Here is a 130,501-nt window from a genome sequence, read left to right on the forward strand (position 1 = left end):
GTGTCTTAAAGTCACCAAAAAAAAAAATCAGACCAGGTTCTGATATGTGAGTTGGCCAGAACCCTGCACAGATCATTGAGACCTGTGCATGGTCCTGTGGTAAAAAAGTGTTATTTTATTTTTTTTATTGCGTGGGGTCCCCCCTCCTGAGCATAACAAGCCCCGGGCTCATTGAGCCGGACCTGGTTTCAAAAATACGGGGGACAAAAGCGTAGGGGTCCCCCCGTATTTCTGAAACCAGCCCCGGACTTTTAGACCGGTCCTGGTTCCAAAATTACGGGGGACAAAAAATCTGGGGGTCCCCCGTATTTTATAACCAGCACCGGGCTCCAACAGCCCGCAGTGTCATGCCACAGCCAGGGGACACTTTTTACATAAGGTCCCCCGGCCGTACCATGAGCACCGTGGCTGGTCATCCTTGGACGGGGTACCTGGAGGAGTGGGGACCCCCCCAATAAAGGGGTCCCCCCCCCAGGCTTCACCCGTCCAGGGCTGAAGTACGGGGCTGACACCGGCGTCCCTGGCCAGTGGACGCCGGCCTGATGGGGTTAAATCTTTCAATTCTAACATGGCTTTATACAGGAGGACTACAAGTACCAGCAGACCTCCCCCGCAGGCTGGGACTTGGAGAACCACAAGTCCCAGCATGCGGGGCATTAATGGGCCCGCTGGGACTTGTAATACACCTGTAAAAAGAATGCTAAAAGAAAACACACACACAGAAAAGTAAAACTTTATTACATACACCAGGGCTGGGCAATTGCGGCCCTCCAGATGTTAAGGAACTACACATCCCAGCATGCCTTGCATCAGTTTCAGCATGGTCACATAGCAAAACTAATGCAAAGCATCCTGGGATGTGTAGTTCCTCAACATCTGGAGGGCCGCAATTGCCCAGCCCTGACATACACACATCTCTTTTACACCCACATACTCACCGATCCAGGATACAGCCCTGGTCTCCCTTCTGCAGAGCCGGCTACCCCCACACTGACAGTGGGGACAACCGGCTTTCTCCGATGCAGCTAACAGCTTTTGTCGCACTGTCCCAGCGACATGGAGACGGAGACGCATAAGCCGAAGACGCTCTCAGCCTCTGTTGCGCTGGAACAACGCGACAGAAGCAGTTAGCTGCATCGGAGAAAGCCGGTTGTCCCCGCTGTCAGTGCGGGGGTAGCCGGCTCTGCAGAAGGGAGACCAGCGCTGGATCCTGGATCGGTGAGTATATGGGTGTAAAAGTGAGATGTGTGTGTCTGTGTATGTAATAAAGTTTTACTTTTCTGTGTGTGTGTTTTAACATTCTTTTTACAGGTGGACTGCAAGTCCCAGCGGGCCCATTAATGCCCTGCATGCTGGGACTTGTGGTTCTCCAAGTCCCAGCCTGCGGGGGAGGTCTGCTGGTACTTGTAGTCCTCCTGTATAAAGCAATGTTAGGATTGAAAGATTTAACCCCATCAGGCCAGCGTCCACTGGCCAGGGACGCCGGTTTCAGCCCTGGACGGGTGAAGCCTGGGGGGGGGGACCCCTTTATTGGGGGGGTCCCCACTCCTCCAGGTACCCCGTCCAAGGCTGACCAGCCACGGTGCTCATGGTACGGCCGGGGGACCTTATGTAAAAAGTGTCCCCTGGCTGGGGCATGACACTGTGGGCTGTTGGAGCCTGGTGCTGGTTTCAAAATATGGGGGACCCCCAGATTTTTTGTTCCCCGTATTTTTGGAACCAGGACCGGTCTAATAGTCCGGGGCTGGTTTCAGAAATACGGGGGACCCCTACGCTTTATGTCCCCCGTATTTTTTGGAACCAGGTCCGGCTCAATGAGCCCGGGGCTGGTTATGCTCAGGAGGGGGGACCCCACACAATTTTTTTATTTATTTTATACAAACCCAAAATCGCACATAAGCTAAAAATCGCACATTTTCATGCCGAAAATTCACCCATTATCGCACTCAATCGCACTTTTCTTGCCGGAACACACACCTCATTAAATATGCGAATCCAAGGCAAAAATGTGATTTAAAAAAAGTGCGATAATGGGCGAAAAACTGACGTGCGAAAAACTCTCATCCCATAGAATGTCACCCTTGTTCTCTTCCATGCTGCTGAGCTGAAACAAGGGCTTTTTCTTCAGTGTACAGAGTGTGCAGTTTCAAGTTATTTCAACCCAATCTAACGACGACATGGACACCCTAAATTAAAAACATTACTTCTGTAAACTAGCACCTTCAAGAATAAAAAAAATCTTAGCATACTGTAACCCTTTATTATGCAAAATGTTATTAAATTAAAAGAGCACTTGGACTATTTGATGTTGCAGTTCATAATATGGAATAATTGATATAGTAACAGGAAACTAGATTAGTAATGGGCGTGTGACTTACCACACCCTCCCCATCCCAACGTGTGCCAAATTGGTCATTTATTTTTATACTACAGATAATTCAATGGAACGGTCAATATATCGCTGGATCTATCTATCGGCCAGTGTGTACTAGCGAAGTCTGTAAATGGCATTGTTCAAACATATCACGTGAGCTGTGCAATACAGCCAATGGCTGATATACCTATGAATCCTAATGTGTACCCAGCTTAAGAAGGGGTGTGGTTTGTACATATCATGTCACCCCTCTCTGGTTTCAAAAATGACTATTTGGTGCCAGGGGTACAGCAGATAACCGTATTTGGTATGTAATTACACAGGTCGATATACAGATGAGTATCCCTTATCCAAAATGCTCAGGAGAATTTTGGATAACGGATAATTCCAATTCGGATAACAGATATTCGGATACGGGATACTCAACCTGTAAAACATTTTGACATAGGTTCCTGCCATATTTATTGGAGGTAATTGCAACAAGAATTGGGGCTGATTCAGAGATGTACAGATGTCTGATGGTTTACATACTATTCCCATTCCCGAGGGTTCCGTGCCTGCACAGACTCCACACTTGTAGATCTCACTCTGCAAGATCATACACAGTGGTTGGAGCAGGGCAGGAACACAGCTTACCTGGCTTCTGCCATGTGACCAACACTGTAACACCTACATTTTTGGCCTGTATTCAATGCAGCTGGCAAGGGGGTTAAACTGCGGGGATCGACGAAAACAAGTGACCCTCGCCGTTTCCACGTCACTGCAAAAAGGGGTGTGCAGGGGGTCAGTTGAATATTGACCGTGCAAGCTGTGACAGCGAGCTTGCAAAAATCAATGACTATACCCCATAGTTTTATGCAGGGCCGCCGACAGGGGGGTGCCATGGGTACAGCTGTCCCGGGCCACGGCTTCTGGAGGGGCCCTGGCAGCTGCCCACAGTGGCACGGCGCTCCCCCAGCACAATGCATCCCCGACCCGGCGCCCCTCAGCCAGGCACGCACAATACACAGTGCAGCCTGCAGAGCGCCGAGCCTAGTATACAGAGGTGCTCTACAGGCTGCACTGTGCGCTCCCAACCATCCAGGAAGGAGGGAGATGCAATGCTGCTGCTGGCAAGTAATAGTAATTGGGGGTGCTGCTGGATGCCCGGACTGAAGGTCAGTCCCGGGCCCCAACATTACTAGTGGCGGCCCTGGTTTTATGCCGGATATCTTTGTAAGATAAAAAAAAAAATGTTGCAGGGAGAAAGATCAATCCAATCCATCAATCTCTATGGTGCCAATGACATAGCTGCCATTTTATTACATGTTCAAGTTTACCTTACTCACTGAATGGAATATTTCAGCATCATCTCAAAATTGCATTAATGTTTGATAAATATGAACATCTGCCGCATTTACCAAAAGAGAAACCTCAGTTACATTATTGCTCCAACAAAATACATGGCAAATAGGATTTATTAATCATGGCACATTTAAAAAAACAAAACAGTAACGTAATCCCTGTATGTAACATCTAATAAGGCAGAAGGGAATGCCTTTAATGGATGGTTTGGCCTTCAAGTGGTAATACCAGGGGCTTGCAAAGCATTATGGGAAATGGAGGCAAACCAAAAGGCCTAAACTTGCAGTATCTCAGGCATGATCTTATTGACTAGCATAATTAAAGCTCATAAAAAGGTAACATATAATGTATTTGCTATTAGAATGTAATTTCAGCCAAGTGGATACCTAATGCTTTGCCATGCTGCAAGTATTCCCGGTACTGGATTTGTGCTTTAACACAAACGGGCGAACTTTAGTAATGCCTCAATTCCAAGGCTGTCCTGTGTGGAAGGCAGGTTTAGAATAGTCCCAGCTCCTTTTTAATGTTCAGTTGTTTCCATGAAGGCAAGGCTAAATATTCTCCTCTGGTCATCCCAAAGACAGAAACAAAGTCCTGGTCTGAGAGATAAATCTACAAAATTAAAGAAGATAAAAGGTTACATAGCGATGGTTCCCTTCAAGTAATGCCAGTTGTAATGTTCTGTTACAGGGGGCGTCACTTCACAAAGCCACACACCCCAACCCTTAGGGATCCCAAGCCATCTAGCTGTTCATAGTTTGTAATTAAAGGCCTGGCTATTGATATGTGACAGGTAACACCTAATTAAACTCCGGCATGCTTTTTTTCTAGAGATTCATCTTCCAGTTGGTTTGGACTTCCTATTTCAGTGTGGGGACAGGATACTGCAGCCCCTCCAAATTATGTAACCAGGGCAATCCTGACTTTTACCCATAATGCAGCTAGCAACATAATGGACATTTCTCACATATCACGAAACTCCCTACAGTAAGCACAAGATCCACGAAGCAGCAGTAATTTAGGAGGGAGATTTATCAAAGCTTGGCAAGAGATAAAATGGTTAGAGCTAACAGGCCAGCCAATCAGCTCCTAACAGTCATTTTTCAAGCACAGCCTGTAAAATTTAAGATTATGTACTTAATCAATCTACTTCTAATTTACAAGTATATCTCTTGCCAAGCTTTGATAAATATCCCCTTAGTTTTGGGAAGCAACATTAATAGTAGCTGATGCATTCTAATCTGTTACCCGATTGCCTGTCTACCCACAGCCCCAAGAGCAGCCATGCCCGGCTGGGGAACGGGTAATAAAAGTTTTTGTCAGGCCCCAGCCACCTAAAAAGTAGGAGTGATCAAAAATTTACCAGGGCCTACCAGGGAATCATCTGGTTCCCCAGCCGGGCCAGTCCAAGCCCGACAGCCTATAATAATGTTGTTTTCCATACAGTATCCAGTGTAAAAAAAAAAAAAAAAGACCAATGTTTACATTAATGTTAAGTATGATATAAGGTCTGCATTTGGAACTCCCTTCTAAAATCCTGCGTTTGCCACTGATCATGTTGACATTGACCATGTCAACATTCAGCGTGTTGACACTGCCGAAATGTCAACATGATGAGAATGTTGACTCTGTAAACCTAACCTTTACAGATTTCAGCATTTTGAAAATATTGACATTTCATATGTTGATATTCTGTCCATGTCAACATTTTACAGGTGCTAGCAGTTATGATGTGGACATTTAACCATGTCAAAATCATAACATTTTGGCGCCAATAAATGAACGTCAACATTGTCCATATCGAATTCATGACTGATGCAACAATTACTAGAATTAAAAGGAATGGTATGTCCAGCCTAAGCCATGGACTGGCCCTTCCCATAACTTATCTTACCTCTTTCCTCGTGGGATCCACCCACTCTGGTAGCTCATCTTTCTGTTTCCCTTTTAAGGCATCGAGGGGTAAGCTCTGGTAACTATTCCTGTGGGTCGGGCTACTCGGGGAAAGAGTGACTCCATTTACTTCCTATAACAAACAAAACTATGGTAACTACAGTGAAAGGGAAAGATACATAAATTGTCTGTGGTGCAAAAAGCTTTCTTCAGGGCTTCAAGCAAGTATGATAATTGTGTATTCACAGTAGTAATTGCTCCTCTAACACTCACATATAGCCTGTGCTTCAGCCCACACAATATTAATAAAATAAATGATGAAATCAGAGTAAAATCTCAGAGCTAACAGTAACAGCTGATGATTATATGACTGTATTTTGTAGCTTCTCAGCCTACTCAGTCCAAACCCCTCCCCTCAACTGAGCATAGTTCCGAGAGGCTCCATTAGGGCCCAAGAAAATCGTGCCAATATATCCTTCACTATACAACAACACTAGATGGGCCAAGTGGTTCTTATCTGCTGTCAAATTCTATGTTTCTATGTTTACAAATGCCCCGATTCAATATTTTGCAGAAGGAAAAGTCATTTCTGAAGACATTATTAACCCCTTCCCGACATTTGACGTACATTTACGTCATGGCCGGGATGTACTTCCCGACACATGGCATAAATGTACGTCATGCCATTTAACTGTCACCGCGTCTATAGATGCGGTGACAGTTTAAACATGTCCCTGACAGCAGACATGTCCCTGCATGCCCAGGGGGGGTGGCGATGCCTCCCCCCCGTCGGCGATCGCTGTGATTGGCTGTTCAAATGTGAACAGCCAATTACAGCGTTTTCTGTGTACCGGCGAATAACGTTCGCCGGTGACACAGGGATCGGTGGTGATTGGTGCTGTAAAGTACAGCACCAATCACCACGGGGTGTAAGGGTGACACTGGTGTCACCCCACCTCACCCCACCCGCCCCCAAAGGCCGTGATTGGTTCCCTGGACCAATCACAGCCATGGAGGGTGATTTAAACTAATGGTGACTACACTGAAGACGCCATTCCGGTCTGGAATTGCGTGCAGTGCGGTACTGACCTGATCCTTGCAAAATACTTACCTGATCACCTGATCACTGCTTGTAGCGTGCTGGATGCTTCCTGGATCTGACTTCTTGTGACTTCCTGCTGCTGCTGCAGTGTGATAGAGTTATAGATAGAGATAGAGATAGAGATAGAGATAGAGATAGAGAGAGAGCTATATTTTGTGTCTGCTACCCCCCCTTTTTGGGGGTGCAGGGTTTTTTTTATATATATAACTGTCAGTGCTGCTGCTGCAGTGTCATAGAGTGATAGATAGAGAGAGATAGAGATAGAGAGTGCTATATTTTGTGTCTGCTACCCCCCCTTTTTGGGGGTGCAGGTTTTTTTATATATATATATATATATATATATATATATATATATATATCTGTCAGTGCTGCTGCTGCAGTGTCATAGAGTGAGAGATAGAGAGAGATAGAGAGAGAGATAGAGAGAGATAGAGAGAGAGATAGAGAGAGATAGAGAGAGATAGTGACAGAGAGTGCTATATTTTGTGTCTGCTACCCCCCCCTTTTGTGCTGATCAGTATATCTGTGCTGATCAGCAACTTTTTGGGGGTGCAGTTTTTTTTTTTTTTTTTTTATATATACCTGTCAGTTGCACTGTCAGTTGCACCAAAGGTTGTGCACCTGCTGCCCCTCACTGGTAATCAGTGTCGCATCACTGATCACCTTTTTTTTTTTTTTTTGAGGGTGCTGTGGGGTCTTTTTTAAAAAAATTTTTTTTACACACACTGTGATTTTGTGGGTGTCCTGTGGCCACTGTGCGCTGATCAGTGACGTACATCACTGATCAGCTTTTTCGGCACAAGGTTGATCTATTTTTTTTTTTTTTGATCAAATTCCTGTTGTCTTTGAGCGCTGTTCAGTGACGGACGTTACTGACCAACATCTGTGCTCAATTTTTGGCGCAGGACCTTTTTTTTTTTTTTTTTTTTTTTTAACCCCTTCAATTTTGTTTTTTTTTATTGGGATCAAATTCCTGTATAAAGTATTTTTTTTTTCTGCACTACATACACACTACACACTACATACCCCCCGTGTTGAAATAAAGTTTGTACCCCCCCTACACTATACACGTGTTGAAACATTTCACTACCAGAAACACAAAAATAAAAATGGCATCCCAAATGTCATCCCAGTCATCCAGAAGAATGTATTCAGCGGAGGAGGCATATGCCATGCTTGCCTCTGACTCTGACACAGCCAGTGAGGCAATCGGGGAATTTGAAGGATTCATCTTAAGCTCCTCTTCCTCCTCTAGTGATGAGGGACCCACTCAAAGACGCCCCCGTAGAGCAGCTGAGACCCCCCCCCCCCCCCCAATAATTGATCTCGTATGGACCCCACCACCAGACAATTTTGAGCCCCAGGTTCCTGAGTTTTTGGCCATCCCAGGAATCCAATTTGATTCCACAGGTCTCAGAGAAATTGACTTTTTCAAATTATTTTTCTCTGATGATTTTATAAATTTAATGGTGGACCAAACTAATTTATATGCCCAGCAGTTTATTGCTCAAAACCCCACGTCATCATTTGCTAGGTGGACCCCTGTAGATGCAGTAGAGATGATGACGTTTTGGGGTCTGGCGTTTCATATGGGCATAGTAAAAAAGCCAGAAATTAGGCAATATTGGAGTACAGATGTTCTGTACAGCACCCCACTTTACCGTATGGCCATGACCCGGACTCGTTTTGAGTTAATCCTTAAATTTTTGCATTACAACGATAATGCACAGTGCCCACCCAGAGATGATCCCACCTTTGACCGGCTATTCAAAGTCAGGCCGGTCATTGATCATTTCAGTGCCAAATTTGAAGAGATGTACATCCCAGATAAATTCATTTGCATAGACGAGTCCCTTATACATTTTAAAGGAAGGGTTAAATTCCACCAGTACCTTCCCAATAAGAGGGCAAGGTATGGCATAAAAATGTATAAGCTGTGTGAAAGCACCTCAGGGTACACTCACAGGTTTAGGGTATATGAAGGGAAGGATTCAAGAATTGAACCGCCAGAATGCCCCCCCTCCCTCGTAGGTGTTAGTGGAAAAATTGTCTGGGATTTAGTGCACCCCTTCCTGGATAAAGGTGATCACCTCTATGTGGATACCTTTTACACTAGCATCCCCCTGTTTAAGGCCCTTGGTTCAAGAGGTACAGCAGCTTGCGGTACTGTGCGCAAGAACCAAAGAGGCCTCCCAAAAACGCACATTGCCCAAGTAATGAGAAGGGGTGAAAGCAGGGCACAATCCACCGAAAATATGTTGTTGGTCAAATATAAGGACAAGAGGGATGTCCTTATACTGACAACAATTCATGGAGACAGTACCACCTCCATCCCTGTACGAGGTACCAGTACCCACACCTCAAAACCTAATTGTATCCTGGATAACAATAAGTACATGGGCGGAGTGGATCTTTCAGATCAGGTACTGAAGCCGTACAGTGCCCTGCGGAAAACAAAAATCTGGTACAAGAAGCTGGCCGTGTATATCATCCAGATGGCACTGTATAACGCTTACGTGCTATTCCGTTCTACCAGCCAGAGGGGGACATTTATGCACTTTCAAGAGGAAGTCATAAAGAGCCTAATATTTGGGAACCAGCAGGCAGAGGGCCCCAGTACTTCTAGTACTGGCCCCCGTATTGTACCAGGGCAGCATTTTCCTGATGAAATCCCCTCCACTGGAAAAAAGGGCAGGACACAAAAAAGGTGCAAAGTTTGCTATAAAAAGGGAATAAGAAAGCAAACTATTTTCCAGTGTGACACTTGCCCCGACAAACCCGGCCTATGTATAAAGGAGTTTTAAAATATACCACACATCTATGGATTATTAGGTTCATCATTTCACCGTGCTTCGGGGGTCTTGCTAATGCCACATAGCACCCACCATTCATTCCACCAGAATCTGAGCCGCAAAATCCAAAAAAATCACTCCTTCCCTTCTGAGTCCTGCCATGCACCCAACTGGTATTTTTTGGTCACATGTGAGGCATTGCCGTACTCGGGAGAAATTGGGGCACAGATTTTGGGGTGCTTTTTCTCCTTCATACCTTATGAAAATTAAAAATTTTGAGCCAGAACTGCATTTTTGTGTAAAAAAATGTAATTTTTCATTTGCACAGCCCAGTTGTATCAAAATTGGTGAAACCCCTGGGGGTTTGAAATGTACACTATACCCCTAGATGAATTCCCTGAGGGGTGTAGTTTGCAAAATGGGGTCACTTGTGGGGGGGTTCCACTGTATTGGTGCTTTGGGGGTCTTGCTAATGCGACATAGCACCCACCAACATTCCACCAGAATCTGTGCTGCAAAATCCAAATATCACTCCTTCCCTTCTGAGTCCTGCCATTTTTTGGTCACACATGAAGCATTGCCGTACTCGGGAGAAATTGGGGCACAGATTTTGGGGTGCTTTGTCTCCTTCATTCCTTCTGAAAATGAAAAATTGAGCCAGAACTGCATTTTTGTGTAAAAAATTTAATTTTTCATTTTCACTGCCCAGTTGTACCACAATTGGTGAAACCTCTGGGGGTTTGAAATGTATGAATTCCCTAGATGAATTCCCTGAGGGGTGTAGTTTGCAAAATGGGGTCACTTGTGGGGGGGTTCCTAACTTTTAGCATCTTATGGTGCCTAGAAACCTACATGGTGCCTAAAAAATAATCTCATAAAAAGGAGGCTCCAAAATCAAGTAGGTGCTCCTTCTATTATGAAGCCTGTGGTTTGGTCAACGTGCACACTAGGGCCACATATAGGATATTTATGAAAACAAAAGAATTGGGGGAATCAATTTTTAGTCACATTTCTCTAGTAAAATCTACTGTGTTCCTTAGAAAAATGTATTAAAATTGCAAATCTGCAAAAAAAATGAAATTTTGAAATTTCACCTACACTTTGTTTTAATTCCTGTGAAACACCTAAAGGGTTAACAAACTTCCAAAATGCTGTTTTGAATACTGTGAGGGGTGCAGTTTTTGAAATGGCATCATTTATGGGGGTGTCTCACATACAAGTCCCTCAAAGTCACATCAGAACTGAACTGGTCCCTAAAAAAATCAGTGTTTGAAATTTTCTTGAAAATTTGAGAATTTGCTATTCATATTTTAAGCCTCCTAGTGTCCAAAAAAATTAAAAGGAGGTTGAAATAATGATGGCAACATAAAGTAGACATATGGTCTATGTTAGTTAATAACTATTTTGAGTGGTATGATTATTTGTCTCACAAGCAGAAAATTTAACATTTTGAAAATTGCTAAATTTTCCATTTTTTTACGACATTTTGGTATTTTTCACAAAAAAACACAGACTGTATCGACCCAAATTTACCACTAACTTGAAGTACAATGTGTCACGAGAAAACAATCTCAAAATCACTGGGATAAGTAAAAGCAAAAAAAAGTTATCCCCACTTAAGTGATACCTGTCAGATTTGAAAAAAAGGGCTCTGTCAGGAAGGCAAAAACAGGCTGCGGCGGGAAGGGGTTAAAGACTTAAAGGTCTTGTAAACGAGAAAAGTTTTTTCTCAGCAACTCTAGTAAACCACACATTTAAGTGCTTACAGTCTGTGCTATTAAATAGATAGTTTTTTTTATTTATTTTTTTAAACCCCTCAAAAATAAAGACTCTTATTTTACCAATGTTTCAAAAGCTTTTCGCTCTTCTGTACATGCATCTTTGGCATGGAAACGTTGGCAAGATCATCTGCCTTGTCTTTATTTTCCAGTGCCGTTGTCTCTATCACAAATATGCAGATCCCTACAGATAAGTAAGGGAATCCTCTAAGATGGGAGTTCTATTTCACATGGGGTGTTGCTATGGGCAACATATCAAAATCTACTACTTATTTATTTAGTACCCTCTGGAAGATAATAGACAGGATCTGATTGGTTGCCCATAGCAACATCTCATGTGAAATAGAACTCCCATCTTAGTAAATTTCCCCCAGTGTCTCTAAACGTATTTTTCATCCTTACCCGCACCCTAGAACCGCAACCTAACACTCATCTTACACATTTACTCTAATATCCTCTCCCTGGCTGCAATATCCTAACACCGCTACACCCAAACACTTCGCTTAACACAACCCTTAACCCAAACCAGTAAACATACCCTAATAACCTACGCTTAAATTCCATACCGCTAAAACACCAACCCCCATCCCTCAAAAAATAACCCTAATACTCTAAAAACCAAATCACTAAACCAACTCTAATGCCCTATCCCTAATACTCAAAACATAAACATAGCATTCGACTGTAGTCTGCCTTTCAGGGTTACAATATTAGGGATTCATTTAGTGGTTTGGTTTATGGTATTCGGGTTCGTTCAAGGGATAGGGTATTGGGGTTGAATCAGGGTAATAGCATTAGTTGGGGGGGGGGGGGGGTCGGGTTAGGCGTTAGGGGCCTTGATGGCTATAACTTTGACACTCCAGCTGTTAAACTACACATCCAAGCATGCTCTGCTTCAGTTTTGCTATTTGGCCATGCTAAATCTGATTCAGAGCATGCTGGGATGTGTAGTCCAACAACAGCTGAAGTGTCAAGGTTAGCCATCAAGGAGTTAGAGTATTTAACCCTGAAAGGCAGACTGGATGGACCATTTGGTTCAGATCTGCAGTCAAATGCTATGTTTATGTTAAATACCCTAACGTCTAACCCAACCCCCAAAAATAGAGCCCCGAATTGAATTGAACCTATTCTGACAATAATGCAAACCAATCTGTGTGTTCATGTAGCCTGAATAGCAAGATACCTGTGTAATTCTCTGTATGCTTACGGCATCCCCCAGTTCGTTCTTCAGTTCCTCATAGGATTTACCACCCTACAGTGGAATAAGAGGGAAGAGCAGATTTGTATTAACACTACTGTAATGTCTCCAGGTGGAGAAATTAATGTAGACTGGGACGTAAGTAGCAGCAGCAGCTTTGGGTGCACCATTGTTTGCTACAGAGCAGGCTGGGTGTGACAGTAGGGGACAGGACGGCTCCCATCTAGTAAGTGTTGGCAGGGCTCCAGGGCGAGTACCGATTAACACTCCAGAGCTCCATCGAAGTGCAGCAGTCACTCTTGGATCTAGCTGTGAACTACACAGGCATGGCTGTACATGCATGTGCTCCTTCGGAGCTTGGAGGCAGGTGACTCCGTTGACTCTCGAATTTACGCGCCTAAATGTAGAACAGACTTATTTGGTTACAAAAATAAGTTTCAAGAAAATCTATTATTAAGCTAGGTACATACTGGATGTACAATCCTGTTCCATCCTCCATTAGCATAAACAAATTCACTAGGGATATAGCTAGTTTTCTGTGACAGACATCTCTCCGCGTGTGCCCAGCTTTAAACTATTCTTTATTTTCTTTCTAAAAAAATAGTCCCTGAAGGAAATACAGTGACATAATTGTGACTTTTTTGTTCTGAGGTTTAACTGGTGGCATGGCAAAACAAGATCTAGATTCATATGTATTTACTTTTAGACAAAGGATGAAACTAGTGCAGATTTCAATACCTTGGCAGGTTAGCTCTCACAAGCAGGATCCTCATTCCTCTTGTTCTTCCTTAACACTATGTAAAGCCACCTATACTCAAGTCCGGGATGCAGTGTAAATCCCGGCGTTCAAAATCCCGACCGCCGAAATCCAGACACTTTCTCCCTCCGTGGGTGTCTCCCTCTGAGGGAGAATAAATTAGTGTGCCGAGTGTAGCGAGGCACCGGGCCCGCTGCGTGGTGAGCACAGCGAGCCCGCAGGGGGGGGGGGGGGGGGGGCGATCCACGTCCCCCGCCTTGTCGGGATTCTGGTGTTGGGATTTTGAACGCCGGGATTTAATACTGAATCCCTCAAGTCCCATTCAGTGACTCTGGCACAGAATGAGCCAATGTAAGTAACTGCACAGTAGCAAACTGCATTCCAACCCCTGAGTCTTACCATTGCTTGTTCTACAAGACACAGAGTTTCTCTGCTCTACCTGCGCTCTTGTTTTATTGCCAATGTACTGTAGGTGATGCTGAATAGATTGTTATTAATGGAGACAAACTTTTGTAGCAGCAGTACTTCTTACACTCCATTTCTGTGGGTCCCAGGCCAGAAACCATCCTGTAAAATTTGGTGGCTCAAACCCCTGTTTGAGAATGAGTATTGGTGTTTCTGGATCTCGCCCGCTGGGATGAGTCTTGAGGTAATCCAGGGCAGTTACTGAGGCTTCACTCTTCTCAGTATCATTTGCTTCCAATCCAATCCATAGGAATATCTATGAAGAAAACAAATGGTCAGTGAAAGAATAATAAGTGAGTGATATAACTTCCACCATGTGCAGGGCCGGATTAAGAGGGGCTCGGGGGAGGGTTTTTTTTTTTTTTAGCTAAAGGTTTTGTGCATGAGAGTGGGGTAGTGCTGCAGCTTCACCTATCTGCCTAGGTTACAATGATTAATGGTGCTGAGGCACACTGACTGCACAAGAGTGCAGTGCATTACTGGGAGTTGACTTATACCCCGTTCTCACTGCAGGCAAATTCCTGGGTCTAGCACGTCGACCAGGAAATTTGCCTTTTCACACAGGTTTTTTTGCAGTGTGAACGGGTCGCATACCTGGATCTCATACATGGGTAAAACCCTTCTTTTTTACCAGTGTTTGAGATCCGGGTATGCAGACACGGGTTGACCCGTTCTCACTGCATAAAAACCCATGTTAAAAGGCAAATTACCAGGTAGAACTTCTTCACCCGGGAATTTGCCTTGCAGTGAGAACTGTGAGACTGCACAAGAGGTCAGAGGCTGAGAGGCTTGTGCTGAGCTCTGTTTGGTGGAGCTTTGGCACTTCCCCATTAGAGCTTCCAGATTATCAGCCTGTTGTACATTCTAGATTATGCATGACATCTAATAAAAAAAAAAAGGTGCGACAATGGCCAGTAGATAAGAGTTATGGGGTGTACGCATGCTTCGATTTTGTGTGCTCTTGTTTTGTCTAGATTGAATAGAAAAAAAGACTGTGCAGACAAGACTATATCAAATACAATTAGTGATGAGCGGGTCCGGATCTCCGAGATCCGGATCCGCACGGACGTCCTGAATCCGAATCCGGATCCAGGACGTCCGCGGACTCCCGCGCAGGCCCGGAGCCGAAATCGAGGCCCGACGTCACATTGGTGACGTCGGATTCTCGCGAGATCCGGATTACATAAAAGCCGGGACCCGCCGCCGCCATCTTCATTCTGTGGGGCGACGCAGAGCAGGCAGCAGAGCTGCCAGAGAGGGGTTTTTTATTTATTGCTCCGTGAGGGGGGTTTGCTGGAGCGTTGTGTGTGTCACTGTGCTGCTTGCTGCTAAAGAGCTGCAAGTACAGAGGGGGTTTAATCATTTTTATTGTGCTGCTGGAGAGTGATTTTTTTTTCTATATTGCTGTAGCCTGCTCATCTGTAATTTGTGTCACTGCTGCTGCTACAGAATACTACAGACAGAGGGGGGTTTATTGTACTGCCGCAGAGGGGGTTTTCTTTCTATATTGCTATAGCCTGCTCATCTCTAATTGTGTCACTGCTGCTGCTAGCCTGCTACAGAATACTACAGACAGAGGGGGGTTTAATAATTTTTATTGTGCTGCCAGAGAGGGTTTTTGTGCTGCCTGGCTACCTGTTATATGGTTGTAAACACCTACCAGGCAGTCACCTCTGTTGTTGCCAGTGCCACTACCTTGTACCTACCTCTCAGAGTATATAAAAAAAAAAAAAAAAAAAAAAAAAATATATAAAAATATAAAAAAAAAAAATTAAGTTGTTGTTGTTGCTGACACCACTGGCTGCCGTTAGATATCGCAGACTCAGTAATTAAATTTTTAACTGTGGTTTGCTGACGCCACTTGTTGTGTTACCTACCAGTGTATCCACTTTTGTATCTTGCTGCTGTTGTCACTGGCTAGTGACAACAACCAGCTGATATCTGGGTATCCAGTTTGCTGCCACCGCTGCCGTTACATATATCGCAGTAAATAACTCCGGTTTGCTGACGCCACTTGTTGTGTTACCTACCAGTGTATCCACAAAATAAATATTGTATCTTGCTGCTGTTGTCACTGGCTAGTGACAACCAGCTGATATCTGGGTATCCAGTTTGCTGCCACCGCTGCCGTTACATATATCGCAGTAAATAACTCCGGTTTGCTGACGCCACTTGTTGTGTTACCTACCAGTGTAACTATCCACAAAATAAATATTGTATCTTGCTGCTGTTGTCACTGGCTAGTGACAACCAGCTGATATCTGGGTATCCAGTTTGCTGCCACCGCTGCCGTTACATATATCGCAGTAAATAACTCCGGTTTGCTGACGCCACTTGTTGTGTTACCTACCAGTGTAACTATCCACAAAATAAATATTGTATCTTGCTGCTGTTGTCACTGGCTAGTGACAACAACCAGCTGATATCTGGGTATCCAGTTTGCTGCCACCGCTGCCGTTACATATATCGCAGTAAATAACTCCGGTTTGCTGACGCCACCTGTTGTGTTACCTACCAGTGTAACTATCCACAAAATAAATATTGTATCTTGCTGCTGTTGTCACTGGCTAGTGACAACAACCAGCTGATATCTGGGTATCCAGTTTGCTGCCACTGCTGCCGTTACATATATCGCAGTAAATAACTCCGGTTTGCTGACGCCACTTGTTGTGTTACCTACCAGTGTATCCACTTTTGTATCTTGCTGCTGTTGTCACTGGCTAGTGACAACAACCAGCTGATATCTGGGTATCCAGTTTGCTGCCACTGCTGCCGTTACATATATCGCAGTAAATAACTCCGGTTTGCTGACGCCACTTGTTGTGTTACCTACCAGTGTATCCACAAAATAAATATTGTATCTTGCTGCTGTTGTCACTGGCTAGTGACAACAACCAGCTGATATCTGGGTATCCAGTTTGCTGCCACCGCTGCCGTTACATATATCGCAGTAAATAACTCCGGTTTGCTGACGCCACTTGTTGTGTTACCTACCAGTGTAACTATCCACAAAATAAATATTGTATCTTGCTGCTGTTGTCACTAGCTAGTGACAACAACCAGCTGATATCTGGGTATCCAGTTTGCTGCCACTGCTGCCGTTACATATATCGCAGTAAATAACTCCGGTTTGCTGACGCCACTTGTTGTGTTACCTACCAGTGTAACTATCCACAAAATAAATATTGTATCTTGCTGCTGTTGTCACTGGCTAGTGACAACAACCAGCTGATATCTGGGTATCCAGTTTGCTGCCACCGCTGCCGTTACATATATCGCAGTAAATAACTCCGGTTTGCTGACGCCACCTGTTGTGTTACCTACCAGTGTAACTATCCACAAAATAAATATTGTATCTTGCTGCTGTTGTCACTGGCTAGTGACAACAACCAGCTGATATCTGGGTATCCAGTTTGCTGCCACTGCTGCCGTTACATATATCGCAGTAAATAACTCCGGTTTGCTGACGCCACTTGTTGTGTTACCTACCAGTGTATCCACTTTTGTATCTTGCTGCTGTTGTCACTGGCTAGTGACAACAACCAGCTGATATCTGGGTATCCAGTTTGCTGCCACTGCTGCCGTTACATATATCGCAGTAAATAACTCCGGTTTGCTGACGCCACTTGTTGTGTTACCTACCAGTGTATCCACAAAATAAATATTGTATCTTGCTGCTGTTGTCACTGGCTAGTGACAACAACCAGCTGATATCTGGGTATCCAGTTTGCTGCCACCGCTGCCGTTACATATATCGCAGTAAATAACTCCGGTTTGCTGACGCCACTTGTTGTGTTACCTACCAGTGTAACTATCCACAAAATAAATATTGTATCTTGCTGCTGTTGTCACTGGCTAGTGACAACAACCAGCTGATATCTGGGTATCCAGTTTGCTGCCACTGCTGCCGTTACATATATCGCAGTAAATAACTCCGGTTTGCTGACGCCACTTGTTGTGTTACCTACCAGTGTAACTATCCACAAAATAAATATTGTATCTTGCTGCTGTTGTCACTGGCTAGTGACAACAACCAGCTGATATCTGGGTATCCAGTTTGCTGCCACCGCTGCCGTTACATATATCGCAGTAAATAACTCCGGTTTGCTGACGCCACCTGTTGTGTTACCTACCAGTGTAACTATCCACAAAATAAATATTGTATCTTGCTGCTGTTGTCACTGGCTAGTGACAACAACCAGCTGATATCTGGGTATCCAGTTTGCTGCCACTGCTGCCGCCACTGCTGCCGTTACATATATCGCAGTAAATAACTCCGGTTTGCTGACGCCACTTGTTGTGTTACCTACCAGTGTATCCACTTTTGTATCTTGCTGCTGTTGTCACTGGCTAGTGACAACAACCAGCTGATATCTGGGTATCCAGTTTGCTGCCACTGCTGCCGTTACATATATCGCAGTAAATAACTCCGGTTTGCTGACGCCACTTGTTGTGTTACCTACCAGTGTATCCACAAAATAAATATTGTATCTTGCTGCTGTTGTCACTGGCTAGTGACAACAACCAGCTGATATCTGGGTATCCAGTTTGCTGCCACTGCTGCCGTTACATATATCGCAGTAAATAACTCCGGTTTGCTGACGCCACTTGTTGTGTTACCTACCAGTGTATCCACTTTTGTATCTTGCTGCTGTTGTCACTGGCTAGTGACAACAACCAGCTGATATCTGGGTATCCAGTTTGCTGCCACTGCTGCCGTTACATATATCGCAGTAAATAACTCCGGTTTGCTGACGCCACTTGTTGTGTTACCTACCAGTGTAACTATCCACAAAATAAATATTGTATCTTGCTGCTGTTGTCACTGGCTAGTGACAACAACCAGCTGATATCTCGGTATCCAGTTTGCTGCCACCGCTGCCTACCGTTAGATATCGCAGTACATAACTCTGGTTTGCTGACGCCACTTGTTGTGTTACTGATATATATCCACTTTTGTATCTTGCTGCTGTTGTCACTGGATAGTGACAACAACCAGCTGATATCTCGGTATCCAGTTTGCTGACACCGCTGCCTACCGTTAGATATCCAAAATATGGAGGATAAAAAAAAAGGAAAAGATGAGGAGCCACTTCGTCGTGCTTCTGAAGCTGATGCCACTAGTCATCATGACATAGGCGATGAAATGCCATCGACGTCGTCTGCCAAGGCCGATGCCCAGTGTCAAAGTAGAGGGCATGTAAAATCCAAAAAGCCAAAGTTGAGTAAAAGGCCCTTAAAAAGAAAAAGCAAATCATTGGAGGAGAAACTTAAAGTTGCCAGTGTGCCATTTACAACGCGGAGTGGCAAGGAACGGCTACGGCCATGGCCTATGTTCATGACTAGTGGCTCAGCTTCACAAGATGATCAAAGTCCTCCTCCTCCTCCTCCTCCTCCTCCTTCTCCCACTTTAAAATTTAAGAGATTTAAGGTGTCACCAACAAAAATCCAGCAAACAACTCTGCCTTCCAAAGAAGACATGGTATCACAAATCCCAGTGGAGAGTCCAAGGGTGTTGGTGGTTGCGATGCCTGACCTTCCCATCACTGTACGGGAAGAGGATGCTTCTTTCAGCATTCGCAGCACACCCTCTGCATGTGCTGGAAGGATCACAGACAGTGCAGTTGCAGATGTCGATAATGAAGGTGTCAGTGTTGTACACCAGGAGGAGGATATTGATGAAGCTGGTGCTGAGGGAGAAATTGACGAGGAGGACGATGCTGATGCGGTTTGCTTAAATGAGGCACCGGGCAAGACAGTTGTTGTCCGTGAGATCCCAAAGGGCATCACCATGCCTGGACAGAAGACCAATAAATCCACCTCTTCGGTCTGGAATTATTTTTATCCCAAACCGTCCAACAATTGTTTTGCCATATGTAGCTTATGCAAAGCTCAAATAAGCAGGGGTAAGGACGTTTCCCACCTAGGGACATCCTCCCTTCTACGTCACTTGAAGAGCGTTCATAAGTTGCTGTTTAGTTCAGAAACTGTGGCTAAGAATGTACACAGTCCAGGGACAACTAAATCCCTTTGTCCTGTTGTGTCCACGTGCCCAACTACACCGCAAAGTCCCTCCTCGTCAATTTCTTCCTCAATGAGGATTGGGAGTAGTCCTATAGGCCATGTTACTTGCCTGACTGACTCCTCTCCTATCCGGGATTCTTCTGGAGGATCCTGCATTGCTACGCCTCCTACTGCTGCCGCTGCTGCTGTTGCTGCTGGGAGTCATTCATCATCCCGGAGGGGAAGTCGGAACACTTATTTCACTAAGCAATTGACTGTCCAACAGTCCTTTGCCATGAAGATGAAGTATGACAGCAGTCATCCAATGGCAAAGCGGGTAACTGAGGCCTTAGCAGATCTGATTGTATTAGATGTGCTTCCGGTGTCCATAACTGCTGGAGTAGGATTTAGACGATTGATGGACTTAGTGTGTCCCCGTTACAAAATACCGTCAAGATTCCACTTCGCTAGACAGGCGATACCGAAGCTGTACAGTAAAGTGCATAAAAGTGTTCTCAGTGCCCTGAAAAATGCGGTCATACCCACTGTCCACTTAACAACGGACATGTGGACAAGTGGAAAAGGGCAGACTAGGGATTACATGACCGTGACAGCCCACTGGGTAGATGAATCACCTTGTCCAGCAGCAACAACAGCAGCAGCACCAGTAGTAGGACCTGGGAAATGCCAGCTCCTTCCTAGGCAGGCTACGTTGTGTGTAACCGCTTTCCGTAAGAGGCACACCGCCGATAACCTCTTACAGAAACTGAGGGTAATCATTGGGCAATGGCTTACCCCTCTTAGACTCTCCTGGGGATTTGTGGTGTCAGACAATGCCTGCAATATCGTGCGGGCATTAAAGCAGGGCAAATTCCAGCATGTGCCCTGTTTTGCTCACACGATAAATTTGGTGGTCCAGAGTTTTCTAAGAGACAACAGAGCTGTGCAGGGGACTCTTTCGGTGGCCCGAAAAATTTGTGGCCACTTTCGTCATTCGGCGGCTGCATGCCAAAGACTGGAGCGGCAGCAAACACTGTTGAACCTGCCCCTCCATCAGCTGAAGCAAGAGGTCGTAACGCGGTGGAACTCAACCCTCTATATGCTTCAGAGGATGGAGGAGCAGCAAAGGGCCATTCAAGCCTATACATCCACCTATGACATAGGCAAAGGAGGGGGTATGCACCTGACTCAAGCACAGTGGAGAATGATTTCAGTGTTGTGCAAGATTCTCCAACCCTTCGAACTTGCCACACGTGAAGTCAGTTCAGACACTGCCAGCTTGAGTCAGGTCATTCCCCTCATCAGGCTTTTGCAGAAACAGTTGGAGAAAGTGAAGGAGGAGCTGAGACGGAGCGAGTCCTCTAAGCATGTGGGACTTGTGGATGAAGTCCTTCATACGCTTTGCCAGGATTCGAGGGTGGTACAAATTTTGAAATCAGAGGAGTACATTTTGGCCACCGTGCTCGATCCTCGGTTTAAAGCCTACGTGGTGTCACTCTTTCCGGCGGACACAAGCCTGCAGAAGTGCAAAGAACTGCTGGTTAGAAAACTGTCATCTTCTGAAGTGGAAAGTGACTCAGCAGCACCTTCTCCTTCATTTTCTCCAGCAACTGGTTCTGCAAGGAAACAACTGCGATTTCCTAAACCCCCCGCTGGTGGTGATAAAGGACCAAGTTTGGACATTTGGTCTGGGCTGAAGGACCTTCCAACAATTTCTGACATGTCTACTTCCACTGCCTATGATGCTATCACCATTGACAGAATGGTGGAGGATTATATGGGTGACAGCACCCAAGTAGGCATGTCAGAGAGTCCTTACCAGTACTGGCAGAAAAAAAAGGAAATTTGGAAGCCACTGTACAAACTGGCTCTATATTACCTCAGTTGCCCTTCCTCCAGTGTGTACTCCGAAAGAGTTTTTAGTGCAGCTGGGAACCTTGTCAGCAATAAGCGTAGGAGGTTGCTTCCAAAAAATGTGGAGAAGATGATGTTCATAAAAATGAATTATCAATTCTACGAGAAAGACCAGCGTCCACAAAGTACACAGGAACCTGTGGTGGTGGATTCCAGCGGGGACGAATTAATACTCTGTGAGGGTGAGGAAGAACAAGATACTGATGGTGGTGAGGAATCGCTGGATGAGGATGAGGACGACCTTTTGCCTCTGTAGAGCCAGTTTGTGCAGGGACATATTAAATGGCAGCTTGTGATGTGGGGGCCCAAACGAACCAATCATTTCAGCCACAGTCGTGTGGCAGACCCTGTGGCTGAAATGATTGGTTTGTTAAAGTGTGCGTGTCCTGTTTATACAACATAAGGGTGGGTGGGAGGGCCCAAGGACAATTCCATCTTGCACCTCTTTTTTGTCTTTTGAATAATGTGCTCTTTGGGGCCTAGTTTGGGTGGGAGTGCCGTAGGACAATTCCATCTTGCACCTCTTTTTTGTCTTTTGAATAATGTGCTCTTTGGGGCCTAGTTTGGGTGGGAGTGCCCTTGGACACTTCCATCTTGCACCTCTTTTTTGTCTTTTGAATAATGTGCTCTTTGGGGCCTAGTTTGGGTGGGAGTGCCGTAGGACAATTCCATCTTGCACCTCTTTTTTGTCTTTTGAATAATGTGCTCTTTGGGGCCTAGTTTGGGTGGGAGTGCTGTAGGACAATTCCATCTTGCACCTCTTTTTTGTCTTTTGAATAATGTGCTCTTTGGGGCCTAGTTTGGGTGGGAGTGCCCTTGGACACTTCCATCTTGCACCTCTTTTTTATCTTTTGAATAATGTGCTCTTTGGGGCCTAGTTTGGGTGGGAGGGCCCAAGGACAATTCCATCTTGCACCTCTTTTTTGTCTTTTGAATAATGTGCTCTTTGGGGCCTAGTTTGGGTGGGAGTGCCGTAGGACAATTCCATCTTGCACCTCTTTTTTGTCTTTTGAATAATGTGCTCTTTGGGGCCTAGTTTGGGTGGGAGTGCCCTTGGACACTTCCATCTTGCACCTCTTTTTTGTCTTTTGAATAATGTGCTCTTTGGGGCCTAGTTTGGGTGGGAGTGCCCTTGGACACTTCCATCTTGCACCTCTTTTTTATCTTTTGAATAATGTGCTCTTTGGGGCCTAGTTTGGGTGGGAGTGCCGTAGGACAATTCCATCTTGCACCTCTTTTTTGTCTTTTGAATAATGTGCTCTTTGGGGCCTAGTTTGGGTGGGAGTGCCGTAGGACAATTCCATCTTGCACCTCTTTTTTGTCTTTTGAATAATGTGCTCTTTGGGGCCTAGTTTGGGTGGGAGTGCTGTAGGACAATTCCATCTTGCACCTCTTTTTTGTCTTTTGAATAATGTGCTCTTTGGGGCCTAGTTTGGGTGGGAGTGCCCTTGGACACTTCCATCTTGCACCTCTTTTTTATCTTTTGAATAATGTGCTCTTTGGGGCCTAGTTTGGGTGGGAGTGCCGTAGGACAATTCCATCTTGCACCTCTTTTTTGTCTTTTGAATAATGTGCTCTTTGGGGCCTAGTTTGGGTGGGAGTGCCCTTGGACACTTCCATCTTGCACCTCTTTTTTGTCTTTTGAATAATGTGCTCTTTGGGGCCTAGTTTGGGTGGGAGTGCCGTAGGACAATTCCATCTTGCACCTCTTTTTTGTCTTTTGAATGATGTGCTCTTTGGGGCCTAGTTTGGGTGGGAGGGCCCTTGGACAATTCCATCTTGCACCTCTTTTTTTCTTTTGAATAATGTGCTCTTTGGGGCCTAGTTTTTCTATCTGCCACTGCAGTGCCACTCCTAGATGGGCCACGTGTTTGTGCCGCCCATTTGTCTTGCTTATCATAGTCATCCAGCTACCTCGGTGCAACATTTTGGCCTAAAAACAATATTGTGAGGTGTGAGGTCTTCAGAATAGACTGTAAATGAGTGGAGAAGAAAGCTGATGGGGTTAATAATAGCATAGGAGCAAAAAAACACCTAAATTATGCAATGTTAACCATTTTTATGCTTTTTTCAAAAAAATCAGAACCCAAAACCTTTAGGGGGTGTTTTGGCAAAACCCATTAGAACCCAAAACCTGAAGGTAATCAGAACCCAAAACCCAAAACCCAAAACGCGAAAAAGTGTCCGGTGCACATCTCTAAATACAATATAGTTATTTTAACGTGTACACTGTGGCATTCGATTCGATTTGAATCATCCAGCCACTCTGGCCGCCCATTTTCTTCATTCATTGCCCTGGAGCTGCAGAAGCAGGATGTACCAGAGGTGAATCGAATGAACATTGAATCGGGATCGAAATTGAATCAAATACAAAGGTAAAGTTCGAAAGTAAAATTGTAGGGAAAACAAAGGCCAAATCTAAAGGGGGTGGACTTGGGGAAATCGAAAGAGAATCGAATCTAAAAGGAAATCAAAGCGTGTGTACACACCACCAGACTCAAAAGATTCAGCCATTTGCAGTATGAATCTATGGGTCCCATCAGGGGTGTACACACAGTGTGATTGCCCTGCTAGTCCATCAGGATCGATTTGATTTGGACTATACAGTACAGATCAGTAAAATATAGTCTTGCCTGCATAGTCTATTTTTCTATTCGATTTCAATGCCAAATAGAACTGGTGAATGTGCTGCTATCTCAGGCCATGTACCCAGGGCCATCTTAAAGTCATTGTGGGCCTTAGGCAAAGCAATGCACTGTGGCCCCTACTTAAGTTTAAAAAAAAAAAATAATAATTAACTTACGACAGTGTCTCCCTGTCACCTGCTATCAGCCATCCAGCAATTAGCATGCTTATAGCCATTAGCTGATTGGCTGCAGGCTGGTAGAGAATGTTTCCCGGCAGCTCTGATTTTGTGTAACTCACAACCAAAGCAGCCGGACAGCAATCTCTACCAGACTCACAAGTAACTCCAGAGGCACCAGCAAACCCCTGCTCGAAGGCCCCTAGAGTTGTGGTGCCCTAGGGCAGCTGCCCAATAAGCCCAGTATGCCCATACGTTAGGATGGCCCTACAGCCATAGGATTTGTTTTTAAGAATTCATTCACCATAATAAAAAAATGTGTATGTTTGACAGGTGTTTGTTTTCTATGTACTTTGGGGTTATTAAACGTCACTTCTAGAACCCTTACTTCATAATATTGACCACACATTGTTTCCATAGCAGTCTTGTGTGACTTAGGAACTGGATTGTGGAAGCCCATTCATGCGATTTGCTTCTCATATCATATTAATACTATAAATTGTCCCTGATTAGACAACATATTTCAAGTAATGTTATACAGTACTTCAAAGGTCTTAAACTTTACGCAATATTTAAAAAATCATAATTTGCATATTGCCACAAATAAACAACAACAATATATTTCAAGTACATAGAACACAAATAGCTAACCGGTGTCTAATGAACGGTTTAGTTCAGGAATGTTTTAAAATAAACAGCCTCAGTATGGTAACAAGCTCCCTTATATGCCAGATGCTCGTACCGATGATGCGATAAATTACCAGAAGCCTAAGAATGCTTTATATATATATTCCAAAAGAAAACTTGGTCTTCCACTGAATGTGGCTTATTACCGTACAGTGGAGGTGAAAGGCCTTGGGTAATTGTTCAGAAAATATATGAAAGTGAATGATTACCCCCCCCCCGACTATAAAAATGGACGAAGATAATTACAGATACATTACTATAGGAAGTAAGACAGTAGACTTGGCAGGCCAGACATATGTCAACAGTTCTCATCTCTAGAATTTTAATTTTGTTTGTTTTTTCCATATGTTATTTGGTCTTTTTATCTTATTTTTATTATTCTAATCATTTTTAATAGTCAAAACTCTGGAGTAAAAAAAGTATATGGCAGATGAGGCAGTGCCTCACCTGGCTACCTTTTCTGCACACCTCTTATCAAAACTCAGCGAATCTCCAGCAGTGTATACTGCTGCACATGTGTATAATGCCGGCATGTACCCCATGGCTCATATATTGTGCACAAATCTGGCTCTGGTACTTGCCAGGGACTCTTGAGCCGTTTACCTCACCGCACATCCCTGGTATGGCGGCATTTGCTGGTCCCGCGCTCACCTGGTCCCATGTATCCAGGAGCATGACATCAGTAGGGTCGAGGTCATCTTGGTTGAAGTCTGTGACTTCGGTTACAATAAAGCGCCCAGTCTTGTTAGAACAAGCAAACAGCCGCGGGTGGATGTCAGTTACTACCTGCTGGAGCCTGACAGGAAATCCAGATGTAAAAATAAAATAAAAATTACAGTCATACAGTATCTAATGTACGTATATACTGTATGTAAAGGCTTAACATGAGCTACAGTAGCATATGTATGTTTCATACTTAAAAATGTATTTTACGATACTGATTTGAGCGTTTGCCATGGTTTCATACATTGTGGTTATTGTACTAGGGGCAGAATTACCAAGTGTTGGGAAGAGAAAGTACCAACCAATCTCTTCCCACTCCCATGTGAGGAAATGCAGAGTTTGCTTATTTGTTACCCACATAGGAAGCACTTTAGAGGGTGTTACACGAGTAGATGCAAGTCATGTTATCCACTGGACTTTTTCCACGTCCATATATATACCCCAAGTGATCCATCTCTGCCAGCTTCTTTGCAACAATAAATAGCCCCAATACTATTACATGTCACTGATATGCGGGAATATTTTTCAGTAATGTTTGCATGAAATTTCATTAATAGGCCCCATAATAGCATTACAAATCATGTAAGTGTTTATGGACCATACTTGGTCACTGTATAATCACATACTGTAGCTGCCAGCTTAATGGCCACCATTGTTAATTGTACTGTGTACAATAATCCAAATACAATTTGATACCTCTTGTCATTAGCATATGGTGCCTTTCCACCCAGCATCTCCCAAAACTTTACAGTCTCCTGTCCCTCTGCCAATGTTTCCTCACTGCCATCAGACAAAATGGCTGCCAGCTGCTTGGCCATTTCTCGTTCATCTCCACTTGAGCCCTGCAATATGAAACAAAGTGTACATGTGTGTAGATGTATAAGAAACAAATGATAAGGTTTCAAGGTACCATGTGTTAGAAATGCTATGTGCTATTTTGATTTGTGCTTAGATCCACCAATGGAGAAAATTAAGAACAAATTATGTTGAAAAACCTTTTGCCAACAGGTATTATATGATGTCTATATAGTTTCATTAACACTTTAATGTGCAGATATATCTTTTGTTGTGTACCCAGTTTCAATCTGTAGAACTATCCCTAGCCAGATCGGGTAGCGTGCACACTGCCCAATCAGTCATGACTGCAATAAGAGGCGCCCAGTTGTAATGTCAATGACCTCTGGTTTCTGCTGAAAATGTACAGGTGGTCGGTGAATAGCCCATACACAAAGGATGTGTCAGATCACCAATATATCTGTGAAAGACATGGTTCACAAGCTAATCCCTAGAACAAATGATCCTACAGACCAGTGATATATCGACAGATAGATATGTTCCTGAATATTAAATCAGAACATATCTATTTAATGATTCCTAATTAACTAGAATGTATGAATTTCAATCACTGGGTCATGAGTTCTGATAAGAGCCCACATGGCAGTGCCATAATTGGGACGGGGGAAGGGGGCCGTGTCAGGGGTTCTTCCCCCTTCCTCTGGTCACGCCATGAGGGGACATCATGCTGGAGGTGGGAGGAGTTGGGGGAAAACTGGTTGACTATAGTACTGACAGATTTTTATGGTTTAAAGAAACGGTTTTGTTTTTAAATTTGTGTGACCTACACACAACATGTGATGTGAATACTGCAATGACGGCCAGACTGTAATGAACTGGTGTAGCTTCAGCAGAACGTCATGCTAGCTCAAGCTTACCTTTCCATACCACAAGAAATGCTCTGTCTGTGTCTTTAGCAAGAACACATCATTGGAGTTAAGGGAAGAGGCGTATGCTGGAACTTCCACTGCTTTGGTGTTTGAGGGTTCAGTCCCATGAATCTGGAACAGCCTCACAGGTGGCTCAGGCTCCTGGTTTCCTTTTCGGGAAGTACCTCCCTGCAAAGCAAACACAGCCACCAAGGATGCTTTCCTCCAGACACTTCTTCATACATGCAAACTAATATATTATAACCATATAACAAAAGTACACTAAAATGTCAAACAGTGTAATAGAATAAAGAATTGCAATATTATTAAAACATTGGGGGTTATTCACACAAGATCTATTGAAAGATCTGCAACTCTCAGCATTCTGGTTGTTCGCAGCATCTTCAGATCTTACGTGGAGCACATAAAATCGGAGGATCGACCAAGACCCACACATTATACTGAAAAACCACACCATGTGCACTCAAAACCCACACAATGCATTGTTCAACCCATCAAAATTGTGCGTTCAGGACTAAAAATCGTTCTGATTATGGCCAGCTTTAGTTCATTCAAGTCACAGGAGTCCTTCCAGAGATCTTACGCCTTTTAATCTAGGATCACTAGCTTACGACTAGACTATACCGTTTCAGACAATACAGACGGACACCCAACCAGTGATTTTAACACACCCATTCTAACTTTTGAGCACCATGTATAAGTGTATGCTTATTTATATTCTATTGTTTTAGGGCCAGATGTATCAAGCTTCAAAAAAAGTGATGAAGTGGAGAGTGATAAACAACCAGCTACTACCTGTCATTTTTTTTTTAAACCCAGCCAGTTACATGGCAGGTAGGATCTGATTGGCTGGCTGGCTATCACTCTCCATTTTATCATTTTTTGAAGCTTGATACATCTGGCTCTATATTTCACTGCTACTTGTACTTTGACCCCACATCAGAAATTAGGGAACTATTAATAAATAAAAGTTACATTTAATATGCCATATAGTGCGCCCTTACCCATACAGTCCGTTTTTCTCTCTGCGTATACACAAAGTTACTTGCTCCAAACTCAGAATCAACCTGACTGTTCTCTCCTTTTTGCAGTTTATTGATATTGTACAACCAAATTCCCTTACAAACCTTTAAACATATTTTTGGGATAAAATGCTATGGCATTGGCTTTGGAATTTCCACTTGTTAATTAAAAAGCCAGGATATATTTTACACAAGTTTGTTAAAATCGGTAAGATCTATTTAGTTAACATTTTAATATAATCTTTCTTAGAAAAAAAAAGGATTATTGGCCCTACTGTACTTAAGATTTTTTAATTCATAAATTGATGTAGAAACTGAAATGTCTGCAGAATTAGTTTCCCAGCTATGTAATTACCGCCAAAAGCAGATTGTAAATAAATCTCATGCTGAAGGCTAATTAGCACTGCAGACCGAAGTCCCCCTTATTAATAGGCACTGTGGTCTGACCCTTATGTACCAAATGCTGAAAAGCACACCTACTCAAAATGGCATTTGGTAAATTATACTTGAAATGACAAACTGCTATAGGCCTATGAAGGCATTTTCACAGGAGAGGGATTCTGAAGTACCAACTCCAAAAACCATCAAGTATTGTCAACAGTTATATGCCTATGGAGGCATTCTAACAGGAGAGGGAGGTTAAGGTCTCCTACATTGTGCCTGGGATATACCCCACATCCCAAACCTAACCTTACCTTACCTCCCTTCCTGCAGCCTAAGATGCTAGTGCCTAAACCTAAGCCTTCCTCACCCTAACCTACAACTGGGACACCAGCAATCAGGATTCTGGCGTTGGCCTACTGGCCTTTAGTTGGGATGCCAGCGGCGGAATTCTGACTTCTACCATCCCATCCGCCGGAATGGTTAACTGCATTCCCATCTGCAGTAGGAGGTCTCAAATTTACCTCAGAGTACCTTAACTCAGATTTAACCTCTATTCTAATTTACAGGTATATTTGAGACCTCATGGATATACATGAACGGAAGAGATTTCAGTCGGTTTTGTTTGCACAGTATTATATTAGTAATGCTGTTACAGATTGGGATTGCTATGCTCAGTATCAATTTTCAGGTTTCTGTTCATTTCTTGCTAGGATTTAAGTGACAAAAAGAACTATACGTTTTGGACAAAATGAAGAATACCGTTGAAACGTTTACATACACTTGAGCTGGTCTCTATTTTCGCAATGATGCTGTTAGTGTGTAATATGGTGTAGCACAAATTACCAGAAGAGTTAGAATTACTTACAATACTCAGAATATGTTGAGTATTGGTGATACTCATTGCTTTGGGACAAGCAGTAACTGCTCAGAAGTTCAGGTTTTTGAGGGAATCATTGGACAGAACAAGTAAATATATCGTTGAATCATTACTGAAGAGTTGATTCCTGGCTATATGGAAAACACCGTAGCAAGTGTTACCTCAAATATGACAAGCTTTCCTTTGAAGATGGCCATGAAATGTCGGGGCTCCTTCCCCATGCACACTCGCACCTGCACTGGTTCCCCATTAAAGTCCTGGTCAAGCTGAACAGCTAAGTAGGCAGAGGCTGCCAGTTCGTCTTGAGATGAGTGGCGACCCTGCAGGAGAGAGCGCATTATGGAAACATATGCACAATGCTTTATACCACCATGGTATTACCACCATGCTTTTCAGAAGAGTTAAGAGAGGGATTCAAATTTGGAGCATTACAGCCAGTCTGTTTTCTTTTGTAATGAGCTGCAGACCAACATAATGCATTGACTGTCTCGGTGATGCATGGTTATGGTATGGGGGGGGGGGGGGGGTCAACAATGTCTAGGTCGATGACAAAAAATGGTCAACATCATGGATAGAAGGACAACGCAAGCTTAAGGTTGACACAAGTTCACTTTTTTAATGTACAGCGTCTGCTAGCTTCAAGCACAGGGCCACCTTACTGCGCTCAGCACACTTAATTCTCACTCTATGCCCACTTGAATAGAAAAGCATGAACCAAGTCAGTCTAAACCACCCCAAAAAAAATCTTGTGTTGACCATGTTCATGTTTACCTTAAGCTTGCGACAACCTTCTGTTATTGTCGACCTATGGTATCTCGACCATTCTTAGGTGTTGACCTAGTCACCGTTGACCCAGGAAACAGATACTATCGTGCATAGGTCACTCTTACCTGCCATATGTAGAGTATATAATGTGGTTTCTTGTTCACGTGGTAGGTGTAGAGTACAAGATAACAGTCACCACCAAAGAAAAATCCATACCACTGCTTTTCCACTGGTACCAAGTCCAGGTTCTCAATCCTCCACACCTGAGAATACATCTATGTCAGTATTGTATAATACTTCTATAAGGCAATCCCAATTCCCTAACACAAGTCTAGGCTTCAGACTGATTATAGGCCTGATTCAGAGGTGGACGCTGCTGCGCCTGCTTTTGCATCCATACACGACGTACTTGGCGTGAGAACATGGAAATGCTACAGTCACGTTGTGTACCTGAATGTGCAAACACTGCTATGCCCACAGATAGCACTCATACCAGCTGTAATGCCGCTTCTAGACCTGCCACCATTAGTACAGCATCATGCGCACTATTGCTACTTGCACCTACCCTATGCCACACAACGGCTTCCAGCCCCATTACATGGCATGTTGCTGCAGCTTCAAAGCTTTAGGGCTCCCTCTGGCTGCCCAAGACACGGGAAGGTTAGGATCATCTCTCATATCATTAGTGCCATCATCTTGAGTCTGGTCAGCTGACTCATTCATCACAACTAGAAGTCGCTCTAGAATCAGATGTTCCAAGGAGCCTATCTGGGAATAGAGCTTCCTATTCAAGGCTCTTCTGGTTTCTGTCTGCTAGTACTACACTCTGTCCTATGCAATGCACTTCAGACTGCAAGTCCTAGTATACATTCTACGTAATGCACTCCAGTTCAGTGTGGCACATTCCACACCTCAATACTCTACTACTATAATGAGTGCAGCGCATGAGTATGAGTATGAGTGCTCTTTGTAGCACTATGCTCTCTAGTGCTTGCAACCATCAGTTTCTTACCAGATCATTCAATGCAAACTCTAGTACTCAGTCATCTTCGAGCATAAAAGACAAATCAACAAACTTAAAAAAAAAAAAAAAAAAAAAGGGAAAGTACACTCCTACCTCTACACTGCCGCTTCCATCATCCACCATTCGCTCTTGTGCGGCCAATTCTGGCTTTGCATGGAGTAAAGAGGCATCAAATTTCTCCTGGCTGACTTTAGCTGTAATGCACAATGGCACGAGATCTATTTATTCACCTGTAGACTGTGGTCAATCTTTGTAAAACATCTATTTGCAGATAAATGTCTCAATTTAAAATATTGGATTATTCAGGGGAGTGGGTGGTGGAACGGAGTTCCACCACCTGCAATGGTGAGGTGGAACTAGTTCAAACTCTACCTTGGTGATGCACAGTAATTCTAACAGAGAATCGTTAAAGTTTGCAGGGGGTACAAAAAAACTCTACCACTGGCCCTGCCTAATGGGGGAGATGGGAGGGGGGTAATTAGGCAGCAGAGGGAAATTAATCCCCACCTCTCAAGGACCACTTTAAGCCCAGGGGTTATTTAACAGCACAGCTTAAAGATCACAGCAGCACTTCACATTGCTAATGGGGCATTAGCAGAGCCCCATAAGCAGCTAACACCACTGTAGCCTGAAGACTTATCTAATGCGTGCAGCATGGACGGTGTTATGGTTAGTATTACTGCCTCACAGCACTGAGGTCATGGGTTCAATTCCCACCATGGCTCTAACTGTGCAGAGTTTGTATATTCTCCCTGTGCTTGCGTGGGTTTCCTCCGAGTACTCCCATTTCCCCCTACAATCCTAAAATATAATGGTAGGTTCATTGGCTCCCAAAAAAATGTTATCCTAGAACGAATGAGATGGTACACGTTCCCTTCTGTGCTTCACATAAGTCACATACCATCCTCTTGCTGGAGATGCAGAAGAGCTACAGGCTCTATGCTTCACGTTTGGTGGGATTGCCCCATACTCAAACCCCTTTTGGGCTGACATTATGGTTACCTCACAAGAGATACTGGGAGTTCCAGTTCCTTCTGACCCAGACTTTTGGTTCATAAACTACTCGAAAATGTCCATTACGAACCACAAAGCCTCGTTAATAAGACACTTCGCTATTGCTGCCCTGGCAATAATCTCTTCCCTCTGGAAGTCTACCAGCCCTCCTACGAGGAAAATGTGGATCTCAAAAATTGATTATTACCAAAATATGGAAGAAGCGCTTCTTACTTCAAAAGATAAACAAACAGAATTCATGACAGTCTGGCTCCCCTGGTTGGAGTATAAGTCCTCTGCGTCCTATAAAAACTATATGTTCTTGGTTAACGAGCTTGTTGTGGTTTCATTGTAAGGATACTACCACTGTATCCATAGCCTTCCCGTCTTGGTCGCAGGTCTTCCCTATCCTCACCCTTCACTTACTCCTTTTCTACTCTTCTTATTCTCACTGGTTAATGCTTATTTATGTGCTCAGTAATTATTTATGAATTTATCCAGCACTTTGAGACTATTTGCATTTCAACTTATATCAGACTGGTGCTGTATTTTACATTTCTTGTGGGGTTCTTTTTTACTCACAATGTAGGTCATTTACTGATTGGACATTTTGTATTGTTTACTTGATATTTTCAATAAAAACAGAATAAAAAAAATATTTTTATCCTAGAACCAATGTGTGTGTGTGTGTGTGTGTGTGTGTGTGTGTGTGTGTGTGTGTGTGTGTGTGTGTGTGTGTGCACATGTGGTAGGCTACACTGGGGCAGGGACTGATGTGAATGTTCAAATATTCTTTGTAAAGCGCTGTGGAATATGTGCCCTATATAAATTACTGGTAATAATAATAAAGAGTTTCCTCTGAGAAGCATCAGAAGTTACCCTACCTGGGAACTACAACTAGCACATGCGTGGAGCTATGGTCCTTATACATGCTTATTAAAGAAGCCACGTATTAAGCCTGAAGTAAAAGGGATATCAGAAGCAAATCACTTTTCTTTTTAGCTTTCATTTGAATGGAATCTTACTGGATCATTCCAGATCGTCACTATATAGAGTAATAAGGAATGTTTATCTACAGACTTAACCACAAAAAAATAAAAGTTGCTTGTCAGAGAGCATAGAGGCAAGTATGTATTGCACTAAAGCAGGCGTAGGCACCCCGTATCACTGTGTTTTTGTAGCTACAGTCCCAATATGGCTTCTCCTTCTCACTGCAGGCAGGGATTTGTAGATTTACAGCAGTCGGAGGTCAGCAGGTTGCTGAGTGTGCTTTACCATGTACAGGTTTCAGCTGTAGGTGCCTGGTGTTCAGTAGATGGCAAATTGCCCCATCTGAAATGCCACATAAGTCAAAAGAAGAGCAGAATAAGGGGGCTCAGGAGGGTGGGCCTGCATTGGTCACTCACAGTATCCCAGACACAACTTAATGATGCTTTTATTGGTCTCCAGACAAAAGTGGTCAGGATAATCTGTTCATATCTGGTCTCTGAGAAATATTAACTACTCACCAATCTTACTGGCATGGAAGGTCGGTCCCATTCCAACAGACTGGTCTTTCACGGCCCACTTCTGGAAGAGCTGTTTGAACATTGCAGACTCTGCGCCATCATTAATGGTTTCCACATTGGTACTGTGCGGATAGGACTTCATCTTAATAAACTCCTGTTAAAGTCATATCATAGCATAATAATTATTTGGGATATCTGGAGAACTATGTTCTGTTTCCACTAGGCCTAAGTATATATTAGGGGGTCTATGCATATTTCTACTCCATATTTGTCCCCCTAGAATGCACCATGTTACACCCTGTGCCCCTCCCACATGCACCAAATGACTGTCCCTTCTGCGGTTTCTGGGCAAAGTTGCAGATCATGTAATAACCAGATATTCCATATGGCTAATATAAACCCTAATGCAGGGTGGTTCCTATGTACATTAGTACACACAGCTCTGACTGTTCACAAAATCAATACAATCATGAAATGTTTCAGGAGTAATGTGACTGTTGCTCATCATGCATCATATAACGTTAGGCCTTTAAGCTACATCTGCCACCTTATAATGAGTGTATAGTGTATTGCTGCAGGACTACTTCACTAAATCAAAAGTCCTAGTACATATTTTTTTCATTCAGTAACGTCGTCATCATCATCATCACCACTTACCAATGCTTTGGACATTGCGGTTTGCTTCTCAGCCTTTGTGGCACCTTTTCCCTTCCATACATATATTTTGGTCCCACCCTGATCTAAGATGTAACAGTCCTGGGAAAACAAAACGGGAAAAAACACAAACAAGTTGGAACAAAATCTGTTATTCCTGGTAATTGTACATAAAATGCAAGCTTACCATTTATACACTCAGTACAATGCTTTCTTATAATTGGAGGAATTTCTGCGCTTTACCCCTATGTAAAATGATGAATGGAAAAGAAAGCTTAATTCTCAAAAAGCTTTTTATTGGTACAAAAAACAGCGTGATATAGACTGATCAGTGTCAGGTATATACAGTGAAATAGGGAAAGCACGTAAAGGGATTGAGGGTAAGAATGTCTATGTCACACAATTGTGGCACTTGATTCTTGTTCTGAGCAGTGAGTGCTGGCCTGTCCCAATAGCCTTCTGAGGGTATCCCCTGGGGCTTTTTTAGCTACGTCACTAGTGCTGTTATTCTGGTTGGGACGGTAGTTAGTCTGCACAAATAGGGGTTCAGTGGGTTGGTCAGGACGGTCAGGAGCAAACTGATCAGTGGGGTGGGGGGATGAATATATCGCCCAATACAGTTCCTGGTGTGGAGGACTGGATCAGATGAGCGTAGTCCGGAGGCAATCGGCAGCAGGGGTGAATACAGTACGTTGGTGGGTGGTGAGCGTGTGCGCTGGGTGGCACCGGAGGACGGCGTCCCTTACCTCGGGTGGTGCACCCGCACTGGCTGCGTCTCGGTCCCTCGTCGCTGGCGGCTTGCTTCTGGTGCTGGTTGCTGGAAGTCCCGGGCTGCTCCTGCAGCTCCGGGTGCACGGTGCTTCTACGTTGGCCGGTGTTACTTCCGGGTCGGGCGATCTCGCGAGATCTTGTCCGCCGGGAGCGTACCTGACCAAACGGAGCTTCGTGTGCACAACACCTGGGGGTTGGAGGAGACTTGGGTGTACAGGAGTGTTAGGATGAGTATGTCTCCGACGCGTTTCGGCCCGTGGGCCTTCTAAGAATCCTAACACTCCTGTACACCCAAGTCTCCTCCAACCCCTAGGTGTTGAGCACACGGAGCTCCGTCTGGTCAGGTACGCTCCCGGCGGACGAGATCTCGCGAGATCGCCCGACCCGGAAGTAACACCGGCCAACGTAGAAGCACCGTGCACCCGGAGCTGCAGGAGCAGCCCGGGACTTCCAGCAACCAGCACCAGAAGCAAGCCGCCAGCGACGAGGGACCGAGACGCAGCCAGTGCGGGTGCACCACCCGAGGTAAGGGTCGCCGTCCTCCGGTGCCACCCAGCGCACACGCTCACCACCCACCAACGTACTGTATTCACCCCCGCTGCCGATTGCCTCCGGACTACGCTCATCTGATCCAGTCCTCCACACCAGGAACTGTATTGGGCGATATATTCATCCCCCCACCCCACTGATCAGTTTGCTCCTGACCAACCCACTGAACCCCTATTTGTGCAGACTAACTACCGTCCCAACCAGAATAACAGCACTAGTGACGTAGCTAGAGAGCCCCAGGGGATACCCTCAGAAGGCTATTGGGACAGGCCAGCACTCACTGCTCAGAACAAGAATCAAGTGCCACAATTGTGTGACAGACATTCTTACCCTCAATCCCTTTACGTGCTTTCCCTATTTCACTGTATATACCTGACACTGATCAGTCTATATCACGCTGTTTTTTGTACCAATAAAAAGCTTTTTGAGAATTAAGCTTTCATTTCCATTCATCATTTTACATAGGGGTAAAGCGCAGAAATTCCTCCAATTATCTCTCACCTCTGCAGTTTGATCTTCTGCACTTTTCTAGCAGCTAACTCCGCACATCTGCACTTAGTGCGCAGTCTCACAACCAAAATTTATCTTGACAATGCTTTCTTATGACTTGTCTAAGACACAAACACACACACACACACACACACACACACACACACACACACCTTTCCTTCTAGAACAAGGTCTGCAAGAAATAGTGGGAAAAGCCCATTAAAACCACCAATGTCCTTTTTCAGTGCGTGTTCAATAGCAATTTCCTTTCTGTACTGCTGAAGGTTCATTTACTCTACTATTTAGATTGGAGTAGGATGGGCGTTCAAGGAAAGGGGAGAGAGGGAGGACCAGTCTGGGCCAATACTGCTATCTCATGCAGATGCACTAAGCCTTGGGGAGTGATAAATTGGAGAGAAATAAAATACTAGCTCATCAGCTCCTAACTGTCATGTTTGAAAAATTGGTACTTTGGGCCCGATTCAGACTTGATCACTGGACTGTGAATCTTCAGAGCCCAGCGATCAGGTAAATGCTGCCCCTCCCACACATGCTAATGTCTGCCCCTGTGCACGGCTGTAAATTTGTTCAAAGCCATGCATTCACCAGCAAATGGATTTCCCCCAATCACAGCACCAAATAAGCCAGGAGTTATTCGGCGCTGCGACAGCCGTGGTGAGAAGGAAGCCGCTGATTACGTCAGCAGCCCTTCCTCCCAACGGCCAAGGAATGCCTTTGTTTTCTGGGGAACACCTAGAAAACACTGGCGGCATGTCCCCAAACTGCAGTACGCACACACAGTGAGCAGCTACCGATTACAGACATTCAGAGCCTGTGATCGCACAGAGGGCGGGATGTACTAAAGGGAAAATGCGGTAAAACAGGGGTTTTACCGCATTTTCCTATGTACCATTACCCGTCCGCCCCGTCTCCGCTGGGTAGGGTATCGCCACATTGGGGTGGCGATACCCTATAGAAGCCCATAGGCTTCTATCGCCGCCCGCGCAACCCCACCTCCCGTCCTCCAACGATCTCCTCCTCCCCCAGCAGGTGTCATAGCTGGGAGGACATCCGGCTGCAGGGGGGGCGGGAGGAGGAGGAGGAGACGCCGGGGAGACACAGATAGCCGTCGGGATGTGAGGGAGACCCCCGCACACCACATTACAGAGGGCGGGATGTATTAATATACATCGCCGCGATGCTACCGCATATGTTAGTACAGCTAGCATCGGGGTGCGGTGACGGAGACCCCCGCGATACCTGTAATGTGGTGTGCGGGGGTCTCCGTCACATCCCGGCGGCTGTCAGTGTTCCCAGTGTCTCTTCTCCCCCTCCTCCCCCCCCCCCTCCCTCCCCTGCAGCCGGATGTCCTCCCGGCTGTGACACCTGCTGAGGGAGGAGAAGATCGATGGAGGATGGAGGACGGGGGGGGGGGGGGTGTTTTCACGTGGGCGCGATAGAAGCCCATAGGCTTCTATAAGGTATCACCACCCTGAGGTGGCTATACCTTGCCCGGCGGAGACGGGCGGACAGGTAATGGTACATCAGAAAATGCGGTAAAACCCACGTTTTCCCTTTAGTATATCCCGCCCATGTACTGCCCTTCGATGATCGCGAATTTGCAGCCCTGCTATCAGGGCTGAATCGGGTCATTTATCTCTCTCCACTGCATCACTCTGCAAGAACAGAAGGCTTTTACATGGAACAGAAAAGCAGACATCATTTTCACATTCAGAACACAAACATATTTTTAAATGAGTAAACCCTTCTATCGGTCACCCATGTATGGATAATGCCAGCAGTGCGGTGTGTGAGAAGTCCTGTCTACACATGCACGTACCTGGTGATTCAGAGATTCCTGAACTAATGGACGTGTCGCTATTTCTGTCACCTCCATCTTTCCATTAGCATCTGAAACACTGACATGAAGCAAGAGGTGTAAATTGCATTGTTACATTACAGTTATCACCTTCACTTTTCTCTGAACTGCTGAATAATCAAGTGTAACTAGGTAAAAAGTACAATCTTCTGTCATTTTAGATGCAGTGGTTGTGCAGGTTATCTTTTGGCATATCAACATAGCATATTTATAACGCTATAGCCCTAAACCAACCCGAACCCTGGGGGCAGACTCAACCTATTACTGGTGGAAAGCAGCAGGTAGCATGTCACCACCAGCACAAGAAAGAGGGAGGGGAGCTCTAGGGTCCTTTCCTCTCCACTGACGCGACCAAAATTCTCATTCACTCTCTTGTCATCTCCCGCCTTGACTACTGCAACATCCTTCTCTCCGGGCTACCTCTCACCCGCCTCGCACCTCTCCAATCCATTCTTAACGCTGCTGCTAGGCTCATCTTCCTCTCCCGCCGCTCTACCTCCGCCTCCCCCCTCTGTCTATCTCTTCACTGGCTCCCCATTCCTTTCCGAGTTCTCTTTAAACTCCTCACCACCACCTACAAAGCTCTCTCCTCCTCCACCGCTCCTTACCTCTCTTCACTGATCTCTATCCACACTCCCTCCCGTCCTCTTCGCTCCATCACTGACCGCCGACTGACCTCTCACCTAATCACCTCCTCCCACTCCCGTGTCCAAGACTTCTCTCGCGCTGCCCCCCTGCACTGGAACAACCTCCCGCCACCCATCAGGCTTTCTGATTCCCTTACCTCCTTCAAGCGCTCCCTCAAAACCCACTTTTTTCGACTAGCCTATCCCTCCTCCTAACCTCTTTTGATCCTCTTATCCTGCCTCCGTTCCCCTCCGTTCCTACTTATCCTATTGTTTTTCGTTCGTCCACCCACCTATTTTTAGTATGTTAACTCTTATGAGTAGGGCCCTCCTTCCTCACGTACTCACCCTACCTCTTTACCTCACCTGTGCTCCTGTCCTGTTCTTCCCTTCCTCTACTTCATCTTTAGTCTCCTTGACAATTTTGACACCTACTTCTGAACTGATGCTGATTTTAGTTCTACCAGCTATACCCCCATTTATACTGTATTTTTCAACACACCCTGTACGTTACCTCGTCATTTTTTTTTGTTTGCTATGTACGGCGCTGCGGACACTTTGCGGCGCCATATAAATAAACGTACTACTACTACTACTACTTCTTATCTGTGTGGTCACCCGGGGCACTGAATTGAGACCGTGCTGTGCGTATAGGTTGTGTAGGACCTGCCTAACTGTAACCCTTAAGTGCCCATTTTAAAACGCTTTGTTAAAACTCATTCAGAATGATAACTGGTGCTCCAGCTAATCATCTCTCAACAGGGAACTGAACTGATTGGCTGGAGCGCCAGTCATCATGCTCAAGGAGTTTTATCACTTGTTGATAAATGGTCCCTTAATCTCTGAAGTCCACTTGGTTACTGTTCACATTCACAATGTTGACATATTGACTACATACTTTTAGAACCGACTCTTTCCTGATATAAAACTTTTTTTGAAAACTGCTCCTTTTAGCCTTGCATAGGTCTACACCAGTACACTTGTTAAACGAGTCAAGGCACCCTAACAGTTCAGGTTTTAAGAAAACCCATTCTTAAGCACAGGTAACTTAAAGTACCATCTATGCACAAGCAGGAGTATCCTTAAAACCTGGACTGTTAAGGCTCCTGAAGGAGCCGGTTTGGGAAACACCAGTCTAAACCAATATTAAGAATGTTTATCACTTTTTGTAAGTTTGAAACTGTATTTTTCATTCTGCAAATTGTGCTGCCAATTTCTCACCCAAAGTGTAAAGCCCCATACGCACTAAACGATTCCCATTTGACACCGATATTGGCTGATAAGGAGCGACGGCGGGGGAAGTGATTGTCGTGCTGCCGCATGGTTGTCACTAACCAGGACTCTTACCTCTGAACAGTGGCGGAACTACCATGGGTGCAGGGGATGCAGCTGCTATGGGGCCCGGCGGCTGGGGGGGCCCGATAGACAGCAAGCACTCCCCTGCATCGTGCTTGGGTTTTGTCTTTTTTTTAGGGAACCGCAGCCGCCTGTATTAGGTGAAGCTGCTCGCCGGAGGGGAGAGAGGAGAGCAGCGAGCACAGTAAGGAGCCGGGCGGGGAGATGGGCGGGGGCGCTAGTCCAGAAGAAAGACTGCGAGGGAGGAGGGACTGTCTGCCTAGCGCAGGGCCGCAGGCCTGGCAGTGCAGTGGTACGGACGTTGATGTGATGTGCGGTGGTGGCTGTGTCCACAGAGAGGCACGGCCGCCACCTCCTGCTCCCCGCCGGCTGCCACCGATACCCTCCCCGCCGCCTACAACCCCCACTTCCCTCCAGGCTCCTCGTGCTCCAGTACAGTCCCCACTAGGAAACCATGGTAGCAGATACAAAGCTCCTGAGCTTTAGGAGACTGCTGCTACTTTAGCCCGTAGTACTGGCTGTCTCTGCTCTGACAAGCAGATCGGGGACTGACAGCCAAACTTCTGGAGACAGCGCAGGGGCATTTTGACTTTGCTGCTGTCAGTGAGTGCTCACAGATAGGCAGTCGCTCATCCTGATTGGCTGCCTGTACGTGAGCTGTGATTTACTTCAAGAGAGCGGCACATTCAAAATGCTGCTGCGCTGTCTCTACAAGTTTGGCTGCCAGCCAGACTCAGTCAGTCCACCATTCTGCTTGAGTCAGAGCAGAGACAGACAGTCCTAGGGGCGGAAGTAACACCGGTCTCCTGAAGCTCAGGAGCTTTGTATCTGGCTCCACAATCTCCTTCTATGCCGCCCAGGGGTCTTTGGGCCTGAGACACCAGTCCCATTTTCCATCTCCTGATGGTGGCCCTGCAGCAGCATGCACACATGCCCCCCACTCCTGCTACTGTTGCATTATTAAATGGCCTCTCATACTCCCACATGCTTGTGTGCACTTCCTCTCATACTCCTACACCTGTGAAGCAGAGAGGAGCCGCGCTGCCTGAAGAGCAGCGTGGGACAGAAAAAGAATTAACGCGGTAAGTTTGTAATTGTTGCCTAATGTGTAACGGGCTTTGCGGTGTGTCGCTTAATGTGTAACGGGCTTTGCGGTGTGTCGCTTAATGTGTAATGGACTTTGCGGTGTCACATAATGTGTAATGGGCTTTGCGGTGTGTCACAATGTGTAACAGGCTTTGCGGTGTGTCCCATAATGTGTAACGGGCTTTGCGGTGTGTCCCATAATGTGTAACGGGCATTGCTGTGTGTCACATAATGTGTAACGGGCTTTGCTGTGTGTCACATAATGTGTAACGGGCATTGCTGTGTGTCACATAATGTGTAACGGGCATTGCTGTGTGTCACAATGTGTAATGGGCTTTGCGGTGTGTCACATGTGTAATGGGCTTTGCGGTGTGTCGCATAATTTGTGAGGGACATTACCCTTTGCAGCGAGGCCACACACTTTTTTATAAAATGTATCCATTCTTTATTTTAGAAAATATCTATTGGAGGGGCACATTTTTACTGTTCACACTAATGGTGGCCACACACCGCGGGATGCGCACTGGTAGAGACCTGAGTTAGGGCCCACAAAGTTCTAGTTACGCCTCTGCCTCTGAACATGTTTAAACAAGGGGAGGGGGTAATTAAGGACACGTGAGAGCGAGCATAGTGAATGATATTGTGTATACACAAAGTCTTTTCAGAGCAGTATTGCTAAAAAATATCACCTAGTGTGTATGGGCTTAACTGGAAAGGTCATACAAATTTCCTATCAAATGATACTAGGAGATCTGATCTCTCATCTTCTAGTGAATACAAAAATCAAATCCTCTTGGGCAGTAGAAATTACATGCATCCCACAATCGCATCAATGCCCCCACAATCGCATCAACCATGGGGGTTATTCTGGTTGATCCATTTGGATTTGAATTTGCATCCTTGCAAGTCAACCAGAACCCACCCTGAGAATGGTGGTACGCCTACCCACCATTCGCACGGTGTGTAAGTTCACATGGCATGCAAATGGCTGATTTACATACACATCCATTCACATGTTTATTTACAGTTTCTTATATAGCGCATACATATTCCGCAGGTTTGGGCACTGCTACATACAAAGGTTTCCTTTCAGGCCACTTTCTTTACCCTGGTGTAATTGGTTGCTATCTTGCAATACAGGTCTTGGTTGCAATTCAGTTGTGTCCATGTTGGTCTTACCTGCAATGCCGTATGCAGTTGTGGCAAGAGTGCCTGTGAACTAGTGCAAGACTGTGTGGGATATGGTTGTGAGCATAGTGTATCATAGTGGGTGCAGCTATATGCAGCTCAGCACGGATAACCCTACAAACCTAACACATATGCATCGCATGCAAGACCAAAACCTCAGTGCAATGGTGGGAACATGCTACCAGAAATCCTGTGTATACCCGCTTCAAGCCAACTCTGCATGACAGCCCGCGGTGGCATGGACATTCGCTTAGTGAAATGTGTATGTGAGAACGCCCTGTTACATCTTAAATCTGCCTCTTCTGTCATAAGAGGATATTGGACTGTAAAACCATATGAATATGCAGAATACTGTGGTGTGTCCTTCTATTTCCTGCATCAGGTAACTACATCCATACAGACAAAACAGAAGCATCCGTTATTAAAAAAAAACATTTCAAGTACAAACGTGCACGACGTGGTGTCAATGTTATGTACAAGTCCACTTATTTTTTAAGGGAAGCTACAGGACAAGACAGCAGGATCTACTGTGGTTTACGGTTTTCTTTCCCTCATGGGGTAGCTGGATGGGCTTTGCATCCCATGGTTATGTGCCTTTTCATGAAAGATCTAGAACTTCCACTACTCAGGTCTCGAGTGTCAAAAACTATCCTATATAGTTCCTTGCTGTACGGTCTGTGTTTGCATTTTATCTGCATTGGTTGCATTCTCCTCCTAAGTGGTTTCTCCAGTTGCTGTTCCCCTGGTCCTCTCATACAAAGACACCACGTTTCCATAAACCCCCTATATGGGACTGGTCATATGATGATTGCTACCTACTGGTATAACATGAGGTTCGCCTTCTGTGTTTGGTCAGCAACTTCGTCTGCACTCCCTGGTCCAATCTTTTGGGTTCTCTCTCCAAGTGTCTTTGTTAGAAGTTTCATTAGTTCTGGAAATGCTCTCTCATTGTCTCCTTCAATTACACCGATCTCCATCCTGCCTCCTCTTTCCCTGTCACGTATGTCTTTAGCCAACAACATTGCCTGGTAAATAGAAACATTATTGTTAGTACAGTGTAAAAAAAAAAAAAAAAGGAAAATTTCAGAATCAGTTACAATATATGAAAGAAATGGGTAGAGATGCTTGTGGGTGATGCTTTTGACCAATTCTTTTGGCTGACCCAATATTTATAAGAATGCAGCCTGTAAAGTCATTAGCAACTAGTGACATCACTGACCGGGGCAGAACAGGCATCACCGTAACCTGTCTCAGAAGTTTTTCTGCCAACTTTTCTTTGTTTTGTTTTTGAGAGCAGTGTCCTCAGAGGATAGATGGGAACAGTTATACATACAACAAAGAAAAATAGAAACAATCATAGGTGCGTTGTGTATCATTTATATCTGTCTATGGTAAACAAAAAGACACAGACTTGAATATGCAGTGAAAAACAGGATTAGTTTAATCCATCATGTGAACACACAGTGATGCCCATTTTTGAATAATAAAGACTACGCACTGGTCGTACTTGCGCAGACCTTTAGGCATTTAGAACCCCTTGTTTCTATGGGATGCGGTCATTTGGTCTACTGCATTATGGTCGACAGTCATTAGGTCGAATCCATTAGGTCGACATGCTAAAAGGTCGACATGACTCTAGGTCGACATGGGAAAAGGTCGACATGATTCTAGTTCGAAAGGTCATTAGTTCGACAGGTCATTAGTTCGACAAGGTCATTAGTTCGACATTGTCTATGTCGACATTGTCTATGTCGACATTCACAAGGTCGACATGGAGTTTTTCACTGTTTTTTGAGCCAACATGTGCCGACAGGCGGTATTTCATGCCCTACCATCCACTAGGGCGTGGTGGGAGAATAAAATAGTGTGCCGAGCGTAGCGAGGCACCGTGCCCGACGCATAGCGAGCGATGCGAGGGGATGCAGTGCACTTTAAACTGTGTCCATTCAGGTAAAAAAACAGTGAAAAACCCCATGTCGACCTTGTGAATGTCGACATAGATAATGTCGAACTAATGACCTTGTCGAACTAATGACCTGTCGAACTAATGACCTTTCGACCTAGAATCATGTCGACCTTTTCCCATGTCGACCTAGAGTCATGTCGACCTTTTAGCATGTCGACCTAATGGATTCGACCTAATGACTTTCGACCATAATGCAATAGACCAAATGATCCCAACCCGTTTCTATATATTCATTCAAAACCGTTATACAGGTTAATCACTAGATGGCGATGTGGCCATACTAAGGAATTGACTACAGTTCATACAATCATGATCTCCTGCATTGACTGTTCCAATTCCCTGCTTAAAGGTGCCCATACACGTTACAATTATTGTATATAATATCGCATCTCGGTTTTGAGATGAGATGAGATCTTGTACAAAAAGTATGTGCTGCAAATACTTTTTGTACTAGATCTCATCTCATCGCAAAACCAAGATGCGATATTGTATACAATAATTGTAACGTGTGTGGGCACCTTAAGGAGCCAAATCACGGTGCGTTTTTTGCCCCTGCGCACATCACATCGCAAAGAACATATGTGCAGCATGTACTTTTTGTACTAGATCGCATCACATCTAGTTCAAAACGCACGCTGTTGTAGCTTATCCCATGCGTTCTGAACTAGATGTGATGCGATCTAGCACAAAACATATAGGAGCACATCGCACCATGTGTGGGCCCCTTTACTGGACTTCCAGCTCTGTTTTATCACATATTCTGCAATACACATGAAAGCAGAGATCCAGCCTGATAAAGCAGATGAGATGAAACCGTGACCGTTTCAGCAGCAATGTTTATACCTTTATTCTCTCGGATTTATTGCTGTCAGGTCCGTTCCATTGAATAATAATTCTGCCGAGGTCCAGTAGAAACACATCGCCCAGGTTAAAATTACTCCAACTTAACTCCACCTGTAAGTACAGCAGAGGTCATGATATGGATGATTGACAGCTGTAGACGATATGCAGAGAGATAGAACAGGTTAGACACAGTCACCATTAGGGTTGGAGACAGATAAACAAAGGATCAGATAAGAATTATTTGGTTCTGGATGACTGGTCCACAGTCAACATGTTCAGTAATTTTAACCCTTCTCATGTCAGCATTCTGACCGTCATATGTTGACATTTTATGTGTCGCAGCATTTTACAAAGGTCAACATTCTGGAATCGGTGTACAGGCTGTTGAGCAGATGTACTAAGCTTTGGAGAGAGGTAAAGTGGACAGAGATAAAATACAGCTTAATTTCCATATGACAGGCTGTGTTTGGAAAAATTACACTTATGCTGGGCACACACACACACACACACACACACACACAAACATTGTCATTCTGAAGTATAGGAGTCAACAAATTGTTAAATTCTGAATGTCGTCCAGCCAGCATGGGCAAGGGTTTATGCATCTGCCAGGTCCCCACCGTGCTAGATGTCGCTGGGCACACAACTTGCTCAGCTGGCACTTTATCTCTGTCCAGTTTGTCTCTCTAAGGCTTAGTACATTGATCACTGGGTTTGGTGCTGATTGGTTGGTACATTATCCCGCTCTTAACACTTGATCTTACACTTAGTGTATGGGGGTCTTTAGGGCTGAATTTTTCAAAGGTTGTAGAGAGAAGTCCCGTAGGAGAAGACTCATCCAATTCCCTTTGAGCCACCCAGGACCCTACCGGGCAGCAGGATCACATGCGATACATCGCATGTGGCCCTTCTGCATGCCATGTATCGTATGCAATTCCCACTCCCTGCCGCCGGGAGTGGGGACAACCCGGAGATATTATGTGCAGCACATATGATCTCAGGGTCCAATCCGATGCACACGGTACCGAGCATCGGGTCTGACACAAGACAAGACACATGCTATTTGGGCCAGTTTCATCCGATTTCTCTGCCCGATCTGCCTGAATCTGGTGAAAATCGGGCCCAAATCGCACAGTGTATGGGACTAACAATTAGAACCCACTAAACAGTTAGCTACTCAATATCATTAGTGCTCCACAAACATCACGAGTCACGGATGAGGATTTAAAGTAGCCAAAATTTGCAAATACAAAACGGAATAATTTGGTACATATAGGGTTAGATTTACTAAAAGGTCAATCTTAAAAGATTTTTTTTTTTAAATAATCTAGAAATCTATGAAAAATGTATGTAAATTGCTGTTTGACAATAAAATACATTAACCCCTTGAGTGCCAACATCTGAGAGATGTGCAAAATACCCTCTACAATGCCAGCGTCTTATGGTGTGTACACACGGTGAGATTCCCTTGCTATTTGACTTAAGATTCGAGTACTATACAATCTTTGCTAACTCTGTACTATTTACATACAATCTGCATTAGATTTGCACTATATAGTCCTTGCTGCCCCGTCTATCTGGATTTCGATGTGTGCTGTCCCGGGAGCGAGCATCGGGATCGCAAGGTAAAAAACCTGTGCGATCTGCATACGATTTTGATCATATAGTCAAAATCTAATGTCAAATCTCACCGTGTGTACACACCATTACACGTGTTCTATAAATTCAAATTAAAAAAATGTGGCGTAAAAATTTTTTATTATATTTTCACATATAAAAAGGGAAACATTACTGGCCCATTATGATGAATAGAAAGGTTTGCTTGCCAATTTTCTTTTTGTTTGACTGACCGTTTCCAGTCCCTCTAGCCCTGGGGTAGCCAACCCTAGTCCTCGAGAGGTACCAACAGCGCATGTTTTGCAGGTTTCCTCACAGAATCACAAGTAAGCTAATTAGCTCCAGCTGTGTATCTTTTAAAATGTGTCAGTGATTAATGAGTGCAGCAGCTAGGTTGTCTGGAAAATGTGAACTGTTGGTAGCTCTCGAGGGCTAGGGTTGGCTACCACTGCTCTAGCCAATAATCTAGCCCATCAGATATATTGTATGGTACAATGGTCCCATAAGATATATTGCATGAAATTTATCTTGGCTCGATCAATCGCAAGAGATATATGCAAAAAATTACATCAAAGTACTAAATTGGATGGAATCACTCCTGGGAAGGCAATGTATAGAGAAGTGTGGAGTGTCCACCAACCGTGCGCTCAGCTGCCGATCAAATATATATATATATATATATATATATATATATATATATATATATATATATATATATATATATATATATATATATATATATATATATATATATATATATATATATATATATAGTTGAAATGCGTTGGTCATTACATTGGGACGCTGCCTGCCTGACCCAGAGGGGACGTACCGGAGTTGGTGACAGACTGAGACCTGTGAGTTGCCCCGGGATTAATTAATTCACTTGTGCCTATTTTGAACTGGCGACCAGTTCAAATCAATCTGGTAATTGTTTCACCTTTAAGTTAGACAATATTGCATTACCATTTTCTGTATCGCATGTGCTGGAAGGATCTGAATGTGACCTACCAGGCACGATTTGTTTTTACTGGTGTTAATTAAAGTATTGTTGTACATAACTGTGCTTCACTATATTCACCTTTTATCCTCCACATATACCATATCCAAACGAAGGGGAATGGATACTTGTTTTTGAACCATTCAGCGCCTGATCATGAGATATGTATAAAATCTTTGTGTATAACTCCTGGGAAGGTTCAGGGGGAGTTAAAGGGAAATTGCATCCAATGTCAGCATCAGATATATTGTTCTAAAGTAAGGGGGCCTTAACTCCCACACTTACACAACCATAGCTAGATTAGATGACAGACACATTCCACAGTACTCCTATAGGTTGCTGTTAAACATTTATGAGCAAGGGTACATCTGAAATATAAATGGGTATTATTTTGTGGTTGGCAATTTTATGTCCTAGATGGCCCCCCAACTTCCTTTAGTTTTGTTGCACTGAATGGTTGCAAGTGCCTGGGCACGCCAGTGCAGCGGACGTGTCATTACAATTACCTCAGTGGCTGTGACATTCCTTTTTCCCTTGACATGTAGCAGTCTCTTCACATCGTAGGTGTTGGTGTCCACATGTCTCATGCCAGATGCCACTCCACCTTTCTTGTAACTAGAAAAGAAGTAATGAATGATAGCTAACATTAGGACAAGGCTGGCTGATCCTTCCATCCACTGTATGAAACCATTTACAATAACTACATGTTTCTTTGGAATTAATATCTCCCCATCAGACTCTCCAAAACGGGCTGTCAAAACCGACTTTTTCATTAAACCCAGCCATCTGCCATCCGGTTATGGTATAAATCATAGACAGACTCATGATAGACACTAATGGCCACAGGGTCAAAAGGTCGACATGAGTTTTTAGGGTGTGTCAATATGGACACTGTCTAAGTGTACTGCTGTGCACAGTATGCTTCAGGCTCGGTGCCTTTGCTGCTCTCGGCACACTATTTTATTCTCCCTCCACACCCTAGTGGATGGTAGGGCATGAAATACCGCCTGTCGGCACAGGTCGGCTAAAAATGTAGCAAAAAAAAAAAAAAAGTTAGGTACTTGTGTATTATGAGGGCGCCCGCGAAATCGGCCGAAAATCGCATGCAAAAATCGAATGCGATTTTGCGGCCGAATTTTCGTGATTTCCGGCCGATTTGCATGATGTTCCATCATTGCACACCTTGCACCCCCCCGACTTCCATCGTAGTGCATCGCATTGCATGCAATATAGCGGCATGCAATGCATTTCGATGTTTAATTGTACAAGCACCCTGATGGGTGCTTACAATGTTAAATGCACCCCCATTGTCAACGCCACCCACACTATCAACACCAACCCGAAGCGTGGCGAGCGCAGCGATCCCACGAGGGGCGGCGGTACGCGTCCTCCGACCTTTTTTTATACCCCCACTATCCACGTCGGCGTGGAGTTGATCTTAGATAGTGGCGAGCGTAGCGAGCCCCACTTGGGGATGCGGAATACATGTAAAGTAATCCGCGGCCGCTTGCTACGCTTCTAAAATCAACTCCACGCCGACGTGGATAGTGGGGGTATGAATAGGTCAGAGGAGGCGTACCACCGCCGCTCGCCATGCTTCGGAATGACGTTGATAGTGGGGATGTCGTTGTTTTATTTATTTATATTACACACACACACACACACACGTCACCTTTTGACCATTAGCGGTCGACCATATGACGGTCTATGAGGAGTCCGGATACCCTGTCATCCTAACCCTCTCATGTTCACTGTCCACCCTTTAAATGTAAGCTCTCACAAGCAGGGCCCTCTCTCCTTATAATTTATTACAAAAAAAAGGTGTATTCATGAGAGTGAAATTGTGAGTATGGGTATGTAATCCTTCCTTATCAAAGAAACCTTGATGTGTTTACTTATTCAGTTGATCATTGGTTATGGTATAAGAGATTGATTAGGTCTAGGTATTCTCTCTCTCTCTCATCAAAAAAATAATCTGTTGTCAACCTTGGATGGCACTGCAACAGGGGCGGATTTTCCATAAGGCAACCTAGGTGCCTGCCTAGGGCTGAGCAGGTCCCCAAGGGGCCCCATAAAGATAAACTTGACGCCCCAAAAAAGAGTCCCCGAGGAGCATTGCGAGACTACTTTGTAACATCTTCTAAATCACCTGGACCACAGTCCCACAGTCCCTTTAATAGGATAAAAAGGTTTTCATCAATTGGATGTGGGCAGTTCGTTTTATTTAAAGGTGAAACGGGTATTAAGCCTACTTCCAAAACACCTAGCGCCCGATTCAGATTTGTACACAAATCTGTACTCACCATATACACTGTTTTATGGTGATTTAGGTCTGCCTCCCTATTATAATGCAATTTGCTCTGTTTTTGATGAAATTACACAGATGATTGGATTTCACATGTGTCATTGATTCCCTCATTAGGTATGGTATATATATCTGAGCCAGGTACACAATTAAAACACCTTTGATAAAGCTGCAGGATGCAGTGGAACGCGTTAGCTGCTTGTTTCCAGCCTCTGGACATTGTGTGTGGACCACTCATTTGCTGTCGACATTGCCTTTCCCACCACCACCACCCCCTCTTCAAATTGGTGGACACCGTGCACAGGACCCCCAGGTGACTAAAGTTTATCATCTATCACCTGTGTCAGTGACCTCTCTACTGTGCGCGGAAGACTTATTTCCAATCTTTCCTATTGGTGACATATTTTGGTGGATACCGCTCCAAGGACCCCTCCGGTGACACAATTGACAAGCTATTCACCCCAATAGGAGGACCAAATATACAAGTGAGCGAAAACTCCAATCCCCCTCCAGCGGCAGCTAACAGCGCTGTGCCAATCGTGAGGACACCACCTTTATTTCACCTAAAAAAGAATGGGATTCACCATCTGGTAATGTGCACATACTGTACCTGTTCTTTCAAGTGGTTACCCCCTAACATCTTCTCAGTGGTGTAGCTATCGCCCCGCAACCCCCACAGTAGCGGGGAGGCGCTTGGAAGGTGAGGGCGCCGGGGGGCTGCGGGGCTATTGTTACCCGTCCCGCTGCGTCTGCCATAGGACCTTGTGCCGGCTCTCCGTCTCCATCTGCAATAAAAAATGTGAAACACAGAAAATGGCTGCCCCCTGAATGCAGACCATTTTTGAGGATGCTAGAGGAGGCGGAGCCCTCCTCTAGCATCCTTAAAAACGGTCTGCTGTACGGGGGCAGCCATTTTCTGAGTGACATGTTTTTTATGACAGCAGGAGCCGGGAGAGCAGGGAGACAGAGAGCTGCAGCGCAGACTGTTTCGCCGGCGGAAGGTCCCGGGGCAGACGCAGCGGCACTACGTGAAACGGTAAGGGGGTTGGGGGGGGGAGGGGCGTGCAAAAGAGTTGTGGCGGGGGGGAGATTTTTTCATAGTTACGCCACTGCATCTTCTCCACACCGATATCCCACTACCGAGGCGTGGCAATTGCTTTTAAACATTTATTATCATTAATCCAGTTTTTATTATTATTTTTCATCTTTTATTATATTGCTCCAATTGTACTACTGTATTTTCAGGTATATTTTTAGGCTAGTAAAATTTGTTACTTATTTCTAATCTGGTATTGTTATTCATTACTAGCGCTGCTCGACTTGCCTTGTGCTTGTCCCTTTTCTGTTTTTTCCAGTGGGGTGTGACTACCCCCACATCTGAGCAGCTGTTTTTTTTTTTAGGGTCACAGTCTGTCAAAGCGCCTGAGTATTCCCAGCAAATACCCTTTTGTTGTTTCAATTTGTACACAATGCTGATGATGTTCAAACAGCTGAGCATTTAATTGTTAGACTGTGCACAAGCCAAGGTACTCTATCGATGACACCGGCAATCAGTAGCAAAAATCTAGTGCAATGAATTATTGGTTTGAGGAGGGCCCCCAAAGTGTTATCTTGACTAGGGGCCACATGAGGTCTAATCCACCTCTGCACTGCAGCACAGATCTAGGCATGCCGTTAGCCAAATGAAGTGGCCATAGGTTAGTGACAATTCCGCTGCACACCCCTAGTTATGGCGGTGTTCAATGAACACACTCATACAAAATGGATCCCTTGCATGCCATTACAAGGTAGCCACACAGTTGATATCTAAATGACCACTACTCTCTTATTCTTCTTGATCTTTCTGCTGCTTTTGACACGGTTGACTACCCTCTCCTTCTCCAAATCCTTCACTCCCTTGGTCTGTGGGATACTGCTCTCTCCTGGCCATCGTCCTACCTCTGACTGCTCCTTCTCTCGTCATAACCCCACCTCTCCTGCACTTCCACTGACAGTAGGTGTCCAACAAGGCTTTGTTCTTGGTCATCTCTAGGTGAGCTCATTTGACTTACAATATCACCTCTATGCGGACAATACTCAAATCTACCTCTCCTGACATCTCCTCACTCGTATTTTCAACTGTCTCTCAGCAAATCACTTCTTGGATGTCCCAGTGCTTTGGATGTCCCAGTGCTTTGTTAAACTAAACATGTCTAAAACGGAGCTTATCTTCTCCCACAATTTCACTATCTATTGATGGAACAACAATCTCTTCTAGCCATCAAGTATGCCGTCTTGGCGTTACTCTTCATCCCTCTCCTTTGAACCACACATTTAGCATCTCTCAGAGTCCGGTCTACCGCAAAAATATTTTTAGAATCAGACCCCATCTCACTCAGGATGCTACAAAGACCCTCATCCACTCACTAGTCCTATCCAGATTGAACTACTGTAATCTACTACTTTCTGGCCTCCCTGTAAAACACCTCTCTCCACTCCAATCGATCCTCAGTGCTGCTGCCCGGCTCATCTTCCTCTCCAAACGTACTATGTCCACCTCCGCTATCTTACAAGCCCTACACTGGCTCCCCCATTCCCTTTAGAAAGCAATTCAAGCTCCTTACAATGCTGTATAGGGTGATATTTTTAACAACTTTGTGGATGCCATTTTGTCATGTATAACCTCCATTTTGTATCTGTATAACTTCATTGCTATATAAATGTTCTTTTTATTAGGATTAGTGCTTTTACAGACATATAGGCACCAGTTAGAAATATAGTTCCATTCTAATTGCCAGCTGTCTTTTACCCTTGACCTGGTGTGGAAGATATAGTGTGTGGGAAGGGTAGCCAGTGTTTAAGCAAACTGATTATAATAAATATATGTTCCTGCTATCAGTATGTCTGATCGGAACTGTCTAGTAAGCTGTATGGGCTATTGTGTCCATAACTATGTGAACGGGAATCGTGTCATTTTGGATAATTTATATCATGTGCACAGACTGCTACATCCAGCTTCACAGAATAGGTATAAAGTCTAGAGACTTTTACATAGCAGAAGTTCCTGAAGCTAGGTCTGTCTGCAGCGGACATAGATTTCTAAATCACCTCAGTGTAAGAACTCAGTAGAGTTACTTAAAGAGGGACCCTGAGGACGACTGGACTTTTATTCTTTAAACTACTGATGACAACCATCCGGGACAGATCTTAAAACATCTGAGATAAAAGCTGAGTAATAACTTGTTACTTATTTGCATGTTTTTATTATTGTAGCTTAAATAAATGTTTATCTTTGTTTTGAAATGTCCTGTGTCAGTCTCCATATTTAACACATTGTATCCTAGAACCTGGTCGCTTGAGTTATTACTTTCAACCGACAACATTTGGCGTAGTCGGCAGGATACAAAGGGTTAAATTAAGACTGTAAATTAAAATGAGTTTGTTTAAAAAATGGTTCAGGGGAGCAGCTTCTGAGAAGAGCTCCAAGCATCCATCATGGTTTGCGAGACCCAGCCGGTGGCAACCATTGATGGATGGGTGTTGTAAAGACATTCCGCCTTTACAAGTTGAGAATCCAATTGATGCTATGCAAAGAATTGATGTTAGTTGTGATTCTGGGAAAATTGTCAGTGAAATTAAGAATTTTACCATTCAATCTGTTAACCAGTTTGAGGATGTGAAAATTGAATGTGACATGCTTAGAGAGCAAAATGAAAGTTTAAAGTTTTATGTAAATGAACAGAGTGAGAAACAAAATAATGTATCATCAGAGGAAATGCTTTTTGATGAAATGTGTACTGTTGGGAAAAATGAACACAAAGTAGTTCTGTCAGATAGTCTCCATTTAGGAAGTTTTGAGGAAAAGTCAGATTCTGATAAGTCTTGTGGAGTTGTAACATGCTGCAGACAGGAAGGTGGGGCTGGTCCCCCCTTACCGAGCTGCAGCTGTGACTGTGAGACACAAACTTATGAGATATTTGAAAATTATGTTGAATTTGTATGTGACTGTATGAATTCAAATGATCAGACTTGTTTAGATGCATCATATCGATCAGACAATGTAACTACATACCAGCAAAATGCTGACACAGAGGATTGTGAACAGTTAACATTGAAGCAGAGAAATGTGATTGTTTACATATCCAATAGAGGTATTTGTAATGAGCAAGTTGATTTAGGAAACACAGACAGTGGGATGTGGCTACATCCACTGAAAGAGAAAGAACTTGATACACACACAATAGAAAATGTTTTTTGTGTGGGAAATAAGTTTAGTCCTGAGACTTCACAGAGGCAAATTGAGAGTGTAAATACACTAAGAGAAACTGAATTTCAACCTGTTGAAGCGCATGTTTCAATCATACAGCAAGCAGGATTGCATTATGAGAATACATTAAATAATGGGTCTCAGTACATTGAGGAGACCGGGGAGATGTGTCATGGTTTATCTGCATGCAGTAGACAGGAGGAAGTGTTTGAAGTTGGATTTGAAATCTTACAGGCAGAGAGTTGCTGTGACGATTACAAGTCAAAGGAATGTAGTTATGACAATTCTTTTCACGCTGTTAATGACATACCTGAGAGTAAGATGCAGACTTTAGAAGAGGTTGAGTGTGATTGTGTAAAGTCTTGTAAACAAAATATTGATCCACAGTTGAAATTGGTACATAGAGCTACTGATATGACACGAATAACACCATGCATGACCAGTTATGTAGTGGAAAATGTACCACATGGGGTACCTGTATACACGATACCACTGTTCACTCAATCAGAATCAAATAGATTGTTACATGTGTGTAAATGTGTGGAACTGGCAGATTTAGGTGAACAGGAGGAGGGTGGTAATAGAACATATCAGGGACAGGTTACACAAAAACCAGGCAGAGACCCTGTCCATTATGAAACACCTGGGAAACAAATGCATTTTGATTCATTGAGTGAGGATTTAGCAATAAATGAGATGATTGTATTATCACAGACAGCTTCGTCTGAGCACATAGATAGAAATGACACTGATCAGGAAGTGGGTGAATCAGCCAGGCAGTATGCCCCGCCTGCTCCATGCCCCTCACCCTATGAGAAAGCAAAGGCAGCCCACTGGGACAAAGGATGGGGAGAAGGGGAGTCAGCCAAGGGTGGGAATACACTAGCACTCACCACCCCCTGGAAGAAGACAAACTTTATTCTCTCACAGGGAGGGGGGTCACTGACAGCCCACTCTCACAGGGAAGTAATTAAGTATGAGATCTGTGTTACTAGAGACACAGGACAAGATGAAGAGAAAAGCACAGATATATCATCCACAACTTTGGTGAATGATAATGTAGACACATCATTGTTACAGTCACATCATGACACAACCAGCTGGGTAGCAGTAGAAGGTTATACCAAGCCGTGGACGGTCCAGAGTTACTGCAGAATGTGGACTGGGCAATGCCCGGAGTTCCAAGTGTTGGTCTTTGAGTTACTAGAAAAAAAAAATTGGAATGGACATACTGAAGGGGCAGTCCATAGACAGCCTGTCCAGTACTTATATGTCTGGTAGCTCTGTAAAAGCCTTCACAACCTCTGCAGTGAAACTGACAGTTAGGGGGAATGCTAAATGGCAACCTGTGTACATACCCCCAGCAGCCCAACCTGTATGCCTGAAGCAGTATTGCACCCATAGTGGTCATGAACAAATACAAACCACAGAAGTGGTTATCCCAGAGTGTCAGGATCAATTTGCTTTTACCTGGAGTGGTCGTCAGCTGGCTCCCACCATTCTGCCTCAGGGTTACAAGCACAGTCCGTGTATCTGTCATGGATTGGTGTCCAGGGATCTGGACACAATTATTCCCCAGTTACCATGCACTCTTTTTCACTACATCGATGACATCATGTTGCCTGGGCCTACTGCTGAACAAGTTGGAGAAGATTTACACACCTTGGTACAACATATGGAGAACCGAGGGTGGGCTATAAACAAGGACAAGGTGAAAAGCCCTGCTCAAAGTGTGAAGTTTCTGGGAATGATTTGGACTGGGCCTAAAAGGACAATACCGCAGCCTGTGTTGGAAGCAGTATCCCAGCTGAAGACTCTAGCAACAGCCAAAGAAGCACAGCAAGTGTTAGGCACTCTTGGATATTGGAGATCGTTGGTACTGCATCTGGGATTGATTCTTCGGCCTATCTACAAAAGTGTTACCAGAAAGAAAGATACATTTGTGTGGACAGCTGAACAGAAAGATACAGTTCAAGCTGCAAAGCAAGATATCCAGGAGCATAATGCTCTGGGCTCCATCCAGGGAGATCAGCATTTCTTTATGGACATGACAGTAACTGAGCATGTTTTTATTGGACTTTGGGCTCAGCAGTTACCATGCTCACAGACAGTAAACTTACTTTTGGCAAAGACTTTGCTAGCAGCATATACTGCATTTCAACATGTGAAAAATGTCACCAAGCAACAATATGTCGCTGGAAAAACACCTGTGAAAGGGTGGGTGAGACAAGAGGGCCTAGGTGCATACACAGCCTTGGTCCAGAAGCAGACGCTGCTGAAGTGGCAGTGGTACCAGTCAGAAAGAGGTGGAGTGTCCAGCCAAGAGCCTGTTCAAGTGACCTGCTGCATTACTAGAATGGTGAACTGTGAAAGTACAGAGACTGAGTTGCCTCCACTATCAAACAATGGAGGTCAAGTTCAGATCACAGAACTATATACCCAACTGACCAAAGAAGAAAAGAAGTATGCAAGTTTGTCAAACAAGTCAGCAACAGTGGTCTCCACAAGAAGCATCCAAGAACTGATACATGGGAGTGGTGAAGAAGGAACAAGTCAGTATGCAGAACTACATGCTGTAGTCATGCTGCTGGAAGAAATTAAAGGCCCTCCCATCATCATTTACACCTGGCACCAGCACGATTGGAAGGTGCATGACAAGGACATCTGGGGAGAAACCAAGCTGTGGAATGAAAGTTGGAAGAACCAGTGTCATCAATGGTCTGTGTCCATGGAACACATTACTACCCACAATGGACTAGAAGGCAATAAAATTGAAGATGCCCTGGTGCAAGTTGGAACAATAAAGGTTACCCCACAAGAGAAAAGAAAACTATACCATTTAGGAGAAGAAAGAAAAAGTGTCCCAATGTCACAACGTATGGCCAGAGAAAAAGTGAATTGTGAAACTCATCAACTGCAGAATAACCACAAGGAGCAGACTTATGATATGAGTGGTGCTGAAACATGTCTCTTCGCAAGTGTGGACAAACAAGTTCCAATCAAAATGTCAAGAGACTTACAGTCGCTATATGAGACACCTAAAGACATCCAGTCTGATGATGATACACACTTCATAGACAAGACAGTCAAAGACTGGGTGGCTGTGTGGGGGGTGCCCTGGTTATGCCACATTCCCCATTATCAGCAAGCTGCCATGTTGAGTGAATATATGAATGAGCTCCTGAAGGACCAGGAAAGAATGTCCACGCATAAGAGAAAGGGTGGGGATGAAGTCCTTCAGGAAGCTGTGTGTTGTTTGAATGAGAGGGCAGTAGAGGGGAACATCCCACATGAACTGACACAAAGTGAGGCTATAGGCTCTAAGTTGATTATGTTAAACATTGTGTATGTAGCACAGAAATTGACAGGAGAAATTATCAAAGCTGCATTAGGACAGATGTGTAATATGTTGTTTGAAAATGATACCGATTCCTGTCTATTTATCTTCCCACAGGCTGTACCCCAGATCAACATGATGGCGTACATCAGATTATTCAGGCACAGCTCAAACAAGGCTTTGTGGGCAAGCATCATGGGCATCATTATCCTGACAGTCGGAACAATTCTCCTGATGTGGATTTTCCATCCTACAGACCTCTACAAGAATGATATTGAGACAAGAAAAGGTCTATTGGAGTCATGGTCTAACTCCTTTGTACAATGACATTATAGAGCTGCAGAACAATTGCAGATTAAGGACTATGGTACTCACGCCTCGGTTGCTACCAATATCATAAACTGGGTAGAGGTACCATTGACAAGACTGAATTTGAGAAAAAATGTATATAAATGGCTCTGTTACCAAGTATCAAGCCCCTGATAGTGAACTGTAAACCACCATCTCATAAAAAGTAAGGGTGGATTGTATAGGGTGATATTTTTAACAACTTTGTGGATGCCATTTTGTCATGTATAACCTCCATTTTGTATCTGTATAACTTCATTGCTATATAAATGTTCTTTTTATTAGGATTAGTGCTTTTACAGACATATAGGCACCAGTTAGAAATATAGTTCCATTCTAATTGCCAGCTGTCTTTTACCCTTGACCTGGTGTGGAAGATATAGTGTGTGGGAAGGGTAGCCAGTGTTTAAGCAAACTGATTATAATAAATATATGTTCCTGCTATCAGTATGTCTGATCGGAACTGTCTAGTAAGCTGTATGGGCTATTGTGTCCATAACTATGTGAACGGGAATCGTGTCATTTTGGATAATTTATATCATGTGCACAGACTGCTACATCCAGCTTCACAGAATAGGTATAAAGTCTAGAGACTTTTACATAGCAGAAGTTCCTGAAGCTAGGTCTGTCTGCAGCGGACATAGATTTCTAAATCACCTCAGTGTAAGAACTCAGTAGAGTTACTTAAAGAGGGACCCTGAGGACGACTGGACTTTTATTCTTTAAACTACTGATGACAACCATCCGGGACAGATCTTAAAACATCTGAGATAAAAGCTGAGTAATAACTTGTTACTTATTTGCATGTTTTTATTATTGTAGCTTAAATAAATGTTTATCTTTGTTTTGAAATGTCCTGTGTCAGTCTCCATATTTAACACATTGTATCCTAGAACCTGGTCGCTTGAGTTATTACTTTCAACCGACAACAAATGCCATTACCCATTCCTCTCCCACCTACATATCCAACCTGGTCTCTTGACACTCCTACCCACCCTCTCCACTCCACAAATGCACATCGCCACTCCTGCAAATTTGTTACTTCCTCTTATTCCATCCTCCAGGATTTAGGCCATTGTGCTCCGGATCTCTGGAATTTTCTATCTTTACCACCTCCCTACAAAACTTTAAACGGGCTCTCAAGACCCACTTCATTAAATCGAATACATTCTCATCCTGGGTTCCGGACACGGTCCCGACAGTCATTTACCCGACGTCGGGATCCCAACTGCCAAAACACCGACAGCCACCCACCATTTTCCCTCGTGGGGGTCCAAGACCCCCATAGAGGGAAAATAGAATACCTGCAAGGGGCTTTGTTGCGCTCATCATGCTGTCTGAGTCCGGGCAGTCGGGATCCCGACGTCGGGCTAATGACGGTCAGGGGTCCCGACTGTCGGAACCCTAGATCACACCCCTCATCCTAACACTCTGTTTATGCTCACTTCTACCCCTGCTGTGGTCACCCCAGTTTGTCTGCCCGGACCCTTTACAATGTATGATCTAATGATCAGGGTCCACTCTAATCGTGTGCTTTTCTAAGAATAGATCTCTGCCACGGTTATAATTGCCTCAGTGTCCGCTGCTGCAATTGTCATCTATTAACCATGTGCTTGTCCTAATTTGCATTTGTACTGTAAAATTCAATATTTTCTTGTTTTGTTCATCTATCTATTGTCAGGCGCTGCGGAACCCTTGTGGCACTATGATTATCGTTTATTTATAATCTGATCAAATTCAAGAGTGCATGGACCTATCAACCTGCATATGTATTCACACGCACAGTGCCGTACAAGCAAATATCACTAGATAATTGGCTTTGTGCTCTTAGCTGGAATCAATGAATCAGCTAATCGGAAACTAAGAGTAAGGCCATCTTAACCCATAGGCAAAAAATGGGCAGCCGCGCATGGTGCTTCCAGAGCTTCTTTCCAACAGAGTGGTGTCATGGGTAGAGACCTTCAAATTCCTTGGGACGAAAATCTCTTGCAACCTCAGATGGGAGCCCAACATAACCTCCATTGTCAAAAAGGCCCAACAGTGGCTGTTCTTCCTGAGGCAACTGAAACAAAGTCAACATTCCGCAGGAGCTGCTGTGGCGGCTCTTTTACACTGCTATTGTGGAGTCCGTTCTATGCTCCTCTTACAATCTGGTATGGAGGGGCCAATGAATCTGACAACGAAGCCTGCAAACAGTGGTGAGGACAGCAGAGAAGATTATTGGGATGGACCTCCCCCTGTAAGGAAACTATAATTAATCAGGGTGAAGAAGCGCACTGGGAAGATCGTGGCGGACAACCTTCATCCTGGCCATAACTTGTTTGATATTCTCCCATCAGGTAGGCGCTTCAGGTCCATCCCTGCCAAGTCGGCAAGAAGAAGCTTCTTCCCGATAGCTATTCAACTATTAAACAATGTACTCTAAGATAAACACCTAACTGCTCTGTGTAACCTTGCAAATCATAACATGTGAAATGTCATTTGTATGCGCAACTGATATAATGTATGCATGACCTGTCATCCCTCTTGTACCATGCCTGAGACTGCACTGTATTCACAAAAAATTCCTAGTATACATTGCCAATAAAGTGATTCTGATTCTTGGAAGGCAGGTAAAGAATGCTGCCCGGTGGTTGTGATTGTGAATTACACACATTTAGAGCACCAGGCAGCATTCCCTACCTGCCCTCCAGCCTGTTAGCGGTCAGCATACTGATTGGTGGATGGCTGGAGCTAGACACCTATGACTGAATAGAAGCAGGCGAGAGCTGGTGTGTGACTGCATGGAGGGTCGGGTTAAGTTTTTTTACTTTCATTTATTCCCGCGAATGGGTGTGTAGGATTCCAGTGACTGTTTTGTCCAGGGCCTACAATGCGGTGAAGACATCGCTCTTGAGTGTCTGAGGTGTGTAGGCTGCCCACTTGCACAGGGGTTTACCACAATTCTGCCTGAAGGGCTAAGGTCCGTCCTGACAATACTCACATGATTCCTTGCTTGAAGTACCCCTTGAAGGACTGCGACTCGTTCCCTTGGACCTCCCGATGCTGTACTGGGCTGCCACCTAGAAAGTCATCCAACTGAATGGTATATATTGCCGCTGATCCTTGCTCATCCTGGGAAGAGTCTTTTCCAATCCAGTAGTGGATATCGTAAGACAAGGCATTGCCCAATTTTCTCGTCTGAGTGTTAAAAGGACGAAAAATCAATGTAAACCTCTTATGCTTTGCATCGCAGGACTTCTTATTCCTCATTAATGCTAAATAAGCAGAATACAAACGGCATGTAGTATTAAGTTTCCTCCACGCCTTTATGGGATGCCGTGCCCTGGATAAGAGCCTTGCTGGCAGCATTTTCTATTTGCTTACCTTGAGACTCGCCTGTTGTTCATATTGAAATCCTATTCATCTGCTGTGTTTATATAGATTATATCGCTTTTACTTTCCTATTGCCGTTCAAAATCCTGTGTAATGCGTTTAGCAAAACCAGAGGCCAAGTTTTATAGACAGACCGTCCCTATTACGGAGACACTTACAGAGAGCAGGAGGTAGCAATCCCCTTCGTAGAAGTTCCCATGGGCTTTCTGTGGCACCAGCGCCAGGTCCATTTTCTATAGGATGGAATAAGAACTCAGAATGAATGGATGAGCACAGAAAATAGCCCCTGGGAGCCTTATTCAGATATAAATGCCAGTTGCCGGTTTTTCCTCCTACAACATTAAGGGCCCGATTCAGGTTGGTTCATAGTATGTGCAGCACAAAGTTTTTGAGATGTGCGATGAGATGTGTGCGGGAGCGCGCATTTCATCGCACCCAGCAATTGTATAGTGTATGGGAACCTTTACATTTGGATGAGTTATTTTGTTTCGGTTGCTTTATATTACACTGAAATTTAGCTTCTGCAAACCAACCTGAATCACCCCCTAAGCGTAGCCCCCTGGATGCACAGCCCACCGGGTTGCCGCCCCATCACCACTACCCACCAGCCCTTAGACTGCGGTTGCAATGTGCATGCGCAGATTGTCAAAAATCGCTGACTAGCCATTTTCAGACCGAAGCTAAATAAAAAACAATGTACCTCCTGACGGGCCAATAGCGGAACCATCCAGAATGAGTGTGCAGAACAGGAAAACAAGCATAATAATCAGCATACATGACAAACAATTCTGATAGAATAAAAAAGGCTCACAAGTAATACTGTGGGTATGCCGCAGTATGTCCAGTGTGCGTGGGAAAAATATGGGAAAAGTAGTAATCAGATTAAATATTGATACAGTGTGTGGCCTGTGCCTTGTGTAGCTGAAAATCAACAAAACGGTTTCATTGTCAATACTGAACTGCCCTAGGACATACAGCCTATTTAGTTAAGAAGCAGCATTGCAGCAATGTGAATGTTACTGGTAAATATAGATGATAGTAAGTTTGAGATCCTATTCTTTAGAAATAACCCGTCTGTGATGCTCTAACTTACAGTGTTGTTATCTGGCTGATAAATCTGCACTTTCAAGTTAGACAGTCAATTGGTCAACATCATGTTGTCGACATGTATAAAAAAGGTCAAGGAGAGGGCTTAAGATCAACAGGTTTAAAAGGGTTGACAGGTTTTTCTTACATTTGCTCGATGTACCATTGACGTGGACTGCGATTGGGAATAGCAACCTGTGGCGAGTGCAGCAGCAGCAGCTTTACTGATAACAAGCGGATAACTGCTGCTCCTCTGCGTGTCTGGCCGCCGGGCCGGCATTCAGTGTGGGGTGCCAGTAGCGCACGCAGGACTGCCATCAGAAATTGTGGGGCCTGGGACTAACAAAATAAGCAGGGCCAGTCTTCCCCTTTTGAACCCCCGGTGTGCCTGGTGAGACCTCAAGTGTCTGTAGCACTGATTACATTACTCCATCTCTACACATCGCTACAAGCACAACGTAAACTTAAATGATACTTGATAGACCCCCTGTCCTGGGTTACTTTCTGTCTGGGCTTGGGACTGGAGTCCAGAGCGCCCCCCCCCCCCTCCCCCACATCCCCGATGGCTGCCCTTAGTGCACACAGGGGCAGTTCCTGAAACCCAGACACACCCCTGCCTTACAATTCAGTAGGTTGTGAGCTGATGAGAGCTCAGGAGATGGGGTTTTGCAGGCATGCCAGTGGCGGAGCTAAAATAGTGTCCTGGCACACCAAATGGTATTTTCACATTGATAGCAAAAGTATTCAACCTTGGTCATAGACGATGATTTTTATCATTGATGGGCAATGGGCATCTTTATAACATGCTGCTGCAGGTAAGACTGTGTGTGTGTGTGTAGAATTTATGGCTCAATAAGTGATTTTTGAAGAAGGCCGAATGTATCCTTGGTTTTTCAAACTTGAAAGCAGCACTGTACTGCAGTAAAATGGTCTGTGATGGACAGGTGTCTTCCAAGAATTGGCCCAACAAAAAAAGGGAAGGAACATCTCCTAATGTGTCCAGTGTAAAAATGCACAGCTACCGTACCTCAATTCTCCAAATAAGAAGCCCCGGGGTTTTAGTGACCGCTTTAAACGCAGCACTGAGTGCCATGATTTCCAACAGCTTTTCCTACAAGCTTCCTAAAATAGAGAAAACATAACATAATAAATCGTGAAGCGATTCTAACAGTGTTTACTTTAAGTCTTGCTGCCAAAACCAGACAATCACAAAAATGGGATGTAGTCAGAATCCCAGCATTTGGGATCTCAATGGTCAGAATTCTGCCACCCACATTTCCGATGAATGCCCAAAGTGAGTATTAGGGTTAGAATCAATTGTAGGGTTAGAATCAATTGTAGGGTTGGTCACTAGGGGGGAGTGTTAGGACTAGTAAGAGGTGGTTATGTTTAGGCTGCGGGGGAGGGGGTAAGAGTTAGGTTGTGGGAGGGGACAATATTAGTGTTAGACTGCTGAAAGAGTGGGTAGGGGTTAAAATGCTCACCAGGGTCTACCGGGATTCTGATTGTGGAAACCCCAGCCGCTGGTATTTCAATTGTAACCCCACAAGTGTGTTGACCTTCCTTGTTTGCCAAGTTATTTAATGGAATAAATCATTAAACACACATGTGCAACTGTTAAGCGGCACATAGCCACTAGTACATGATGGTTCCATCCTTCATTAACATCATTCCAGTCAGGGTTTAAAGTGATCATTGAGAGGTAGAACTTATTTACATTGCCCACCCCCATTAGGCAGAGCCTAGGCCAGTGCCGGGGCTTTTTTTTGGCACCCCCTGTACACTATAAATATGTGCCTTACCTCCCATACTTTATAAGAGAACATTGGTCTCATAAGGAAGGAGCATGGTCACACAATAGTAATAGCAATTCAAATTACACCACACTGTAGCACAATAATATTCACATTAAATCGCATGCAGTGTCCCTGATTCATATTACAGTACATAATAGTGCCCCTTATTCCCATTAGGGCACACAGTAGTGCCCCTTATTTAAATGACGCTAATCAGTGTCCCTTATTCAAGTTATACAGTAAGGTCACTTTTACCGAATTCCCACAGTAGCAGTGGCCCTTACACATAATTCCCACAGTAGTAAATGCCTAGAATTTTAATAAAATATATGGTCCAACCTCATTACTAAAGATTTTAAAGTTCATTTATTAGTCCAAATACACTATAGAGAGGATGCCAAAGAAATATTGTCATGCGCTCCTGCTCTATTTTGTACAATTTCTGCCATCGTAAGGGCACTGATCTATTGGGGTATTATTTAACCGGCCCTTTACTAACTATTGGAGCTTTTCTCCACTACTTAAAAAAATTCACTTCTTTCAAATCAATAAAAAAAAAAAAAAAAAAACTTTATCAACATAACACACACACAAAAATCAATTGTACTATTGTATACGTAATATACCAACTACTGCTCTTTTCCCTCTTCTAAAATAATCTCAAAGTAATGCTCAGGGGATTCCATGTACATTTCCTCAATAGGACAATGATTAAGCACAATGTACTGTACCTTGCCACAGGCAAGAAGATTTCACTATAGTCAATCTCACATTTCTTTGTATAATATAAAATTAGACATTTCTACAGGCAATGTTTATAACACTTTACAAAAAAAAAAAATTACATTTCTTTTTCTTTACTATTTTTTAGTCACTTGGTCTGTTAACTACATTATTATAGTAACTGAGGGACATTGCCTTTTGCTTATTTCCATCTGATCCAATCATTAAAATTTGCTTCCTGTAGATTTTGAGGTTCACAATAGATAAGATTTGCAAACTCTTCCTAAATATCTCTAAAGGTGGCCACACATGCTGCGATAACAGCATGCAATGCGATGCGATCTATCCCACCTTAAGGAGATTTCGTACCATTTGATCTTGCAGAACTAATGTTGGTGGTTTTCCACAATGGTGGTCTCCAGTTCAGACACTTGTTGGCATACCCAATATTAGTTTTTTGAATAATACATCTCTTGAGCAGTGTTCCAGAGTCTGTACATTTTACTTTCTTGGAAGCATCCAAGCATGATACATTTCTCAGTTTTAGGATCTAGTATGAGTCTTTCCTTTGGGTACATGAGCATATACAATACACCCATATACTCAGAGAGAGCTGAGGGTTGCCTTTCTTTCAAACCACACTTCTAATGTTTTTACCTTTCACAGCAAGTTTGGGTGCAGAATTTGTTAGGTATACAGGTGTAGATCACTGCTTTGACCAGAAGCACTTATTCAGATTGGCATATTTAGTATGGATCAAGCTTTTTCCACAGTTATGTGGTTGGCTTAATGACTTACACAGTTCTGTTCTGACATGCACGCAGTGATCTGTTGGTGTGCAATTACATGTTTCTTTAGGAAGGCCAGAACATCTTTATTTTCTCACTCTCCACCATCATCATATCTTGGGATTTCGGACCAGTATGAATTTCTACTGATCTTTTGTAATCTGCAATCTTGCTTATTACTTCATTCTTTGTTCTGATAGTCATCAATGAATGATATGAAGTATCGATAGCCACTTATTGATTTCACTACCATTGGAATAGACACATCTGTATGCACCAATAGCAGATGTGCCTTGGCTCTAGACACTGATCTTGTCAAATAGCAATGGGCTTGTTTATCTATTATAGGACTTTCACATATACATTTTCTCTGTAGTAGTTATGGTTAGTGCTATTACCAGTCCATTAAGAAGTTTCTGGATGTCATCATACCCTAGGTGGTCTAGCCGCCTGTGCAAGGGTTCCATCAACTGTGAGTCATTGCACAACACTCCTGTGGCTAGGACAGTGGTAGCCAACCCTAGCCCTCGAGAGCTACCAACAGTTTACATTTTCCAGACAACCTAGCTGCTGCACAGCTGCACTCATTAATCACTGACACATTTTAAAAGATACACAGATAGAGCTAATTAGCTCACTTGTGATTCTGTGAGGAGACCTGCAAAACATGCGCTGTTGGTAGCTCTCGAGGACTAGGGTTGGCTACTCCAGGTCTAGGATATACAGCGGTCAGCTTTGTGTTCCTCTTTCATTACACATATAATGTGTGTATGCATTTTCCTTCTGCAAACTCTACTTTGAATGCTTTCCAATCTAGGATACTTATGGTAATTAGGTTTGTCCTCGTAGCTATTATGTACAACTCATCATGGATTTCCATAACTTTAGTTTCACTTCTCAGACTTCTATCAACTTTTGTTGATGTTAAAACTTTGTCACCTGTTCCTTTTACTGCACGTCATGACCGCTTTCTGTGAATTATTGAATAAACAGGTTGTTCCACACTTTAGCTTATAGATCATCATGGTTAGAATGGTCAACTGGGTCAATAGTTATTTTCCCTAGCCTCTCACAAGTTGCATCTGCATTGCAGGCTTCCATGTGGTGTCGTTTTTTTGAAGCTCTGAGTTTGATAAAGGTCAGCTTGGATGTATCTGCTGTGTGCTGAAGTAAATGCGGGACTCAGTGTCACTTCATATGAGGCGCTTCGGATATCTAGAGTTTCTTTAAACATAACCTCTTTATTTATGTGTTGTATAGGTGTAGAATCAGTGAGGTTATCAATAGGCACCAGCAGAACGTGAAGCATGCAGTCTGAGCTACAAAGCGATCCTTTACCAGAGTTGTTGGTCTTTTGAAGGATTCATAGATATAGCGATACTCACAATAACAGGTAGCGCTGGCAGAGTATAGCTGCACTATACAGAGGACCATCCCATCACGGAGAACCAGTGGTAACAGGTATATCATGTATGAACTAAGTACCACAGTTGTGTAGTACTGTGACACAATGACAAGATGGCATAATGCATGCACAGAAACACAGTTTGTAGCCATCTTGTTAGAGGACACACAGAGAAGACGGAGGCAGCACTGGCATGCACTACTCTCCAACACATCTAAAGTAAATCTTGGAAATACCTCAAGGGATGGTTTTCCTTCACCAGCATATTGGCATTTATCAAGGCACACTCAGACTGCCCTTAGCGAAATCTAAACTACAGCTAAATGTTGAATACAACATACAAAGCACATTGGCCTTGAGCCACATTGTGGATATTGTTTGTCAGATCAAGCATTGCCAGATTAAGAGGTTGGTCTAAAATTTAATATACACAATCCAAAAATGCTTTCTACATGGGCTTCCTTCTTACATAGCCATTGCAATTAGTGGTGTTGAAACACCTTTTTGATAAAATTTAGTTCAACACAGGTGATGCCAATCCTATAAAGAGGGAAGTATAATATATATATATATATATATATATATATATATATACACACACACACACACACACACACACACAACCACCTTCCATCGGGACCTCCCTATTTTAAGTGCCCTGGGCATCCCCAAGGCTAAAGGTGCCCATACATGGTGCGATATGTGCTATGTGCATTTTGTACTAGATCGCATGTGATACGCTACAACAGCATGCGATTTGAACTAGATGCGATGCAATCTAATACAAAAAGTACTGGCAGCACATATCTTTGGTTTGCGATATGAACTATGCAATTTAAACCAGTTGTTCTCAACCTCGGTCCTGAGGGACCCCAACGGTGCACGTTTTCCTGGTCACCTCACAGATACACAGGTGCACTAATTACTCACTGACACATTTTAAAAGATACAGGTGGAGCCAATTATATCACCTGTGATTCTATGAGGAGACCTGCAAAACGTGCACTGTTGGGGGTCCCCGAGGACCAAGGCTAAGAACCACTGTAGTTTAAGTACAAGCGATGAATTTTGCAAAAAAAAGTTCAAAAACACATCCAAGAATCGCACCATGTATGTGCACCTTTAATCCAGACCTGATATCAAGCAGGGGCGGATTGGGGAATAAAAGTGGCCCTGGAAAATTTCTGGAAGTGGCCTCATGGCGGCACAAAATCAAAAATGGCAGAGCCAGCATAATAGTAGGCAGGATCCCTAAATCACTATATTTAAAAATGAAGTGCGTCGGGAAGGGGCATTGTCACATATTAGTACCAATTCTCATTACACCACACACTGCACCAGGTAGGGCCCCTTAGACACACTATACGAGGGATAGCCCCTTAGACACACTACACCAGAATTACACACCTTAATGCCCATTACACATTGTCACACATGGCAATGCCATGACATATGTCACACACTGTAATGGCCATTACATATTATTACCACTCACAGTAATGCCTATTACATATTGTTCAATACACTTTAATGCCCACTGCATATTCTACCACACACAGTAATGCCTATTGCATGTTATGTCACACACAGTATTATGCAACACACCGTAATGCATATTACATCTTACACAACACACACCGTAATGCCTATTACATATACCACACCGTAATGCCTATTATATATTATACAATACACCACAATGCCTATTGCATATTATACCACAAACCGTAATACCTATTATATATTATGCAACATAGCTGCTGCTTACCTACATGCTCGCTGCCAGGCGTTACATGCTTGCTGCTAGGGATTTTGTTGATTGATGCCAGGGGTTATATGCTCCTTGCAACGGTATGGGGGGGAGGGGGGTTTAATTGCTCATTGCCAGGGGGTTACATGCTAATTGCCCGGGGGGAGATACAGGATCGTTGCCCAGGGGGAGTTTTATGCTTGTTGAGAAAGGGGAGTTACATGCTTGTTGCCCAGGTGGAGTAACTTTCTCATTGTCCAGGGGGAGTTACATGCTCGTTGCCCAGGAGAATTATTTGCACGTTAGCCAGGGGGAGTTACAGCTCATTGTCCAGGGGGATATACATGCTCGTTAACCAGGGGAAGTTACATGCTCATTGCCCAGGGGAAGTTACATGCTCATTGCCCAGAAGGCAGTGGCATAACTATAAATGTTGCTCCCCCTTGTAAAAAAGGACATTTTGGTAAAACAAGCAGGTACTTTGCAACCCCATCTCCGCACATACTACACTACCGCCGCTACCCTGCACCCCTCCATACACACACTACACTCCTGCCTCTACCCTGCACCCCATTCCCCGCACATATTACACTATCACTGATACTGTGCACTACTGCCGCTACCCTGCACCTCATTGCCTGAACACACTATATTACCACCACTACCCTGCACACACTACTGCTGCTACTCAATCCCACTGCACGCACGTACTTCACTTTCGCTGATACCCTGCACCCCCTCCTTGCACGCTACACTACCACCGCTACCCAGCCCACACTATACAACTGCCATTACCCTGCACACACTACTGCCGCAACCGTGAACCCCACTCTTAGAACACACTACACTACTGCTGCTACCCTACACACACACACTGCACTACTACTGCTGCCCTGCACCCCACACACTATACTACCGCCACTACCCTACACCCCGTCCCTGCACATGCTACACTACCATTGCTACCCTAGCCTATACCCCTGTCCCCGCACACACAATATTACTGACGCTACACTGCACCCCACTCCACGCACACACTATACTACTGCCACTACCAGAACCAGAATACCCTCCATTGAGTGTCCTGAGGGGGGGGGGGGGGGGGGGGGGGGTGAGCAGTTGTGAGTCCTCAACCGCAGTGAAGCAGCATCTATTTAGAGAGACAGAGGGCATGGGCAGCAGATCATAGAGCGCTGGCGCCATGGCCCCCACAGCAACGAAAGACGGGGAAGCCACACCCCTTTTGTGATTTGACACCCAGGTCATGCACAGGCATAAATCCCAACCCCACTGATTTTAAGAGTTGTGAGGTATGCATACATGTACATACTGCATGCACACATATAACATACATACAGAAACAGCATAGATACACACAAATAGCATAGGTACATACAGCATGCATGTACACATAGTTTTACACAGATAGCATAGATACACAGACACACATAGCATAGAAATTCACAGCATTTTTGCACACATACATGCAACATATACATACATACAGACACATACCATGTACCCACATACAGTACATGCATCATACTTTATACATAGACACAAAGCATGTAAAAACACACACACACACACAGCATATACTGTACAAACAAACACACACTCCGCATTCACTCCGTCCCCCTATTAGATCTAAAAAAAATCTGCACATTGTACTTGCCCAGCTGATGAGCACAGTCTCTGCTTCCCCCCGGCCAGCAGCTCTCCTCATAGCACAGCCTCTTCTTCCCCCGGCCAGCTCTCCTCCACACACAGCAGTCACGTGGGTGGAGTTCAGCCTTCGAGGAAGTACACGCTGCCTGTGCAGCTACAGTATCTCCCCCTACTGTCAGCCAGCCCGGCCCCAGCGACAGCCTATCGGCTGTCACTCTACACTGTATACTAGGAGCCGAGGAGTGGCTAGAGGTGCAGGAGCCCTCTAGCATCTGTCCCCAATGAGGCGGTGGCCATCTTTGGAGGGGCGCAGGGTCTCTGTCTGTATGCGGTGCGGACAGAGACTCTGAGGGCTGTTTCACACAGTACGGTTCCTGCCGCACGGTGAAATCCCGTACGGCCAGGGAGCCGTGCCGCACTCAGCAGTTGTGAATGGACACTATTGTGTCCATTCACACGGGACGGCCACGGCCCGGCCGCACGGCTGCAGCCGGATCCCCCCACTGGAAGGGACGGCTGCCGGGCTGTGGCCATCCCTGCCATTATAAAATTCTGAGTGCGGCGCGGCTCCCTGACCGTACGGGATTTCACCGTGCGGCAGGAACCGTACTGTGTGAAACAGCCCTAAGGGCTGTTTCACACAGTACGGTTCCTGCCGCACGGTGAAATCCCGTACGGTCAGGGAGCCGCGCCGCACTCAGAATTTTATAATGGCAGGGATGGCCACAGCCCGGCAGCCGTCCCTTCCAGTGGGGGGATCCGGCTGCAGCCGTGCGGCCGGGCCGTGGCCGTCCCGTGTGAATGGACACAATAGTGTCCATTCACAACTGCTGAGTGCGGCACGGCTCCCTGGCCGTACGGGATTTCACCGTGCGGCAGGAACCGTACTGTGTGAAACAGCCCTTAGGCAACAGAGACTCTGAGGCAACGTTCCCGGCCGCAACGTCTTCTGTGAGTTTAAAAAAAAAAGTTAAATATAAGGGCAGGCTGGAGATCCAGTGGCCTCCTGGGTGGCCGGCCTCCCGGGATTCTTCCCGGTAATCTCAGTGGCCAATCCGCCACTGATATCAAGTCATCACTACTGCTGAGTAAACTACAGCTAGGTCAAGCAGTGACACACATCCCTAGCACACCGTTAGGCACCCATACACCTCTAGTGTATATTTATCTGTTAAGGTGTGTACATATGGTGAGATTCTGTCTTAGATTTTACAATCACAGATTTTGACTATAGTAACTTAGGATTTTGACTATGTGCTATTTTGCCTATGGCCAAACACACTGTACACATATAGTCAAAATTGTCTTGCCTGCACAGCCTCTCTCTCTCTCTACTTTCAATACTTACCTCACGGGGCCACACATCAGTATCACATGCAGGGTTAACTTAGTCAAAATCGTAAGCCAAAAATAGCACTGTGTGTACACAGCTTAACTCTGTAGATCTAATATACCATAACCGGTGTGAATGCAGGGATGTGGGTTGTTAGGTCTACACCAACTAGGTGGACAAAGAATTGGGTTGACACCCCTAGGTCGACAGACAGAAAGGTCGACATGGGCCTAAGGTCAACAGTCAAAAGGTTGACATGGGGTTTTTCAAACCGAATGTCAACAGTCAACATGGTGAAGTGAACTGCATCGCTCGCTATGCTTCAGGCACGGTGCCTCGCTACGCTTGGCACACTTATTCTCCCACCACTCCCTAGTGGATGGTAGGGCATGAAATACCGCCTGTCAGCACATGTCGGCTAAAAAAAAAACCAGTGAAAACCCCCATGTCAACAATTTGACTGTCGACCTAGCCCATGTCGACCTAATGACCGTATCCCGAATGCAGAACAGTGTCTACAGTCAAAAAAGTTGACAGGGTCCAAAGGTCAATGGCTATGCTCGCTATGCTTTGGGCTTGGTGCCTCGCCACACTATTATATTCTCCCTCCATGTCGACCTTTGGACCCTGTCGACGAATAGTGGATCGACCTTATGACAGTCAACCTAGAGTCAATCTATCATGAGTCCGGATACCATTCATACCTACTTGCTGAGTCTTTACATAGATGAAGCAAAAATGGCCCAGGGGACGATTTCAATCCAGGCCTGACAGTGAGAGCAGAAATTAAAGAGTTAAGGTGATAAAGCTTTTAAAAAAAAAAAATAATCACAATTTCCAACATCAAGCCACATGCCTTTAAATACTGCAATAAATGTTTCCAAAATGTTTTTTTCTACAGTACATTGTTACCAGAATCTGCAGCCCACAGACTATGGAAAGCTTTTAAACACTAACCTCACTGACTAATTGCTAATGAAAACAAGAAATGTTGTTGCCTCAAACTGGCTGCTGGAAGTCTGGGGTTTTACATTGTTAACATTTATATCACTCATTCGAGTTGAACAGGTAAGGGAGAAAAAGCAAGAACAAATGTTGTGCTAAAACTACATCATTTAAATTCTGCAGGGCTTACAGGAGTAATAGGCCTAATTCATACCAAATGTTTCTATTGAAGCAACAGTACAGTGTGCAAACACAAAGCGATCATCTCCATTACATAACTGTTCCATACAGACATTGCTACAAAAAAACATTCAGTGGGAGATGTATCAAACGTTGGGTTCAGAAAATGCACCAACAAGCAACTTCTAATACCCCTTTTACACTGCTGCAAAAACCCGGGTTTTTGCTTTGTGGACCCGGGTCAGCGGCGGTGTAAAAGGGGTCAACCCATGTCTATTTACACGGGACTCCTACCCAGGTACTGACCAGGGTGGAATACGGGCAGGACCTGGGTAGTGGCCGTTGGAAATGGTCCCAGCATGGGTTGGGACATCCGAGTAGTGCTGGAAGTCAGGGCGGCTATTATCTGCAGCAAGTCACGGACCTTTATATAAGCCGCTGTGCTCGCAGCACTCCTACCTGCCTGCTGGCATCTGTCCAGTGCCGGGCAGTGTGTACCAGAGTGAGTTCTCCGGTTTTAAACATCTGCTCCGGCTACGGTATCGGCCTGCCCCTTGTGATGCCTGTTGTGCTGCTGCCCATCATATGGCAACGAATGCAGCTTTATCATCTGCCCATGGACACAAGACATCTTTGTCAGCAGGCAGGTAAAATGAAGGCTGCGAGCACAGCGGCAAAGGTCCAGGTGGGCTGCAGATAATACCGCTGAGGGGGGATTCCCAGATCAGTTATCAGGAGGGAAGGTGTTCAGTGTTTTAGCAGCTATTAGTCTTAGACCCCGGCTGGCTTTCAATGAACATGTAATCCCCCCTGGCAACAATAGGGAAAAGCAGGGCTGACCCAGGTTCAGTGTAAACAGAGCAGACCCGGGTCTGACCCAGGTCGAAGTGCTGTGTAATACCGGTTTCAGACTGAAAATGCTGTGTTACACGGATCCCATCCCTAGAGTGACACGGCATATGCGGTCTGAAAGCTTATTGCAGTGTCGGTGATGTCACACGGGTAGGAGCTGAGCGGCGGCACGTCACCAGGGGTTTGGGAGGTGGCAGCACTTGGAGCTGACAGTGCTGCCTCGACCCAGGCACCCGTTCACACTGCACTTGACACGGGTCAGAGCCGTGTTCAACCCTGGTCATTACTAGGGTTGAACTCCCATGTTGCTGGACCCGAAGTGACCCTTTCAGACCGCACCTCGACCCGTGTTGGGGCCGCAAGGACACGGCAATAAACCGGGTCTAGAGTGCGGTCTGAAAGGGATATAAATGAAGTATGAAGCAGAGTCCAACCCTGGAAACTCCAGTGTTCGAAGACCAGGGATTTTGGTGTAAAAGGTAATTGTTTCACTTAACAGACTCTATGTTCTATGTACTAAGCCTGGGAGACAGATAAAGTACCAGCAAATCAGCTCCTGACAGACATGTTACATTCAGAGGAACAGATGTATTAAGCCTGGTGCAGAGATAAAGAAGAAGGCAATAACGCACCAGCCAATCAGCTATGTTTGAAAAAGGACAGTTAGGAGTTGGTGCATTATCACCTTCCTCTTTACCAGTCTTAATACATCTGCCCCCTAACCTGTAGCATGATAGTTAGGAGCTGGCTGGCATTTTATCTCTGACCATTTTAGGTCTCTCCATTGCTTATTACAAGGCTTTATCCAGTCTTTGAAAAATCTAAGCAAAACATTTTGTAACTGCCTACCCTCCCGCATGCTGTATGAGGCTCCCATTTCAGTCCTATATTCCCTGCTGCCCTGCTCCTAATCTCACGGATTCTTCAGATTCTGCAAGGGGCACCATTAGAAGTTTCGTTGGCAGAAATTTGCTGTAATTACTGTTATTTGCTGTAGGAATCCCTGCTGACGACTCTTAGCTCCTCCTCCTAAACCCCTGACAGAAGAGCACATTATCACACAGGGTCTTCTGTGTTGGCGTCCACTGACCAATACTAGTGACTTTGGGTAAGAGTTTGGGTAAAGGTGGCCATACACATGCAGATTTATCTTCAGATCTGGCTGGTTGGAACAAAAGCATGGTTATGGATGAGAGCAAATGACAGTTGACCATTTGCTTGGAAATGCTGAAAACTGACAAACTGTCACTCATCCATAACCTTGTTTTTGTTCCAACCAGCCAGATCTGAAGATAAATCTTACTAGTGTATGGGCACCTTAAGAGTTTTAGCTACCAATCTTTCTTTAGTTAACTATGAGGTGCCAACATCTCTACGGGAGATGTGCAAAATATCTGCTAAAAATGCCAGCGTCGCTCACATTTGTTATATAAATTAAAAAAAAAAAAAAAGTGAATTCCTATATAAAAAAAAAGTAAACATTACAGGTCATTATCATGAATAAAAAAAAATGTTTTCTTGCCAATTTTTCACAGCTGTTTTGACAAGTTTACTTGGCAAGGGGTTAAAACATTTTTTTTTTACGTAGAGTATCTGGTGTCCATAATGCTTTGGCTAATCCTGTAATAGTATAGAAACAGCACAAATATAGGATTGCCTACTAGATACAGACCATGCACAGTAAAATAACATTTAAACACTGAAAACAGAGGGGGGTTAGGTGGAAGTTTTGGGTAGGAAATAAGCTGAAGACTGGCACTGGCCACCATAGATTAAAGGCCCCCATATACAAATGTGACTTCTCAGAGGGTGAAAAGTCACATGCAAATCTCCCTTGAACTGGCCATTAGCTTCCCGGGCAGGAGGATCGCATACTATACACCATATGCTGTCCTTTTGCATAGGATGTATCATATGATGTAGCCCAATCAAGGCTGTCAGGGACTGCCGGATCTGATAAATCTTTATTGCAGCACTTGTGATCTCAGACCTGCGCCCACTGGATCGGAATCTGAGACAAAACACATACAATTTGCCACTTTTCACCTGATTTCTGTCCAATCTGTAAATCGGGTAAAAAGGGCCCAAATCCTAAAGTGTAAATTAAAACAGCTTCTTAATTCTGCAGTAACCAGAATAGGAGATATTCTAGACTCAAATCACAATCGATCACTTATCAGATAGTTGTACACAGATCAGGGGGGATATTCAATCCTCTGCCGCTATTTCCTCGGTTGGAAATAGCGGTGGGAGCCTATTCAATGCGGTCTTCTCGGCAAAACAAGCCCGACTTTAGAAGCAGTCGGGCTTGTTTTGCCGAAAACAGCCATGGATAAAGCGAGCTTCTCGCCACAGCTCCAGGGGCGTATCTCTCGGCCATGCCCCCTACTCGGTGATCAGCAGGCAGGGCATTGAATCCTGCCTGCCAATTTCAAGTCGGCCTAGAACAGGACAGGGTCACGGCTGTCGTGACCCTCAGTGTATAAAGTTTGTCTGGTTTCAGTGATATCAGGACCTCAAAATTGTGGAAACAGTCAATGACCCACTCGAATGGGAATGGGATCATTCGTCAGACTGCATTTAGGTCTACAGTCATTAGGTCGACCCCACTAGGTCGACTGGCAGGAAGATCGACCTGACTTAAGGTCGACATGGGCCAAGGTCGACATGACTTAAGGTCGAATTTGCATAAAGGTCGACATGAGGAAGGTCGACTGGTCATAAGGTCGACATGGGTTTTTCACTGTTTTTTGATCCGAATGTCGACACAGTCGACATGGACACAGTTGGCAATGAGACTCGGACCCTCGCAATACTTCGGGCACGGTGCCTCGCTGCGCTCGGCACACTATTTTATTCTCCCACCACGCCCTAGTGGATGGTAGGGCATGAAATACCGCCTGTCGGCACATGTTGGCTCAAAAAACAGTGAAAAACCCATGTCGACCTTATGACCAGTCGACCTTCCTCATGTCGACCTTTATGCAAATTCGACCTTAAGTCATGTCGACCTTGGACCATGTCGACCTTAAGTCAGGTCGACCTTCCTGCCAGTCGACCTAGTGGGGTCGACCTAATGACTGTAGACCTAAGTTCATTCTAATAGATGACCGCATCCCCTCGAATGAGAATAAGCATGGCTGTGGAATTACTTGTGTTTATACAGAATCTGCAGAGTTGCCCATATCAGAGGAGTAAGTCTGGGAGGCAATGGAGTCGCCTGCCGCCGGTTCCTGCTCTCAAGAAGACACCTCTCCTCCCCTGCGAGAGGGAATCTTTGTTATACGCAATGTGGCAAAGACATCACATTGCAGTATTTATGGAAGAAGCAAAACCCAAAGAGGTTTCTCCTAGAAGTGCTTTAAGAGAGAAGTAGGCCTGTGTGCAGCCTCCTTCCCTCGCCCCCCCCCCCTCCTCTCTCCTGGGCGCATAATTCCCAAAAATGGCGCTGCAGCCATTTTTTCAGCGATGTCAGCAGTGCGGCTGGCTTCATCGTGGAGGGTTATTAAAACCATACCTGCCAACTGTCCCATTTTTCGCAGGACAGTCCCATGGTTTTTCGGCTGTTAGGTACATATACACTGTTCGATTTCTATTAGATATGGACTATTCCACCTGCTCTAAAGTTTTTTCTACTCCATTTCAATTTCCACTATTTTCCGTTCGATGTGCATTCGATTTGCAATCAGATCAACACTAGCTTCAGGCAGGAGATGGTCATCAGATCGAATGCTGCAGTGAACACATTAGATTTGCACTATATAGGCTTGGCTGCCAAGACTATTTTTTTAGCCGATTTACACTACACGGGAGCGCTCATTGGGATTGAATGTAGAAAAAACATTAGATTTTCTATTCAATTTTGCACACGGTTAGATATGCACTATTTCACGTCCCCCAGTGGGGGCCAGTTGAGAGTCCCCCCCCCCCCCATGCTACCTAGCTCATACAAGCTGGGGGGACAGCGGGCATGGCCAGCAGCTAACAGTGATCTGGACATGCCCCCAAGGCTGCAAGACAGGGACGTGGTATTATTAAACGATGAGTGCGGTATACATGGTATGGGCCCCCCTGGGACTAAGGGACCTCTGTGTACTGCGCACATTGCACCCATTATAAATATGCCACTGGTTTCTCCATAGTAACCACAAAGGACTGGTGATCGTTATTGCTGGACATGACTGGCGATCGGTTTCACATGGATTTTCACTAAAAGGCTTCTCCATGTGTTCCGATTTTACTTTGTCTTCCTACTTTCATCTCCCTAGTAACCCAACCAGAAAACAAGGTTCTATTGCAATAAAGCATCTTACCTATGAAAAATCTTTACTTTTTATTTCTGGTTTATTTTTTTTATATAATGTAATTGTTTTCTAGTTTCACTTTCAGAAAGAGAAGAAGGTACAGTTTTCCAGGGCACTGCCTGTGCAATGGGCCTTATTCACATCTGAGCTCAGTACAAATTTGTTCCAAAAATGGGCAAAACCATGTGCACTGCAGGTGGGGCAGATGTAACCTGTATAGAGAGAATTCGATTGGTGTGAGTTATTTTGTTTCTGTGCAGGGTGAATACTGGCTGCTTTATTTTTACACTGCAATTTAGATTTCAATTTCAGCACACCCCACCCAAATTTAACTCTCTCTATATGGGTTACATCTGCTCCACCTGCAGTGAACATGGTTTTGCCCATTTTCCCAAACAAATTTGTACTGAGCTCAGATCTGAATAAGGGCCAATGTGTGAACTAGCAAAGCTTCCATCACCAGCCAGTTCCACCAGGGAGCAGATTATCACATTGTATATGGTTAAGTCCTGTTGAAAACACAGAGGGCAGTTCTTTTAAGTGGGAAATATTCGAAGTGAGCAATTACAAAGTGGGAATTACTTATAAAGAACAGTTATCCTGCATGAATTTCCCTGAACATGGACTGATCTTCTGTTTATTTCTCTTCTCACAGGCATCAGTGCACAAGAACTTGCCTCCTACTTTAAGGACATGATTGATAACATCCGAGATGAAATGGTATGCTCCACAACCTCTAACCCACTTTCTTCCCCACCTGAACCCGCTGTCACTTTCTCTTCATTTGAGCCCACAAAGGAAAAGGAAGTATCCGCACTCTTCTTATCCTCCTACTCTACTACCTCTCCTCTTGATCCTATACCTGCACAAGTCATTTAAAAAAAAAAAAAATCTATCTCCTGTGCTTATTGCAACCTTAACTAAAATCTGCAATCTCTCTTGCTAATGGTACTTTTCAGTCTCTGCTCAAACATGCAGGGATTACTCCCATTCTGAAAAAAACACAATTCTGACCCCAACTCTCTCTAACTATCGTCCTATCTCTCAACACCCATGCCTCTCCAAGCTACTTGAGAGACTTGTCTACTCTCGCCTCACAAACTTTCTTAACTCTCACACCCTATTAGACCCTCTTCAGTCAGGCTTTCGCTCTCAACACTCCACTGAGACAGCACTGACTAAAGTGGTGAATGATCTGGTAACTGCTAAGTCTAAAGGCCATTACTCACTACTTATTCTTCTAGATCTTTCTGCTGCATTTGACACTGTGGATCACACTCTTCTCTTACAAATGCTACACTACCTAGGTCTTAATGATACAGCCCTTTCCTGGTTCACATCTTACCTATCTGATCGCTCTTTCAGTGTTCACTTCTCTGACTACTTCCTCTTCACTTCCTCCGTCAGTCGGAGTTCCGCATGGCTCAGTCTTAGGTCCTCTGCACTTCCTCGCTTTGCAAACTAATCAGCTCTTTCAGATTTGAGTATCACTTAGATTTGAGTATCATCTGCATATATCAACCCCAGAGTTGTCACCAGTGGTTTTGGCCCGAGTCTCTGTATGTCTCTCTGCCATCTCATTTTGGATGTCTTCTCGCCAACTCAAACTCAATATTTCCAAAACAGAATTACTAATATTCCTGCCAACTAAGAACAGTTACCATCCTGTTATCTCCATCACTGTTGACAACTCGACAATCTACCCTACCCCACAAGCTTGTTGCTTAGGGGTCATCCTCATCTCTGACCTGTCCTTTCTTCCCCACATTCAATCTGTCTCCAAATCATGTTACATGCATCTATAAAACATATGCAAAATACGACCGTATCTCACACAAGACACTACTAAGTCTCTTATCCATGCACTCATTATATCCCGCATTGATTATTGCAATAGCCTCCTAACTGGTCTTCCCAACAGCCTCTCACCACTTCAATCCATTTAAAATGCTGCTGCTAAGCTGATCTTCCTTGCAAGGCGCTCATAGTCTGCTGATTCGCTCTGCCAGTCCCTCCATTGGTTACCTGTATCTTACCGTATTAAATATAAAAACACTTCTACTAGCATATAAAGCTATTAACCATATTGCACCAGCATAGATCGCTCATCTCGGCCACTCCGCTCTGCATAAGATCTGTGTCTCTTCTGCACGGATCACCAGCTACCATTCACTATTACAGGACTTTCATTGGGCTGCTCCCATCCTATGGAATGCCCTTCCATGCACAATAAGACTCTCCACTAGCCTCCAAACTTTCAATCGTTCCCTGAAAACTCACCTCTTCAGGCAAGCATTCAGGCATTTTATATAGCGTTGCGAGCGCAGCGAGCCTGAATCGTGGCGAGTCACGCGGATTACTTAAAATGTATTCCGCGTCCGCTCGCCACGCTTCGGGCTCACCATGCAATATAAAATCAACTCCATGCCCACTTGGATAGTGGGGGTATGAACAGGGTGGGTATCCAATAAAAAAAATGGGGTCTGGGGAGCATTTAACATTGAATCCAATGTAAAAATCGCGTCCATTGCATCGCATGCGATTTGGTTGCATGCGATGGACCCGACAGTGAATCCCAGGCAGTGATTATCTTCCTCTGTTCTGGAGAAGACAGTACAGTAGTGCAGGACAGGACTGTGCATACACACCAAGCAATTTCCCACCTAGCCTGCAATTTTCAAAGGGGTGAACGGCTTTCCATAGCAGGACGTTATGGAAAGCCATCCACCCAGTCGCTCAACTGCTGGTAATACGAGCAGATGAGCGGTTCCCGCCTGTGATGAGGGAGCGTGCATCAGCACTCAACACGGCCCGGTGCACACTGGGTGGCTTTTTGAGTTGAAACGACAAAACTAAGCTCAAAATCATCCAGGGTGTTTGGGCATCGCTAGAGGGAGAAAAAAAAAATACAATTAATGCTAACTAAACACATTTTACTAGAACTTTGTATACATGAAAGGATAACGCAAACAACATTTGTGGCATGGTCTCTTCCATTCAAAAGATGAGCTCATAATGCATGGCAACACTGAGAAGATCGGAAAATGCCTCCAGCCCAAAATAGAACACAGTGGGGCCTGCTGGACCAGGGGAGTCCAGATACTGTGAATTATATTTGTTATTATCTGAAATAACTTATCACCAATGTCCAATTTAAAAAAAACAGAACAAAACTAGACATCTGGGAGATTAGCGGATACAATTGTATGGGTTTACAACTAGCCCATTCCACTTATCTGCAGTTACATTTGTATAGACAGTGTTAGCATGAACAACGTTTTGAATGATCATTACGTGGGGGAGATGTATCAAAATAGAAGATCTGATCACCTGCTTTAAAATGGCAGTAAAAAGCTGATTAGTTCAGTTTCTCTCTGTAAGAGAAAACAGACACACACACACACACACACACACAGAGCTTTCCCAACCAATCAGCTCCTAACAGATAATTCTAAAACACAGCCTATACGTTTGCAGTCAGAAGCGGATTGGTTGGTACTTTATCAAAGCTTGGACAGAGTTAAATATTTTGCAGCATTGATAACCGCAAAAAAAACATTAAGGAGTCATTAAAGTACAGGTATTGCCAATATGGTTACATTTGGACCATTATGGATAGACAACAAGGAGGGGGAATTCACTTACTGGCGAAGGGTGCACATCACAGTTACCTCCATTTAAAATCATACTTTCCTCCTTTTGAAAACTAGTGTCAGGTAGATTAAATCGGGTCTCCGGGACTATTTTACATTGGTTCGATCGCATCGCATGCGATTTGGTTGCATGCGATGGACGCGATTGGTTGCAGGCGCCGTGCTAGGAAACAAGTACCAAACAGTGTGCCGAGCGTAGTGATCCCGAAGCATGGCAAGCACAGCGAGCTATGCGGTGCTACGTTTTAATGTTTATGTTGACATTCCAGGAAAAAAAATAAAAAATTGACTTTCAAATGTCGACCTAAAGTCATACCTACCTTCCTGCATGTCGACCTAATGGTGTCCACCTAATGCTGGTCTACCATAATGCTGGTGACCTAATGATCCATACCCCAGCTGGTGATTCCAGCCATGATTCGTTCAAAAGTAAAATAGCTACTGTATGGGATAGAGAGCACGTATTGAGCAAGATCCTGCTGCCATAAAGTGCAGTGGCTGCTGCACAGATTCCGCTGGATAAAGACATCTGAATTACCCTCAAGAAGGAAAGAATATAGTTTATAATATTTTATTATTAATATTTAAATGCTGGTTTGAATTAATATGGAAGGGCTGGAAACTTTACAATCACATTTACACCTGAATATCAGTGCCAGAACCGTGAGGGCCATTGCATAATAACACATCATGTATTTCCCAGTTAAGGGGCCAGATGCGCTAAGCTTCAAAGGTGATAAAAATCCAGCCAATCAGCTCCTAACTGCCATGTCACAGACTGTTTGAAGTCAGACAAAAGCTGATTGGAGAGTGATAACCAACCAACCATTTTGGGCCAGATTCTCTAAGCTTCAAAAGGGATAAAATAGAGAGTGATAAACAGCCAATCAGCTCCTGTCTGACATTTTTCAAACACAGTCTGTGACATGGCAGGTGGGAGCTGATTGGCTGGCTGTTTATCTCTCTCCATTTTATCAGTTTTGAAGCTTAGAGAATCTAGCCCTTTATCATTTTTGAAGCTTAGTGCATCTGGCTTAAGATCAGTTACTAAATGGCGTAAAAATGTTACATGACTGTAGTGTCACAGCAACAAAATGTTCAATAGCCTTCCTAATTTATCTTGGTACAACATGGTCTGGACACTGCTGGTGTGTGTATTAAGGGGTGTACACATGGAGAACTTTCAACACATACCTCCCAACTTCTGCAGTTGGGAGGTCGGGACTCTCGCGCGGCAAAGCCGCGTGCGCTCCCAAAAAGGGGCACGGCCTCACAGGAGGGGCGAGGACCTCGCCCCTGTTTTCCGCCGCTCGTCGGCGCTGAATAGACGCTGTGCGCATGTGCAGCGTCTATTCTTGGCAGGCTGGGGGGGGGGGGGGGGGGGGACGGACTCCCAACTGTACCCCCCACACCGCGGGACAATGGTGGCCCCGGGCGGGACGCGGGAACGTCCCCGAATATCGGGACGTTCTCGCGGTAAGCGGGACAGTTGGGAGGTATGTTAACAGGAGATTTTGTCTAGATCAGGGCTGGGCAATAGCGGCCCTCCAGATGTTGAGGAACTACACATACCAGGATGCTTTGCATTAGTTTTGCTATGTGGCCATGCTGAAACTGATGCAAGGCATGCTGGGATGTGTAGTTCCTCAACATCTGGAGGGCCGCAATTGCCCAGCCATGGACTAGTCAAAATCTCCTAGAAGGTTGGCCAAAATCTCCCTATTTTTCTCTTGCTTAAGCAAAATTGTCTAGCAGAAATTGCTTAGCATAGGATTGACAGTCTATGATCTAGTCAAAATTGCCTTGCCTGCACAATCATTGCTTAGACAAAATTGCTTCGTCAAAATCTCCAGTGCCAAAATCTCTCCCAAAATTGCTTAGTCAAAATCTCCCCATGTGTACACCCCTTTAGGTCTGCCGATAATGTTTCTGTCTGTACAATTATTAGAATGCAATGAAATTGCTGACCATAACATGCAAATTTGTTAATCTGTACAATGCTAATTATATGGAAAACATTTCTATACTATGCTTTGGTATTTGACTGTACAATGAGTTTGCTTTCTTTGAAAGGCTCTGACTGAGCTGTTCTGTAGAAGTAAACACTTATTTTTCCAATTGAAATCATTCTTTATATGGTGTTATAAACATCAACTTTAACAGTATAAATTACTAATGGAGAATACTTGGAAACACGTATACTGTTTTCAGATCGCAAATGGAGGGTCTCACCGGGACTTTTAACCGGTTCAGTCCTGGTGCGACCCTGCATGTGCGGTCTGTTCACACTGCAAACAGCGAACCGGCAATATTGCCGGTTCGCTGACATCGGGGGGCAGGGGAGGAGGCAGCGCTTTGAGCGGACGCTGCTTCGAGCGCTGCCTCCTCCATAGTGTGAACGGGAAACGGGTCGCTCAATCCGTTTAACCATTCACACCACACAGCAACGAACCAGTAAGAACTCTGCTTTCTTACCGGTTCTTATTGCAGTGTTGCTACCCATTTGCGGCACCCGGTAACCCCTTTCACCAGGTCGAGATGGCAAGAAACCGGCTTGTACCCGGTAATTAGTTGTGATGTGAAAGTGGTACAACTTTGTGAAAAGGGAGGAAAATATATTTATACTTGCAATGCACAGCAACATACCCTCCAAGTGTAACATTTTAGCCGGTACAGTACTGTTTTTTAACAGTCTGTACTGGCTAAAACGAACTGTACCCATTGTACCAATTTTCTGGCTGACTGAGAAACTGTGGGAGATGTAGTTTATAACATCGCTGACTGCTCCCCAGGAAGTGTGGGAGAGCAGACGGCCAGGACTACATCTCCCAGGGTGCATGGTGGTGGGATGTGGCAGGCCCACCTCCCCCTGCTTAGGGAGAGACTCCGGTTGGGAGACGTCACGGCTGTGGGGAGCCAGTGACTGAATTTGTAGTTCTCTCTACCCAACCACTACAGCACATGCTGCTGCCGCCGGGATCAAAGAATGGGTGGCGTGACATCACCAGTGTGCAGCATGGAGAACCTCACAGCAGAGACTAATGGCGCCTGTTCTTTCAGCCAAACTCCGCACAGCCGATGGGACTGACTGTTCCAGGTAGGGACAGCCAGCGCAGGATTTATTTTAAAATGGGATGTGTAGTGTAAAGCAAAAGGGTCAAGACCATGCCTCCTTTACTAATGGCCACACCCCCCTGGCCTGGGGGGAGGGGTCGCTTAGGTAACGAAATTGACCATACACACTGGATGATACATCATTAACTATATGGATACTGTCCATATCATTGAGTAAATATCACCCAGTGTGTATCCAGTTTAAGATTGAAGCTGCATACCACTAAGTTATCTATAGATCTCTCCCATGCAGTATACAAACATCCAGGGGGAAATTTACTAAGATGGGAATTATTTCACATGAGATGTTGCTATGGGCAACCAATCAGTATCTACTTCTTAATTAGCACCTTTTATAAGAGAATAAATAGGATCTGACAGTGGCGTAACAATAGCCCTCAGACCCCGCGGTGGTGGGGAAGTGCTGTGTAGGTGTGGGTGCCAGGGGTCTGCGGGGCTATTTTAATGCTGCTGCCGCCTGCCAGGAGCTCGCGTCTGTGGCTGGAGCCCTTGACCTGCAGATTTGTCTGCGGTCCCAGCTCCCCGGTCTCCTCCTTCTAATCTAAATGGACCATCACAAAATGTCCGCCCGCATACAGCAGAAAACTGTCTACTGTATGGGGGCAGACATTTTGTGATGGTCCATTTCCATTAGACGCTGGAGCCAGGAGCGGACAGGGGAGCTGGGACCCCAAACAAGGTGCCTGCCACTGCGGCTTTTGGACGAGTAAGGAAGGGGGGGGGGGGGGGGGGCACGCTGGCGAAATTTTCTTTTAATTACGCCACTGGGATCTGATTGGTTGCCCATAGCAACATCCCATGTGAAATACAACTCCCATCAAGTATGTACAGATGAGCCTTCTTCAGCTAGCCATGGTGAAGCAAGGCCTATGATACCCTTTTTCCACTAGAAGAAATAACCCGGTAATCTCCGCGGGGACGCACTTCTACCCGGGGTTTTTCTGCTAGTGGAAATGCTCCCTGTCAAATAACCCGGTTTGGATTCCCCGGCAATCCTACCCAGGTCATGATCAGGGTTAGCACCCGGATTCAAGGGTAGTGGAAATGCTCCCTAACCGGGTTATTTGACTGAGCATGTTAAAATCTTCACTGATTGGTGCTGCTGGGGCGCTGGTGAGTGATGTCATCACTCAGAGCTCCGCAGACTGCGTACATAGCATGGAGGACAGCGTTGTGTGCAGCCTCTGCTGCATCGGAGGCTGCTCCAGAAGCCACCTTCCACTTTGCTGCCAGCACCACAGGCTGCCCTAGCGGACACTGCTATTCATCCCGCAGCACAACATCATTATGGCTGCCAGCAATTGGTCTGATGCTGAAGTGAAGGAGCTGCTGCTCATTAGGGCAGGAGGAAATCAAGCGCCAGGTGACTTGTACAGAAATATTGCTGAGATGATGGAGTGCTTAACAAATTGAAAGCACTAAAGAGGCAGTTCACCAAGGTCTCTGACCAGAACAGGAAAAAAAGTGGTGCCGCACGTGTCGAGTGGGTCCATTACGATCTATGCTGCAGGGCATTTGGCAACACAGCTCTGACTAATCCTGTGGCACCGTCATCCTCGTTGGCCAGCCAGATGGAGAGTAGCCAGGAGCCACCAATGGAGAGTAGCCAGGAGCCACCTGACACACAGTCCACCATGGCAATGTCACCGTGCTGCCCAACTTCTTCCCTCCTAATTTCGGAAGATGGCGATGAAGAGTGCAGTCTACTCGATGGGTCTGTTTTGTCTGACACTGCACAGTCCATGGTGGAGGAGGGGTCCGAAACAACGGAGCAGCCGACTCAACAACAAACACCAAAACTGCGTTCAAATATAGTAAGTAAAAAAAATAAAATAAACATTTTTCCCAGTAATCAACGGTATACAGTATGTTGCAGAGTGCCGCAAGTGTGCAGGTGGGATAGGGCCGCAAGCACAGGCCTGCAAACACCTCTGCTATTTTATGTTTATAGTGTTTTTTTGTTTGTCCCACTTGCAGTGCCGCCAAAGAAGAAAAAAAACAAACCGTTCCGATCAAGCAGCGAGAGCTTTCTCTTCAATAGTAATAGAACAACTGCGTGAAATGGACTCCTACATGCAGGCCAATGAGGATGCTCGTATGGAGAAGTTTTTAGCAAATGAAAGACAGATGCAGCACTCTTTCTTGGATCAATTAAAGGACATGCAGGACGGACAATTGTCCTTCTTGGAACGGATACTCAATCGTGGGTATATGCCACCTCCTCATTATCCAACGTATCCGCCACATGCTTCACAGGCCCCAGCATACCATGAGTATGCATATGGCCAATACAGTAGAGGGCCAACTCCCTCCGCCCCTAGCACTTCGTGTGTGCAACAGCCACACCAAGAGCCTCTACATATAGAGGATCCAGTAGCCACGCCCCCAGCACAGCAACTAGCTACCACTCCACCACTGGTGCTAGCTACGCCCCCAACACTTCCACTAGCTATGCTTCCAGCACTGCTACCAGTGCCCCACTAAACCCAGAGTATAGCGAGGCAAACACCACTAGCCGTGACAACACTTCTACTACACTGCTGCCAAACCTAGACTCCCCTGAATTTACGGTATATCGTAATTTGTCATAAGAAATACTTTTTTTTTTTCTTTGAAATTCATTATTGCAATAAGAATGTTGAAAACATTTATTGCATTCAGTCGCCTTTTGGGCACAGTTTGGTTAAACCCTACATCTTGCACTTTTTAAAATGTTATGGGCACTTGTTTAACATGTTTACGTGCACTTTTTTTCATTTTTATGTATGCCAAAGGCTCAGGTGTATGGCAAACATTTTACCTGTCTTTTCTTGTAAATAGGTTTTTTGGTAAGGAATAAGGCGCTACATCAGATTCCTTACCAAAAAAACTATTTGCATTGCTTCTATTGGGGCGAAGAAGGAATAGCAAGGCAGCATAACACCAGAAAGAAGCGCCCAGGACTCTGTTACCCTTTTTTGGCTGGTCTTTTCTTGTGTTGTGTGAAGAAACTTTTGAAAGTTCCAAAGATTTAATATTTGCCAGTAAAAAAAAAAAAAAGTTATTTTAAAATAAATGAGTGTGGTCTCTTCTTCTAATATCGTAATATTTTTAATGGTGGCCCTATTTTGTGACCTCCCATGGTAAAGCCCTTTAAAAAGGCTTTTTCTTATGTAATCTATAGGGAAAAAAAGGCCTTACCCGGGTTAAGTGTAAAAGGGGATGATCCGGCAATTTACCAGGTAGCACTGTAGTGGAAATATGTCTCTCACCCATGTCCAACCCGGGTTCGAACCAGGTTGCTAGTGGAAAAGGGGTATGATTCTCAGCTGCAATACAATACAATACAGTAGGGGATTAGCATAGGATTAAATCAGCCAGCTCTGGTTCATTTAATCCTATTTTGGCTCTATCTGTACTTGTAGTCTGTAGGAAACAAAAAAGGACAAGTTTTCCAAATATAAAGACATCAGGACTAGTCCTTGTCCAATTTAGTAAAATGTGAATAATAATACTTTCCTCCACCACTTTGCACTATCTGGCCATCCAGAGACATCCATTTAGGGCCAGTTGGACATAATTTTTTCAATTGTGTTCATATGTTTTATTAGCAATATGTATGGATTGCATTACGGCGGCCATTTTCCCCTGCCACTGCTATACAGATGTGGTAGTTCACATTTCTGGGAAAATCAATTTGGTGGTTTGGCTCCAGATAAACTTCCTGACTATGCAGAAAAGACAGCTCTCGGGGCAGACCAGAGACACGGAGAGCTGGCAACTGTGACTATTTTTATCCATTGATTGTCACTAGATCTGTATTGTGGTCCCCCCTCTTTTAGGCTATGTACACTTTTGTAGAACAAGGGTCTAGTCTACAATATAACCCCTTATTTATCTGAGAGCATTTGCTATTAACATTATTTTGTAAATATAATATTTACATGTCCTGAAGTTCCTGTCACCTTTCGGGGGCCAGCCACAGAGGGTCTCAAATTCAGTTTGCCGACAGTCGGGATCACATTGGTCACAATCCCTCCTACGGACATTTCAGAATCTCAGTGCACAGGGTATATCCTTCCTAGTGGTGAGTACAGCAAGCACGCAAGGGGCCTGTTTGCACTCCCCATCAATATTTTGCTGAACACACAAGTGCTACAGAAAGTAGGAGACTGCTTTAGTCACCAACACAGTGAAATGCTGTATATAGAGTTTAACCCAGCAAATCCGAGACAAAACCTGGCTGGGACCTCAATACTGTACATCCTCCTATGATGGACAGTGTTACACAATGCACTGGATGAAAAACTCAACGCACTTAAATGGCTGCATCTCCTGACAGATTAGTTAACACTATCCTACCTAGTTCTTTAGGTTTCCTCTACTACTATATATTAGATGAGGTTTAGGGCAGTAGCTATGGGTCCAAGGCTGTAAAAGTGCCCGGCCCTTTCCCATTCATATGCACAGGCGTAAAGGGACACTTGGGACAAAGGGATTATTGTATTATATACTGAAAATGTAAATACAACAGTTTCCAAAAGGAATATTATTTCCATTGTAAGACCTATAAGTAGTATGTGAGCTTGAGGCATTGCCCAGGGCCCATGGTAGGATCAATGCACTGCATATGGTATGCGGTCCCCGGGTCGATACCTAAAAATGGTTGACATACCCTAAGTCTACAGGAGTTTTTCATATTTTTTTATTAAAGGTAGTTTTTCATACTTTACTATCCAAGTGGGCATAGCGTGAGAATATAAAATAGTGCCCAAGGCAAGCACAGCGAGCCACGCAAGAGGATGTGGTACACTTCTATGGTGTCCATGTCGACACCAAAAAAATAAAACAACTCATGTCAACCCAAAGCTTGTGGTGTCGACCATGGGTAGGTCTGCCTAGAATTGTCTACATCTATACCGTAACCACTGCATATAGAGAGGTATTTTATTATGAGAGGAGAATTAATAATATGGACATATTCACACACACACACACACACACACACACACACACACACACACGTGCATCTCCGTGTCTACAACGCACCAAAACTGGCGTGATGTATACAATTAGTCACACAATGTGCGCCTACAATGACCAGGTCAGTGTTTGCAATTTTAGTAAAAATAAACATTACAATATAATATATTTCCATACAAATGCAATTTGACAATGATTGTAATTAGCATAAGCAGTATACAGCGGACATAGTCATGGTTAAGGTGTATACTAAGAATATTACTAATTGATATAATAATTAAGAACATATTATTAATACTTACTTGATGAGGCAGGAACTACGCAGAGCCAAACACAGAGCACAGCAGCCTTCTGTCCCAAGACACAAGCCAGTGTGATAACTGGTGTACATCAGTCCTAACAATGCCAGCAGAGGCGTAGAGCTGGCACACTACCCTGCCCCTTGTGGGTCACACCCAGAGCCACGTGGAAAGCAGTGAATTTGCAGACAGATTGCAGTGAAGGAAGTTTGTGGTGCATCACATGTCTCCTCAGCCTCTTTCTCCTGGTACCTCAGGCAATATGTTTAACCATCAAAGCAAGCTCCAGGGAGGAGAACGCTGTGCTCAACCAATAATCAGACAGCCTGGCTAATGACACGTTTGCGGTATGCTGGGAGAGCTTGACCACCAAAGCTTCCTATCAGCTGGCATTAAATGAAATAAACATGTAGAAAACGTGAAAATAAATATCCTTGTACTAAATCTAAATTATATATCATATATACATTTCCATTTCATTGCTCTGAATGTTTCTTGCTCCATGCCAGTGCCTCTGATGTGCTTGCATACTTGTGCATATGGCACACCGATACATACTGTAAATGCAGTGTTTATGTAACCTAACAGGATTAGTTAACACTATACGTAGCAACATTTTATCTCCCTTCCAGGAGATCATGGAGGGGTTATCCGAGTGGCAACTGCGGATGTGCATCATCAATGCAAAACCTCACACTGCATAGTGCTGCAGTTCAATGCATTATGCAGTGTGCAGGGGTGATAATGATGCAGTTTGTACAAATGAGGTAATCACTCTCCCATGCCAGTCACAGCCCTAGTGGAATGGGGATACGGTCATTTGGTCTACAACGACTAGGTCAACAAGCATTGGGTCGACACCACTAGGTCGAGATGCAAGGTCGACAGGTAATTAGGTCGACATGGTGTTTTTCACTTTTTTTTTTGAGCCGACGGGCAGTATTTCATGCCCTACCATCCACTAGGGTGTGGTGGGAGAATAAAATAGTGTGCCAAGCGTAGCAAGGCACCATGCCCGAAGCATTGCAAGCAAAGAGAGGGGATGCGGTGCACTTGACACTGTGTCCATGTCAACATTCAGGTTAAAAAAAAAAAAAAAAAAAAAAAAAAAAAAAGTGAAAAACCCAATGTCAGCCTTTTGACTATCAACCTTGCCCATGTCGTCCTAATTGTTGTAGACCAAATGATCCACACCTGTGGAATGTATGGCACGGGGAGGGTGTACTGAGTGTCCGGGAGGATTTTCGGATATTCCATCATGTCCAGCCAGGATGGTAGAGGAGTATACATACCTCCCAACATGACCCATTCTAGGAGGGACACAATGCTCCGCTAGTGGACTTCCCACTTAATGTATGATTGCCATCGCCTGTGGTGAAAACCTTCCTCTTCAATTAACCTGTTCAACACAGGTGCTGGCAATCATACACTGAGGGAAGTGCAGGAGCAGAGCATTGCAGCCTTCCTGCAGAGAGGGTCATGTTATGAGGTGTGGTGTTGTTCCACCACAGGAATAATGGCTGCAGGTATAGAGTGAAATCGGCCTACCAATCTCTTTTTGTCTCTGCTTCTGGAAACCCATTAAATCTACATATAGCTCATTTATAATTTAACTAAACAAAATAGTCCAACGCAGTCAAATATCATAACCCCACAAAAGCTTCGCCAGGAAATACAAGGGTGTAGATTTGTTATTTATTTTTAAAAACAACAGAAGTGGCATACAGAAATGTATGTGTGTGCTACATTAGTGCCAGCAGTACTATGTGGTATGGGGGCAGTGTGCGTGCAGTTTAAATCAAATTAAATAATTTCATTAGACGTAGTTCTGACAGACAAGACAATTTTTTTTTTTAATTGGGCAACAATTTGGACTTAAAATCTGGGATCATTATTTATGAGCAAAACATATTATTTATTTATGGGCAATACTTAGAATCCCATAATGAAGGCTCCATTTAAACACACTTACCTACTACCGAGGCCAGAAAGGTCCAGGAGACTGATAAATTCTCAGCAAGTCACCGACTCCCAAAAGAGTGAATGCCGCTCCCACATCCCACTCTCCTCCTACTGAAATCAGTGGGTCATGATTTTATGTCAATGGCATAATTTTAGCCCCACCCCTCGTCATTAACCCATGACTCAAGGCATTATGCTGCAAGGAGGTGAGCCAAGGCTTTATGACCAGCTCTGCTCACCGGTCAGCTGCATCTCAACTGCAGGCTTATCCTGTATAGGAGATACCCAATGTACGCAAGAATGCCACATAGTGTACATTTGTGGTACTACAAGTGCCAGCAGGCATGATTTACATCAGAACAACGTAAACAAGTTCTGGTTTTTTTTTCTGGTGCATGATGGGCAGTTTTGCAAACAGGATAGCAGTTTGAAACTTGCACAGTTTACAGTTCTCAAAATGGGCAAAATTATGCTGCACTGCAGGTTGGGCAGATGTAACATGCACTGAAAGATTTACATTTGGGGGTTATTTTGTTTCTGTTCAGGGTAAATACTGGCTGCTTTTTTTCGCACTGAAATTTAGAATTCGGATTCAGCACACCCCACCCAACTCTAACTCTCTCTGCACATGTTACATCTGCCCCACCTGCAGTGCACATTTTTTCCCCCCATTTTAAGAACACATTTGCCCTGCAATCAAGTCTGAATTAGGTCTATAGTTTCTACTGGATAATAATGGTGCTTTGGTCACTTGATCTATGCAGCAAAATCATACTTGCATACCCTCCCAGAATGGCCGGGAGGCTCACGAAAATCAGGTTCCCCTCCACTGGCCTCCCCTACATTTTCCTACCCCACCAGCAAAATCCTGCGATTCATAGGTGTATATGGAGGGGCAGGGGCTATAATGATGCAATTTGAATCATTTTAGTCCACCCCCTCCATGTACAGCGCAAATCATGGGATTTTCTGCAATGGGGTGGGGCTTGATGATGTAGGGCTCTGTCGCCCAATAGCAGCTGAGAAGCCCGAAGAGGAGACATTAAATGTCAACAATTATGAGCAATATTATTGTATTTGCATTTAGTACCACAGGGCAGCATAAAGTATGAACTCACAGGAAAGTATTTAAGCAATCTATGGAACAGACTCCCCTCTATAGGAGCATTAACATTTTTATTCCTGGTCTAGACCATATCGGACAACAGTTTTATAATCTGCAACTTCTGAGACTATTTAATTCAATCAGCCCATAATATTTTTTCTCATTGTGATAAAAGTAACATGTAGTTATTTTGGCACTTATTTCCTAGCACGGCGCCCGTCGGGTTGATCGCATGCCTTAAGTTTAAGGTACTTAAGGCATGCGATCGACGCGATGGACCCGATTTTCTGTCAATCACCAGTTTATTTGCCGGTAAAAGAGAAAATGGCGTTGATCGCGTCCATCGCGGCTCATTATAATGGGCCGCGATGCGACCGACGTGATCAACGCGATTTTCCCATAGAGAATAATGTTAAATGATTTTTAAAGTTAAAATCGCATTGATCGCGTTGTCGCGGCCCATTATAATGGCATGCGATGTGATCGACGCGATCAACGCGATTTTACATAGGGAACAATGGGAAATGGGCCAATATGGCCTATTTCTCATTGTATATGGTTATAAAGTATGGTTAATGCCCCCCATTGTTAACGCCACCCCACTATTGACGGCAACCCGAAGTGTGGCGAGCGCAGCAAGCCCGCGAGGGGCGGCGGTACGCGTCCTCTGACCTTTTCATACCCCCACTATCCACGTCGGCGTGGAGTTGATTTTATAGAGTGTGGCGAGCGCAGCGAGCTCCGCGAGGGGACGCGTATGCCTGTGAAGTTATGCGTGTCCCCTCGCGGGGCTCGCTGCGCTAGTCACGCTTCAGGCTCGGTTGCTCGCTGCGCTCGCCACACTATAAAAAATCAACTCCACGCCGACGTGGATAGTGGGGGTATGTCTTGCATGTCATACTGTATACTGTATTTATATTTGCATACATGCTTGGGATAACAAATCCCCATTGTATCTGTCTATGATTGTATGCTCTGTCCTCATCATTGTGATCTCACAGGCCCAGTACAATGGTCTCACTGAGACCAAGCAGCCTGTGGCTGGATGATACTGGAATGTGGGTGAGAAAACGCTACAGTCCAGTGATGGAAATGCTGTAGGAAGGTGATTTGTTGGAGGAAGGAGGAATCACTGCTCAGTACTGCAGTGTGAATGTTCTTATGTTAGCACCTCAAGTCTAGGTACCCTCAGACTTGAGTACATCTCAGGTTCTCAGCCACAAGATGTAACGAGGGCCGCATAGGCCCGAGTGTAATTAAGAGCCTGTGAATTTGCAGAAGTTAAATAAAGTTGTAAACATCAAGATAAGGCCGGAGGCAAATATTGAGTGGCAGTTAGATCTGCCCTATCGGGTAGCTGGGGGGCGTCAGCTTAGAGAGGGGTACTTATAGGGAAGCAGGCAGGAAGGACTTCCTCTTTGAGTCTGGATTTCTGCTGGGACAATCCTGTGTGACCAAGCGCAAGGACAAACGAAGCTAAGTATTTTCTACTTATCGGGTCCATCTGCTAGTTACTTTACCTCAAACATGTCAGGGCGTCCCAAGCGCAGCGCTCCCCCCCCCCCCCCCCCGTTGGCTGGTGGACGCCGCCCGCCCCCTGATCACTGTAGCAGGGCGTGGGGGTGGTAGAACGCCAGCTGCGGCCCAGTATACGGAGGCCACAGAGCGCCAGCGCGAGTCTGTGCGCCCTCTCTCCCCGGCGCTGCAGCGCGGAATTGTTCCCCTGTCAGTCAGTCCCAGCAGCAGCGGTGCTTCCGTTGCGGGGATCACGCGGTCCCCGGCGGCTGCCCGATTCCAACACCAGGCCGCGTCTAGCGCGGCTGGTGATGTCAGCAGCACACCAACACGCGGGGGTATGCCAGGCACCTCGGCCGAGGCGCTGGCTGCCCACGCAGCTCAAACTGGGTCGCCAGGTACCAGGGTGGGGGTGCACAGAGTACAGGTTCACCGCGAGGAGGACCAAGGAGGGATGAATACACCTCCTCCAGCTCCTGGGGCCCCCGTTTATGCGCTGCCTTATGCGGGCAGAGGGGGGGCATCCACCCCGCCCACAACCAGCGCCAGCCCCATGCAAGTGATTACAGGAGGCCCAGCAAGGCTGCCTGCAATTCTCAGGGGGCCTCCCCTGGTCACGCTGCAGGCCTCTCTGGCGCACACTGTAGAGCCTCTGCTGCCAGGCAGTTTCGCCCCGCAGATGGCGGCTTTTACTGGGGGGCCACCGGCTTTAACCCGCGGCAGCGGGGATGGCACGGGGCCTAACACAGCGCAGTTCTATCCAGGGCAGCAAGCAGCGTGGCACCAGGGCCCCGGGCAAAACCAGGCACCACAGGGGATGTTCCCTCCCTCGGCGCCCTTACAGCATGGGCACCAGGGATTGGGTCAATCATCAGTCTACCCGGGTTTCCAACAATTTCAGCAGCCCCCGGGCAATACACACCAGCAGGGGGTCTGGCCTTTTCCTACGGCAGTATCAACCGGCCACCCGGGGTACACACCAGCGCAGCAACCCATGTCACACCAGCCTACCTGGGGACAACAGCCCTCTTTCCCATATTTCCACCAACACAGTGGGACACCACAGGGGCCTTACGGGTCTGCTTGGCCATTGTTCCAACAACAGCCCACGGCTGGCTGGGCGTCAGGGCTGCAGCATCCCTATCAGAGCGGGGTTCAGCCACACCCATATGGGCAACAGCCAAACTTCACCCCTCCACGTCCGCACTATACTCCCACGGGGAGTGCAGATAGGGGTAGGGCACCCAGGGGTGATGCAGTTTTTTCCACAATGTCAGGCTCCATGGGTAATTCCTTGCATTTGTCTCCTGAAACATCTACAGGTTCGGACGGGGCCACGAGGGCCATGAGCTCGACACAGAGTGCCACGCAAGGAATCCTGCAAGTTTCGGGAACGGGTCAGAGGTCATCTACTCCGGCCGCCACGGCGGTCACGAACGGCAGGGACCCCGGGGGCGCCTCCGGGGATGAAGGGCAATCTGGCGGGTCGTCAAGGCCCAGGCCTTCAGAACAACCCGGGACAAAAGAGGCAGAGGCAGAACCTGAGGACGGGGCCGAATCCACGGAGGGTGAGAACACTGACAATTCGTTATGTGAATCCTCATCTTATCACTCCACAGCTAGTAGCGGGGACGAGGGGCAGTCAGGGCGCCCGCGCAAGCTTGCAAAGTTGGTTGCGCGAGCGGTGGCTAAGAGGGTCAGAGGCACAAAGCGCAAACAGCGGGACGCGCCCCCCTGTTACAGATACGGCTGGGGATAAGGTTCACTGCTCCTACACAGCCATATCCAGGGGGCTCCGTAGGGGAGTGAAAGAGAGGATTAAGAAGGGGAAGTTTGTGGACCTCTTCACTTTGACGGCCGATATGAAAAAGGAATTCGATAAGGCCAAGAAATCCTCAGCCAACGGGGAGCTCGCATTCAAGAGCTTCCACAATTGGCTCAGGGGTTTCCTCATCTTCTCCTCGTGCTACCTTAGCACCAGGCCAGATGAGCACTTGAATGTTCTCCGCTACCTATTTTTGGTAAACGAAACATTCATCAGCTACAGGAACGGGGCATGGCGGGACTATGACGAGAAGTTTCGCCGGGCTCACGAGGGGTCCAGAACCATGCCCATGGGGTGCAAGCATGTGGAGATATGGCTAGAGGTCATTGGGAAAGGTCAGCCATCCACTGAGCAATCGGGCAGGAAGCCTTTTCTCGGGGGGAAACCCGGGGCGAAGGCCCCGGGCAAGGGTAGATGTTTTGCCTTTAACGACGGCAAATGTGAGAGAGGAGCAAAGTGCCGCTACAGGCACGAATGCCGTTGGTGCGGGGCAGGACACTCAGGAAAGGTCTGCAAGTCTGGAAGGGCCCAGGACCAGGGTGACGCAGGGCCTAGCAATAAGTAAGGCACACTCTCCCATAGTCCTAGACGAGTTGGCTCGCCGCCTAGCTTCTTACCCCGACAGGGAGGCGGCACAGTTCTTATTTAGTGGTTTTAAGTTTGGTTTTCAGTTACCTATACCTGAGTCAGTCTTAGTGAGATCCCATAAGAACCTCAAATCGGCGAGGGATTTTCCGGGGGTCGTGAGACAGAAAGTGTAAGCAGAGATAGAACTGGGAAGGATGGCAGGCCCTTTTGCAGCCGAACCCTTGCCCCGCATGTGCTTCTCCTCTTTAGGCGTAGTCCCTAAGAAGACGCCGGGGAAGTACAGGTTAATACAACACTTGTCCTACCCCCCCGGAAGGTCCATCAACGACGCCATACCGGAATCACAGTGCAGTGTGCATTACCAGCTCTTCGATGAAGTGCTGGAGATTGTGAAGGGTTTTGGTCAAGGGGCACTAATGGCGAAACTGGACATAGAGTCTGCTTTCCGGCTGCTTCCCTTGCACCCCACTTCATTCCGCTTTATGGGTTTTAGGCTAGAAGGGGGCATATATATAGACAAATGCCTGCCCATGGGGTGCTCGGTCTCCTGTTCCTACTTTGAGAGATTCAGCACCTTCCTGCATTGGTGCATACAGGAAGGTGCGAGCTGCAAAGGGGTGGCTCATTATTTGGATGATTTCCTTTTCGTGGGACCAGGAGATGACGACACATGTAAGCACATTCTGGAAAGGGCCAAAGACATATTGACAGCCATGGGGGTTCCCATAGCAGCTGACAAAACAGAGGGTCCCACCAGGGTGATATCATATTTGGGTATCGAGATAGACTCCGAGGGTGGATGTTGCAGGCTGCCGGAGGATAAGGTGGCGAAGCTGCAGGCGCTGATCGATGAGTGCCGGCGGAAGGGGAGGGTCCGGTTGCGACTGATTCAGTCGCTGCTGGGATCTTTCAATTTCGCTTGCCGCATCATTCCCATGGGGAGGGTGTTCTGCAGGAAGCTGGAGAGGGCCACAGCGGGGGTGAGAGACCCACACCATACAGTCAGGCTAGGGCAGGAGATAAAGAGTGACCTAGCGGTCTGGTCCAGTTTCCTGGAGCATTTTAACAGGGAGCTGCTGTGGCCGGCAGAACCAGCCTCCGGTGTGGAGCTACAGCTCTACACGGACGCGGCAGGCTCTACGGGATTCGGAGCCTACCTGCAAGGGGAGTGGTGCTGCGCGCCGTGGCCACAGTCATGGATCGACCGTGGGTTCACGGTCAATCTGTTACTGCTGGAGCTTTTTCCCATAATTGTGGCGGTCGAGTTGTGGGCCAGCCAGTTGGCGGACAGGAACATAGTGTTCTGGTGCGACAACATGGGAGTTGTTCATGCGATTAACAACCAGAGGGCCACATCGCCAGAGGCATTGCGCCTACTAAGACACCTAGTCTTACATTGTCTGCAACACAATATCCACTTTAGGGCCCGACACGTCCCGGGTGTCGACAACAGCATAGCAGACGCACTCTCGAGGTTCCAGTTCGAGAGATTTCGCGAGCTGGCACCGGAGGCTGCTATCACAGGGCTCAGCTGTCCCCCTTTTGTATGGCAGGTCATAGAGTCGGCATGAAGTCACTGGCACTGCTATCTTTGGCCCCGTCCACACGTAGAGCTTATGGGGCGGCTTGGAGGGATTGGTCAGCCTTTCAGGTCTCACCGGGACCGGTTACTAGCCTTCGTCTGGGAACATTATAAAAACGGCAGGTCAAAGTCGGCTATGGCGGCGGCTTTGGCAGGGATAGCTTTCCATTCCAAGTTGCTAGGCGAGCCAGATCCTACTAGGTCTTTTGTACTGACTAAAGCTCTAAAAGGGTGGGCTAGGGCACAGCCAGGGGTCCCAGACTCCCGTCGCCCAGTTGATGAGGGCATGCTGGGGGACCTTATGCGATGTTTAAATGGAGTAGCAGAGAATAGATATGAGGCGGCGCTCTTCAAGGTGGCATTTTCCTTTGCATTTTTTGGAGCCTTTAGGGTGAGCGAATTAGTGGCAGCTAACAAGCACGCGCTTTCGGGGCTCCTTAAAGAAAATGTAGTTTTCCGTGAGGGGAAGATACTTTGCAAGATAGGGAAGTCTAAGACAGACCAAGCGGGTAAGGGCACCTGGATAACATTGAGAGCGCACCGCAATAAGGCGATATGTCCTGTATCCCTGGCTGAGGCGTATGTCTCGGGCGGACCGTGCACCGCGGCACAGTTCTTGGCACACAAAGAGGTGGGGCCACTTACCCGATTCCAGTTTGCGGCTGTGTTTCGGAGGTGTGTCGCGGCATTGGGTCTCCCCGAGAAAGAGTATGGAACGCATTCGTTCAGAATCGGGGCGGCAACTTGCGCAGCCGCAGCGGGGCTTCCACCATCCTCAGTTCAAGCGGTGGGGAGGTGGAAGTCAGCCGCTTATAAGAAATATATAAGGTTAGATAAGTTGTAGGTAGCACCTGTTGCGCTGACCCGAAAACATACTGTTTACAATCGGTTTTGGAATTTTAGCGTTCTGGAATCGACGGTGTGAAGGGAATTTTTTTACTTTTTCCTCTGCAGGGGACTTAATTACAATTGGCTTCCCCCAACAGTCCACCAGAGGTTTTTTAAGATTTTTCCCCTTCACTCGGGTCTATAGTCAATGCATTCCAGTTGTGTCTTACAGTATAATGTTATATGCTAACCTTAGGTTTTCTCTTTTTCAGCCCCTCCCCCTTCCTCACTGACTCTGGGCAGGGTTTGGTTAGTGGGGCACTCATACATATATTGGGCTGCTAGGCACCCATTGGCAGCTGCGGCCCCGGTGCTGTCTCAGGCACGGGAGGTGCACTGGCTGGGCATTAGGGGTTTTCAGTGGGATGGCCTGTGGGACCTGCTAGTCTCCAAAGCTCGGAGATTGGGCAGACCTGATGTCGTAGTTATACACCTGGGAGGCAATGACTTGGTCAAGAGGACAGGCATTGCATTAACCATACAAATTGAGAAGGACATGGCAAGGATACAGGAGCGTTGGCCAGGTGTATTGCTGGTTTGGTCCGACATAGTGCCCCGTTTCACGTGGCGGGGGTGTCGGAGCATAGAGGCTGTTGAGAAGGCAAAGGTGGTAAAGCAGTCAGGCATCCCAACATCGTAAAAACCAACCACATGTTGTATAGGCCGGACGGGGTTCACCTATCGGACCCCGGTATGGCCATTTTTCTGCAGGACATTTTCGCTAGTTTAGTGTAGTTAGGGCGTAGGTAAGTTGTTTTGGGGTGGCGGGCCTTGTGGCACAGGTTAACCCGGCGGGGTAAGAGTGCCAAGGCTGTGGCGATTGAGCGCTCTCGACCAGCACTCAAGTGTGGTGTCAGGTGGTCTCCGTGGGGTATGGTCCGCCCCTCTGCCAAGAAGGTAGGCGAGTCCCGACTCAACGCGGTGGGGCGCTGGACACTTCCTGGAAGTGCCCGCGTCTGGCCCTAGGAGGGGCGTGGCATGCCGCTGCGAAGCGGGCTATACACACAAGTGGTTTGAGTGATGCCAGCGAGTGGGGCGACCTGGTCGCCACCATGAGGGGCATCCGCGTTTTGTGAGGGTGCTGGTCTCAAGTGCTTTTTCTTGCCATCCCTAAACAATTTAGGGTCATACCATCTTTAAATAAATATCCTAGATGACCTTTAAACTTACGCAGTTGGTGTCCGTGTCTTATTTATTAGTTAAGGTGTCAGTGTGAGTTATTTCTAGGCTTAAGTGTTAAGTAATAGGTATAAGATAAAGCAGCATAATTCTCTAGGCGCCTTAGATGTAACGAGGGCCGCATAGGCCCGAGTGTAATTAAGAGCCTGTGAATTTGCAGAAGTTAAATAAAGTTGTAAACATCAAGATAAGGCCGGAGGCAAATATTGAGTGGCAGTTAGATCTGCCCTATCGGGTAGCTGGGGGGCGTCAGCTTAGAGAGGGGTACTTATAGGGAAGCAGGCAGGAAGGACTTCCTCTTTGAGTCTGGATTCCCACCCTCCCTCCCCTTTTAAAGTGCTACATGGGCTTTTTGAGCCTTCACCAAATTGGAGTTTAGTTTTAATTTACAATCGGCGATTGAGCGCTCTCGACCAGCACTCAAGTGTCAGTGTGAGTTATTTCTAGGCTTAAGTGTTAAGTAATAGGTATAAGATAAAGCAGCATAATTCTCTAGGCGCCTTATAGTTCAGGGTAAGTGCTTTTTACACCATATTGTGTATGGACTTTTATTATTATCGTGGATGCCGAGGAGGCAATCGCCAGATCCCCACACTGGAGTCCTTGGATGTACTTGGTCTCACCCCCGGCTGGCTCCAATGGGCATACTGAGCTCACAGCCCTCATGATATCTCCAGCGCTGCCTGAAACCAGCAGATGCCGCAGCCAGGGACAAAGCTGTACCTGCTGAGATGTGTGGGCAATGACAACTGCAGCTGTTGAAATCGATAGCTGCAGGTTTTGGAAAGGTCATTGCTACTGATACATAGCATGCCAATACACTTGGGCAATCTTATAGATATCAGTGTCCATAATAACAGGGGGTGTCTCTGTCATATAGAACACTTCTACTTCTTCATACATAGGGAAAAGCTTTACCAGCGCACATAGCACTTCTGATACTACTTCTCCCTCATAATCAGTAGCGGGCTGGGCTGGGGGGCAGGATGCCATGTGCCCCTCAGGCCACTAGGTTGCCTAGTGTATTTGGCCACTTTGAAATGCAAGAAGGGCGCTGGTACTCCAGTGTGCCACTGCCGCCTCCTCCAGCCGCCGCCTTCTCTAGGCTTATGTGTGTGGTATTATGTGTAATGGGTATTAGGGTGTGTCGCATGTTTAATGGGCAGTGTGGTGTGTGGCATTATGTATAATGGGCATTACTGTGTGTGGCATTATGTGTAATGGCAGGGGCTGGCTGGCAACTTTTAGCCTAGGGGGCAAGTACAGAGCATTGGCCCAAAAAGGGGATGTGGTTGCTTAAGCTGACTGGGGTGGTGACAGTGACACATAGACAGATGCTGACACTGACATACTGACAGCGACTGACACATTACACACAGATACAGGCAGACACTAACAAACTTAGACATGGAATTTAACATACATATGCTGACACACAGACAGATGCTGACCCACAGATACTGATATGCCGGCAAATTCTAACACACAGACAGATGGACACTGACACACAGACACACAAATGCTGACACGCGGACACATAGACATAAGTTGACACACTGATGCTGACACACTAACCTCTGACACACGGACTGAATATGAAACACAGACCATATACCTCTCTCTATCTCCTTCCCTCTATCAATCATAGGCCTTTCTAACTCTCCCTATATAAAAACTGATGGGTTTGAGAAGGGTTGATTGTGGGGGCCACCCCCCTCAACAAATATGTAACTCCCACTGACAAGGAGCACATAGCCGCCCCCCACCTCTGGCAACGAGCACGTAACCCCCCCCAGCAATGAGCGTGTAACTGTAACCTCTGGCAACAAGCATGTAACCCCTGGAAAGAAGCATGAAATCCCTGGCAACGGGAAGAAACCCTGGCTACAAGCATGTAAGTAAGCAGCACTTTAGGGGGGAGTATGTGTATAAGAAACACTAGTGGGTGCATTATGCGTGTAGGCGGCACTAAAGGGGGGCATTATGTTTGTAAGTGGCACTACAGGTGGCATTTATGTGAGTAAGAGGTGCTAGTGGGGGCATTATGTGTGTAAGCGCAGTGGCATAACAATAGCCCGCGGCGCAGGGAGGCGCTGAGTAAAGTGTGGGCACCGGGGGGCTGCGGGGCTATCGTTCTGCTGCTGCCTGACTTGCCCCCGTTCCCACCCTGCCACCACCTCTGTAACAGGGACACGCAGATCTACTTCTCTGCGGTCCTGGCACTCCTCTTCACTTGGCTCCTGCTGCTATTATAAAAAATGTCCCACACAAAATGTCCGCCCCCTTATAGCAGCCTGTTTTTTCGGATGCTAGAGGAGGCGGCAACCAGAAACCCCCTTGCATTTGCCTATGTAAGAACTAACATTTCAGAAATCTAAATATACTGTATTGATGATGTTTCGTGGTCTGGCGACTAATAACAGAGACAAACGCCTGCTTAGTTCAACGTTTCAAGATTTTTAATCTCTCCAAAATCTCGAAACGTTGAACTAAGCAGCTGTTTGTCTCTGTTATTTTTAAAGTCACCGGAGTGCCGCCCCATGACCACGATACATATTGGGGACTAATCCTGTGTTCCAAGGGAAGGCACCTGGTGCCACTAACACTATCCTGAGCCTTGGAGTGCCGGCCATCTCCCAGTATTGATGATGTTTTATATTTTATTCTGTGCAATTATCTTGCTTGAATAAAAAAAAAACTTTCCTGCCAAGGTTCTAAATGAAATCTAATCATATACCAATAATAATCATATGGGTGAGTGCCAGCCAACACCGTACACTTTATTTAATATAATTCCCTATACTTAGTTGATGCCCAGTAGGCTGTAGTTGATGCCCCTCCAATGGTGCACCCCCTAATAAAATGGTCTACCCAGGCCTATGTATCAGCCCCTACCTGAAAGGAGTTTCATAGGTATTTCAGTACAGAAGGCAAGTACGGTGTTTGTGTAGCTACTACCACACACCATAATGGTCCATGGGATCCTTCAGTCATATGGTTTAATGTGAGCAGTGGTGAATTTCCCATTAGGCACGTGGGGCATAGGGGCGGTGCTTGTGTGCTTGTATAAGTACTGTCAAAATGTACCAGTAACTGCTAAATATTACCACTCTGCTGTACCATAGGAGATCTTGGGTGGAGCTGTCGTACTTTGTAAATACATATACATAATTGAAAAAATAAAATGTCATGCCTTTCTTCTTATTAAATTAAATTGGCATGCATAACCAATCAATGAAAATAATAAAATTAGGCAGTCGTTGCTGTCGTGCCTAGGACCTCATGACCACTAATTCTGCCCCTGCATGTAAGTACTCCAAGTTAGGGATGGCCATTGTTGCCATTGCCATCGATGGTTGCCATCGATGGCAATTCTGCAACTGGCCATCGATAGTCCTAAACTATGCAATGGATGACCATCGATATTTTTACATATCGATGGTCATCCATTGTGTTGATTGCCATGTGGGTCAATCAAAACACGGGGGCGGGGCATTGCGGGTGTCGGGGGTGGAGCTAAGCTCTGTGTCTCGGCACTTTGAAAAAAAAAAAAAAAGCAAAACATAGTTTTGCTGTTCCATCGATGGAGGTAAACCATCTGGTTCTTCCCCATCGATGGCTAAAATATTCGACATCAGCCATGAACCATCGATGATTTTGAATCATCAATGGTCGATGGCCATCCCTACTCCAATTTAAAAAAGCTGTCTCCTATAATGGTGACATATTTTAAGACTCCCATACACATAGCCTGAAGGTAATTTTATACAAGATTTTTAATAATTGTGTGCATAAAACAAAGTTTGTGTACAATGAAGAATTAGAGAACAAAGATGTCGCACTAGAAAAATGTCTGTCAGAATATGTTGGATATCATATTTTCAAATAAGGGGGACTTAACATGTATTTGAATTAAAACATTTTTTTAAGTGTACAGTACTGTATCTCAGGGTTTACTTGCTGCAAAAGTCATGGCTCACCTCTGAAGACCTGAGGGGGCCTTTGGGTACAATGTCAGACTGAGGCACAAAGGACCCACCAGACAAAATACAGTGGTACGGGCTCATGCTTTGGAATACCTCCCAACATTCGCCCTGTCGCGGGGGAACCTGTGCCAGTGCCAACAATGGTGTGTGGCCTCTTCAAAACGGGGTGTCTCTTCCTATACAGGTAATATCCAACATTCAATATACTGATCTGAGCTGCAGACTATTCTACATCATGTGCTGGATGTGTAATTGCTTAGGTCAGTGGTTCCCAAACTGTGCGCCTAGGCTCCCTGGGGTGCCTCGGGACACTTGCAGGGGTGCCTCGGGTTGGTGGTCCAGGACCAATTCAAATTATTTATGATCAATTATTTCTGGACAAAACCAGTGCTGGTGGCTTCCAATCATAAAATGTGTCCAATCAGAACCAAATCCTGCCCTTTACCACATAACTGAACCTAAGAAGCACATATAAACACAATCTACTTCATTTGATATATATTTTTTGGGGCCTAGGGGTGCCTTGGAAAAATTCTGATACTCTAGGGTGCCGTGATTAGAAAAAGATTGGGAACCCCTGGCTTAGGTAATTGTTCATTATGCACACTGCTTTAGATGCCAGAAATGTGTTCTTGACAAACTTCATTTTGCAAGGTTTAAATGTATTTTTAAAAACTTAATTTTATATATAAAATTAATTTGAATCAATTTATTTACATATATTTATGAACACATATTAATATGATAATGACACCTGTTCACCCCCCCCCCCCTTTTTATTTTATTTTTGATTATATTTCTTATGAGAATAAAACCTGTATCAACTCCATAAGGGTATATTAAGCATGTGCTTGCAGCTCTTTATAAATAAAAACTGGAAAAGAGCAAAGTGACATACTTCCGTTTTTAAACTATAAATAAAGTTTATTTTAAAAACTCCAGCATCCTTGAAAAAGTGCCCCATTGGGCATAGAACACATTGGAGCCTTGAAAAGTATCCCACACACAGCCGCCCGCCAGTGTCTGCACCCGAGCTGCTTACCCTCCTAGCGGGGAACATAAAAATGTTAACAAAAATAATAATGTCAATCCTTGGCAACTGAATTATTAAACATCCATATTGGGCAGTATTCAATGAGGCTGATTCGCCATGTTTTATGGCGATTTTGTGCTATTTTCGTGCTGTAAGGCGATTTTTTTGACTAAAACGGTGAATCACCCTATTCAATGACCAGATGGCGAATACATTTCAAGGTTTTTATCGCCATGATTCACCGAGTAGCAATCGCTATCTTTTTATGGTGAAGTGGAAGGTGAACTTTTAAAATAAAGTGTTTTGTTTTTTACATTTGGTGTCAAAAAATCAGGAATTTTATTCTGAGGAGGGGCATGCTATTTTCATTCATGTGCTGTAAGCACATGAATATATATTTAATTTAATTATTTTTTTTTTTTTTACACAGAGCAGCCAGCAGGGGGCCGGGAGCCGAGCCGCTCATTAGATATTCATATATTCACTGCACCCGATCATTACATATGCACGATTGGGTGTAGTGAATACCCGGTCCCCTGTTGGCTATCCCGGGGGGCAGCCTGTGCTGCCTGGCTCCCGGGGAGCCCACCTCCCCCCCACAAATGTTCTGGGGCAGGCAGGGAGACTTCCATCTCCCTGCCTGCCACCGTCCTCAGGCTCCCTGCGGCATCGCCGGTCAGGGGCAGTGAGCCCCTGACTTGTTGAATACTGGAGCCGGCGAGGCAGTGGCGAATGTGCAGCGAATCCTAAACAGGATTCGCTGCACATCGTCAAAATTCTCATTGAATACTGCCCATTGTATTCTTTAAATGACAGGGGTTGATGTATCAAGCAGAGACAACAGTGGAGAAGTGGACCAGTGGGCAATTGCCAAAAGCAACCAATCAGCTGCTTCCTATGATTTATAGACTGCAGTTGTATCCTACCCAGAGGAGTAGCTAGGTGACATGGTGCCCGGAGCAACAGCATGTTTCGGCACCTCCCCCCCCTCCCCCTAGTCATTTTCCCTCCTCATAGTAATGCTCCTTACACATTATGCCACACAAACTGTAATGCCCATTACATAATATACCACACAATCTATAATGCCCATTACCCATGCCACACACCGTAATGCCCATTACAAATTATGAACCACACCATAATACCTAGTAGACATTATGCCACACACCGTAATGCCCATTGCACATGCCACACACCGTAATGATTAATTCACTTTTATGCCACACTGTAATGCCCATTACACATTATGCCTCACACTGCAATGCTTCTGGGTAATGCTATACACGCAATTGCGTAATTATACATTTTGCACACCAACTCATAGCATTTTAGTGACACTTACACATAATGCACCCTGTAGTGTTACTAACACACATATAATGGTCCCAGTAGTGCTGCTTACACATATACTGCCCCCCTGTTGTGCCACTCCCTCTGTGCAAAATATCCGCACTAGTGCTGCTTACAAATATAATGCCCCCTGTAGTGCCGCTTCCTTACTCACATAATACCCCTACTAGTGCCGCTTACACATATAACGCCCCCACTAGTGCTGCTTAAACACATAATACCCCCTGAAGTGCCACTTACTTACATGCCAGGGGGCATTACATGGTCGTTGCCAGGTATTCCATGCTCATAGCCAGGGGAATTACATGCTCGTTACCCAGGGGGATTTAAATTTTTTATTGCCCACCCATCAGTCTCTGACAGCATCACAGAGACCCTGCGCCCCTCCAAAGATGGTCACCACCGCAGAGGAGACAGGCGCTAGAGGTCCTCCTGTACCTCTAGTGTCTGTCAGTGCGACAGATGCTGGAGGTGCAGGAGTACCTCTAGTGCAGGGGTGGGGAACCTTTTTTGTGCCAAGGGCCATTTGTATGGGGAAAAAATCCTTCGGGGCCATATGTAAAAATTTCTGTTACAAATTGTCCTGCTGCAGCCGTCCCATGCTCTGGCAGCTGCCGCTGAATAGGACTGACAGTCTCCAGCTGCTGTTGATAAAGAGGATTCTCATGAGAACTACCGACCTCTTGCAAGAATTCCCCTGTACTTGACTAACGGCAAAGCCGCCATGCGGGTGGGTGGGCCACTCAGACCGGCTGCGGGGGCCGCATACGGCCCCCAGGCCTGAGGTTCCCCACCCCATGTCTAGTGTATCATCTCTGTGGCAAAGGCTCTCTTTAATTCTGTCAGAGACTCGACTCCGCGGAAGACGGCATTCGGAGGGCGGACTGGTGGGCATCGAGTGTGGGGTGCAGCGGCCTGCTACCCTCCCTACGCCCCTGTTACCGGTATATAAAGAAATGTGCATTGGTGGGAAGTGGTGCCAGTAACATATACATTGCTGATCAGTGCCAGCAATGCATATATTACTGGCATATAAAGAAATGTGCATTGATGGGCAGTGGTGCCAGTAATATATACATTGCTGACCTGTGCCAGCAATGTATATATGACTAGCTTATGGGTAAATACAACATTGGTGGGCAGTGTACTGGTGCTGCTGCAGCGTAGCAGGGGAATGGAGCAGGCAGTCTGTACTGGAGCAGGGGAGGGAGAGAGCAGGCAGCTTGTATTGTGCTCCGTACAAGCAGGCGAACACTGACAGCCAGACCGGACGGGTGAGCAGGGGGAGAGAGGACAGCAAGTAGTGTGCTCCGTGAGGAGCAGGGGAGGGAAGGAGCTGGCGGTAAGCTTGTATTGTGCTTTGTACGAGCAGGCGAACATTGACAGACAGGGGAGCAGCGTGGCTATTGACGCTGGTGCCAGGGATGCGGCACCATGACGTTGTGACGTGACGTTTTTACTTTCACACAGCCGCGAGCGGGCGAGCAGGGCGGGGGAGCCGGCGGCAGAGTGCACGGCTCCGGCGCCCGGTGACATTTCGGCGCCCGGAACTCGTGTTCTGCCGGCTCCGCTCTAGCTGCGCCTCTGATCGTACCTTAAAGCGGATTGGTTGATACAGTATGAGCAACTTCTGCACTGTTTTCACTGCTTGATACATCAACTTAGAAATACAGTAGCTATTTCATTATGTAAAATTAATGAATCACACTGTAGGTGAGTTTCCTTAATCATCATTTGAAAAATGAGGTGAAGCACTGGATAGACATAGGTATTGCTCAGATACAGTACAGATATACACTTACTCTCTGTAGCTCACCTTCAGTGCAAAGTGGTTCTCCTGTTGGTCAATGAAGATAAAGAGCTGGAGTTAGATTCCCCTGTCTCCACCATGAAGAGCATAGAACGTATAGTTCCCTTTTTCAAGTGCAAAGTGTTTCAGCATCTGCAAAGAGGCTGCCTGTTCTCTTCCAGTGTATTACATTTGCCTGTGTTTGCATTTTCTTTTCTCTTCCAGAGTGTTTGGCCAATCACAGTTTGGCTGGTCTACTGGCACAGTATACCCAAATGAGATGAAAATGATCTGTTTATCTATATTCAAACCAACAGCACCCAGAGGTCCCATGTCCACTCATATCTCTCTGTCTGCTGCTTGGTCGTATTCTCATATCCCACATCCTACTCAGATTGATTTTTCTAAAGTGCACATTAAAGCAATCAATAATTCATGTTATATACAAATGACTGGCAGTCTATTTGGGGGAAGACTGAAATATGCTTTCTTTCTCTGATGTTACAGAAGTATACAAATTTGGTTCAGTATCATTATTGCTGCTTTCATAAACACATCTTACATAGGCCACGGTTGCCTACCCTCCCGGAATGGTCGGGAGTCTCCCGAAAATTGGGTCCCCTCCCAGCCCCCCGGAAAGGTTGGCAACCCTCCTGGATCCCACTGCGCCCCCAGATCGTGGCATTTAAATGCCGCAATCCGCGGGTCTCAGAGGAGGGGGCGGAGCTAAAATGACACAATCGTGCATTGGGTCAACACCATCAGGTCGACATGGGTCTAGGTCAACATGGCTTTGGGTCGACATGGGCAAGGTCGATGGACAAAAGGTCGACATGGGGTTTTTCACTGTTTTTTGAGCCGATGTGCTGACAGGCCCCACCCCTGGAGTTACTTAGCGCCACTCGCAGCATCAGCAGCACCTCCCCCTCTTGCAAAACCCCCCCCCTGGAACAATGTGGCGGCAGACTTAGTGGCACCCAACAACCCCCCCTGGAATCACCCCCCCCCCTCCCCCCGTGGAACGATGCAGCGGCCTGCTGCCACAATGCCCCCCCCGTGCAGCAGCCAAATTGCAGCGCCCCCCAGGGGAGTGGGGAAGCGGGTGAGCGGGTAATATTTGATTTTCCAAGTGGGACAATTGGCAGAAAATGGTGATCCAGGAAGTGGTTGTGGTGTGAGGTTGGGGCTGATTTAGTGCTCTCGTGGCATCCAGATTTGCCCCAAAATGAAGCATACTTGTTCTCGTAAGCCGTCATATTGCCTTCTGTGTGCCAGTACAATTTTTTTTTAACAGATAGCAAATACATCAATATAGCAAGGCATCTATTTTACATACAGTTTGCGAATAAGCAAATCTAGGTTTGCAGAAGCTCATCAGTCACAGTTCGAACAAAAGCAGAAGGTTGAGAGTGTAGGACTTTATTCTGACCCTAATTTAGGACAATCTATCAGAGAATCAGGGAAATTCTGGGGTTTATTCTAGTTCATTCTTTCTGACAAAATCCTTCTTAGATGGACAAAACCATGTGCACTGCAGGGGGGCAGATGTAACATGTGCAGATAGAATTAGATTTGGGTGAGTTATTTTGTTTCTGTGCAGGGAAAATACATACTGCTTTATTTTACACTGCAATATAGATCTCACTTTGAAAAACCCCACCCAAATCTAATTCTCTCTGCACAAGTTACATCTGCCCCACCCGCAGTGCACATGGTTTTGTCCATCTAAGAAGGATTTTGTCAGAAAGAATGAACTAGAATAACCCCCTCTGTCTGTTCAAAATCCCTAATTTGAATCAATTTTTTTTTTTGGTCAGCAAATCGGCGAAATCTAACATGATTCCCTGCCCCCCCCCCCCCATTGGTAAAACAGGAAATTAAGGCAATCCACCTCAGATGTGTGGGCCACATAGGACTGGACCAGAAAGCTGAATTGTCCTATTCATTAACTAGATACACTATGCTCCCCTGAAAACACTGCAATATCTCACCATGGGTGGATTTAGGGGGGGGGGGGGGGGGGAGCTCAGGCACATGCCCCCTGTCAATTCTGACATAGCTGAGGACCTGGGCTTTTCAACGAGCCCAGCCCCATGTTGATAGCCCCCAGGAACCTGAGATACTTCCAAGAAAAGCTGGTACGTTTTCTCCATAGGATAACATGGGACCTCTTAATTCCGACCCCCACCTGGTTCTGACAGATGCTAGTGTCCCCCCCCCGGCATCACAGAAGCTCGTGGTTGATCTCATTCGAACCCAAATCGCTGGGTCTTCAACCAGGCTGGTCCATACGGGTTAATTGGTTCCAGTGATATTGCGGGTAAACACATTTTTTTTATTTCTGAAATGTAATTTCATGGCTGTTCATGTTCTTTGAGGGCAGCTTTCTCTGGAACCAAACGGCCCAGTTTCACGGGACCAAAATTATTTGAAGCCAACTCAAAAGTTCTTCAATATGATACTGTCTCATGTAAATGGGTCAGTTGGTTCCGGACTTATAGCCAGTTAAATGATAAAGCCAGTTAAAGGGGGGGGGGGTTCTCTCCCCCTCACAGGTAAATGCAGGGACTTGGCTGGTGTAAAAGTGGCCAACCCAGGATTGTCCCTGCATGATCCTGGGACCACATTCCCACGTAACTCTGCATTTTCTGGTGTGAAAGGGGTATTATTTCAAATAGCCAGGACCTGCAGTGCTCTAAATACAGCCGGGCAGCCCTCTGCTCTCTGCCCGGCTGTCAATGGCTGTCACTTCTGCCCGGCGGCGGCTGTCCCCCAGTTACCACAAGCATATATTCCCCCTTGGCAATGAGCATGTAATCCCACACTAGACTCCCTAGAAGAAGGCAACAACTGCCGAAACGTGTTGGAGGTACATACAGACTTTAATTAACCCTGCAGAGAGAGAACCACAGCGGAGGACCGACATCCGACATCTAACACCATCACCAACAGCCAGCAGCCAGCGAGCGCACACGCCGCTGCGCCAGCAGAAACCACAGCAAGAACTGACAGCAGCGGGTGTAACGGCAGCGGTGAGTATAAGTGAGAGGGAGAGCGGGTAGCAGCGGTGAGGTCCTGTAACTGCGAGTAACGGTCACCGCGACGGAGCTATACGGCATCCTGACACGGTGAGCCGTACTCACTAACACAGACGGGCAGCAACCTCAGTACATCCCGTGTCCCGGTTAGCGGTGCATCGCACTCAGCTACCGGTGACGAGCGGGAGACAGAGTCAGCTTCACCCATCCGGGACCCCCACTCCCCAAACCACCTCCACAGGTACCACCGTTCCCGAACACGAATTAAGGTACCTAGAACATTTAACCAGCACAATAAGGATTACAAATAGCGGGACGCCGCTGAACTCATAACTCAAATCCACTGATTTTTTGCTACATGGACCAATCTGGCAGATTTGCTAGATGAGCGGGCACACACCACGCAATTAATTGAACAGATAAACGCAATCAGCATTAATTTGCAAAACCTTTTTCACTATCATCCTTACTGTCGGTCAATTAATAACATTTCTCGAGCAGTGACACTTTTTTCCATTTGTTTCCATCACTATTTTTTCTTTTTCTTTTTATTTGTTTCATTTGCTTTATTTTTATTTTCATTCTGTATAGATTAATTGTCCTTGAAGGAATACATATCCTCCAGTCTCAAGTGACTGGACATTGATATTGAAAAGAGCGATTGTTATATACAGTTTTTTTGCACAATAAAATCATTTATTTTTACCCAGTTGTAGAATCTTAGTGACAGAGCGCAGCACTACAACCAAATTCCTATAATGTAATCCCACATGACAACGAGCATTTGGCACACAATGTCCCTGTTTATGTAGCATATTATGAATTTTGGCTCAATCCATGTAGCATTATGTTAATTTTGACTCAATCCGTGTGGCATTATGTGAATTTTGGCTCAGTCTGTCTAACATTATGTGAATTTTGGAACAATCCATGTGGCATTATGTGAATTTTGGCTCAATCCGTGTGGCATTATGTGAATTTTGGCTCAATCCGTGTGGCATTATGTGTAAGGGGCAAGTATAATGGGGTCTAGTATTTTGTTGCATAATGTGTAGAAGTTGTATATGTGTGGTACACTACACTCAAGGACACACCCCCTTTGAGTGGCCCACCCCCTTTTCCGGTGCGCACAACTACATCCTTCACTTTTGTCGCCAAGGTGGGCCTGTGTACTTTAAATGCCAGGGCCTATTTTTAATCTCATTCCCACCCTCTCTCTGCTCTCCTCTCTCTCGCTGCTCTCTTAGCATGTACACTGGCACCACTAACACCCCCCCCCCCCCTCCACCTCCCATCCCCTCTCCTATCATGGTGTCCCCCCTGTCATTTTCTCCTGGATCCACCCATGTATCTCATTAAATTCAACCCCTTGTGGGATACATAAGGATGACTGTCTGTCATCCCGGCATGGGTCACGTAAGTATACAGTACTTAATGATCAGCCGACAGTGCATCTTAACCAAAAGGCTAGGTGCAATTGGTGTATTGAGATCGAATGCAACTACATTTGCAGTGAGGATTTATTCCCAAGTGATTGATATATTTGGGCTATTTTATAAGTAAGTATTGAGAGTGAAAGCAAAAATGCAGGAATGTTAGGACTGTTTTCAGAGCATGTATACATGTCTACATCTGCAACCCTGTGTTAGGCCTGGTACACACCAGAACGATTAGGGCAAATTTTGACGGTTGTAACGACGGTTGTGCCTGAATTGGTGCACAATCATTTGTATTTTACTCACGATCCTGGTCGTTTGCGATTGGATGCCCGCTCCCGGCACGTCGTATGTCGCATTGGAGATTTTGCCTCCTGGATGCAGCAGAGATCACACGACGTCTGCTCCAGCGTGCACCGGACTGCAGGTATGTTTCTGTCAGCCCACCGCAGTCCACCTCACCCCCCCCCCCCCCGTGTACCCGCTGCCCACCAATGTGTATTGCTATCAGGCCACTGCAGTCCACCCCACCCCCCTGTGTACCCGCTGCCCACCAATGTGTATTGCCATCAGGCCACTGCAGTCCACCCCACCCCCCTGTGTACCCGCTGCCCACCAATGTGTATTGCCATCAGGCCACTGCAGTCCACCCCACCCCCCTGTGTACCCGCTGCCCACCAATGTGTATTGCCATCAGGCCACTGCAGTCCACCCCACCCCCCTGCGGCCTACCCACTACCCAAAGCATAATGTTACCATCCAGCTGCCCTTTTGCAGGGGATGTTCTCCCACCCCAGGATTTAAAAAAGTTTTGTAAACAAAATATTATAATAATATTTATTAAAATTTGTTTAATAATTTTAAAACCAAACATGTATTATTAATAATAATATAAAGTGTATTGAAACATATTTACATATACTGTTTATATGAAGACAACTTGTTTTGTCAAAAAGTATGTACATAGGTTTTTTCAAAATCTATTCATTTTTTACAGAAATGGCCCAGGCGATTGCCAAAGAACACGAATTTATAGAGGCGTTCATAGAGAAATATAGGGAGCTGGACTGCCTTTGGAAAACTAAATCAAAGGAGTACAGCAATAAAATTAAAAGAGCTCAAGCGCTTCAGGAGCTGGCCCAATTCAGCAAGAGCTACAATCCCGAGGCTTATGCGGACTGGGTCCGTAAAAAAATACAGAACTTGAGGACCGTGTTCCTTAAAGAACACAAGAAAATGCAATCGTCCAAAAGGTCCGGTGCAGGAACTGCAGATGTATACGAGACGTCGTTATGGTACTACAACCTGCTGACCTTCACGTTGAGCCAGGAGGTGCCAAGGTCGGGACTCTACCTAATGGTGGAGAGTGAGGCAGACGATGTGTTTGTGGGCCTGGATGAAAGTTCCCAGCCGTTGTCGGTAAGTACTGGTCCAATGTGTATACACCCCTTCCTCCTTTGTTTGTTTTAGGCTCCTATAGAGCATTCCTTTGCAGTCCCATCATTTTTTAAATGTGGTCTTCCTGCCAGGGGACAGCACCAACGCCATTAAAGTACTCCTTATATTGGTCCCTGACCTGTTTGGCTCTTGCTGTCCCCCGGTACTGCTGGGCCGGCGTCTCCAGGGACACGATTGGGGCAATCTCCCTAGGCTCATCTGGGTCCTCCTGTGGTGCTGGTCCTGCCGGCCGATGGGCCCTTTCTTTGCGCCGAAGTAGATTGTGCAGGACACAGCACGCCATGACGGCCCAATCGATTTTATCCAGCCGCAGGTTGATGGCTGTGTGGAAAATGCGGAATCTACTAGCCATAATTCCAAATGCACTTTCCACAAGCCGCCGTGCCCTGGAGAGCCTGTAATTGAAGACCCGTTTGTCGTGGTCAAGACCACGTTTGGCATAGGGCTTCATGATGTGTTCATGAAGCCCAAATGCCTCGTCCGCCATGAAAACAAAGTTCAGTCCATGCTTCGTTTCTTTGACTGTGGGCAAGTGCAGGGTGTTGGAGGCGAGCCTCTGGTAGAACTTTGTGTCCTTCAAAGTTCCACCATCTGAAGCCCGCCCATTCCTGCCGACATCCACAAAGATGAATTCATAGTTCGCATTAACCACAGTGTCATGAACCCCGGTTCTCGCACTGCTCGCATGCGCCCCTTACCGGCACGCTGGGGTAGTGTCCTCCGTAGATCAGCTGCCGGCACAGTCGGCAATCCCTGGCGTGATGTCTTTTGTTTCCAAGTCGCCCCTGCATCACTGTGAGCTCCAGGTGTATTCCCTGATCAAGCTGCGGGTCACATGATCCAGGTAAGCTCCAACTTACTTCCTGGTCTGTGTGCTGCTGCTGCGGCTAATTCCATCACCTGCGTCTGATTCCCTAATCACCTGGAGGGATAAAAGCCCAGCTCACAGTCTCCTCCTTGTCTTGAACAACTTGTCAGTTTACCTGTGAGTTCTCCAGCGTTAAGCTCCTGTCAAGACTCCCCACGTGCTCCAGAGGTCCGGTTTCATCAATCCGCTGTCACCTGTGTTACTCTCAGCGTCCTGGTCATTCCACTCCTGCCAGTAGTCTCCACGTGTTTCCATCTGCCGTGTGATCCTGTCTTCTCGTGCAGCCCAGGTTACTTACTCAGTGTCCGGTTATCCGTGGGTTCCGTGCCCGTCTCCCCTCGGCTCTCAGGCCGCTTCAGTGATCCCCAGTACCGGCTCCCTAGCCGCTCCAGCGATCCCCAGTGATCTCCAGTACCGGCTTCCTAGCCGCCCCAGCGATCCCCAGTGATCTCAAGTATCGGCTCCCTAGCCGCTCCAGCGTTTCCCATTGTCTCCAGCGTCTCCCTGTGATACCTTCGTGTCATCCCCGGCTTCCAGGCCGCATCTCATATTCTCAAGTACCCTCCGTGTTGCTGTATAGCATTCAGTGCCATTGATCACCATCAATGGTTTAAGTACCCCATTAAAGACTCTTGTTGTCCAAACTCTGCTAAAGCCACAGGGGAACCTGGGCAGAGGGCCGCGACCTGGTCGGCAGTTGCAGCGAAGTCCATATCCCCTTGCGGGGGTCCCTGGTGAATACCACTGTCGGCTTAGACCCCGCGCCTCTGCTTTAGGTCTCAGCCAATCCTCTGTGTCCCCAACAGATCATCTCCCTCCAGTCTCCGTGCATGAGCTCCAGCTACCTCAAGCCTCCTCGCTTCCAGTTCCCTGCGCCCTCCACTGGCGCACCCAGGTCAGTGCCGGGAACACAGACAGTCCAGGCCGTGACACACAGCCATCAGCACAATACTGATGTACCCCTTGTAGTTGAAGTAGTAGGAACCACTGTGGGGTGGCTGATTGATGCGGACGTGTTTCCCATCAATGGCTCCTCCACAATTAGGGAAGTTCCACGCCTCGTCGAATTCAGCAGCGATGTTTTGCCACTCCTGCACGGTGTTGGGGAACTGGAACAAAAAAGAAAAGGAGATGTTAACTAATTGTTGTTATTTTCTTTTCAACAGACAACAAGCACAGAGAAAGAGGTTGGCCACACCTCAACCCCTACCCCAACCCCATCGCCAACCCCTGAGCCACCTGCAATTGACTCATCGGGAACAATCTGTGGATTGCCAGAAACCCCCACCCCGCCACAACTATTCACAAAAAAGAAAAAACGCAGGACCAAGACAGTCCCTGACCCAGACCCGGATGATGATATACTTATACGAGCAGAGCAGGTGCTGCGTAGGCCCCCTGACCAGTATGACACCTTCGGCAAATACGTGGCTGAGGGCTTGCGGAAGTTGAATCCGGAACAACAGATGGCGTTCGAACGTCTCACTAGCGAACTCCTGTTTAGGGGCCGTCTTGGCCTTCTGACAATTCAAACCAAATTAGTTGGACTTCTCCCATGGCAAGAGACGCCATCTACTAGTAGTGCCGTACCCTCACCAGCACTTGCCTCATTGCCTGAAACCACCCCACCGAGTGCGCAATCCTGTACCCAACCGGCTACACCTCCTCGCTACAGTCACCTGTATACATCATTGTTGGGTGACAGCACGGACCAAGACGAAACACCGGTTTTACAAGATTTATAAGCACATTCCATACAATTATTTCAAAGTTGGCATGGAGTAGTATGGCACACGGTGCTTGTCGTGGAGATAATGGCTATGGTGACCTGTTGCATACCGCAGAACAATGGGGCCGGGACCATTGCATCTGCGGTATGCAACAGGTAATCGTGATGGCCCTTTCATTATCTGCGCTACAAGCACCGTCTGTCATACTGCTCCATACCACAAGGCAATGAGGCATTGGTTTGGTTTTATGTTAATACTTGTTAGGGCACTTTGCCTAGGTTTTATATATTATGTGTGTTTTTGCTATAGGTCCATGCAGTATGGCACATGGTGCATGTTGCGCAGACAAAGAAAGGACCTTCATGCTACTGTGGCGCACAGTGCAGAGCAATGGGGCCGGGACCAATGCTTCTGTACTATGTGCCATGCATGCATGAGGGTGCTTTCATTGTCTGCGCTACATGTGCCGTCTGCCATACTGCCCCTTAACGCACGGCAATTAGGCATTTCTGTGGTTTTATGTTAATTATTTTACTTGTTAGGGCACTTTGCCTAGGTTTTATATATTATGTGTGTTTTTGCTATAGGTCCATGCATGGAGCAGTATGGCACATGGTGCATGTTGCGCAGACAAAGAAAGGACCTTCATGCTACTGTGGCGCACAGTGCAGAGCAATGGGGCCGGGACCAATGCTTCTGTACTATGCGCCATGCATGCATGAGGGTGCTTTCATTGTCTGCGCTACATGTGCAGTCTGCCATACTGCCCCTTACCGCATTGCAAACTTCATTAACATTTTATAGCAATATTTAAAAAAACACAAAGCACTTTTTAAAATTATGTGTACTCAATGTGCAGTATGGCACATGGTACATGTGGTGCAGACAAAGGACAGGGCCACGTGGCGCATAGTGCATATCAATGGGGCTGGGACTATTGCATCTGCACTATGCGCCACGTGAGGTGGAGGGGACATGCATTATCTGCGCTACAAGCACCATGTGGCATACTGATCTCTACCTCATGGCAGACCAGAGCCATTACAATTGGTTTTTTTTTGGTATTTGCATTACTGTTTTTGCACTTTTTATATTTATACTTGAAAGAATACATTTATAAGTATTTGTGAATCTGACGGTTAAATTATTTAAATAAAAAAAATAATGTTTTCACTACAATTGTGTGCTGCATTTTTCCTTACCTTGCAATACTGATGCTGCAGGACCTTCACAATCGCTTTACAGGTCTCCGGTATAATCAGGCCCAAAGCTTGCGGGGAGATGATGGCTCCAAACTTGAGGTCCGCCAGCGATCGTCCTGTTGCCAGAAACCTGAGGGTCACCACCAGCCGGTCCTCAGCAGAGATAGCCATGCGGTACTTGGTATTCTGCTTCTGGATGAGGGGGGTGACAAGACGCAGCAGCTCCTGGAAGGTCTCATCGTCCATGCGAAGAAAATTCCGATAATCCTGGGGATTATTCTCGCGAATCTCCATCAACAGGGGCATATGAGACCGCGCCTGTCGGCCTAGGAGCCACTGCTTGGTCCAGCAGGACCGAGCCTTCCTACGCTGGGCCCTCATCCTCCTCACCCTGAGGACAGCGTAGGAAAGCAGGAATTATTGCTGGAAAGAATCCATAATGCAAAAAGCAGAATGGGAAAAATAAAAGCACACTTTGTAATGCCAGGCAAAAACAAAGCAGACCAAAATAACAATGTGCAGCGTTCAGCAGGTATACACCAAGCCTCACTAGTCACAAAGCAGAAATGAGGTCCTTTAAAATGGCTACTGGTCTTTGTACCCCCTCTGCTAGCCCAGCCCCTTAATTACATGTCATAAACGACCATGGCCAGTGCACACACGATGCACTCACGATCCGCACATCCGATGGTCGTACGACCGTCGGGAGCGACGTCGTATCGTATCTACATCGTAAGTACATCGTTTGCAAAATAAACACGATCGTTAGCACATCGTGAGTAGGCCGCGGGAGAGCGCTCCAGGGAAGTGCACGTAAAATCGTTAGCCGATCGTTAGACGATCCTGATCTTCCTGGTGTGTATGGGGCCGATGGTGGAGATCTACACATATATGTATCAGTTGTGTGGATTTACTAAGGGGCATCTCCATGCATTACCAGGTGGCTAGGTTCCGCGTGACAGCCGCACGTCTTTATTACTCAAAGTGTGTGTCTTATAGGTTTAAATGAAAAAAACTAAAAACTAGAAAAAAACTACTCCTCTACATCACACTGATCAATATGATGTGTGACATTTGTACATCTGTTTGCAAATAAGGATGAATCTGTATACAAAGTGCTACTATGCAGTGGCTGAGTGGCTGTTTCTCACACCAAGTTCGATTGTGCTTCATCTGTGTCTTTGTATGCTTTTACAACTACTTCCTGTGCAGTTAAATTGGCTGGCCATCATCTCACAGACACAAAACGGAAATTAAAAAACAAAACAGTGCGCTACAACTCTCGGAGCTGCTCAGTCCCGCCATTCATCTTGCACCGAATGGCGTATAGACACTAAGGGGTACATTTACAAAGATGAGAGCTCTATCCAAGATGGGATATTGCAATAGCAACCAATCAGAATCTACTACTTCTAGAACAGGGGTATTCAACCTTTACGACAGTGTGGGCCACATTAAAAATTCAACGAAGCCCGAGGGCCACTAATCTCTACTGTGGTATTTAGCACAGCCCTTCATAGATAGACATCACAGCCCCCATAAATCACAGCCCTTTATAGATAGACAGCACAGGCCCCGCATACATAGTTGGCACAGCTGCCCATACACATAAACCCCACCCCCAAAATATAGTCAGCACCAGGGCTATTTCTAGAAAATTAGGGTCCAAGTGCAAACAGATTAATTATATGTTGACCTTGTGACTGTCGACCTTCCTCATGTTGACCCTGTTGACCTAGGCCCATGTTGACCTTTTCAGGTGTTGACCTTGGCCCATGTCGACCTTTAATGGTCAACCCAATGCATGTTGACCTTAGTGCTGTTGACCCTATGACCCATACCCGGTCTAGTGTGTACCCAGCTTTAGCGAATTCTTGGAGCCCTGTTGTCCATACAGATGAATTGAATTGTACTTCAATGCAACAGGTAAGTTTAGGTCTGTGTGTGGGGCAGCCCTGTGTTTGCACAGTATACATTTTCTTGTAACTAAGGCAAAGGAAAACAAACAAATAGAATTATCCCAGGGCATACTTTCCCTCAGTGGGATTTATGGGGCCTACACACATGCCGATTTTGTGCCATTTTCTAAGCGATTTAGCAAGGTCGCTTAGAAACTAAGCATACATCGGTGTGTGTGTGGGGGCTAAACCGATATAGATGCGCGGCCCCGCGCGTCTAAATCGCATTAAGATGAAGAATGAGCATGTCCCATCAATCTAGCAAAATCGTTTAGCAAGACCCTGCATATCGGGCGCCTTTTGTGTGGTGCCAATCTGGCATGCTTAAATCGCTAAGCAGAATCGCTGAGGCATATCGTTGACACATTTTGCACGTTCTAAGCAATATAGATGATTTTGTGCTCAAAGGAAATCTGCTATGCTAAATCTGGCATGCTATATCTCTGGCCAAAATCGGGATGTGTGTAGGCCCTATTAGCACAGTTTAAAGTAAACTGAAGTTGATGGGATGTTGGCACCGGATATAATAGGAAGACTGATGGAGATGGGAGTTAGGGCCTTATTCTGGTTGACTTGCAAAGAATCTGTATTTCGTTGCTTTGCGAGCCATGTAGCACCACCCGCCAGGTGTGCGAATGCCCGCCCCCGCTGCACGGCGAATGTCCCCGCAGCACTGCGAATGGTTGTTTTGCATAAAAATTAATTCGCAGGCTTGCATGCGGGACAAAATCATTTGATGGTCGACGAACATCGAATGATTTCTAACATACTCGCATATGTACAGTAAAGGCCCCCTTACATTTGTCCGACTTGTCATAACGACAAGTCGGACCCGATTGTCCCAGCAGCTCCCCGGGAGGGATCACATGCGATGGCACTTCATGTGCCAAGTTTTGCATGTGATAGATCGCATGCGATTTATCACATGCCACTCCCGGGGTGCTGCAGGGACAATGGGAGCGGGGGACAGCAGCGGGGATATGCCCGCTACCAGAGAGCGGGCGGGGGTGGAGGGGGCGCAGGGAGCCGTGCAAGAAGCCGCTGGGCAGGAAGCAGGGGGGGGGGGTTGGCGGCGCAGAGTACCAGGGAGCCGGGCAGGAGAAGACGATGCAGCAGCAGCGCGAGTGGCACGAGCAGCAGAGCACTTCCAAAAAATGAAAAACCCCATACAAATCCTCACCCCTTCAGTGTGTACATCCTCACAGATTATCAATTCGAGCCCGCTGGACACAATCACAGGTGCAGCTTACTGAGTCAACCAGAATCATCCCCATTATGCGGTACACTGTAATGCCTATTACATATTATGCGGAACACCATGAGTGGGGTCCCATGCAGTCTGCCACTAAACCCTTCCCCCCACTGGACTCAGAGACTTCAGTGGGGAGCGGCGGCGGGCAGCAGGGGACCCCTGGGTCAGCTTGATGGAGACTGGGCTCTGTGCAGTTGCCAGAGGGTGACCCGTGGCACGCTGCAGAGGACAGAATGCTGCTCCGGCAGGTGTTGTGAGATGACGCTTTCCCCGGGCCCTCCCCTCTCTTCAGAACAGCAGGGCCCAGGACAAGTGCCCCCATAGCACCCTCTGATGGCAGCCCTGGCCATGGGGCTTGATGCATGTTTCCATGAACTTCATTAATGTTAGCAAAAACTCACAAACCCGACTATCATTATTATATGTATATCTTTTCAATATTTGTATTTTGTGCTTTGAAAGAGAAAATACTAGGCAACAGTGCCACCTTGTGGTTTTTAGTAAATTACAAGAGAAAGGACTGTGCACATATTTTATTGCTAGAGAGTACAGCCAGAGCTTTTCCTGCTCATTTATCTTCCTATAAAATTGCACATTTCTCTGTAACATAAGTATGGATTCAGTAGTTGCAAACTTTATTTGCTTAATCTATGCAACAGCAAAACCAAGAAATAACCATGGTGTGGTAATGCTTAGACAGAACACAAGTACAACCCAAAAGACTTGTCTCTGGCATGTACTAAGACAGCTCCAGTTGTCAGAACTCATAGAAATATAGAACTTGACAACGGATAATAGGTTTTTGCTTTTGGGGATTGAACTACCAGTATATTTTTGGATTGAAAAAGAGAAATCAGGGCATCCAGAGAATACCCGCACAAGCTCCACGCGATTATGGCCATGGTGGGAATTGAACCCATGACCTCAGCACTGTGACCCTGTAATGCTAACCATTACAACAGTATGGAATCAAAGAGGTACTGTAGGGAGAGATCCCATTGATCTGCAGCCACTTAACCTTCGACATTCCTCATCTGCTACTTGGTGCACCAGGATGCCCACACATGCAGGGCAATGCTAGTGCCAAATGGGCACATTCCCTATGCAGTTAACTATACATTATAGCCAGAACTATACAGGGTATATGAGGGGAGATGCTGAATAGATAATAAAGATCATGGATAATCTTAAAATAAATGTACCATACTGTATTATATTTAGCTTTTAATGTGAACACTGTGTACTCTGTGGAGCTAAAGCAGAAATTGAAATATGTAGGTGTGGTTACCGGAAACTAACATTTGTGGCCTAGCTCTGACTAGTGTACATTTATTATTATTAACAGTTTCTTATAGCGCAAACATATTCATACATACATAGTTGAACATTCACATCACTCCCTGCCCCAGTGGAGCTTACAAGCTATATTCCCTACCACATGTACACACACGCACACACAGACATCCTAGGGTTAATTTTGTTAGGAGCCAAATAGCCTATCAGTATATTTTTGTATTGTAGGAGGAAACCAGAGTACCCACAGGCAACCCACGCAAGTACGGAGAGAATATACAAACTCCGCACAGTTATGGCCATGGTGGGAATCAAACCCATGACCTCAGTGCTGTGAGGTAGTAATGCTAACCATTACATCATCCGTACCACCTATTTATATAGTAAGAGGGAGGATAGTACAGGTACACCACCAATTTTTCAGCACCCTTGTGTCCATCACTGTGTTGGGTTATTCATTTTATCAGACTTATGGGCCCTACACAGAGCGATATTCAGCCACTTTCTAAGCAAGTTTACATAATTTACCAAATCCTAAATCACCCAGAAAATGGTTAAACATTGCTGTGTGTGTAGCCCACACAGCGATGCAGCTGCGCGGCCTCGTGGGTCCCTGAAGCATAACAGCCCTGCTTGTCAATTTAGAAGTGGTCGCTAAGAAGGCCCTGCACTTTTGAGCAATCACCGAAGCCGCCTGAGCCGCCCTGCCTCTTCCACCGCCGGCCGGGACAACCACCTGCACAGTGCAGTCACTCTCATCGATTCCTGCATTCTCCACAGGACGGAAGACACTGGAATCCGTCTTGCTGGGCGGCACGGGAGTCTACGCCGTGGCCGCTCTGATTTACGCAGTGCCGGGATGCTGGAATGGATTGGTTCAGGGAGCTGGCTGACGTATGCGTCCCGCTGGGCTTCCTGGAGTGCACCGTGCTGGTGCTGAAGGGGAGGCTGGGAAAGGAGGTAAGAGCCAGGTGCTGAGCACAGGAAGCATCACACACTACTCCAGGTCATTACACTCATGCATGGGGAAGCCCAACACACCTGTCCCATGTCACTCCTTCCACGATGTTCTAGAACACCAAGTACATTCTTCTTTCATCTGTAATGCTCATCATACATAACATAGTACATATGATACTTGCACACTCAAAAGGTCAACATGGGTTTTTTCACAGTTTTTTACCTGAATGTCAACACAGTTGACATGAACACAATTTAAAGTGCACCGCATCCCCTCGCTGCGCTCACGATCTGTCGGGCACACTATTTTATTCTCCCACCGTGCCCTAGTGGATGGTAAGGCATGAACTACCGCCTGTCGGCACATGTCGGCTCAAAACACAGTGAAAAACCCCATGTCGACCGTTTGACTGTCGACCTAGACATTGTCAAACTAACGGCCTGCTGCCATTTTCCCATGTCGACCTATTGGTGTCGACCATCATGCTGTAGACCAAATGACCGCGTCCCCAGTACTGCCAAGTGGCCACCCAGTGACCTAAATTGGGAAATATATCCATATTAAAAAGAGGTGCAATACCATAAATTGCTGGAAAATTGGTATTGTACTTACTGTACTAGGGAGATTTAGCTGCCCAGTTAACATTAATAATTATATTATATTTATCCTAGATACTCATGGTTTTAATGTGTTGTCATCAGAGGCTCCTACCTGTGATCAGTAGGGGGGCTGCCACTGAGTGGTGTGCCGGGGAGCCTGTGCTGCTGCTGCCGAATCCCAGTCCCGGCATAATGAAGTTGACAGATGCCGGGACCAGCCAATAGCAAGCAATTCCGGCCTGCACCTATCACCTATAGTACTGCTCCACTGTGTGCTCCCATAGCTCCCGGACACATCCCCGGCCACCACTCCCTCCCCGGCCGGTATCCTGGATGTTACTCGCTGCCGCAACACGTTCGAGGTGAGCCGGCAGAGCACTCCCGACCTCTGGAGGGGGGGGGGGGGGGGGTGGTTGGGGGGTGCTGAAGAGGCGCACAGAAGTTTTGCCTCGGGTGCCACAAACCCTTGCACCGGCCCTGGGGACAATGAAATAGAAAAAATACAACATACATGCATGTGCATAAGGGAGAAATCCCGGTCTCCTATGGATCTCCAAGATTTAACAGGGAAGAACATAAATCTAATTTTATTCTTCGCTCCATATGAGACACAGGGCTGATGCTGGGAGGTCCTAAAGCAATACCCTAAGGGTGGAGATGCGCCTGAGCTACGCTAAAAACTCTTTGCCCAAAAGCAGACTCCTCTAAAACAAAAGTAACAAACGCATAGAAAAGTAGACAGGTATGAACAGACAACAATGTTGCTGCCCTAAAGAGCTGGTTCACTGCACGCGAACGGCCCAGAAAGCACTTACTGATCTAGTAGAATGTGCCCTCACTCCAGCTGGAACTGGGAGAGCTGAATCCATGTAAGCTTGCTGGATAGTAGAACGGAGCCGGCAAGCCATAGTTTGTTTGGATGCAAGCCAAAATTCCCTAGTAATTATGATGTAAACCATAAATCCGGAGGGCTCTGGCCATATTCAAAGCAGACTACTCCAGATAAGCGTCAGAACCACGGAAGGCCAGAATAAGAATCTCCTTGTGGACCGAGAGACTAACTTGGGGCGGTAACTCGGGCCTGTCCTCAAGACCTCCCTGTCTGGATGAAAAATCAGGAACGGAGAGCGAGACGAGAGTGCACTCAAATCCAAAACCCACCTGGCAGATGCAATATCCAATATCCAAAAGGAATAGTTTTCCACGTTAGCCAAGGAAGGTCCACCAAATGCAAAGGTTCAAAAGGCGAGGACTGAAGGGCTCGAAGGACCAAGGACAAGTCCCACAGGAGGGACAAGTGGAGGCTAGATGTGTAGGAAAGAAAGAAGGTATGAACATACGGGAGAAAAAGCTAATTTCCGGTGGAAAAGTATAGACCATGCAAAAACCTAGACCTTCAACGATAAGAAGGTGCAAGCCTGCATCCAAACCTGACTGAAGGAACAACAAAATCCGACATAGTCTATAGGTTTTCGGATTAAGGCTCAGAGTAGAAAGCCAGGAAAAGTAGGCCCTTCAGATCTTGTAGTATGCCTCGCTGAGGAAGGCTTATGAGCCCTCAATAGTGCCGATAACCCTGCACTAAAATCCCTTAGCTCTCAACAGGGATGTTTCAAAAGCCACCCTGTTAAAGCCAGACAGTGCAGGTCCAGGTAAAGGCATGAACCCTGACTGAGGTCTGACTGCTGAGAAAGACTGAACAGAGCGGTTATGGAGAAGGCGAGGAGGTCTGCATTCCAGACCCGTATTGGCCAATCCGGTGACCAGTGTTCCCTCTAAGCTGTGCGCGCGCACACAACTCGACGAGCGTGCGCACAGACATTACAGCAGAGCGCACAAAGCAGCAGTGGTCCTTTTTGCAGTTGTGGACTCAATTAATGTGTGTTTCACCCATTAACTACATTCTGTGCTGTGATTTGAATGTTGAAATGTTTACTATCATTTTGAAGTAAAGTTAAGGCACAAAATTTGAAATTTCCTTCCAAAGTTGCACAGCCAAAATCTTTTGCCACACACAGCCTTTGTAAAATTAGAAGGAACATTGCCGGTGACCCCGGTATCAACAGTCCGCCCTCCGCGTTGAACTTGTGCAGGATTCAGGGAAGAGTGAGATTGTTGGAAAGGCATATATCAGACGGAACGGCCGAGGTGCTGTCAGAAGCAGGCACCCATGTCTCTTGTCTGAGACCCATACAAGGGGACCTTGAAGTTGTAGTCAGACGCCATCAAGTCTACCTGTGGAACACCCCAGCAACGAATTAGCATGTGGAACACATCCTGATGTAGAGACCACTTGCTGGTATGGATTGTATGGCGGCTGAGGAAGTCCGCTTCCCAATTGAGGACTCCTAGTATGAAGATTGTCGACAAGGCCTGAACGTTCCTCCCCACCCACTGGAAGATGTGGTTGGTTTCTGCCATGGCACTCCAGCTGTGAGTGCCACCTCAGGAGAGAAAATGATCATCTGGGAATGAATGTGCAGATGGGATCCTGACTATTTGGATAGAATCTATCTCTGAAGTGGACAGGAGTGGAATTGGGCGTATTCCCTGATCTCAAAGGCAGATACCATTGACCACAGGAGCCACATTTGAGTAAATGTGTTTGATTAGGTCTCTCATCTGCGCTTGAGATCTGAGCCTGTCCTATGGTAAGAAGACCCTCTGTAATTGGGAGTTCAGAAGGGCTCCCAAAAGAAGCATCCTCTGAGTTGGATCCATGGACGACTTAATAAAGCTGATTACCCAGCCACGAGCCTGCAGAAGAACCACTGCCAGTTAAAGATGATCCCTGAGGGTGTCTTGTGACTGTCATGACAAGGAGGTTGTCCAAATATGGTAGAATTCTGACCCCCTGCCATCGGAGATGTCCTGTCATGACAGCCATCACTTTTGTGAAGACATGACAGGCTGTGGAAAGTCCAAATGGAAGTGCACGAAACTGATCTTTCAGTACAGCAAACCGAAGGAACCGCTGATGTTCTAAGGGAATGGGCACATGGAGATATGCATCCTGGATGTCCAGGGAGAACATGAAATTCCCCGGCTTCAGAGACAAATGATGGATCGTTGGGACTCCTTGTGGAACTTTGGAATGCAAAGAAACTTGTTCATGGACTTAAGGTTGAGTATTGGCTGATACGATCTGCCGGGTTCTGTGCAAGGAGGAGAATAGAATATAAACCCAACCCCTTTGTGCAGTCTAGAATTTGAATTGCGTCCTGAAGGGCTCTTGCCTTGCAAGGATTTTATGTTAAACCTGTGGAAAAATATTGACCAGGGGGTGCGACACGCCAGAAAGTGGGAGCATAGCCCCTGGAGGCCATGTCACAAACCCTCTTGTGCATTGTGGTTTCCTGCCAGATGGCTGAAAAAGGCAACAGGCTACTCCGAAACTGGGTAAAAGTGAAGGTCCACTTTGATCAGGACTGTGTATGGTCACCTAACCACACTTATAGGTCCCAGAAGTGACTCAACAGCTCAAGCTTCTGCCCAAAATAGCTATAGTTCATTTAAGGGGAAATTTATCAATCTTTTCTGAGAGATGAAGTGTAGTAGTCTCCCCAAAAAAACAGTAACCTACTGTACTAATCAGCACAGAGCCTCTTAACCCAGGATATTGCAGTGGAAAATGAAGTCCTGGCTTGATATGAAGGGTCGGTACTTGTTTCCTAGAAGGGCGCCCATCGCGGGCATCGCATGCCATTATAATGGCATGCGATGCGACCGATGCGATGGCCGCGATTTTACATAGAAATGCATGGTAAAATGTAAATTGCGTCGGTCGCATCGCATGCGGGCAAAAAATCGCATGCGATGCGACCGACGCGATTACCGATTTTACATAGGGAACAATGTTAAATGGCCCAATTGACCCGATTTCACATAGGGAACAATGTTAAATGGCCCACAGACCCCAAATAGCCACCCTGAAGTGTGAAATGGCCCCCCCAATTGTTAACGCCACCCCACGATCAACGTCAACCCGAAGCGTGGCGAGCGCAGTGAGCACGCGTGGGGCGGCGGTACGTGTCCTCCGACCTTTTCATACCCCCTACTATCCACGTCGGCGTGGAGTTGAGAATAGAAAGTGTGGTGAGCGCAGCGAGCCACCGAGCCCGTAGCGTGGCGAGCGGACGCGGAATATGAGCCCAAAGCGTGGCGAGCCCCGCGAGGGGACGCGGAATACATGTTAAGTAATCCGTGTCCCCTCACGGGGCTCGCTGCGCTCGTCACGCTTCGGGAGCGTGTTCCGCGTCCGCTCGCCACGCTTCGGTGGCTCGCTGCGCTCGCCACACTTTCTATTCTCAACTCCACGCCGACGTGGATAGTGGGGGTATGAAAAGGTCGGAGGACACGTACCGCCGCCGTTCGCCACGCTTCGGGTTGACGTTAATCGTGGGGTGGCGTTAACAATTGGGGGGGCCATTTCACACTTCAGGGTGGGTATTTGGGGTCTGTGGGCCATTTAACATTGTTCCATATGTGAAATCGGGTCAATTGGGCCATTTAACATTGTTCCCTATGTAAAATCGTGGTAATCGCGTCGGTCGCATCGCATGCGATTTTTTGGCCGCATGCGATGCGACTGACGCGATTTTTTTCCTTGAGATGCCCAAGATCAAAATCGTGGGCGCCCGTCTAGGAAACAAGTACCGAAGGGTCTACCTATGTTGTGTGTCTTGGACCAGGATGGAACCCAGGCAATCTGCAGTGTGAAAGCAAGACCATGGTAAAAGCAAGAGGGCCAGATCACTGGTGTCTAGAGTTAATGTCATTGTCAAGCGCTGGCAGTGGGTCCAGCCTATGAAAATGGATTCAAGCTGTTGTGACACAGCTTGAAACAGTGTTCCATAATCCAGGTTGGACCTGGGCTTTTAGTTTAAAGGGTGCTTAGCAATTTAGGAAAGTCAATTTCCCTTGAGCTTCCCGGTGTATAGATCACACAAAGTGATGTGTGCAGAGCTATCTGTGCTAACCAATGTATTGTATGCTCTTGCTCAGTGATCTAACCTAGATTTTTGTCTGCATGTGCTAAAGATCTTAGCCGGCGATGGTGACGCACGCCATCGCTACGGACTGTACACACAGAACGATTTGTCTTGAATTTCTAAGCAATCTGGACAGATCACTTAGAAAATAGGCAATACCACCCTGTGTGTATGCCCCTTAACTGTTCAAAGGTCCTGCTTGATAAATGAAAGCTTATTGTTTGCTTTGGACAATCTCTCAACATCTCGCATACATCTCTCCTAAG

The 130,501-nt window shown here is 45.8% G+C and overlaps 1 protein-coding gene across 3 annotated transcripts; it reads right to left on the bottom strand.

The window, feature by feature from the left end:
- Positions 1 to 3,813: 3,813 nt before the first annotated feature.
- On the bottom strand, positions 3,814 to 92,722 carry AVIL (advillin). 3 transcript variants are annotated; one of them, XM_083169435.1, is made up of 21 exons: positions 92,617 to 92,697; positions 90,648 to 91,030; positions 63,879 to 63,973; positions 61,924 to 61,998; positions 61,374 to 61,570; positions 48,661 to 48,769; positions 45,538 to 45,648; positions 43,548 to 43,753; positions 38,434 to 38,512; positions 34,788 to 34,886; positions 34,131 to 34,284; positions 31,723 to 31,823; positions 30,731 to 30,868; positions 30,002 to 30,160; positions 27,546 to 27,725; positions 26,530 to 26,675; positions 25,762 to 25,906; positions 13,771 to 13,959; positions 12,467 to 12,535; positions 5,613 to 5,744; positions 3,814 to 4,330 (listed from the first exon to the last, which is right to left on the bottom strand). In XM_083169435.1, exons 3-21 carry the CDS (start codon positions 63,942 to 63,944, stop codon positions 4,217 to 4,219), a joined length of 2,469 nt encoding a protein of 822 aa, XP_083025561.1. In that variant the 5' UTR covers positions 63,945 to 63,973; positions 90,648 to 91,030; positions 92,617 to 92,697; the 3' UTR covers positions 3,814 to 4,216. The 3 variants fall into 3 exon arrangements, with proteins under 3 accessions (XP_083025561.1, XP_083025562.1, XP_083025560.1); XM_083169436.1 differs by lacking the exon at positions 90,648 to 91,030 and having other exon boundaries at positions 92,617 to 92,722; XM_083169434.1 differs by lacking the exons at positions 90,648 to 91,030; positions 92,617 to 92,697 and adding an exon at positions 70,989 to 71,143.
- Positions 92,723 to 130,501: the final 37,779 nt, after the last annotated feature.

Source organism: Crinia signifera, chromosome 2 (genome assembly GCF_055691185.1).
Source record: "Crinia signifera chromosome 2, ASM5569118v1, whole genome shotgun sequence".
In the NCBI taxonomy this organism is placed as follows: Eukaryota; Metazoa; Chordata; class Amphibia; order Anura; family Myobatrachidae; genus Crinia; species Crinia signifera.

Coding starts and splice junctions, on each gene's coding strand:
- AVIL (XM_083169436.1), bottom strand. CDS start 63,944: ATGGCACTCAGTGCTGCGTTTAAAGCGGTCACTAAAACCCCGGGGCTT. Junction 61,571..61,923: donor ATTGCTACCTCCTGCTCTCT/GTAAGTGTCTCC, acceptor TTTAACACTCAG/ACGAGAAAATTGGGCAATGC. Junction 4,331..5,612: donor TGGATCCCACGAGGAAAGAG/GTAAGATAAGTT, acceptor TTAATTTTGTAG/ATTTATCTCTCAGACCAGGA.